This window comes from Camelina sativa, chromosome 4 (assembly GCF_030686135.1).
Source record: "Camelina sativa cultivar CO46 ecotype springtype chromosome 4, ASM3068613v1".
NCBI lineage: Eukaryota > Viridiplantae > Streptophyta > Magnoliopsida > Brassicales > Brassicaceae > Camelina > Camelina sativa.
In genome coordinates, this window is record NC_141883.1 from 27,150,571 (window position 1) to 27,270,151 (window position 119,581).

The 119,581-nt window shown below is 36.4% G+C and overlaps 27 protein-coding genes, 1 long non-coding RNA gene, 3 other non-coding genes and 1 pseudogene across 38 annotated transcripts; 15 read left to right on the forward strand and 17 right to left on the reverse strand.

Moving 5' to 3' along the window:
* Positions 1-2,564: 2,564 nt before the first annotated feature.
* LOC104782063 (uncharacterized) lies at positions 2,565-5,550 on the forward strand. Its single transcript, XM_010506887.3, has 3 exons — positions 2,565-3,643; positions 4,688-4,895; positions 5,012-5,550. Exons 1-3 carry the CDS (start codon positions 2,975-2,977, stop codon positions 5,476-5,478), a joined length of 1,344 nt encoding a protein of 447 aa, XP_010505189.2. The 5' UTR covers positions 2,565-2,974; the 3' UTR covers positions 5,479-5,550.
* Positions 5,551-6,537: 987 nt separating this feature from the next.
* LOC104782064 (UPF0481 protein At3g47200) lies at positions 6,538-8,228 on the forward strand. Its single transcript, XM_010506889.2, has one exon. It carries the CDS (start codon positions 6,848-6,850, stop codon positions 8,210-8,212), a length of 1,365 nt encoding a protein of 454 aa, XP_010505191.2. The 5' UTR covers positions 6,538-6,847; the 3' UTR covers positions 8,213-8,228.
* Positions 8,229-9,652: 1,424 nt separating this feature from the next.
* On the forward strand, positions 9,653-9,910 carry LOC109132541 (uncharacterized; the record flags this gene model as incomplete). The annotated part of the gene is made up of 1 exon (XM_019244210.2): positions 9,653-9,910. A coding segment is annotated over one exon (258 nt), but the record flags the coding sequence as incomplete, so codon positions are not given.
* A 659-nt stretch (positions 9,911-10,569) lies between these two features.
* Positions 10,570-11,627, reverse strand: LOC104782065 (ethylene-responsive transcription factor ERF024). The gene has a single exon (XM_010506890.3). It carries the CDS (start codon positions 11,454-11,456, stop codon positions 10,899-10,901), a length of 558 nt encoding a protein of 185 aa, XP_010505192.1. The 5' UTR covers positions 11,457-11,627; the 3' UTR covers positions 10,570-10,898.
* A 1,779-nt stretch (positions 11,628-13,406) lies between these two features.
* On the reverse strand, positions 13,407-15,314 carry LOC104782066 (fructose-bisphosphate aldolase 6, cytosolic). Its single transcript, XM_010506891.3, has 3 exons — positions 15,055-15,314; positions 14,464-14,691; positions 13,407-14,375 (listed from the first exon to the last, which is right to left on the reverse strand). The coding sequence occupies exons 1-3, from the start codon at positions 15,080-15,082 to the stop codon at positions 13,555-13,557; spliced, it is 1,077 nt and encodes a 358-aa protein (XP_010505193.3). The 5' UTR covers positions 15,083-15,314; the 3' UTR covers positions 13,407-13,554.
* A 773-nt stretch (positions 15,315-16,087) lies between these two features.
* LOC104782067 (uncharacterized) lies at positions 16,088-17,747 on the reverse strand. Its single transcript, XM_010506892.3, has one exon. The coding sequence runs from the start codon at positions 17,259-17,261 to the stop codon at positions 16,581-16,583; it is 681 nt and encodes a 226-aa protein (XP_010505194.2). The 5' UTR covers positions 17,262-17,747; the 3' UTR covers positions 16,088-16,580.
* A 2,197-nt stretch (positions 17,748-19,944) lies between these two features.
* On the reverse strand, positions 19,945-25,231 carry LOC104782069 (polyadenylation and cleavage factor homolog 4). Of its 3 annotated transcripts, none has more exons than XM_087511602.1 (8): positions 24,821-25,023; positions 24,293-24,713; positions 23,234-23,335; positions 22,888-23,145; positions 22,510-22,632; positions 22,011-22,433; positions 20,315-21,925; positions 19,945-20,182 (listed from the first exon to the last, which is right to left on the reverse strand). In XM_087511602.1, exons 2-8 carry the CDS (start codon positions 24,701-24,703, stop codon positions 20,168-20,170), a joined length of 2,943 nt encoding a protein of 980 aa, XP_087367728.1. In that variant the 5' UTR covers positions 24,704-24,713; positions 24,821-25,023; the 3' UTR covers positions 19,945-20,167. The 3 variants fall into 3 exon arrangements, with proteins under 3 accessions (XP_087367728.1, XP_087367729.1, XP_087367727.1); XM_087511603.1 differs by having other exon boundaries at positions 24,293-24,686; positions 24,760-24,999; XM_087511601.1 differs by having other exon boundaries at positions 24,293-25,231.
* A 208-nt stretch (positions 25,232-25,439) lies between these two features.
* On the reverse strand, positions 25,440-32,705 carry LOC104782072 (DNA glycosylase/AP lyase ROS1-like). The gene is made up of 22 exons (XM_087511604.1): positions 32,173-32,705; positions 31,859-32,080; positions 31,647-31,771; positions 31,443-31,562; positions 30,378-31,349; positions 29,908-30,288; positions 29,715-29,805; positions 28,541-29,618; positions 28,348-28,427; positions 28,131-28,215; positions 27,958-28,049; positions 27,816-27,884; positions 27,681-27,717; positions 27,509-27,591; positions 26,934-27,359; positions 26,699-26,735; positions 26,561-26,618; positions 26,331-26,470; positions 26,185-26,250; positions 25,991-26,105; positions 25,866-25,904; positions 25,440-25,784 (listed from the first exon to the last, which is right to left on the reverse strand). Exons 1-22 carry the CDS (start codon positions 32,325-32,327, stop codon positions 25,669-25,671), a joined length of 4,587 nt encoding a protein of 1,528 aa, XP_087367730.1. The 5' UTR covers positions 32,328-32,705; the 3' UTR covers positions 25,440-25,668.
* A 1,046-nt stretch (positions 32,706-33,751) lies between these two features.
* On the reverse strand, positions 33,752-40,689 carry LOC104782070 (DNA glycosylase/AP lyase ROS1). Its single transcript, XM_010506895.3, has 21 exons — positions 40,369-40,689; positions 39,994-40,213; positions 39,798-39,916; positions 38,717-39,703; positions 38,243-38,623; positions 38,039-38,129; positions 36,851-37,943; positions 36,686-36,765; positions 36,478-36,562; positions 36,309-36,400; positions 36,165-36,233; positions 36,034-36,070; positions 35,866-35,948; positions 35,292-35,717; positions 35,066-35,102; positions 34,918-34,975; positions 34,700-34,839; positions 34,554-34,619; positions 34,359-34,473; positions 34,231-34,269; positions 33,752-34,147 (listed from the first exon to the last, which is right to left on the reverse strand). The coding sequence occupies exons 2-21, from the start codon at positions 40,125-40,127 to the stop codon at positions 34,035-34,037; spliced, it is 4,245 nt and encodes a 1,414-aa protein (XP_010505197.1). The 5' UTR covers positions 40,128-40,213; positions 40,369-40,689; the 3' UTR covers positions 33,752-34,034.
* Positions 40,690-44,813: 4,124 nt separating this feature from the next.
* On the forward strand, positions 44,814-47,151 carry LOC104782073 (CBS domain-containing protein CBSCBSPB2). Its single transcript, XM_010506896.3, has 2 exons — positions 44,814-45,109; positions 45,382-47,151. Exon 2 carries the CDS (start codon positions 45,418-45,420, stop codon positions 47,029-47,031), a length of 1,614 nt encoding a protein of 537 aa, XP_010505198.1. The 5' UTR covers positions 44,814-45,109; positions 45,382-45,417; the 3' UTR covers positions 47,032-47,151.
* Positions 47,152-47,217: 66 nt separating this feature from the next.
* Positions 47,218-47,300, forward strand: TRNAL-UAA (transfer RNA leucine (anticodon UAA)). The gene has a single exon. It is a non-coding gene; the product is annotated as a tRNA-Leu (tRNA).
* A 246-nt stretch (positions 47,301-47,546) lies between these two features.
* TRNAL-UAA (transfer RNA leucine (anticodon UAA)) lies at positions 47,547-47,629 on the reverse strand. Its single transcript has one exon. It is a non-coding gene; the product is annotated as a tRNA-Leu (tRNA).
* A 413-nt stretch (positions 47,630-48,042) lies between these two features.
* On the reverse strand, positions 48,043-51,411 carry LOC104782074 (bifunctional enolase 2/transcriptional activator). 2 transcript variants are annotated; one of them, XM_010506897.3, is made up of 14 exons: positions 51,035-51,411; positions 50,697-50,760; positions 50,527-50,591; positions 50,374-50,421; positions 50,170-50,256; positions 50,000-50,080; positions 49,680-49,862; positions 49,420-49,557; positions 49,255-49,332; positions 48,963-49,157; positions 48,818-48,868; positions 48,599-48,739; positions 48,463-48,519; positions 48,043-48,378 (listed from the first exon to the last, which is right to left on the reverse strand). In XM_010506897.3, exons 1-14 carry the CDS (start codon positions 51,098-51,100, stop codon positions 48,298-48,300), a joined length of 1,335 nt encoding a protein of 444 aa, XP_010505199.2. In that variant the 5' UTR covers positions 51,101-51,411; the 3' UTR covers positions 48,043-48,297. The 2 variants fall into 2 exon arrangements, with proteins under 2 accessions (XP_010505199.2, XP_087367731.1); XM_087511605.1 differs by lacking the exon at positions 50,000-50,080 and having other exon boundaries at positions 49,680-49,903; positions 50,142-50,256; positions 51,035-51,206.
* Positions 51,412-52,322: 911 nt separating this feature from the next.
* On the forward strand, positions 52,323-55,996 carry LOC104784220 (uncharacterized). The gene is made up of 7 exons (XM_087511606.1): positions 52,323-52,681; positions 52,774-52,855; positions 52,963-53,029; positions 53,130-53,201; positions 55,297-55,407; positions 55,557-55,617; positions 55,713-55,996. Exons 1-7 carry the CDS (start codon positions 52,429-52,431, stop codon positions 55,865-55,867), a joined length of 801 nt encoding a protein of 266 aa, XP_087367732.1. The 5' UTR covers positions 52,323-52,428; the 3' UTR covers positions 55,868-55,996.
* On the reverse strand, positions 53,512-55,165 carry LOC104782075 (uncharacterized; annotated as a pseudogene). Its single transcript, XR_015597553.1, has 5 exons — positions 54,859-55,165; positions 54,327-54,448; positions 54,147-54,245; positions 53,987-54,057; positions 53,512-53,943 (listed from the first exon to the last, which is right to left on the reverse strand). The product of XR_015597553.1 is annotated as an uncharacterized LOC104782075 (transcript).
* A 73-nt stretch (positions 55,997-56,069) lies between the features above and the next one.
* On the reverse strand, positions 56,070-58,853 carry LOC104782076 (uncharacterized). Its single transcript, XM_010506899.3, has 5 exons — positions 58,347-58,853; positions 58,022-58,092; positions 57,176-57,307; positions 56,820-56,981; positions 56,070-56,744 (listed from the first exon to the last, which is right to left on the reverse strand). Exons 1-5 carry the CDS (start codon positions 58,642-58,644, stop codon positions 56,241-56,243), a joined length of 1,167 nt encoding a protein of 388 aa, XP_010505201.1. The 5' UTR covers positions 58,645-58,853; the 3' UTR covers positions 56,070-56,240.
* A 3,270-nt stretch (positions 58,854-62,123) lies between these two features.
* Positions 62,124-64,668, forward strand: LOC104782077 (leucine-rich repeat receptor-like protein kinase PXC1). Its single transcript, XM_010506900.3, has 2 exons — positions 62,124-63,676; positions 63,787-64,668. Exons 1-2 carry the CDS (start codon positions 62,338-62,340, stop codon positions 64,473-64,475), a joined length of 2,028 nt encoding a protein of 675 aa, XP_010505202.2. The 5' UTR covers positions 62,124-62,337; the 3' UTR covers positions 64,476-64,668.
* Positions 64,669-65,538: 870 nt separating this feature from the next.
* LOC104782078 (pyruvate kinase 1, cytosolic) lies at positions 65,539-69,635 on the forward strand. Its single transcript, XM_087511607.1, has 16 exons — positions 65,539-66,004; positions 66,164-66,260; positions 66,363-66,460; positions 66,567-66,722; positions 66,805-66,882; positions 66,988-67,119; positions 67,254-67,334; positions 67,458-67,529; positions 67,639-67,728; positions 67,869-68,013; positions 68,107-68,195; positions 68,316-68,411; positions 68,519-68,586; positions 68,674-68,773; positions 69,050-69,109; positions 69,224-69,635. The coding sequence occupies exons 1-16, from the start codon at positions 65,936-65,938 to the stop codon at positions 69,374-69,376; spliced, it is 1,584 nt and encodes a 527-aa protein (XP_087367733.1). The 5' UTR covers positions 65,539-65,935; the 3' UTR covers positions 69,377-69,635.
* Positions 69,636-69,775: 140 nt separating this feature from the next.
* LOC104782079 (proline transporter 3) lies at positions 69,776-71,831 on the reverse strand. The gene is given in 7 exon segments (XM_010506902.3): positions 69,776-70,219; positions 70,222-70,237; positions 70,308-70,523; positions 70,687-70,814; positions 70,900-71,089; positions 71,176-71,495; positions 71,651-71,831. Coding segments are annotated over 7 exon segments (1,302 nt in total). The 5' UTR covers positions 71,733-71,831; the 3' UTR covers positions 69,776-69,869.
* Positions 71,832-72,697: 866 nt separating this feature from the next.
* Positions 72,698-72,770, forward strand: TRNAR-UCU (transfer RNA arginine (anticodon UCU)). The gene has a single exon. It is a non-coding gene; the product is annotated as a tRNA-Arg (tRNA).
* Positions 72,771-72,828: 58 nt separating this feature from the next.
* Positions 72,829-74,800, forward strand: LOC104782080 (F-box protein PP2-A15-like). The gene is made up of 3 exons (XM_087510934.1): positions 72,829-73,490; positions 73,637-73,755; positions 74,122-74,800. Exons 1-3 carry the CDS (start codon positions 73,179-73,181, stop codon positions 74,573-74,575), a joined length of 885 nt encoding a protein of 294 aa, XP_087367060.1. The 5' UTR covers positions 72,829-73,178; the 3' UTR covers positions 74,576-74,800.
* Positions 74,801-77,142: 2,342 nt separating this feature from the next.
* Positions 77,143-78,125, forward strand: LOC104784221 (homeobox-leucine zipper protein ATHB-22). The gene is made up of 3 exons (XM_010509278.2): positions 77,143-77,369; positions 77,482-77,858; positions 77,933-78,125. Exons 1-3 carry the CDS (start codon positions 77,285-77,287, stop codon positions 77,996-77,998), a joined length of 528 nt encoding a protein of 175 aa, XP_010507580.1. The 5' UTR covers positions 77,143-77,284; the 3' UTR covers positions 77,999-78,125.
* Positions 78,126-78,303: 178 nt separating this feature from the next.
* LOC104782081 (large ribosomal subunit protein eL24z) lies at positions 78,304-79,770 on the reverse strand. Its single transcript, XM_010506907.3, has 5 exons — positions 79,662-79,770; positions 79,154-79,229; positions 78,957-79,058; positions 78,715-78,863; positions 78,304-78,620 (listed from the first exon to the last, which is right to left on the reverse strand). Exons 1-5 carry the CDS (start codon positions 79,670-79,672, stop codon positions 78,464-78,466), a joined length of 495 nt encoding a protein of 164 aa, XP_010505209.1. The 5' UTR covers positions 79,673-79,770; the 3' UTR covers positions 78,304-78,463.
* Positions 79,771-80,640: 870 nt separating this feature from the next.
* LOC104782082 (sulfite exporter TauE/SafE family protein 4) lies at positions 80,641-83,792 on the reverse strand. Its single transcript, XM_010506908.3, has 10 exons — positions 83,140-83,792; positions 82,734-82,893; positions 82,368-82,630; positions 82,219-82,267; positions 82,059-82,114; positions 81,887-81,973; positions 81,756-81,806; positions 81,427-81,666; positions 81,243-81,336; positions 80,641-81,153 (listed from the first exon to the last, which is right to left on the reverse strand). The coding sequence occupies exons 1-10, from the start codon at positions 83,302-83,304 to the stop codon at positions 80,930-80,932; spliced, it is 1,389 nt and encodes a 462-aa protein (XP_010505210.2). The 5' UTR covers positions 83,305-83,792; the 3' UTR covers positions 80,641-80,929.
* Positions 83,793-85,783: 1,991 nt separating this feature from the next.
* LOC104782083 (late embryogenesis abundant protein ECP63) lies at positions 85,784-87,578 on the reverse strand. Of its 2 annotated transcripts, XM_010506909.3 has the most exons (3): positions 86,619-87,578; positions 86,342-86,520; positions 85,784-86,233 (listed from the first exon to the last, which is right to left on the reverse strand). In XM_010506909.3, the coding sequence occupies exons 1-3, from the start codon at positions 87,507-87,509 to the stop codon at positions 85,957-85,959; spliced, it is 1,347 nt and encodes a 448-aa protein (XP_010505211.1). In that variant the 5' UTR covers positions 87,510-87,578; the 3' UTR covers positions 85,784-85,956. The 2 variants fall into 2 exon arrangements, with proteins under 2 accessions (XP_010505211.1, XP_087367061.1); XM_087510935.1 differs by lacking the exon at positions 86,342-86,520 and having other exon boundaries at positions 85,944-86,195.
* Positions 87,579-88,885: 1,307 nt separating this feature from the next.
* Positions 88,886-90,464, forward strand: LOC104782084 (uncharacterized). The gene is made up of 2 exons (XM_087511608.1): positions 88,886-89,841; positions 89,921-90,464. Exons 1-2 carry the CDS (start codon positions 89,725-89,727, stop codon positions 90,356-90,358), a joined length of 555 nt encoding a protein of 184 aa, XP_087367734.1. The 5' UTR covers positions 88,886-89,724; the 3' UTR covers positions 90,359-90,464.
* Positions 89,095-89,619, forward strand: LOC147946256 (uncharacterized). Its single transcript, XM_087509550.1, has one exon. The coding sequence runs from the start codon at positions 89,095-89,097 to the stop codon at positions 89,617-89,619; it is 525 nt and encodes a 174-aa protein (XP_087365676.1).
* Positions 90,399-93,765, reverse strand: LOC104782085 (polyadenylate-binding protein 7-like). Of its 2 annotated transcripts, none has more exons than XM_010506911.3 (10): positions 93,393-93,765; positions 92,824-92,942; positions 92,515-92,708; positions 92,124-92,377; positions 91,932-92,038; positions 91,662-91,851; positions 91,333-91,568; positions 91,104-91,235; positions 90,901-91,032; positions 90,399-90,791 (listed from the first exon to the last, which is right to left on the reverse strand). In XM_010506911.3, the coding sequence occupies exons 1-10, from the start codon at positions 93,622-93,624 to the stop codon at positions 90,585-90,587; spliced, it is 1,803 nt and encodes a 600-aa protein (XP_010505213.2). In that variant the 5' UTR covers positions 93,625-93,765; the 3' UTR covers positions 90,399-90,584. The 2 variants fall into 2 exon arrangements, with proteins under 2 accessions (XP_010505213.2, XP_010505212.2); XM_010506910.3 differs by having other exon boundaries at positions 91,312-91,568.
* A 158-nt stretch (positions 93,766-93,923) lies between these two features.
* LOC104782086 (aspartic proteinase 36) lies at positions 93,924-97,350 on the reverse strand. 2 transcript variants are annotated; one of them, XM_010506912.3, is made up of 11 exons: positions 96,828-97,275; positions 96,462-96,476; positions 96,194-96,323; positions 95,846-96,093; positions 95,510-95,737; positions 95,005-95,167; positions 94,853-94,926; positions 94,655-94,751; positions 94,479-94,542; positions 94,310-94,381; positions 93,924-94,224 (listed from the first exon to the last, which is right to left on the reverse strand). In XM_010506912.3, the coding sequence occupies exons 1-11, from the start codon at positions 97,130-97,132 to the stop codon at positions 94,070-94,072; spliced, it is 1,551 nt and encodes a 516-aa protein (XP_010505214.2). In that variant the 5' UTR covers positions 97,133-97,275; the 3' UTR covers positions 93,924-94,069. The 2 variants fall into 2 exon arrangements, with proteins under 2 accessions (XP_010505214.2, XP_010505215.2); XM_010506913.3 differs by lacking the exon at positions 96,462-96,476 and having other exon boundaries at positions 96,828-97,350.
* Positions 97,351-98,116: 766 nt separating this feature from the next.
* LOC104782088 (vacuolar protein-sorting-associated protein 37 homolog 2) lies at positions 98,117-100,079 on the reverse strand. The gene is made up of 7 exons (XM_010506914.3): positions 99,908-100,079; positions 99,410-99,595; positions 99,056-99,143; positions 98,883-98,922; positions 98,750-98,796; positions 98,533-98,653; positions 98,117-98,439 (listed from the first exon to the last, which is right to left on the reverse strand). Exons 1-7 carry the CDS (start codon positions 99,919-99,921, stop codon positions 98,273-98,275), a joined length of 663 nt encoding a protein of 220 aa, XP_010505216.1. The 5' UTR covers positions 99,922-100,079; the 3' UTR covers positions 98,117-98,272.
* Positions 100,080-110,271: 10,192 nt separating this feature from the next.
* On the forward strand, positions 110,272-113,072 carry LOC104782091 (putative 2-oxoglutarate-dependent dioxygenase SLC1). The gene is made up of 5 exons (XM_010506915.3): positions 110,272-110,400; positions 110,529-110,818; positions 110,920-111,167; positions 111,714-112,038; positions 112,558-113,072. Exons 2-5 carry the CDS (start codon positions 110,543-110,545, stop codon positions 112,810-112,812), a joined length of 1,104 nt encoding a protein of 367 aa, XP_010505217.1. The 5' UTR covers positions 110,272-110,400; positions 110,529-110,542; the 3' UTR covers positions 112,813-113,072.
* A 1,514-nt stretch (positions 113,073-114,586) lies between these two features.
* LOC104784222 (uncharacterized) lies at positions 114,587-115,610 on the forward strand. Its single transcript, XR_015597554.1, has 2 exons — positions 114,587-114,699; positions 115,104-115,610. It is a non-coding gene; the product is annotated as an uncharacterized LOC104784222 (long non-coding RNA).
* The last annotated feature ends 3,971 nt before the right edge of the window (positions 115,611-119,581 follow it).

Sequence of the window (119,581 nt, forward strand, 5' to 3'; positions counted from 1 at the left end):
CAGAATAATCAGCTGCTATTCTAACTAATACTACAGCTTTAGTTAATCTTAAATCTTGTTCATTTTTTATATGTAAAGTAGATTGGGTTAAGTATTAAATCTTACTAGACAGCGGGGAATCCAAGAACAAACAGTGTCTCGACATGTTGCTTTCCTTCGATAATTGTTTATTAATACAGTATAGTATTTGAAATTAATTATTTTCTATATATAAGTGGTGATAATTAGTGGACTTCGCTTTTTTATGAAAAATAAGTATATATTTATAGTGAGGCAACAAGAACAAAAAAAAAAAAATCTACTTATTATTAAATCACAGATTTTTCAATAATTGAAAAATAGGTATGAGTGCATGAACATATTAAAACTAAATTATAATATTATATACTATAACTCTATAAGATATCATTAATTCCACAATCTCTCTTTAAATCAATTTTTCAAAAATGAAGCCAAAACTGAACAATAAACTAACCGTAGTGCCACATAAAATTATATAAGGTCGGACCATAGTAAAAAAATATCCACTATATAAAGTCCACAGATGCTGTGAATTTAATTAAAGGGCAAGTACCCAGCTGTAAAGCCTACAACTTTTCTTTCTCATTTATGGTGCGAACCTTTTATTGTCCTGCCCAATGCATTTTTCTAATAGTGAGTATTTAATATTTTCTTGGTTTTTGTATAATTTCAATTTTCAAGGAGAAGATAATTCGATTCGATGCATATTACTCAAAAACGAAGAAAATATTACTTTGTGTGTTATATTTCGCGTGTCGACATTATACGTTAGTAGTGGAGTATATAACCGTGTGTACGTAGGACAAATCAGTCGTTGGATTAGTAGTTGCCAACAGTTGCCTTAACTAAAATAAATTGGTATTTTAGTCGTTCCTTTGTGTTTGTTAGGGTGAAGATAATATACTAAATTTGTGATACTAATCATAGATACATTACGACAAAAATACGGACCTGTTCATTAGTCGAAAATTATCTATATAAAGCCGAAACAGATTATTAATGTCCTATTTTTCTCATCATTATCAGATCTTTTTAATAAAAATAGAAATCATTACTTTGTGATATACTACAATTGATTTGTCATAATTTATAGGTATGATTGCTTTTCTTGATTTCAACATAGTCAGATACTATTTATTTTCCGAATTTGTAAGTCAAAATTGTTATTTGGGATTTCTTAAAATAAAAATATAATTAACGATAGATTTCGTGCTATGCCCGGTAATGTTAAATGTAGAACATGGGATGTTTTGTTTTACTTAATTGTCAATCACTAAATCAGATATTCGGATTAGGAATTACGTCAAGTGCCAATCTGATTGTTATCACCAAAATCGTATCTTATTGCTTTCAAAACCAATTAACGTCAGTCCATTTATATATAGAAAAAAACAAAGTATTTAATTAAACTGTCCAGTCCATTTATCACTAAGCACTTTCATAAAACCAAAATTTAGCAGTCTACTTTCATAAACGTTTGTTTCAACTTTCAACTATACTCTTGTAGACCAATTCCCGTACCAAAGTCGTATTGAATAGTTTCTGTGTTCAGTGTTTTTTTTAAACTATGTACAATTCTGATAGGCCAAAAATATTTTCGAAATATAGTCACACTTCAATTTAATATATTTAGATTCATAGTTAAGAAAATCACTGAAATTGATTTCAATATATAAAAAAAAGAAAGAAAATTTAGAATATAAAAATTATAATTACCAATTTTTTTTTTGATTTAGTAGCAAACAGTGCTGCTAAAAGGGGTAAACTGGTAAAATATAGAAGAAGAAAAAAAAATATAAGTTTTTGAAAACTATAGGTTCCACTGATATCATTTCCCGTTGCTACTTTGAATCTGAACATTATTTTTGGTTTCTGAATCTATGTTTACTTGTCTTTCAAACATTATGACTCACATATCGATAGTATAGCTACAACGTAACTTCAAGCAAGGACACATGGAAATTTAGGAGTAAACACATCACACATGCAAACTAGCACCCTCAGTTTTTTGTCCGCCTACGATATATAGCTGGACCGAACATACATGAATCCGTTTTTATCCAGTCCAATTATGATTTCGAAGATCATTCATCCCTCAACAAGAATTGTCATATTACGAATCATCATCGTACCAAGGGTGAGTAAGTGAGTAACACCACTTCATCTACAACCCATTGTTTACAAAGTCTCTCGGTTTAACTTAACTGAATTTTACTCTAGTTATAATCCCAACGCTACTAGGAGTTAGATTTGTTAAAACTAAATTTGACTAGCTAGACACATGTTATACGCATGAATGACTTGTAATAATAATGGTAGTCCATTTGATTTTCCTTCATAACCGTACCACACAGTAAGGTTGTTTCATGTGAAAATTATTGTGCGTTACATAAATGGAGTTCGTGAGCCCATAAAAGTTCAGGTGAAATTACTTCTCATGAATCGAGTTTTACACAACCCGGTGAAAATAAGGGAAATGGATAAATATTATACACACACACACACACACACACACACACACGGCTACAAAAAGACTCTTTAAATTTGACACGTTAACTCTACTTTTTCAGGAGTGTCTGAGGCCCACTCTGATAATAATATGTCAACTAAACTTTCTTTTAACAAACAAAATTACCGTTGCATAAGACACATGCCAATTATAATTTCGATATGAAGAAAGAAAGAAAGAATATAAGACGAAAACTTTTTTTTTTTTTTTTTTTTTAATTTTCAAGATGCTAGGAAGTAGCCAAATCCAAAGCATTGACTCTTTATCCAATGTCTCACCCTTTGTCTTCAACTGTTCTCTCATCCTTCACCCACAATCTCTTCTCTCTCTTTCTCTCTCCTTATAACAAAAGAGCAAAAAGCTTCCTTCGTTTCACTATTTCTCCATGATTCTGAATTCCACAGAGAGAGAGACATTACTAAAAGCTAAGTAAACTTTTCTGCCATGGCTGAGAAGAAGAAGCATTTACATGAGCTTCTTGAAGATGACCAAGAGCCTTTTCATCTCAACCATTACATCTCTGACCTTCGTTCTCAGATGGGTTACTCCGATTTGCGTGTCAAGAAGCGAAAGTCCGACAACAACGCCGCCACGTTTCCTCCTCCTGGTTTGTTCTCCTGCGAGAGTTCTTGTTTCTTCACCGCTCATAAATCTCCAGACCCAAGAAAGTCTCCACTCTTTGAGCTCCGCTCTCCGGGTAAGAAAAAGACACGTGACGGTCGTATTTTCCTCCAGATTCCGGCTAGAACCGCCGCAATTCTCTTGGATGCAGCGGCTAGGATTCAGAAGCAGCAGTCCGAGAAGGGTAAGACGACCAACAAAGCTCGGACCAGAGGAAACGGGTTTGGTATGTTCGGGTCCGTCTTGAAGCTGCTAACAAACCGTAAACCAAAACCACGTTTGGATAACGCTGATGAAAACGCGATTTCTTTAGAACGCGGGTCGGAACCAACGAGTAGTAGTAGCCGGAGAGAGCGTTTTGTGGAGATTGGTGATAAGTGCTTTTGTGACAGCCCTTTTCACTTCGTTCTTCAAACAAGTCCTTCTTCCTCCGGTCCCCGGACTCCTCACTTCACATCGACGGCTACTTCTCCGGCGCGACGCAGTACAGAGGTTTGTCTCCATCTCTCTGTTCTTAATAAAATCTTTACCCAACAATAGTCTAAAATATGGACAATTATGTAGTCTTAATTTTATATCAGAACTAAGATGTCCAAATTTTATAAAAGACAAAAAAAAAAAAAAAAAAAACGCTAATAATTTAAATCTCGAAATGATAAAACCATAACTCTTAATGGTGATTTTTTTTTGTTTCTTTAAAATTTTGGAAGATATAACCTATCTGTTTCTCAGTTATTCCTATATAAATGCACTACTTAAAATTCCATAATTAAAATAAATTACTAGACAGTAAAAAAAAAGGTTAAAAAACATTCTATGGAAAACCTGAAAAAACATCTTCTGATTAGAGCAGAGACACATGGCCGGCTGATAATTGTCTCTGTATCACTGTATGATATGACTGAATCAGGAAAGTTTTTTCAGGAAGTACGGTAAATATGTTTTTTACTCTAGAACAACGCATATGCCCTTATTTTCGAATGAACACCAATCGTCGAGCTTGGTTATGGTGGGGGTGTTTATGGCATTTACATTCCTGCGGTCAACACTCCCCACTGTGACGATTATTGCGTCTCTCAATCTAGACTTGAAAGTTTTCAAACCAATTAAAATTAGTTACTGCCAAATTATCAGAACTCTATCTTTGAATTCAGTGGGTTAAGTCTTAAATGTAGACCAAACCTTGTGTAATTATTGGCTACAAACTCTTAGAATGTCATTAACTTTTGTGAAAAAGTTGGGATCTTTTTTTGGGGAAGAATTAAATTGTATGTTTACAAAATTCAAAAGTTAAATTTTACCTTTTCAATTTCTTGTGGTTTTAGTTCGTTTTTTTTTCCTTTTTTTTTAAATGCATAGTAAAAAAAAAACCTAAAATATTGATATAGGTAACATGGAGAAACCCTTAATAGGTACGTAAAATAGTGCGATAAGGATATAAATTTGAAATAGCTAAAAATAGTTGTGATCCAGCGTCAGAAATAGTAAGAGACAGAAAATGTTGAAACCAAAAGTGTGTTAAATGAGTTGTAACAGGACGAAGATAGCGATGAGACAGAGAGCTTAGAGAAAGTGAGAGGACAAGAAGAAGAAGATAAAGAAGAGGAAGACAAGGAACAATGTAGCCCTGTCTCTGTACTTGACCCTCTTGAGGAGGAGGAGGAGGAGGAAGAGGAGGACGAGGACCACCAACACGAGCCTGACCATCTCAATCTCCTCCCGTGCAGCTTTGACGTTGTACAACGTGAGTATCCAATATCTTCCATCACATCACATGGGCTAGTGGAATTGAAAGGCATAGCTTGAAAATGGTCCCCATATCGTATTAAGGGTTTGAAATGTTGTGTTTTGACTGAACAGGGGCTAAAAGGCGGCTACTTAAGAAGCTTCGTAGATTTGAGAAGTTAGCGGGGCTGGATCCGGTAGAGCTCGAAGGGAAGATGTCGGAAGAAGAAGAGGACGAAGAAGAAGAGGAAGAGTATGAGGATAGTGAGGAAGACGATAACATAAGGATTTACGATTCAGATGAAGAATATGAGGACGTAGATGAAGCAATGACACGAGAGAGCCGATGCGCAGAAGAGGAGAGGAGTAAGAAGAAGAATGATGAGAGGCAGAAGAAATGGAGGATGATGAACGCATGGAAGGTAGGGTTGGGAGCAGAGGAGGATGTGGACGTGGTGGTGCGGAAGGATATGAGAGAGGAGACCAGAGAATGGACAAAACACGGTGGAGAAGTGGAAGAGGCTGTGTCCGATCTCGAGCTCTCTATTTTCTTCTTCTTGATTGATGAACTTTCCCACGAACTTGTCTCTTCTTCTCCATGAACAAATAATGAATTTTGGTTAGAGCAAGAAAATTAGTAAATTTTTAGAATTAGAAATTTCTGACTTGATAAATCCAGGTTTTTCTTATCACTATTCATAACGCTTCTAAAAACATTACAACGTTAATCTCTCCTCTTACACCACGTCTTCTATTGTACAACTCTTAGTTGATAATGTTCTTTAAAGAATAACACTTTTTTTTTTTTTTGTCTAACGGTTTTATTTTTAGATAACTAGTTATTCAAGAAAAGTATAAGTAATGTGTATATTTGGGAAACATTCATTGTTTAGCATATAAGTATGAACTTTCTGTTTGGTTATATCAGTTTTGAATTACGTACAACCGGTATATGGTTGTTCCAGGAGGAGTTTGAGTCAGCCTCAGCTTAATTTTTGAATAAGCAGCGTAGCTGACGTTCTCATAATCGAATCCACTCTGGCATTCTCATAATTGCAGGCCCAATAAGAAAAAATTAGTAGTACTTGAAGAAACAACAAAATTAGAAATAAAATTTTTAAAGTCATTAGTATTAAAATGACCGAAATAAGGACCCATTTGTGATTCATGGTTATAAAATAAATACTTACAATATAGGGACGTAACTAAAGGACCATATACTATTTGTAATGAGATGCTTAATAGTATGACATATAGACCCAAGTTTTTAGGTTGAAAAATCTGATTGGATAAAATCATTGCCTAGCCTGATGTTCTTTTGGATTATTTAAACATACTTGCGTTTATCGGATTGATACTATGTCGAGGTGTATGCTGTGCGATGCGTATGTTAAAATTCTCATATCATGATTTTTGTTTTTGAATTATGATTTCAGGGTCAGGGTCGGCCGGTCGGTTTCGGACAGACAGAATAAGAAATTAGTCAGTTAGGAATAGACTCACACCAAATTTTGTTAGGCTTCTCTCGGGTTCGGAGTCTCGGACATGGATGGTCCGATTAATTGACACCTACGTGATACCAACCAATTTATATTTTTTGTGACCAACCAATATTTTCTAACATTGTATATAACTTTTAGATTGTTAACTTGAAATCTTATGAACAGCGTATATATAACTCTAAAAATAAAATAATAACAACCACTACTAATTCTTCATAGGAATATCGGAGGATCATGGAAGGACCAAGTCATTTAGCCATCAGTACCAACTTCCACTAAAAAATCTCTTAAACTAAATATATGAAATATATCATCAACCGGAGAAGGGACCAATCTCCATTATGTAACGACTAAGTGGACCAGCAAAAGAAAATACCAATCATAAAGACTAGTTTAGTTCCAAAACTACCCCTTATCACTTGGTTTATAGAATATAGATATCATTTTCATCAATTTCACACCAATAAAAATGGTGGACGCAGGGGAGCAACCGCCTTCTGCCTCCGTACCCAACGAGGGAGAAAGCCTCCTCAAGATCCGCATTGAAAGGATGCATAAGAAGCTGAAGGAGCCACTGCGGTTGCTTAGCTCGGCCGCGGGAAAACCAACTTGCTCCATCTTCCGAGTACCTCAGAGCATGATTGACTGTAACGGAAGATGCTATGAGCCGCGAGTGGTCTCGGTTGGACCGTACCACCGTGGCAAAATGCACCTCAAAATGATCGAAGAACACAAATGGCGTTACCTAAACGTTCTTCTCACCCGAACACAAAACCTAACTCTAGAGGATTACATGAAGAGCGTGAAGAGCGTGAAGAGCGTTGAGAAAGAGGCTAGAGAGTGTTACTCTGAGTCAATCCACATGGATTCAGAAGAGTTCAACGAGATGATGGTTCTCGACGGTTGCTTTATTCTTGAGCTGTTTCGTAAAGTTAGCAATCTTGTTCCTTTCGAACCAAACGATCCACTTGTGTCCATGGCTTGGGTTCTCCCTTTCTTCTACAGAGACTTTCTTCGTCTTGAGAATCAAATCCCTTTCTTCGTTCTTGAAACTTTGTTCAATCTCACAAGAGGAGATAACGAAGAAGAGACCAACACTTCTTTACCGTCTCTAGCGTTTGCCTTCTTCAACAACATGATGCACAGAACAGACGAAGATGTCGCCAGGTTCAAAGAGCTAAGAGCCAAACACCTCCTCGACCTCGTTCGGTCAAGCCTCATCCCGGAGAGTGGGCTTCACGAGCCGCCGGTAACGAATCCAGGGAAGGAGAAGATGCCGTCCCACATCATCCACAACATCTCGAAGCTCCGGAGAGCCGGGATCAAACTCCGGGAGCTGAAAGACGCAGAGAGCTTCTTAGTGGTGAGATTCAGGCACGGAACGATCGAGATGCCGACGATCACCATCGATGACTTCATGAGTAGTTTCTTAGAGAACTGCGTGGCCTACGAGCAGTGCCACGCGTCGTGCTCGATGCATTTCACGACATACGCGACGCTCCTAGACTGTCTGATGAACAGTTACAAGGACGTTGAGTATCTATGCGACCAAAACATCATAAAGAACTATTTCGGAACAGACATAGAGATCGCGGAATTCGTGAACAGTCTAGGCAAAGACGTGGCGTTCGATATAACACAGTGTTACCTCAAAGACTTGTCTGAAGAAGTGAATGAGTATTACAAGAGTGGTTGGCACGTGACGTGGGCTAGTTTCAAATTCACTTACTTTAGCTCTCCTTGGTCTTTTGCCTCGGCTCTTGCTGCTTTTGTTCTTTTGGTCTTGTCCGTTATCCAGACTATATACACTGATTTTCAGGCCTATCATAAATAAATTCAAAATTTCATTATATTGCAATTCAACAATTATGTTGGTGTTATTACTTGGATGAAGTAAATGCAATTAGTGAGAATTCTAGTATTTAAATCCTACTTCTATTATTGAGCATATATGATAATGTGTTTTTGGGATTAGTTGTCCAAACATGCATCTATAATATGTATGAGTTATAAATAAATGGTGTGGAGATGGATGATAAATAATGACAACTATTCAATAATTAAATAAAAGGTTATTGAATAGCGTGTAGACAACTATTCACTGCAGCTACGCCGCACAGCTTTGGGGTCACGTGCTCCCTAGACTGGGTCTTCCACCTCTCATTTTCTCTTCTTGGCAGACTCTGGTTCATTGGCTCCTCGGCACCACCAGAAACCTCCCCTCCACATTGAAGAAGATTGTCATTCAGGCTACCATATACGCTATTTGGAAAGAGCGCAACTCTCGTCTACACGAAGGACCTATATCCTCTCCTGATGCTTTCTTCCGGGTACTTGACAGAACTATCAGAGACATCCTCCTTGCTCACCAATATCGTAAACAAGGAAGAGGTCTTTTGGCTCCTTGGCTCGCCCACATCACTGGCTGAGCTCCCTGCTTTTTCAACCCTGCATACTCAACTATTCAGTTCAGTTTCTCTGCTTTTTAGCTTCTTCCCTTTCGGATCTGTCACAAATGTCGTCTACAGCTTTTTATTTTTTTTTGGGCTGTAACTGCTGCTTTAAACTCTTGTAAACCTCAAGTTCCATTTTGGTAATATAATTAACAGTTATCAAAAAAAAAAAAAATTATAAAAGGTTTTATTATTAGCAAAAATACGAGAAAGGTTGACGGTAGGAATTGGTCATGTCCAAAATCCTCAATGTTTCAGTCCACGTATAACAACAGCTCAGGCTTCATAATCACAATAGTAAGACCTGGAGACTTTTGGTAATTTCCTGGAACTAACATAATAACATTTGACATGTAATTTATTCTAGTAGTGTACATGTGGAAGGTTTGACCAAATTTGGATATTGTGCTTCTAGATATTGTGCTTCTAGATACTTTGCCTTAAAGGTAAAAGGTAAACCTATATATCTACCATGAATGTCGTGAATGGCCCCTCTGGTTTTTAACGGTAAACTATTGTTTACACACGAAGTAATTTATTTTTAATATCTATACAAAAATCAAACGTGTAAAGTTGTGGAATACACAAGAGTACGATTACTGAAGACTTTCCTAACGGCTCTCGAAATAGCTACGTTTGATGTTTCCTCTTTACCAAGTCTCTCGAAGAAGACTCGGTCTCTTCTTCGTCAAACAATGTCTTAACTTAAGCAAGCCCCAATGCATATATAAACACATAAACACACAATCCAATATATACATATTTCAATCAACACATAAACACACAATACAATATACTTCTGATATTTTCCTTCTTAACATATATCGTTTCCAAGATCGTCATTTTGTGAATCATCTGTCACTAAATATAGCAGGCCAGACGGAAATAAAAAACTGATAGATTATACTGGGATGCTTCGAGATCACAAACTTTCTAAGCTTGAGAGGGGCATTGATATTCACACTACGCGTTCCCGAGGGGGCAGTCTAGTCCAAGAAGTTATAGAGAAGCTTGAGAGATTCAAAGTACGTACGGTTAACATCTTGGTGGGAGGAGATGATGAAGAACAGAAGAAATAAAACAAATCAAATGTTTGAATTCATTCATTCTTAACGAACAACACTTTTACTTATTCGTTGCTCTTCATTTTTCTTGTGCAGCTATTTTAAAGTAAAGTAGTGTTTTAACGGGTCTGTCCTGGGACTACATGGGTTTATTATAGTTTCAAGAAGCCCAAATAGTTCAAATATGTTTAGACTTTCGTATTATGTATGCATCAATTTTTTCCATGCATATCAAAGAACTCTAATTTTTTCAAGAGTATTTGTTTTTGAACATATGTATTTATATTTATTTTTGATGTAAAAATTCGGATGGACTGCGTTGCTTTTAAGCCAATAAATGTTTTAATTTTATTTTAAGCAGAATGCTATATTAATTTATAATCATTTGTAAAATATTAAGCCAATAATTTTTTTATTTTGTTTGCGTTTTCTCATTTACAACTTCCAAATAATATTCAATTAAATTCAAAAATGTCACGTCATCTTTGGGACCATGACCATTTAAAACGGATGAAAATAAAATTTCATGAGTAGTAGTAGATCATATTAAAAGATAAAATATATATTTAAAAATCAGCAAGCCTTATGAATTTTTATCCATCTATATAAAATAAAAAGAGTATCAGCCAAGATAATTTAATACGTAATATTACGGTCTTAACGGGGCCTAACAATTTTTCAAAAAGATATTTAATTATACACGGCTGTGACGCCCAAAATAATGAGAAAAGAACATGACAAAAAAAAAAAAAACAAGAAGTAAGACGCGACGGGTCTGAAGGGATCGCGTAAAATGGTCACAACAAGCGGTGAACCCGCCACAAACAGACCTCATGGCCAACCCGTTGAAAACACCCTACGGTAACAGGAACCCGCCAAAAACGGCCTAACCATGCATGCTATGCATCACTAGACACCATTTTCTTTATTTCATACATACACATATATATATAAACACACAAAATCACATACTTATATATTATATGGTTAAATTGTTTAGTTATCAAGGAAAGTTCCACAAGTAATCGTTGCCTCCAGTGAAACCATCAGCGTCGTAGTAAGCAGCATCAAAGGCAGAAGGACGAGGTGGGCTGAGAAGCATTCCTTCAGCCATATTCATGAGCACATTAGGCATGTCAAATACCAAATCATCGTCCATGAATTCGTTCATATTTGTATTCTCATAACTATCATTCACGTGTGCCACACCGCTTGTTTGGCTGTTATTATTGGCCATAACAATCGCATCCCTAGCAGCACCAAAAGCAGCTGCGGCTGAAGCGGCTGCTGCTTGGATGTCTCCTGGAGACATGGAGGCTGGGACAGGCAAAGAGGAAACCGAGTTTGGGAAGTTGAGCTCAGCTTGAGTGCCTTTGAGGGCTAGAGCGGCCACGTCATAGGCTATTGCCGCCATCTCGGGAGTGGAGAATGTTCCTAACCAGATACGGTTTGGTTTTCTTGGCTCACGGATCTCAGAAACCCATTTGTCTGAGTTCCTTCGTTGTCTTACTCCCCTGTACAAAGGGTGGCGGCCACCATTGTCCTTGGAGGTTCCTTGCATATTGATAATGAGAATTAGGGGTTTGAGGAGGGACGAGTGATGAGTTTGATGATGGAGTGGAGGAGGACGAAGCCATTTTATATGGGGCAGTTAAGTTAGTTTGAAGAGTGAAGTAGTAGTGAAGAGTGAAGAGTGAAGGAAGTGCAAACCAGTTAGGAATGAAGAGAATACGGTTTGGGAGGGATTGATCACAGCTTGGAGATGATGAAGTTAAAGCTGTAAAGACAGCTTTTTAATTGCTCCTCTTGTTGGATATCGCGTTTTTTTTGGGTGGTGGCCAATTAAGTCGCAAATGTATATATGTTTCTGTCTAAAAGTGGTCGTTTTCGCCTATCACAGGTTCATGAATATACATGTTTCCTCATGATCTTGACATCACTTTATTGAAAACACTTTCTTTTTAGATATTAGCTTCTTAATTTGTGTGATTTACATATAATGAAACTAAACTGTACAACTCATATATGTACAAGTATTTATCTATGTATATAACTATATAATTATATTATGTACTCAATATCCATGGCATAATCACTTCCCCATTGGCATGATCAGGCTTTTTAATGTATTTTATCTACGTATTTCCTATATATTGTTTACTTTGGGGTTAATGGTTATTTCTCAACAGAAATAAATATAGAGTTGACTTGCTGCTGAAGGATATTTATATAATAATCACATCCAAAAGTGTCTTAAGAATAACTTAGTGTGTGAATATTGCTGTTTGGGTCAATTTCGTTGAGGCTTTATCACTCCACTAAACATTAATATATTGTTAAAATAGATGTTTTCTCACTAAAACTTGTCAAATCGATTAAGGTAAGAACTCCATTTCACAATCTCGATATACCGTGTTCTACCAAACAAAAAAAATCTCGATATTTCTACCGTGGAAATTTTGTTCCCATCAACCATATAAAAAATTTCACTTAATTAAATCAAAATTTCTCTATCACGTACACTATTATAGTGGTTTATGCCGGCTGTCGGATAACATCTATGTGGAAATTTACGACATCCGAGTCGATATATAGGTTGAACACCGATACTTTTGAGTTTTGATGATATATGCAAATGCCAATTAAACATTTCTAAATGATGTCATTTAACAATTAGGCCTGTAACCATTGGTCCGAGTAAATGTTATGAATATAGAATTTAGAGATGTCAATCTAGCTGCCTATTTCGAAAACAGTTCAATCTGACTCGGGCTCTAGTCGACCATTGAGTTATCTTTGGTTAGTCAACCATTTATTATAATTGGAAAGGTATTACAAGTATGAAGAAAATTATGATCATCCGTTTGATATTAAGAAACCCATAGATAATCGTATACGTTATGGACCTTATAGTAGATGTTTAGAAGTTCATAAATAGTAGTTTACTAGAGACGTTATGGGAATTCAAGTCAATAAACACATTGTGTCTTCGTATATCATTGTGTTGAAGTATTTCTTATCTTGTGATAAATTGTTCGCTTGTTAATTTGTTATGCTACAAAACTCGTGTTAAAGCATTTGGGTAAATTTTGAAGTAGTGGCCATATCAAAAGATTCCAATTTGCAACTTGCTCAGATATATTCAGCTGATACAAAAAGACACAGAAGTTTGTGATTGTTAAAGATAAAATAGTTTTAAACTTTTAATACACAAGTGGGGTTTATATTCAGATATTTTTATAAGTGGTACTCAGATTTTGATGTATAGTATTCAGAGAGGTTAATATAGTAGTACTTAAAAACAAAATTTTATACTTGATATACCATAATGATGGACATTGACATCAAAAATTAGTATAGTATTAATTTATTATACTCATACATGAAAATATGTATTACTGAAACTGTAGCAGAGACCTTGACATGTCATCTGCTTCTGATAGATATGTTATGTAGCTATGTCATATTTGAGTACCAAAGTTGTAAGCCCGTAATAATTAAAAATCCCAACGAGACAATACCATTTTTATAAAGTTCCATAAGAAACGAAACAGAAACCACGGATAAAAGCTTAAGCGGGGTTCTTTTGTATCACTCTTCTAAACATAGGAAGCTAACGATGATATGAAAACAGCGATCCTTAAAAAGACTCTTTATTTTTAGTACTTGTAATCTTTAACGTGAAGGCTCTCTGCTGCACCTTCACCAAGCTTGGCATCACCTTTGTACGCACCAAGTGTGGCCTCCGAGTTAGCCTTGCACCTAACCAAGAACGCTTCCTGAGCCTTCTTCACATTCTCCTCTTTTCCTCCCCAAGTCTTCAATGTGCTCTGCTGCAAAGCCCTTCCAAACGAAAAGGACAGAAACCAAGGCTTCTTAGTCTTCAACTGGTTCATGGCGTTAAGGTTCCTTGTCGCTTCTTCCTCGCTCTGTCCACCCGACAAGAACACTATGGCTGGCACCGCTGCAGGCACAGTCCTCTGAAGGGCGCGGACAGTGTGCTCTGCGATCACCTCTGGTGCAACCTTGGCACTCTCAGACCCTGGAGTAACCATGTTTGGTTTCAAAAGTGTTCCTTCAAGCAAGACATGGTGATCACTCAGGGCTTTGTAGCAAGCAGCAAGAACACGCTCTGTCACTGCAGCACACTTGTGGATGTCATGAGACCCGTCAACAAGAATCTCAGGCTCCACAATCGGCACAAGACCGTTCTCTTGACAAATGACAGCGTACCTAGCCAATCCATAAGCGTTCTCATGGATAGCTAACTCAGAGGGCTCGTTCAGACCAATCTTAAGCACGGCACGCCACTTAGCAAAACGAGCACCAGCCTCGTAATACTTCTTGCAACGCTCACCAAGACCATCAAGACCCTGTGTAGTCGTCTCACCATTGGTCCCAGCAAGCTCAACGGTACCCTTGTCAACCTTAATACCAGGCAAAACACCTGCACTCTTCAACATCTCAACAAAAGGTGTACCTGCATCACAATCAAATCAAAACACCAATTAAGCAAAACGATTAACACAATAAGAGGAAGACTAACAGATTCAGCATATGATTACTACCATTAGAGCTCTTCTGGTAGAGAGTTTCTTCAAAGAGGATAACACCACTGAGACAAGGAAGAGCTCCAGGAGTAGTGAAGAGAAGCTCACGAAGAGCACGTCTGTTTGATTCAACGTTCTCCACATTGATGCTAGCGAGACGTTTCCCGATGGTACCAGTTGACTCATCCGCCGCAAGGATACCTTTCCCAGGTGTGCCGATGTAAGCAGCGTTAGCAATCAGCTCATCTGCAAACAGAGCCAAAAAAAAAAATTTCAATCAATCAAATCAAATCGGAGAAACAAATACTTTTTACATATTCAGATCTCGCTTAGACAAACTTAAAAAAAAAAACGTTAAACCCTAAAAGCCCTAAAAAAAAAACAAACTCAAATCGGCGATTGAATATATATATATATATATATCATCCTGAGATGTTGCGTAATCAGATAAGACTATCAATTCTAAGCATGTGTAGATCTGACCTATTTTTGAATAGTACAAAACAGAAACGAAGGATACAAAAACGAATGAATCCAATCAATAGAGCTCAAAATTGATAAACAGAGTAAACAGAGAGAGAGAGAGAGAGAGATGAAGAGTTTAGTTACCGGCGAATTTGGTGGTGAAGCAAGACATGGTTGAAGAATCGAAATCGATGAAGAGAACTGGATAAAGAGAGAAGTTGAGGATGATGATGATGGTGAGCTTATTAATATATAGGAGTGATGGTAATGGTAATGGTAGCTTCCAGAAGAATGTTTTGGCCTCTTCTCCAAGGTAAAGCTTTTATTACCTACAGCCGTTTAATTGTTTCTCTGGGCGGCGGTTTCTACCGCTTCCTTTTTTTTTTTGTAAAACGCTTTTTATCAGTAACTTCTACGAGATTCGTCTATTTAAAGTGTGCATTTAGCCTCACTACGGCCCATTGGCCCAATACTATTTGATCACCTAGTAATTTCAGTTTTAGAAAGTAGTGAAGATTTTGAGTCTTTGACTTGCAGATCTTGGAAGAAACAAATTAATAGATTTTGATTTGATAATTTATTATTTATGTGAGACTCAGACCCCGCGAGTCGTCTGAAAATAAATCATCAAATTTGTTGACATCATTTTTTTTCTTCTTTCTTTTTAAAGTATTTTGAAGAATTTTAGTTTCTAGTGTTTATTCTGATTTTTATTTTGTCTTGTTTAATCCCGCCTTTTTATTCCCTAGTTGCACTTTTTCCATTTTGTTTGTTAAAGTTTTCAATTTTTGTTTCGATGTTTTCTTTATATTTTTGTTATTTTGGAAATATCGAAAAAGTCTATTTAAATTAGTTATATTTATGTATATACATTCATCTTTATTCCACGGTTAAGAATATAAAATTTTAGTTTTGATGACGTGCTTGTGAAGGCAAAGCTTCGAATATGTCAAAATGAGCCCATAGATTGTTCCTACCCAAAAAAAAAAAAAAAATGAACCCATAGATTGTGACAATTCTATATGGTAGATCAGTCTTTTTCATATTTTTCGTTAAAAAAAAAGAAAAAAGAAAAATATGAATAATTATTACATGTATCACGTTAAATTTAAATGGAAAGATTCATGAGGACCTCGAGTCGTCGTCGTAAAAAAAACAAAAGAGCCAAACTAAAAAGGAAACAAAAAAGTATCGACAATGTAAATTAGTTGTCGTTCGGGCATCGAATTGCGGAATTGGTATCGCAAATTCCCGTTACGAAATTACATGGACAAAGGAAATCAAACTTTTCTAAACAAGAACTAAAAATTCAGACATCACAAAAAAAACTTTTATAATGTTTTGTTACGTTAAAATGTTTTTGTTCACTTTTTAGAAGCACAAATGATAAGAGAAAACGAATGATTCTCATCTAATGATCCAACCTTCTTCTTCATAATCCTATTACTCTCTTCTTCATCTTCATCAATCCACAGTCTACTATCCAAACCACTCCTCCTCCTAAACATAAACACAGCACACGGAGGTGACGACGATGAACTAGTCGAAGAAGAGGAAGACGAACTAGTCGAAGAAGACGTCGTCGCCGTTGTTGTCTCTTTGTAGAACCAGTCGTGTAAATCCCACATCATATCTATAAGCATCCCATCGAAGAACATTGTTTGGTTCCCTCAAAAGTTCCATTTAAGCTTCTTCACCGCAAACACTTTCCTCTTATCCACGTAAACCGACATCGTTTCAGGACTATTCAGTTTCCATAAATACCCTTCTTCTCCTCCGCTCCCGCCGCATTGAATCTGAATCTCGTGTTTCGTTCCGACGTCGGAGAATTGAGCTTTCGTCGTGAGCCAGCAAGTTCCAGAGAATCTCTCTGTTCTCGAGACTCTCCACGATGACGAAGAAGACGGTGACGTTCCCTCTCTCCCACGGTGGTCAACGTCGCCGATCTTAAGGGTAGTATCGGAATTAATGACGACGACGACGAAGAATCTCCCGGTAGGTTCAGGTCCGTTGTTGTTTCCGTGCTCTGCTTCAGATAGATCCCAAAAGATCTCGGCGTTGAGTGAACCGGAGGAAGAAGTAAGCTTTCTTGATCCTTTAGGTTTCCTAAGCGAAACAGAGTAAGACTTGGGCGGCGTTGAGATGACGACGGTGAGGTTATCAGACCAGGTTAAAGAAACAGAGACGGGTTTGTGGGAAGAAGGGAGATTGGATTTATAAGTGGTGGTTACCGTGTCTGGGATCGAAGGTGGTAATGTCGGAGATAGGTATGAGTGATTTGAAGGACCTGAACAGTATGTATCTGATACTTTAATCGCGTGTTCACTGTAACAAGACGCGAGACCTCTCATAGTTTTCTCGGGAAAGTTATAGAAAGAAAGAAACTTTAGAGAATGAAAGAAGAAAGATTAGGTTTTCGTGTTGGATGGTATTATGGTAATCTGATGCTATACGTGTGAATAAAGAGATAGATAGATACTTGAAGGGTTAGAGACTAGAGGGATTAGAAACGGACGTGGAAGAAGAGAGACGTGACAGAGAGATTGTATGTTTTACCGGGAAACTAAAATAAAAGGAAACCTGGTTGGGAATTTAAGTTTATTGGTACGGAAGAGTTGCAGAGAAGAAAGAAAGAAAGAAAGAAAGAGATGTGAAGATAGATTGTTTCTTCTTCTTTGTTGTCTTTTGGGATATATGTGTGTTTTCATTCGGGTCGGGCCATGTGAAGATGTCTCTCTTCTGACTTTTTTTTTTATTGTTGTTGAGAGTTTCGTCTGGTCTGTTTTAATATTTGTTTTATGTATATGATTTTTACTCCAGTTAAGTATATAACAAATCCATCATTAAATGTAATTTAGATATGGGGGAAAAAAATAAGATAAGCTTAAAGACAAGAGATCGAGGGATGTAAAAAATTAGATATATATATTTTTTTGTACCATGTTCTTTGCATTATCTATCGACGTGTATGAATTTAAAATATCTTTTGCTTTGCTATATTTTTTTTTTTAACTTATTTTATCAAATACGAATAGTCCAATTTTGTTTAATGTGATGAGACTAGTTAGTAATTATGGTAGAGTTTATTGGCTTCACATGGATTGTCTCATGTGCTTTATATATTTTGATTTTTGTTGTGTAATTTCTTACAAATCTTCTTTTAAACTGATTGTTCTATAATGTCAAACGTGGAGTTTCTGACATATTTTAAACTGAATCTCATTTATTGGATTAAGGTTAAGGTTTATGAGTTTTCACTTAAATTTAACTGCAAGTGAAAAATTCTCTTAGGGTCGTTTAAAGAACGAACGTCGTTATAAAAACCCAAGGAACGGATCGTTAATTTAGATAAGCTCTTTCAATCTGTATTTTAAATACATTGCCGCTAAAATCGTTAATTTATATACGTAACACTAGTATAATATTATCCAGAGCAACAAAATAATATATGTCTTGTTGCAAACTTACAAACAAACAAAAGCAAATTAAATAATAGTTTGACCTGATCATTTATATACAGCATTGGTTGTTGTAATAAGATGTGTGCGTTTGGTATTTTATACTACTCGTTAAAATGTAAGGAAAATACAAAATAGTATTCCAAGTGACATCTTCGAAAGTATGATTAAATTATGCAGTCGTGCGAAATAGAACACGAGGGAGGAGGAAAAGACTTAATCGTCACTGATAAAGTCTAAGTTCACGCAAAAAAATCTTAGGTTTTTAAGATAAGAGAAACTACATAACTATAATGAAAGAAAAAGGAGTCCGTTCGTTTGGTTTCTCGGGAGAAGACTACAGAAGACACAAGAAACGAAACATGAGCAAATGACATCTTCTTGGACTTGGATTTCTCAAAGTGTTATAAAATTTTGAGAAATGGCAATATGGCATCATGAGAGTCACCAAAGACGCATGAAAACGGACCGAGTCTTTCATTTATTTTATTTTTAAAACACACAACTGGATAAGAAATAAAGCTCATTAAAGGGTCAATCATCTTACCTACAACAACATCAATAACAATAATAATTAAAATCTGCTTTTCCACAATTTATAGTTATTCAAAGACAGGGTTGATGTGGGAACTGAGTTGAGCAACACATATTTGGAAGTCTTATGCCGTTCAGAGGAACTTTTTCATGGTCGGAATCCTTCGGTCGATCGTGATAATGGGTATATTTTCCCTTCGTTACAAAGGTAATTGACTTAGGAAAAAGTTGATTAGATAAATAAATTGTAAATGAGCAATGGTTTAGATTTGTCAATGAACACTCTTGAAGAGAATTACATTCGAGAAAGCAGGCTACCGAATCTGATATTATGTCATATGTAAATACCACTTTTGCATGTTGATGTTGTCCTTTGTCTTGGTCAAACATTGACCATTTCCGTTGGTAACAATAACAAACGATTAAACCACAATGACGCTCTCAAACGTTTGCATATACCAAAAAAAAAACAAACGCTTAGCTTATCCTTAACAAGTATGACAAGAAAATAAAAAGGAGGCCTGTCCGATTCCACATTAATTTTGATTGCTCTTGTTCACGTGAAAATTGAGTTTTCCTAAAAGGACGGAACAGCGAAGAAACAGAGAGAGCTTCCTCTGCTTTTCTATAGAGCTCTTCCCACCTACACTACATTACAAACTCTAATTTAACTCTCACAACTTATCCATTTCTCTCTCCCTCTCTCTCTCTCTCTCTCTCTCCAATAAATGTTAATTTGCTCTTTTCCCCAATCTGCAAGCAAGTAAAAGGGGGGGGGGGGGGGGGGCTTACGATAAAAGGTAGCTTCAATTCTATGAGGATTCACATGATAACCACAACTACACTCAAAATGAGAGATATGATGAGTGATGACACACTTATTTTTAAACAATAATAGTAATTGCAAAGGTACATATATGGTCATGGGTTTGCTTTGGATGTTCACGATACGTTACCCTGACAAATCTGTGTGTTTCTAAATCATATTCTTTTGTGACACACAAAAGGAAGGCGTAGAATATGGGAATTTGCAATTGCAATATTTGGGAATGCCTCTTTGCTCTTTTTGTATTCGTATACGGTGAAAAAAAAAGAGAGACAAATAAGAAAAAATAAGATAAAAAAAATACTGCACATCTTTTTTCCTTAACTCAAAAGGTTGACACGTTTCTACAAAACTAGCATCCCGATGAACCCAGAAGAAACACAAACCTGTTTCCTCTGTGATGCTACTGCTTCCTCCAGCACAGGTGTTCATATGGAGGCTACTCGACAATTTCCTAGCAGAGTGGAACCAAACATGAAACGAACACGTAAAGGTGAATTCATGCAGGATTAAATAACAAAGTTTGAGATCAGAGAACCCTAGAATGACCGAAAGATAAAGATTTAGTAGAGCTACAAGTTTGTACCTGCTTGATTGCATTTCCAACTCCCAAGCTCTGCAATGAACTCGTGGTCAAACAACGCGCATGGACGATAGGACCACTGGCCTCACTGTTGGCTGGAGAATCGGTCAGGTAAGAAGCTCCCTTGAACATCCATTGAGCCGTTTCTTGACTGAAATAATCCTCAAACACTTCTCCACATAATATACATGCGCATTGGGTCTCATCAGCAGCTACGGCTGGAGTATCCTCAATAGCACTCTCAGGTTCACTTAGAATTTCCTCATATTCAGGTTCTAACTCTCCAGATTTTGCTGCTATCCAGCCATCAACCTTTGGAAACCAAACCCTACATTTACTGTTTGTGCCACTGAGCTCGAGCTTCTTCTTTTCATGCAGCTCCAGGTGCCTATCAAGTTCTTCCTTTTCTTTAAGGCGAATGCCGCAGGAGGTGCAGAGATGTGGAAGGTCATCAAAGAGACTACTAATGACCAAGGGGTGAACTTCGCGGATTTTGTATGCCCTAAACTTCAATCCTAAGAGGTCTTTGGGTTCAGTTTTTGTTGTTTCAGACGGTGCAACTAACTCTTTTACCTTTGAGGCAGTAGATGGCCCCTTTTTCACCGAAACGGATGGCTGAGCATCTGATGGGACCACAGATACAGACAAAGAGCTATTGGTGGAATGATCAGGACTATAGTCCTGCGTTATGGAAGGAGGCGATGGCAGCTCTTTCTTTGAAGCAGATATCAAACCCTTTGAAACTAATGAGCTCAAGAGGCATGAAAGAGGATCTGCGGCCTTACTATTCTCTTTGGCCTTACTATTCTCTTTTGACGTTTGTACCGATGTGATGTCAGTAAGAGACGCTGCACATGAGACAAGTGGTGCAGAGGATTGTTCAACTTTTAAACGAGCCAATAAATTGTCACCAGCAACTGGAATTGGCAAAGTCTTTGGCTTAGAGGCTGCTGAGAGGGCGGCTAGTACCCCTGGGCTAATCTCATTCTGAGAACTCTTCTTGAGCGCACCACAAGTTGAATTAATAGAAAGGATTCCACTCTTCATGACAGCTTCCAGCAAATCACTCATGTTGGATTGTCCTGTAGCTTCAGAGGCAATAGAAAGGTCTGGCGCATTTTCAGTTGCTGACTTAGAGTCAAATATTCCCACTTGAGATGCATCAGGTAGTTCACGCATATTTGCGTTTTTAAACTGACTACTTAAAGATGGGAGCCGTACAGAGTCATCCCTGGGGACATTCTGAGATTTTGCTGGAAACCGGGAAGCCCTTGGATCACGTTGAGGAAGGGAATGAGCTCTTCTAACATCTTGCTTGGTCACATTCTGTTTAGAAGTTGAATCATGTAAAGGCGACTGTCTATCTGAGCTTGGCAAAATTCCAGAGCCGACAACCCTAGGTTGAGGCTGAATTCCCTTTCTAGCTGCAGTAGAGGTTGCATTGATAGAAGAAAAGACTTCTGAATCATGCAAAGATTGTGGAGAAGACGTCCAGTGGCCAAAAATACTTGGATCTTTTTGTTCGTTGGAATATGTATTTGTTGAATTCACTGGATCGAACCTTGGGTCCAGAGCTGAAAACCTTGGTCGTTTAATAAGGTGGGTTTCCGATCCCTACAAGATGGGAGAAGGTTAAGAGTCAACAAATTAAATGAGACACATCACAATAAAAAGGAATTCAAATTACTATATAGCTAACCAGTCTCTCTGATTCATCTGGTGCATGAAGCTCATTCTTTGGGTTGATAGTGGCAACATCAGTTTCTGATAACCTTGAGTGCATATCCCACATAAACTCTTCTTCCTCCGAGTTTTTCCAACTATCATAAGGTACACCTATATTTCTGCTGGGACCACTTGTTTCCAAATTTTCTAGTCTAGCCATACCATAGTTGGAAGTTCTGCTTTTAGTATGTAACCCATCCCTTTGGTCAGAAATCAGATCAGGACCCCTGCTCATAGCTCCGTACCATTGTTTCTCACATCCGTCATCAGTAACCCTTGAACCGACTTTCTTAATCACCGATCTAGAGTTATGGGATAGATCAGAAGCGTAATCATATTCCCCTGCTATTGACTCAATATCTTTCTCGTAGAGGGGTTCACTAGGTCGCCGAATGGTCTGAAATTTAAATACACAATCAGTACACCGCAGTTAGATATAAAACTGTAACCATGCCAAGGCAAAATCCTCTTACATTTACTTTAGCTGAACCTATCCACGAGCCTCCAGATGCTATGCTTGAAACTCTCTCCAGTCTATCTGAATCCCTAGTCAAATTGGGTTCGATCTCAGGGACATCAGTAACCATTCCTTTTGTCTGAAAAGAAAACCGAAATACACTCAGGCCACTATTATTTAAGTAGGTATGTAGCCTCTACTTATATCCAGAGACCTCAGGACCCTATGAAAGAATTTTATTGCAGCCATAAATAGCTACGCTGCTATCTAAAAACCAATAAACATATGTACCCTACATTTATGAACACACTTAGAACAGAGAATTCCTGAAGGTTAGGGTGTATCATCACTAATAACTTTAAGAGGCTACAAATATACTTTGGTCTTTGCTTACCCGTCCAGACTGTTGAAGGCGCTGCCTTTCTAGATACTTGGGATTCACATGGATGCTATGTGGCGGGCGCTGAGATTGCGGATCACCTCTGGCTGTGGATACAACAGCTGCTGAACCATCACTTTTAGCATTAAAACCAAGTTCTTTCTCTATAATTTGAAGTGTTTGCGGATGAAAGACTCCTTTCCAGGTTCCAAAGAGATGCCGCATATTAGAATGCATAGGAGGGTCAACTTGCCTGTAAGCCTTAACAAATACCTTCACAGACGGAAAAAGATGGAGATCAGAGATAAAGTTGCGAGGGAAAAGACATTCTATGACCATGAGTATTAACAAAGCACCAAACCTCAGGCAGCCTGGCACCAAAGTACTTAATGTAATCTCTTCCGATGTTCTTCACAATGCTGTCTAACAGGTATAGTGTTGGCAGCTTCTGATCACTTGGTACCTGCATAATACTCTTCTAATCAGATACCCAGAAGAAAAAAGGCCAAGTTGATCTCACAGACAGTAACATTGAGTATTTCCGCACTTAAGGTAATAAAAAATGTCAATAAGTTAATGGTGAACTAGAATCAAAAGCACAAACCATGATGACATTCAAGCTAATACTAACATATATCCTCACAACTAGGAATCCAATAATAGACACAAATAACCATTAGACGATCCAAATGACAACTATAAGCCCAGTATGGCAGAGTGAAAACACTAGCTGAAGTGAGAACCAGTGAAATAGCAATTCTTGTTTCCCGACCCACTTGATTGATCAGGCTCCTTCAATTGAATGCTTCCTTGCTACCCAAAGATGAGTAAAAGCTGTTTTAGCTTTCTGGAGAGCATGCAGTAATCAGAAGCCACCAACAGAAAATCCAACCTCACTAAAAATAGAGCTTATGAGAGCTCTTGCTAAAAGGTAAAGTGAGATACATACAAACAACTCCAACGCTGACAAAGAGACTACACACTCCTACAACCTAACCTCAGTATAATCACATGAGGAGCTGAAATATGCATTCCTGATAAATGAACAAGAACAAAATGGTTGCATGGGCAACATCTATTTTAAAAGATAGTTGACAACATAGTGTCAGGAAACAGATGCCTGTTCAAGTGACAATTTTACAGAATGGGATGAACAAGATCACAGAGACTATGAGCTTCGTTTCAAAAGAAACGATTTGCGACTTGATGAGAAATTATAAAAACACATAGATCCCAGAAAAGATACTAAGATTGCTTCAAAAACTCGAATTTCTCATTGAACCTCGTATACAGATATCACAAATCTCACCCACCATCCTCACCTTATCTAACCATATATCGTACAAATCACTCAAACAAGAAATATAGAGTATAACAACAACACTAACTATAACAGTGGGCATGAAAACTGGGTGTTCACCTCGAGGATGTTGTTGCAAATAGTGGAAACGACGGCTTTAGCAGCGTGAACATTCTCTCCAGCGATTATCGTAAGGTTTGTTATTATTGGCTTCGAGTTGAAAGTGAGCTCGGCCAATGCCGACTTGTACTGGTTCACAAGCTCGTAATGTGGATGAACCGGCTGTGGCTGGTAAGCCTCTCGGCTCGGATCACTGACAATATTACTCTCAGTTTCTCTGCCACTAACTCGAAATCTCGACGTCGCCGGTTGTGGTACTGTCACCGCCGCCGCAGCCGTACCAAGCGTTCTCTGAGACGAAAACTGCCGCACGTTGGAATTTACAGGTCGGATTGGTTCCTCGCTGAGCCTGGGTTTCTTCATCGGACCTGGATCTCTAGATCTATCAAACGGCCTACGCGAATTATCCATTTTTCAAAAACTATACAACACCAAAAAAAAAAAAAAAAAATGCCTTTAAAATTAACCTAATCGGCAAAATCGATTGCAGTGACAACAAATCCTCGTTAAAGAGAACCAGAACATTACAGCAATCAGTAATCCTAAGTTACAATCTACAACTGAGATGCATAACGCGAGTCTGCGAGGAAGACGGAGAAGAGAGGAGGAATGCTTCGGATTCGGCAAAAAATGGCAGAGAGTTTGGACAATCTCCGATCAATTAGGGTTGCGAATTGGGGATTTTAAGGAGAGAGACGACGAGACCCAAAAAAAGTTCATAATATTAGGTCTATTTAATGGCCCAAATTTCACGTATAATAGAGGCCCATCCATCTGATTCAGACAAAGTTAACCGAGATCATCATATATCGAACCAAATCTTGAATTGAGTAAACCCAAAGCTAAACCGTCAACAACAATGCAAAAACGTAACAGAAACTAAATGAGATCATTCATATTTGAGACAAATCGTCAAATCAAGTTGGGGAAATAAGTTATAAAAAAACTAGTCTGTCACTGTGTTTCTTGTGTGACTCATATATGACACAAACAAAGACGTACTAAAATGTGTGTTACCAACCACTAGAACTGTTAGCTCTATCTATGTTTCACATTTTACATTGGCTAATGTTGCAGAAGGAAAACCAAAACGTCTTGTCTTCTTATATTTCATTGATACTCTCAAAGGATACCGAAACAGAGGAACAAAGAAAACTATCTCTTCTTTTATTAATTCAACTAATAATCAATGAAGATTGCGAACAATGATTGACACCAATCTATTCTAGTCACTATGATGAGTAGTGTACATTAAATAAAACAAAAATCCAAAATAACTAAGAAGGCCATGAGATGATGTTGACGATTCCTTTGCATCAGCTAGTTCTGTACAGTTTGCTCTCTCTAACCATATAAGTCATATTTTATTTGTTTGCCTACTTAGCACTCTCGTTAGCCCGTGACTTCATTTTGCTTACGGGGAAATGCAATCTGGCAATCAAAGGTTTTGGTCCTCTTGTTTTACGGTCAAATCCACGTACACATACATAACCTACAAGGTTTAAAAGATAAGTTAAAGTTTCGGAAAAACAGATATTGGTATAGCTTAAACAAAATGTTGTGACACTTGTACCTCTCCAGAAGCATTGTTGTATCGTCTCTGTAGGTAAACCTGAAAAGAATAGCTCAACAATGGTTAGAACAACTTCCTTTTATACGAACAATAACATCACATTCCAATAACGAAAATCTTATTACCTTTGAATATCGTAGGTATAGAGGTTCCAAAATAGACAGTTCTTCGGTGCAAGTCCCATAACCACTCCCTTGGAACATCAATTGGGTCTAGGCTGGATGCATGATCCGCAAACACCTGTATATAGAATTCATCAGAATGATTCAATGCAAATAATTAAATCAACGAGTTCGATATATTGGAGTTCAAGACTCACCTCATTAACTTGAAAATAGGTCCCATTCAGAGGGAAACTACCTCTCATTGCGGTTCTACATGGAATCTGTAAGAATTTACAACGTATTATATGTTGTAGAAACATAAGAGTAGTTAGTAGCAAAGGAGTTTGATGCAATTACTTACCAAGATTGTTCCTCTTACAGTCTGAGATCTTGCCTCCTTGATGTTGTTGCATGAGAAACAAGTCTCCTCATCACAAAGCTTGCCATTTGCTTGGGATATACACTTACTTACAGCTGGTTGAATGGAATCAGCCGTCTCACCTGTTTAAAACCATAACAGTTTAGAAACTTTTTATCGATTTGTATTCATGATTAAAAGATTTGCAGATCACTAAATAATTGCTACATCACCTGGCGTCCAAATAGCAAGCAAATACGAACAAGGGTCATCAGGTTCTCTCTTCTCCAACTGTCACAAACACAAACAGCTTGTCAGATTTTAGATATTGTTAGACTATAGCATGTGTCCTTGTCTAGTTTTTTACATACCTCCACTAGAAGAGGATGTGAGTCTGGAAGTTCATAACTGCACGATACAGGAAAAGAAAACAGAACCAAGTTATAAAGAAGTCAAGATATAGTTTGTCTGCTTCCCTAACTTACGAGTAAATGCTTGGTTTGCCACTTAACAATTTACTGTATCAAAGCTTACTGTAACCGAATTTACTTTTGATTTCATTTCAACCTAAGACACGATGAATAACAGAGAAAAATGGATACGTACACTTGATGTTCCGTTCTTAACTGGCTGATATTCTTGAGCTTCGGCATTGGAAGAGAAGCAGCTTCAGCAGTAAGTGCAACTAAAGCGGTGGACATGTTTCCGACTTGTAGTTCCTTACTGTGTTCCATTATTTTCTTCAAGTTACTTATAAATGCATCCGTGTTTAGCCTAATTGTAGGAATTTCTTCCGGATCCTCAAAAAATGCATCTTCTATGTCAGCTATTGATACTTGTGCGCTTTCTGGCTCTGGTGATGCTGGCTCTTCGATTATTGGTTCAAAAAACTTGACCTTGTTTGCATGTTCTAAGTGTTTTACTACTTTTGAACCTTGCTCTCTATATAATGGTTCTGGCATGTAGAGAGGCGAAGGGTTTTTATCAGGTGTCCCCATATATTTCTCTGTACCGGGTAAAGCAAGCCTTGCGCTATAAAACAAGTGAAAGTTACTAAAACGTTTCTGTACCAATTCAAAGCTAGTTCAAGATACGGATCAATTCTCATTTACTGGGGTTATATTTGAATTATGGGTTTCCTGATAATGGTACTAAAGGTTTAAGAGAACATTTTGTAGTACCTTGCAAAAGCACTGGCAAAATGTCTGCATTCTCCTCTCATCGGACATGCATTGCAATTAGGTTTGCTCTTTGTGCAAAACACCTGAAACAATTATCAAGTAGATTAATAAAACCTCATCATGTTACCTGCTGTTTTTTTTCATACAGAGATATGTGTATATTGTTTCATACCTTTCCGAAGGTAATCATCTGGTAGTGAAACTCATACCTGAATGAGATAATGCGGCATTAATCTAATGAATGGGTCTACTAGAATCAGGTATGAAAATATTACAAGATAGTGCTAAACACGATGAGAGGTCTTACAATGTTTTCTGGTCGAGTTTGCAAAGACGTGGCCAAAGATACTTTTGAATAGATTCAAGAATAGGATACCTGAATATACCAAACCCAGATGGATAAGTAATAAATCACAATTTCCAAGTAGGACCATTTGTAAAGCCCTTACATTTCTAGAAGATGCAACTGAAGTGACTCTGGGAGTGGCTGAAGGGGTACCCATCCTAGTCTAACTGCTATGCGAGCAACATTCGTATCAACCTGTCAATGAGTTTTTCCTTAAGTTCATACATCATATAATTTACATCACATGGAAAACAATAAAGAATGATTCTGGCTTACTGGAAACGCAAGATGGTGCAGTGTCAGAAGCCGCACACACTCCACACTTTTTAGGCCCAATCCTCTAAAACTCAAAAGATATTTTCTGCATGATTGTATAGTATATGAGAAATACACAATGCAATATTAAATCATTGACGCTTAACTGCCTAAGTTGTAATTTTTCTATATGGCATTAAATAAAGAAAAAACATAAAATACTTTTCTTCAAACTCACTTAGCTTTATCAGGTGGAATGTCTCTCAACCATTCCAGATCAATACTACCGTGTTCAATAACCAGTCGATTAAGGAAGCCCTGCATCATTTTCATGTTCACGGTCAACTACTTAAAAAGAAGTAAGCATATATAATTCATCCCCATTTCTTGATTCTTTTCATTTTTAGCCACATGTAAAGATAAAACTGTACCTGTATACGTTCCGCAAGCATATGGTTCATCCCACGTTTCTTGATTGTTTCGGCAACTACACTAACCTCCGCTGTTCTTATCGCCTCCCAGTCCACTGAGTCCATTGTCCTTGTTGATTTTTCTCTTTTTCCTTCTCTAACTTGTGCTTCTCTTCTTAAACTATCCCAATCAAACGCCTCCTTTTTCTGCTTTAAAACCTTTTTCCCTTTTGCATTTAAGGTAGCATCATCTATAGGATTGAGCTCTTTGCACGATGAGTCTTCAAGCGGTCTTGAGTCAGGACCTGGTGGCGTTTCCATGTCTTCTATGACATCAATACAACTTGTGCTTTCATTAAGATCTGGAATTTGGAAGCTACCTTTGTGTTTTTTCGAACAGTGTTCAGGCAGCTCAGGTTTCTGACAACTCAAAACATCCCCATCCTGTTGATAGCTACAATATGGTTCATAACTATCATCAGATTTTGTGGTCCCTTTCAGTGATTGTAAATCCTTAACTTCTGAGCTACAATCACCGAGAGACATATTTGGTGATACTAGGAAGCTTCCGTGATTGGACTCTTCTTGTGAGCCTTGTACGCCCAGTAGAAGCTTCAGATAGGAAGTACGATACTCTCCTTCTAAGCTGATCTCGGAGCTTGATACTGGTCTCTCTGTATTTTGAGGAGCATCAGAAACCATTGACCCTTGGCATGTAAGTGCAGAATCTTCAGATGGAAACAAGTTTAAGATAAAGCACTCCTGATCTGTCTTATCAACCTCTACACTTGAGCCTTTTCGATCTGATTCCACATATATCTTTGGATCCGTGGTTTTGCCAACTGATTCATGGCCTGAGCTGGCAATCTCACTGCTGCTTCTGGAGGTTTCATTGCTATGTACGTAATTCTTCTCCTCATCAGGCTCTGTGTTTTTTAAAATAACAGAACTCTGATTGTGATCGGCTGGGCTTGACATCGACTCCTCTGAGTCCAAGTAAGTTATTTGAATAGAAGGCGTCGAGCTTGTTCCAACGTCAAAGTTACTGCTGGGGACTGAACTTACAGGAAACTCTGAAGCAAGTGACATGAAAGCAGAACTAGAAGGAAAATAAAAAATTAGCTAAGTTAGTTTTGTGACTTGTAGCTGTCTTTGATTTAGTTTCAACATATAATTATGTTAGAGCTTATTATACCTTGAAAGATGGTCGGAAACGTTTTGCGTGAGAAACACTCCAACAACAGAATCAACAACGGATCCCTTCCAAGGTGTAAAACGGCGATCCCCTGTTAGATAAACGAAGACCATAACAAGAAGTTATATCTGAGACATACAAATTAGACCAAATACTAACCAAAACTCGCATAAGGACAAGTGTGGTGTATAACCTTGTACAAGATGCATCCGTGCTATAAATGAGTCAGCTCGTCCTCGAAACACATTACGTTCTTCCTCCCACCATTTCGCCTTCTTCTCATCTGATCCGTCAATACCCTCGCTATTAATATTTTCCAATAGCAGTCTCCACACTTTTTCTGTCTCATCGTCTAGGTCAACCTTTGGTCGTGGGCGCCGTTTCTTAACAGGAGTAACAGGCACAATTGCTCCAGCGCCACCGCCATAAGGGACAAGCTGGTTTTCTTGGCTTTTCACTGAGTAAGGAACGATAGTAGTTTCACAACTCTCCCTGTTGATATCTAATATACGTAATTGTTCACTAATTGCTTCGACATGGTTAGGTTGTTTCCAAAGTTCATCTTGGGAAAGACCTGGAGGAACCAAACATCATCACCATCAACAAATAGTCTGCGATAGATTCAAGAAAACAAAGAAATGTAGTTGTGTATCTATTCATTACCAGAAAATGAAGCTGGAAACAGGCAGTGATTTGGAAGAAGAGTTTTCTGGTTGGTTTGTGATTTCTTAGACTTAGTGACTCGCTTCTTTTTGCTCCCGGTCGTCTTTATCGGTGTATCTATCTTATCGGGGAGAACATTAAACTCAAACTGTTGCCTTCCTTGGCAGATACCTTCCCGTTTTTCTTCAGTGGTCAGAACTGTATCAGCACTGGGCTGAGATGTGAAACCGTAGCAGTTATAGTCAAAGGCAGAAACATCCTTACGTTGTTGCCCAGAGAATGATGTGCTGCAAATGGGTTCAGATCTGATCCCTTCCTGTTGCAAGTTTGGGAAATACAACCAATGCATTTTCTGATAGTCACATACCTCATCATACTGAATCCCTGATAAATTTAAGTCACCACAAGTTGGTTCTTTTGCTTGTCTTTGCTTTGCAGCTTGTGAGATAGAAAGATCAACTCCTTCTTGATTACCACCAGTCTTCTTTGGTTCTGAACCCTTTCTTTTACCTTGACTGCACTTTCTCTTGGTAGTGCTAGGCGATGAAAGAAGGCAATCTTTTGATTCTTGATTAACGGAACCTAACATCTTTTCTCTAGGAGCTGATTCCGTCTCATCTCCATTTTCAGGTTCAAAATCCAAGACTCGTCTACAGAGCTTCTTAGCACGAGTTGAAGTTTCTACAGCTTCTGATGGTTCAACCGGACTACATTCCTGATCCTTATTGACCACCTTCTTCCGCACATATTTCCTCCTCGGTGTTTTGCTTTCTTGTCCACCAGCAACAACAGATTTCTTGGGAGTTGGCGGTTTAGGAACCCTCTTGGGTTTAGCTTCTCTAACAACCTTTGGTCTATGCTTCTTCCTCTTTGGTTTGTCAGGAGTCTTGATGATATGTTCAGCAACATTGTTACTCACTGAGCTCAGAATCTCCACTGCTTCATTACCTTTTTGCATAATTTCTGTGTTTCCTACATTGAGAATCAGATATTTCTCAGTCCAACTTAGAAATCTGACAAAGCAATTTCATTTCTAATCAGGACCAGAATCAAAAACCATCTTACTTGTAGGTTCTGAGACCCAAGGTGGTGTCTGGCCGGAGAAATAGACTGATGCAATATCGTTATTCACTATGCTGAGACAATCCACATCTTCATTACCTTGTTGCATTATCTCTGAGTTTCCTACATTTGAAAATCAGAGTTCTTAGTCCAACTTATACAGAATCAAAATCTCTGATCACGGACCTAAACCAAAACCCCTCTCACTTGTGGTTTCTAAGGCATTACTAGCCCAAGGGATGGTCTGATCGGAGCAATAGACTGGTGCATTGTTGGATAGAGCTAGAAAATCGCCAAAAGACAAGTGATCAAGACCACTCATGTCCAGTCTCCTGCAAAGATCACTTCCTTAAGCAACTTAACTACCAAACACGAGAAATCATTAAAAGTTTCTCAAATTTAAGACAAAAAGGACTAACCTTTCCTCCAATTGATTCCAATGAGCTTGTTCCTCAACCGTGTTTGGGCAAATCGGAGAAATATCATCTCTGATCATCAGACCGGGATCATAAGCCCTTGTGGTTTCTAAGGCATTACAAGGCCAAGAAGTCTTCTGACCAGAGAAATAGACCGGTCTAGTGTTTGATAGAGCTAACAAATCACCAAAAGACAAGTGATCAAGACCACTCATGTCGAATCCCCTACATACATCGTTCACACATCACTTCCTTAAACAATCTCACTCCAAAACACGGACCTCTTTGAAGAACAATTTTAGAACAAAAGGACTCACCTTTCCTCCACTTGATTCCGATGAGAATGTTCCTCTTCCACCACCGTGTATGGATAGATCGGATCCACCGTGGGTGTCTGAGGAATCATCATCCATGGAGGTTGTTGTTGTTGTTGAATACTAAAGCTTTCTTCTCTCCTCCTTTGTTCCTCCATTTCTTTTTTTTACTCTGTTTTTGGTTTTGACTCTTTCTTCACTCTTCTTCCTCCCTTAATCAATAACCATTTTATCTTCCTCTGTAAAATTTCTAATCTTTTCACTGCAAAATCATTTTTTGGTTTTGCAGAGAAATGTGAATAAAAAAATTTGAAGAGTAAAGAAAGAATGTATTAAGATCCACTTTTTTCTGAATGTTTTAAAAAGATATATCTCCGCAAGTAAATTGATATTGGGTGAGAGAGTAGTAGCGAACATGAACGATTAATCCGTTAGCTATAGAGAGAGTAGAAAGAAGAAAAAAGACTATAGATATATAACATTGACAAACAAACGTTAAAATTGTTAGAGATCAATTTACCAAAATGCAAAAAGATAGAAACAAAAATTTACCAGTGATTTAAATAAAAGTGATAAAGTTTGTGAAGAGGGAGTATCAGATTCTTTGTTGTTGCTTCCTTTCTTCGAAACGATGAAAAGTTAAAAAAAAAAAAGTGATGTTTATTAGAGAGACAACAAGTTTTCAGATTTTATTTACGCTTTTCCTATTTGGGCAACATATTCTCCAATTAATTTTGAGATTTTGCCTTTTTTTTCACATACTATTTTTGTTTTGATACTCTACAAATTAAATAAAAAAAGTAATAAATTTCAAATATTTATCATTTATTATAGCAATATATTGTAGCTTCACATATTATGCAACTCTCATATGTCCATGTTGTTAAAGGAAATAGATTTCATTAATTTATTTTGTGTTTCATGCTTACAATTTTTTCTTAACTTCCATTTTTTATTTTTATAGTAAATTAAAAAAAAAAAAAGACATAGGACATGAAACACATATAATAACACATAGGGGGTTAGTAGTATGCCATGCACTAATTGCATTATTTGTAACTCTATAAAGGTTTTTGTAACTCCTATAACAAAAGAAAGAAGTACATTCTTTTCCTTTATAAATAGAAATTGTTATAAAGCTTATTATTTCTTTGTAAATTGTAACTCCTATATTAATAATATTTAGTCAATGAACTTAATTAAAAAAAAAACGATATGCACTTTAGTGTGATTCCTCCCTTAAGCCTAGGTTTCTTAATGAATCTATCAAACGGTCTACGCCAAATACAACACAAAATAATTGCTCTACAAATATAACTTCTTTTCGTAATTAGGGTTGCGAATTGGGGGTTTAAATTAAGGAGACGTGACCAAGAAAATATTAATAGGCTCATTTACAGACCCAAAGCCTAGTCCATGTATAAAAATATATAGGCTCATCATCTAAATTGGTTAATAACATTGACAACAATTGAATTCGGTTCGGTTAAACCATATGATTAAAACCAAGTTAAAGAGGGTCTATATCAAACCACCTTTTTCTGATTCAGGTAACCAAAAAAGCTAATCTGAAATTCAGATGTAAACCAAACCAAACATCACATTGAAGCAAGAGACGTGCTTCAAAATCTACATCAGTTGGGAGAGAACTAAAATAAAGTAAACAGAATGATTCAGACTACGGGTCTGTTTCTTATGACCAAGTATTTGATACAAATTAAGACGAAACTCAACTAGAATTTAAAAACCTGTTACAACTCTAGGACTGTGAACTTTACGCATCACTTTCTTACATCTACTAGACTGGACCAGTGCTCTCTCTCTCTAACCAAAAGCGGTAGTTGTCTGTATGCTTGCCACTCGGATTAGGAGAGGTTAGCTTGTTGCGCCTTCATTTTGCTCGCAGGGAAGTGCAATCTTGCAATCAAAGGCTTAGGTCCTCTAGTCTTTCGATCAAATCCACGCACACATACATACCCTACAAATTTTAATAGATAAGTTAATACATTTCAGGAAAAAAAAAAGAATGAAGAAATTGCTATAGCTTATAACAAGATGTACCTTTCCAGAAACATTGTTGTATCTTATCTGTAGGTAAGCCTGAAAGAAAAAAGTATAGCTCTGAGTGGTTAGAACAACTTCCTTCTATCAACAATAGCATCACATTCCAATAACGAAAATCTTATTACCTTTGAATATCGAAGGTATAGAGGTTCCAAAGAAGACAGTTCTTCTAGGCAAGTCCCATAACCACTCTCTTGGAACATCGATTGGATTTAGGCTGGAAGCATGATCGGCGAAAACCTAAAATAATAGAATACATCAGAAGTTTCAATTCAAATAATTAAATGAACGAGTTAGATATATTGGAGTTCAAGTATCACCTCGTTAACTTGAAAATAAGTCCCATTCAAAGGGAAACTACCTCTCATTGCGGTTCTACATGGAATCTGCAAGAATTTACATCATATTATATGTTGTAGAAACATAAGAGTAGTTAGTAGCAAAGGAGTTTGATGCATTTACTTACCAAGATTGTCCCTCTCACAGTCTGAGATCTTGCCTCCTTGATGCTGTTGCAGGAGAAACAAGTCTCCTCTTCACAAAGCTTACCATTTGCTTGGAATATACACTTACTTACAGCCGGTTGAATGGAATCAGCCGTCTCACCTGTTGAAGAACATAGCAATCAAAGAAACTTTATCTATGTCATCTCATGATTAAAAGTTCTGCACATCATTAAATTACCTGGCGTCCAAATAGCAAGCAAGTAAGAGCACGGGTCATCAGGTTCTCTCTTCTCCAACTGTCACAAAAAACACAAACAACAAATCAGATTTTACAATATTGACAGCACTAAACTACATGTGTCCTTATCCAGTTACTCTTCACATACCTGAACTAGAAGAGGATGCCCATCTGGAAGTTCGTAACTGCAAGATACAGGAAAATAAAACAGAATCAAGTTTTAAGTCAAGCTGAACAAAACTGTTGATATCTTAGCATTGCAATTCTTATCACTTGATGATTCTATTCTATTCAAGTTGTAACAATTTGAAAAGTATGTTTCTTTTTCATATATACCTAAGAACAAAGAAAATCATAGAAAAAGAAATACGTACACTTGGTGTTCTGTCCTCAATTGGCTGATATTCTTGAGCTTAGGCATTGGAAGAGAAGCCGTTTCAGCTGTAAGTGCAACTAAAGCGCTGGACATGTTTCCGTCTTGAAGTTCCTTGCTGTGTTCCATTATTTTCTTCAAATTACTGGTAAAAGCATCCAAGTTTAGCCTTATTGTAGGAATTTCTTCCGGATCCTCAAAAAATGCATCCTCTATATCAGCTATTGATACTTGCGCGCTTTCTGGCTCCGGTGATGTTGGCTCTTCGATAATTGGTTCACAACATGTGAACTGTTCTGCTGGTTCTGCGTGCTTTACTACTTCTGACCCTTGATCTCTGAGTAATGGCTCTGGCAGGTGCAGAGGCAAAGGGTTTTTATCAGGCGTCCCCATGGCTTTCTCTGTACCGGGTAAAGCAAGCCTTGCACTGAAAACCAAATGAAAGGTTACTCAATTTTCTGTACCAATTCAGAGTTACTTTAGATATGAACCATTTCTCATTTAAAGGGTTATATTTGACTAAGGGGTTTCTTCATAATAATACTAAAGGTTGAAAAGAGAATATGTTGTAGTACCTTGCAAACGCACTGGCAAAATGCCTACATTCTCCTCTCATCGGACATGCATTGCAATTAGGTTTGCTCTTTGTGCAAAAGACCTGAAACAATAACAAAAGTAGATTACAAACCTCAGCATGTGAGCTGATTTTTTCATGTGTATATGTATATTTCTTTAATGCATACCTTTCCAAAAGTGATCATCTGGTAGTGCAACTCATACCTGTGAGAATATAGGAGATTAAACTAATGAACGAGTGAATTAGAATGACGCATGCAAAAAATAATTTAGTGATAAACATGATCAGAGTTCTTACAATGTTTTTTGATCCAATTTGCAGAGACGAGGCCAAAGATACTTTTGGATAGATTCAAGAACAGGATACCTGGGTAAACCAAACCCCATTTGTGTAAGTAACAAATTAAAATTTCCAAGTAGGACTATTTTGTAGAGTGCTTACATTTCTAGAAGATGCAACTGCAATGACTCTGGGAGCGGTTGAAGGGGCACCCATCCAAGTCTAACGGCTATGCGCCCAACATTTGTATCAACCTGTCAATAGATTAAGTTCATGAATCATATAATTTACTTTTTAGAGGGACAACAACGAAATATTGATCATGGCTTACCGGAAAAGCAAGATGGTGCAATGTTAGAAGCCGCACACACTCCACGCTTTTTAGACCCAATCCATTAAAGCTCAGAAGATATTCTCTACACGGTTGTATAATATGTGAGAATACACAATGAAGTATTGAATTTATAAAACTGCCTAAGAAGTCATTTTTCTGTATTGTTGGTAAAGAAAAAATAATATACTTCGTCTTTCAAACTCACTTTGCTTTATCCGGTGGAACATCTCTCAACCATTCAAGATCTATACTTCCATGGTCGCTGACCAGTCTATCAAGGAAGCACTGCATTATTTTTCATGTTCAGACTCAAATATTTAAAATGAAGGCTATCAAGATATTTAACCACATATAAAGATGAAATTTGCACCTGTATACGTTCCGCAAGTTTATGGTTCATGCCGCGACTCTTGATAGTTTCAGCAACTTCACTAACATCTGCAGCTCGTATTGCCTCCCAGTCCACAGTGTCCATTGTCCTTGTTGACTTTTCCCTTTTTCCTTCTCTAATTTGTGCTTCTCTTCTTAAACTATCCCAATCAAACGACTCTTTTTTCTCCTTCAATTTCGTTTTTCCTTTTGCCTTTGTAGCATCATCCGTTGGACTAAGCTGCATTGATTCAAGACCTGGTGGTTTTTCTGTACCTTGTTGGACATCAATACAACTCGTGCATTCATTAATATCTGGAATCTGGAAACTGCCTTTGTGTTTTTTTTCAGGCAGCTCAGGTTTCTGACAACTCAAAACATCCCCATCCTGCTGATAGCTACAATATGGTTCATAACTATCATCAGAAGATTTTGTGGTCCCTTTCAGTGATCGTAAATTCTTAACTTCTGAGTTACAATCACCGGGACACATATTTGGTGATACTTGGAAGCATATATTATTGCTTGAGACCCCAACTTCTTGCCTTAAATTGTCATGAATCGCTTGATTGGACTCTTCTTGTGAGACTTGTACGCCTAGTAGGAGCTTCAGATAGGAAGTACGATACTCTCCTTCTAAGTCGATCTCTGAGCTTGATCCTGGTCTCTCTTTATTTTGAGGAGCATCAGAAACCATTGACCCTTGGCATGTAAGTGCAGAATCTTCAGATGGAAACAGGTTTAAGATATGGCACTCTTGATCTGTTTTATTAACCTCTACACTTAAGCCTTTTCGATCTGATTCCACATACATCTTTGAATCCGTGGTTTTGCAAACTGATTCATGGGCTGAGCTGGCAATCTCACTACTGCTTCTGGAGTTTTCATTGTTATGTACATAATCCTTCTCCTCATTAGGCTCTGTGTTTTTAAAAATAACAGAACTGTGATTCTGATCGGCTGGGCTTGACATCGACTCCTCTGAGTCCAAGTAAGTTATTTGAATAGAAGGTGTCGAGCTTGTTCGAACGTCAAAGTTACTGCTGGGTACTGAAGTCACGGGAAACTCTGAAGCAAGTGACATGAAAGCAGAGCTAGAAGGAAAATAAAAAAATTAGGTAAGTTAGTTTTGCGACTTGTAGCTGTCTTGGATTTAGTTTTCAACATAGAACTATGTTTGAGCTTATACCTTGAAAGATGGTCTGAAACGTTTTGGGTAAGAAACACTCCAACAACAGAATCAACAACAGATCCCTTCCAAGGTGTAAAACGGCGATCCCCTGTTTAGATAACCGAAGACCATAACAAGAAGTTATCTCTGAGACATACTAATTGAAAGTTTAAACCGTAAGGTTAAACCAAAACTCGCATAAGGACTAGTGTAATGAATAACCTTGTACAAGATGCATCCGTGCTATAAACGAGTCAGCTCGTCCTCGAAACACATTACGTTCCTCGTCCCACCATTTCGCCTTCTGCTCATCTGATCCGTCAACACCCTCGCTATTAATATTTTCCAGTAGCAGTCTCCACACTTTTTCTGTCTCATCGTCTAGGTCAACCTTTGGCCGTGGGCGCCGTTTCTTAACAGGAGTTACAGGCACAATTGCTCCAGCGCCACTGCCGAAGACTACAATCTGGTTTCCTTGAGTTTTCATTGAGTAAGGAACGAGAGCAGTTTCAGAAGTCTCCCTGTTGATGTCTAATAGACGCAATTGCTCACTGATTGCTTGAACCGAGTAACGTTGTTTCCAAATTTCATCTGGAGAAAGACCTGCAGGAACCAAACATCATCATTATCTTTAAATAGTCTGCATTCAATAGATTCAAGAAAACAAAGAAATGTAGCTATGTATGTATTCATTACCAGAAACTGAAGCTGGAAACTGAAAAGGATTGGGAAGAAGAGCTCTCTGGTTGGTTTGTGATTTCGCATCCTTCTTCTGCTGTGGTTTGCTATGATATCTTGAGGGTAACATCTCAGAAATTTTATTCATGGAAGATAAATTCCGGAATCGAGCATGGCCTGTAGTTCTCTTCTTTATTGGTGTATCTATCTTATCCGAGAGAACATTAAATTCAGACTGTTGCCTTCTTTGAAAGGTACCTTCACGTTTTTCTTCAGCGGTTAGGACTCTATTACCACTGGGTTGAGTTGTGAAACTGTAGTACTTGGAGTCAAAGGCAGAAACATCCTTGTGTTGTTGGCCAGCGATGGCATCAGATCTCCACCCTTCCTGTTGTAACTTTGGGAAATACAACCAATGTGTTTTCTGGTAGTCACATAGCTCATGGTACTGAATCTGTGATGGATTCATGTCACAGCCAGTTGTTGGTTCTTTTCTTTGTCTTCTCTTTGCAGCTTGTGCCATTGAAATATCAACTTCTTCTAGGTAACTACCATTGTTCTCAGGTTCCTTCCCCTCTCTTTTACCTTGGCTGCGCTTTCTCTTGGGCACCGAAAGAAGGCAACCGTTGGATCCTTGATTCCCACAATCTAAAACAGCTGATTCCATCTCATCTCCCTTTTCGGATTCAAAATCTAAAGCTCGTCTACAAAGCTTCTTGGCACGAGTTGAAGTTTTTACAGCTGCTGGTGATTCAATCGGAGTTGACTCTTGATCCTTACTTGATCTCCGCACATATTTCCTCCTTGGTGTTTTGGTCTCTTGACCATCAGCAACAACAGATTTCCTAGGAGCTGGCGGTTTAGGTGCCTTCTTGGGTTTAGCTTCTTTAAGAACCTTTGGCCGATGCTTCTTCCTCTTTGGTTTTTCAGGAGTCTTGATGATGTTACTCACTGAGATCACACTCTCCACGGCTTCATTACCTTTGTGCATCACTTCGGTGTCTCCTACATTGACAATTAGCTATCTCTCAGTCCATCTTTATAATTTGACAAAGCAATTTCATTACTAATCAAACCAGAATCAAAAGCCCTCTCTTACTCGTTGTAGGTTTCGGGATTTGACCAGAGAAACAGAGTGATGCAGAGTTGGCTAGAGCCAGCAAATCCCCAAAAGACAAGTGATCAAGACCATTCGTGTCCTTGTTCACAACAAATCTCCTGCATGCATCACATCCATAAGCAAGCACCCAATACGATTCTTCTAAATTTCTCAACTTCAGAACCAAAAAGCTTACCTTTCTTCAACCTGGATCCGAGGAGCTTGCTCCTCCACCGTATCTGAGCAGATCGGAGAAATCGGTTTCATGGGTGTCTGAGGAATCCATGGAGGTTGTTGTAAGCTGCTTTCTTCTCTCACTCGTTTCTCCATTTCTTCACTCTTCTTCTCTTGATTCTTGTTCACTCTTCCTTCATTGGAGAAGAAAAAAGAAAGCTTGAAACTTTCTATTTTTTCCACTGCAAAAATTTGAATAATTTCTCAATAAAAATGTGAAGAGCAATGTGTGATCACCAACCAATATTAGAAACTTCAAAGACTATAAAACGATTAGATCCATTTTTTCCTGAGAATTTTGAGAGAGTTTTCATAGTAAGAAAGTAAAGTACTGTACCAGTAGAATCAATGGAGGAGATAAGGAGAGAGTTTTTGTTTTGGTGGTAGCTGTGTGAGAGGATAAGATCACCGAACCGATCCTTCGTTCTTTCTCTTTGGAAACGATGAAGTATAAAGAGTTAGACAAGCAAGTAATATAGAAAAAGAGGAAAAGCTTTTTTAGCGTATGTATTATAGCATGTGTTCGTTTGTTGTGTGAATTGTGATGACTTTTTAGCCATGGCGCGAAAATTCGTTTGGTTGGCGGGAAAAGTTTTAACGGAACTTTATTTAAAAATAATAATTCTTTTCTACGAGGTCTTGTAGACCTGGGAAAGATGATGGTTTGGGAAAGATGATGGTTTAAAAAGTTAATAATATTGTTATTTTTGTTTTCTCTCTCTTCTCTTTTTTTTCTATTGCTTCTTCTTCTGTTTTTGTTCTTATCTACTGATAAATTATTTTACGTTAAATATTATATACATTAACTAATTTACATTTTACAAGAATTAGACAAGTATATTTTAATTTTGATTTTAGGAAAATGATTTGAAATTTGGTTCTAAATTTATCATTGAATCACTTTGTTGTTATAAGATTGTATCTTTGTAATGGTGATCGAAAATACGTCATTTTACCAAATTTTATATTATTTTATATATTTATGAAGTTTCATTTGAGTTTACCAACATGTTATATGATTCGTTTTAGAATTATTATTTTCCAGTGATATGGGAGTAGTTTGTAGGTGTAGACAACTAGGGTGCTCATTAGGCTACTTGTCCAATAATTCTTTTGCTCCTTTTTTCCTCCGAATCCTTCCAAATTTATATGTGACGTTATAGTTTTGTTTTAATTGTAAAATCTAAATCTTAATTTTCATTTATAAACTCAAACCGATATATAATCTCGTTTAATTGTAAAATCTAAATCCTAATTCTCATTTATAAACTCAAACTGATATATAAACTTGTTTAATTGTCAAATCTAAACCAAATTAATATTTAATTTTCTATTTAATATACTGAATTTGTTTCCTTATTTTATTTTGTTTTTTTATTTTATTTTGATTTATTTTTTAAATGAAATATTAGATAGAACATTCAGATTGATTGAGAGGAGAGGGGTAAATACAAAAGTTCACACCTAAAAATGAACCTAAGTATTTTTCGGAAAACAATTAGTGTGCTAAACTTTGAATTTCTACCATGCAATAAATCTTCAAAGAGACGTGCATGAGAAATAATTATCGTAAATCTTTTATTTTATGAATTTGTTGAAAGATTTTTTTATAAGAATGTAAATTTTGGAAACTTATCAAATTTTTTATCAATCTAAAAAAAATATCCGAAATTCATCATTGTTGGATTGGTTAAACTTATAAGGGGAAATCATCGGAGATGAAACGTAATGATTGGGTAATATTATAGGGACGGTATAAGATTAGTAGGGGGTTCTGAACAAAGAAATTTTGGAATATTTCACATGTAACAAATTTTAGAGTATTATTGCTAAAAATAAAATCAAGTGCGTTTCTTTTCGGATATATTATAGATAGGCCGGGACGAATATGTATAAAATTTGAAAAATATATCAGTTAAAATTTTAAAATTAACTAGGATTTACCCCATGGTACACCACGGGTGTATTCGTTTTCATAAATCATTTAAATAGGTTAGTATACTAGTATAATCAGGTTTTTTAGTTAGTTAATATAAATATTAGAATATTATATATAATATGTTGTATTTGCAAAATTTACCCATAGTAAACTTTTTTTTTTTTGTAATATCAATGCACTTATATATATATATTTTATTTTGGTGTTTTAACAATAATTAATAGTACTTGTTAGTAAAATTATATGGATTGACTTTGAAAGAATATATTAGTACGTGATTGCTATAGCTTCGATAGAATTTATAATCATGTATGTTGATAAGTTAGATTCTTCAATCTTTGATAACCAGATCTCCCATCCGAAAACCAATAAAGCCTGTAATCGAGAAACTAAACGTTTTGGACCAAAACAAAATTCAATCTCTATTAAAACGCTTCTCTAAGTTGGATTCTTCAATCTTTGATAACCTGATCTCCTATCAGAAGACTAATAAAGGCTGTAACTCGGAGAACATAAACGATTTTAGCCAAAACCAAATTCAATATCTATCAAAACGCTTCTCTAGTAAACACCTCAAGAGTAAATATGGCCCTTAATTTGGTTTTAACATGAAGAAATGTGAATTATGATTAAGATATGTGTACTTTCAAAAATACAATGAACTATGATTAAAATGAAATTTGTTTTAAGACCATGGTTTTGTGCATGGTCTTAAACCATGGTCAAAAATACAATGAAATATGATTAAAATCAAATTTATAGTGATTAATAGTGTTTAAGACCGTGGTTTTTTGGAAAATCATTTCAAAAAAGATTATTGCACAAAAATATACTTCAAAAATGTTAAGATAGATTTTTAAAATATTATTCGTTTATAAAAATTCAAATCACATCATATGGTGAAAAAATCTAATATTTTTTCTAACTTTATGTATCAAATAGTAATTCAAATAATTAAAGATAAGATTAAATAAAAGTGAAAAGAGAATTATATTTTAATCTAACATATTGCTTTAAATTAGGTAGATAGATTTTAGGAAATTTGAATTTAATATTATCAAATAAGGAAATGATTGTGTTTGGTTGTAATGATTGTAGAGAATTTAATTGAGACTTGTTTGGATATAAAGATAAAAAAAAAATGACACAAAAATGTACTCAAAAAATGTTAAGATAGATATTGGGACAGAAGAAGAATTCGAATTTATACAACTATATAGAAATTAGAAAGCTAATTCTCACTTGGATCCTAATTAACGCTTAACATAACGGAGATCTTATGCTTGGTCTAATTAAGAAGATCTCATGCTTGTTAACAATGTTATTCCTTCTTCCTAAGCTCACTCAAACGACATGTTAAATAACATTGTATCATTATTATTATATTATGGTACGTATATCAATCACATAGTTTTTATACTTTCATTATTCTTTGTTTTCTACTCTTTATTTTCTGATTTAAACGTTGAAACATTTTAAAACAAGAATTTTTTCATCTATCGCCATGATCCACTCTTTAAAATGACATATTTGAAAATTAAGAAAATTAAAATTTTGCTACTACTAAGCTTTCGCAACAATTTGTCATCATGCTTACCTCGCAACGTACAATAACCTTCGAAAAAGATGAAATTTGTTTGTCTTCCAAAGATCAAACTATTCATTCAAAAATTTAGAACTTAATTCCAATAATTTTGAATGAACATTTCCACTTCCAGTGATCTGTCCAATATTTTTTAAAAGTTTATATCAAACAGTATAATAAAGATGTTGATTGATTTTCTCGCTATCATTCGTAAACACTGCATTTGAACCAGTCATGTCCTATTAGACGGATTTCCGACGGTTTTGCTCATCTCTCAGTGATCCCCATAGAGTCCTTCATCGTATTCAACTGTCGGTGGTAAGAGAATCCCGTCCCGTTTTACGCACTGTGTGAGACGTGTCATTAGCTCTCTCTATCTCACCACCAACGTCATGCTCTTCTTGCTAGGTTTACGTTTTTTTGTATCAGATTCATTTGACTCTCTCTTTATTCAATTCACCATGCAAATTGTTTACATTAAAGTTTCGAGGATTCAGCAACGCACTTTATTCTTATCATAGTTATTATATTATCAATATTTTTGTATCAACATGCATATATATTCTCAAATCAAGGAGACAAAAAAGACCATATAGCTAGTGATTTCATGCAAATAGAGATAGTGCCAAGTGGAAGCCAAATGCCAATCTTTCGCATCTTACTTTGCTTAAAATCCTCAGGGTCAGTCACATAGAACAAGACTACAATAACTAATTAAAGTATACACACTTATATATTAATAAACATAAAAATGCCATCTTTCGGATCGTCCTTTGCTTAAGACTACACTAACTAATCAAGTATATACTTATTAATTAACGTAAACCCCGTGTCAATTTTTCTCTATCTTTTCGGATCATTGCTTATAAGTTATAAGTATCACTTTCATTGAATCATTCTAGAAAGAATGTATAAGATGAACGTATACCAAACTCCAAGGAGAAAGGTCTCTCTATCTCTACAGCTAAAGATTTTGCTTATGACGTACACTAGTTTATAGTACCAATTACCGAACACAATATTCACTCTCATTAACTGATAAAACTTGACACATATGTGATATATAAAATTTAATGAAAATTAATTATCTACTAGTTAATGACACCACCAACTAGTACACCCATTTTGGGTATTCCTCATTTAATAACTATCTACTATTTAACCAAAATGAATTGTCTATTAATTATTGTATTATTTATTTTTTTATTTTTTTTCGGTGTGAGTGGTAGAAAACGAACAGACACGTTGTTAAAGGGATGATGAGATAACGAACAAAAAAATAGAAAAAACAGATAACAAAGGGAAAAATTACAAAAAAAAAAAAAAAAAAGTCTTATTTCTGGAATCAAACCTTTTTGAGCTTTTTTCTTAAGATCAAACATATAAATTTGTGATTTTGATGATTGGGTTTTGCTCATTGAAGACAGAAACATAAATAAGAATCGAAACTAATTCCCAATTTGATTTGGATAGAACACCAAACCTTTGGCTTTTACATTAAAACACCAACATAAAGATTCAAACTTTTCAACTCTTCCTACGCCATTTCCCCTGGTTAGTATCTTCTTTCTATTAGCTTTCATCTCGATTTTGCATTTCACAGGTTAGAGATTCATGTTTGATCTGTTTCAATTTGTCTTGAATGTCCTAAATCTGGAAATTGGATTTGTTTAATCTGCTTCATTGTTTGTCGTAATGTATCTCCTTTTGCTCTTCCAAATTGTTAAAATGGTTTTGATTATCCAAAAGAAGAATGTAACAAAGAGATTATGAATCACATTATTGTTAAGTATTTGTAAATTTTTGATTTTTGTCTGGTTTTGTAGGTTGATGGGTATAAATTAGAAGGCTTTTTTGTAAATATGACGACTACTCCAACTTCATCTGGGAGGAGAAGCATATCAAGTATAAGGAGAACATCATCAGCTTCTAAGAAACCTGTTCTTCAATCAGAGGAGAGTGAAAGCGCAAGCGGAAGCCTTAACGAGAACACCTCCAAACCCGATTCACCTCTTGCTCAACCTGTTTCTGATGGCGAGAGAACTGTCAAGAAGCTAAGGTTATCCAAAGCTCTCACTATTAATGAAGGAACCACTGTCTTTGATGCTTGTAGAAGGATGGCTGCTCGACGTGTTGATGCCGTTTTGTTAACTGATTCAAGTGCTCTTCTTTCTGGTATTGTTACCGACAAGGATATAGCTACAAGGGTGATTGCAGAAGGGTTGAGACCAGAGCATACTCTGGTCTCTAAAGTCATGACTAGGAATCCTATTTTTGTCACGTCTGATTCACTAGCCATCGAGGCTCTTCAGAAGATGGTTCAAGGGAAGTTCAGGCATTTGCCTGTTGTAGAGAATGGTGAGGTCATTGCTTTGTTGGATATCACAAAGTGTCTCTATGATGCTATCTCTCGGATGGAGAAAGCTGCAGAGCAAGGAAGTGCTTTAGCTACTGCAGTGGAAGAACGGCATTGGGGAAGTGGGAACTTCGCTTTCATCGACACGTTGAGGGAGCGGATGTTCAAGCCTGCATTGTCAACAATCATTACTGAGAATTCAAAAGTTGCACTTGTGTCTGCATCAGATCCTGTGTTTGTAGCTTCCAAAAGGATGCGTGATTTGCGGGTTAACTCTGTGATCATCGCTGTAGGGAACAAGATTCAAGGGATTCTAACTTCAAAGGACATCCTAATGAGAGTTGTGGCGCAGAACCTATCTCCTGAGCTTACTCTTGTTGAGAAGGTAATGACACCAAATCCTGAATGTGCATCAGTGGAGACAACAATCCTAGACGCTTTGCATATAATGCACGACGGGAAGTTTTTGCATCTTCCGGTTGTAGATAAAGATGGATTCCCTGTAGCTTGTTTAGACGTGCTGCAGATATCACACGCAGCTATTTCAACAGTTGAGAACAACAGCTCAGGAGCTGTGAATGATATGACGAATACGATGATGCAAAAGTTTTGGGACTCAGCTCTCGCGTTAGATCCACCTGAGGACTACGAAACACACAGCGATATGTCAGCAATGCTGATAAATTCAGAAGGGAAACAGTCTTGTCCATCACAGGGACTTGTGAGCTCGTTTGCTTTCAAATTCGAAGATCGTAAAGGGAGAGTACATCGGTTTAACTCAGCCGGTGAGAGTTTTGAAGAAGTGATGGGTCTTGTGATGCAAAGATGTGATGCGGATACAGGCCTTCAGATTATGTACCAAGATGATGAAGGTGATAAAGTTTTGATTAGTAGGGACAGTGATCTTGTTGCTGCTGTGGCTTTTGCTAGGTCTTTGGGGCAAAAGGTTTTGCGACTGCATCTCGATTTTACAGAGACAATGGCTCTTGAGACGATTACAGATTTGTCCGAGGGAAATGGCGGTTGTGTTTGGTGGCAGTGGCAGACTGGCGTCGTGGCTGGGGCTATTGTCCTAACGAGCATAGGTTTTCTTGTTTACTTGAAACGTTCCAAGAAATGATATGTTTTGAATCGAATAATTTAATTTGTGTTACACTGTTACTTGTCTTCTTTTTTGGTTCGATTCACACACATTGCAAAGCAATAATAAAACTTGTTAATTACTTACTAACCAAAGAAATATATACTTGTTCCTTTATGGTCTGAGAATTGTGATTGGTTGTTACAGTAGTCATAAGACATGAAAGCAGGTTTGCCCGAGTGGTTAAGGGGGAAGACTTAAGTTCTTCTGCACATAAGTGCGCGTGGGTTCGAACCCCACAGCCTGCATTTGTGTTTTGTTTATTTTTCTAAAAGCTTCATGAAACCATGAAACAGACAAACAATTTCTTTGGTTTATACATCACTGAAATAGTTAAACAACAAATATTGCCTACTTAACTCATTGTTCAGAAGACATTCAAATTTTGAAATCTTCTAATATTACCACACTGCTTGTTCATCTATAACATATTGCAGGCTTTTTCCATAAAGTCTCTAAAACATGGTAAAATTTCAAAAATTAAAGAAAACAAATGCAGGCTGTGGGGTTCGAACCCACGCGCACTTATGTGCAGAAGAACTTAAGTCTTCCCCCTTAACCACTCGGGCAAACCTGCTTCTTGTATATCAATTAGTAATCTAACTATTTGATGTTTTCTTAGCCCCAAACTCAGGGAAATTAGTTGCTTAGATTATCTCAACGTGTGAACGATTTAAGTCCTAAAGCCGAAAAGGAACTTAAAATTTGTATGAATGTCATATTAGTGATCATCTTGATATAGATGATGTACTGAACTCTTTAAGTTAGTTAATGTTGATTATCACTAACACAGCACTCTCTTAAAACCTTAAGAGCTTGCCGTTTTAACGTGTTAAATGGACTTCTTCAATGCGGTCACCATTAAGAAATACGGTCTCCATTAAGATATTTTTCTATTCTTTTGCTTGCAACCACATTATTGATAGCATAGGAAACCAAACTTCACTAGAGAGAGTAGAGACCATAACAACCAACCTTAGGAGAAAATTATAAAGGGTAAAGCCGAAATTAGATTGTAAATTATAAAGGGCTACCGTCCTCCGTAAAGGCAGAGCTCTCTCATGTTTCCCCTTACAAAAATGAACACAACTTTTCCCACCCCTAAAAAGGGTTCGTGAATAAAAAACGTAAAACCCAACAAAGAAAAAACAAAACAAACGTTTTATTTAATTAAGCAAATGACCAAACTCGGAAGTCATCTTCTCCTCGTCAACAGAAGACCAACTTTGCTTCTAAAAGCTTCACTTAGTAGGGTTCCACTGGTGTGCGGAAGTTGACTCCAGCGTAGATTGCCTCTGCTCCCAACTCCTCCTCGATACGCAAAAGCTGTAAACAAATAAACAGATTAGACAATGTGTTGGAAGTTGTTATAACAACATTACAAAGATTGTTTGGTTCGAGATGTTAAACCTGGTTGTACTTGGCAAGACGCTCAGATCTGCAAGGAGCACCAGTCTTGATTTGTCCCTGTATAGACCAGAAGATCCAAATGAGAATCCAACAAAATATTTAACAACTTAAAATGCTAGAAGTGGTTTCAACTTACAGTAGACAACCCAACGGCTAAATCAGCAATGAAGGTGTCCTCGGTTTCACCACTTCTGTGGCTGGTCATCACTCCCCATCCTGCCTTCTTCGACATCCTAACTGCCTCAATACTCTCGGTTACAGATCCGATTTGGTTAACCTGTTCAAAAAGAATTTGGTTATTAACTAGCTAAACTTTTTTTTATTTCATTCGAATTAATAAACCAAATGAAGGTACCTTCAAAAGAAGAGCATTGCAAGACTTCTCGGCAATGGCCTTAGCAACTCTCTGGAATAAGAAATAGTATTAAGACAGATATAAGCATTTGAGAGAGAACAGACAAATAAAACCTGTATCACAAACACTGGCAAATAAAACAGACCTTGGGGTTGGTGACCAACAAATCATCACCGACAATCTGGACCTCTTTTCCACACTCGGTGGTCATCTTAGCGTAGTGTTCCCAGTCATCTTGGTCAAATGGGTCCTCAATGGACACAATTGGGTACTCAGCAACAAAGGACTTGTACAAGTCCTTGAGAGCATCTCCAGAAATCTTCTGGGAACCATTGTTGTTCTGCAGAGAAGCAAATAGCCCAGCAGCTAGAAGTTAATACATTTTCACACGTTATATCCTAACAAGGAAGAGATTAGGAAGGAAAAAGAAGTTTCACCTCTTCTTTGAAGTTCAAGTCATAGGTCTTGTCAGATGAGTAGAACTCTGAGGCAGCAACGTCCATTCCAATGACAACCTGAAAAAAAATGACTTGGATCCATTAGCTTCATAAATTACGTATCGGGTGAAAGGACAGCAAAATTGGATCAGGTAAGTGACAGACCTTGCCAGTGTAGCCAGCCTTCTCAATAGCAGTCTTGAGCAATTCAAGACCTTCCTTGTTCTCCTGAATGTTTGGTGCAAAGCCACCTTCATCACCAACATTTGTGGCATCCTGGCCGTACTTCTTCTTAATCACAGACTGGAGAAACATGAGAACAATAAGATTGTCAAGCCATAGTAGAAAAAATGTTATTATACTGATACATGTACATCGCATATTCATTGAAGGGCATTTCAAAGAACAAAAGGATTGTAATATACCTTCAAGTGGTGGTAAACTTCCACACCCATTTTCATGGCTTCCTTGAAGGAAGAAGCTCCAACAGGTAAGATCATAAACTCCTGCATAGCAAGCTTGTTTCCGGCATGGGATCCACCATTGATGACGTTGAAGGCAGGAACTGGAAGGACAATCTTTGGGTTTCCAGCAAGATTGGCAATGTGCTGCACCAAATACCACACGCAAAAGGAATAGCTTAGAACATCTAGTACCAGAAAAACCAAGTAGCCAAAGTAGCAGCAATACAGTATGATCCTCTCTGGCTAGAGGGAACAAACTTATAAATGCAAAGTCGTTCTACCTTGTACAGAGGAATGCCACTGACAACAGCCCCGGCTTTGCAGACGGCAAGAGACACAGCTAGAATAGCATTGGCTCCAAGCTGTACACAAAAAGAAGAAGCAAGTTAGTGAGACTCGTCTTTCATTCCAGAGTGAACACACAAGACATGAATGATTTTCCCTGAATTACCTTTTGTTTGCACCAACCCCACTCGTTTTGGGTTCCATCAAGCTCATGGACCATGAAGTTGTCAATAGCTGTCTGCTGAGTTGGGTCCTGCGAGAAAAAAAAATAACATGAATAAGACTTGAGCACGTACAACTGATGTTAAAAGACAATAGTAGTAGACATGAACATGATGTTCTGAAACAAACAGCTTAAAATGAGACTCACCTTTCCAATAAGTGCTGGGCCGATGATGTTGTTCACGTTGCCAACAGCCTAGTGAATTCAACAAAGAACAAATCAGATAAAAAAGATCAAACTCAGATAAACACTTAATTCCACTAAAAACACACAAAGATCTCATCGCAGTCTCAGTCTCACCTTAGAGACACCCTTTCCAAGGTAGTCTGATCCCCCATCCCTAAGCTCAAGAGCCTCGTAGATTCCTATCAACACCAAAATCCCACAAATACAGAGTCAACCAAACAATACAAAACTGTATACCCAACGACAAACAGGCATGACCAGAAAATAAAATAGTAACTACTAACCAGTGGAAGCTCCACTTGGAACAGCTGCTGTAACCTTGACACCAGTAGATGTGTGGATATCGACCTAAAACCATTATCACATAAAATTCATTAGCAAACTTGGAGATCGAACGACAAATACATAATATAACCAAATCGCGAAAACCAAAACAGATCCGTTATATAACATCCGAGATCAAAAACAAAAAACACCAATCATCCCTAACAAAAACGAAATCGCAACCACGGCACGCTCATAAACCATCACAGATTACAAAAGACAGAGATCGCAGCTCATGAATACTCATCAAAACAAACAGATCCACGGAGAAAGAAAAAAAAAAAAAAAAAAAACGAACCTCAACGGTGGGATTACCACGGCTGTCGAAGATCTGCCTAGCCTTAACGACGGTGATAGTAGCCATAGCGAGTAAGTGAGTAGATCTAGAGAGAGACAGAGATAAGAGGCGATGTGTTCGAGGGTTTTAGTGAGAGAATCGCTTTGACAGTAGTAGCTGAGGGAGGAATTAGGTGGGTGGTCTGGTTCGATATATAAAGACGTCACACCTAAAGGCTGAGCCGTTGGATTGTTTTGATATTAACCGTTGGATCAGATGGTAAGAAGAAGCCAAAACGATGCGCTGCACGCCTTTTGCAGTATAGAAAAGGCTTTTTTTTCTATTTTTCTATTTTGCCTTTGCTCCTTGTCCAAGTAATATGAATATGACTAGTTTTTAATTTTTAAGCCTCTAGAAGAAGTTATAAACATATACGAATCTAGATTTTATTCCATTTTCGATTATATGTTTTTCCTTTTTTTTTTTTTTTTTCTTGGTCAACGTTCAAGAACATGATTAATGTCAAGTTTTGAATTTAGATGGGGTGGATATAGAAACGATACTAATAGAACTTTTACTTTTTTTTTTTTGTAAAAGGATACAATGGGTTAGCAAATTTGGGCCTCCACAAAATTATTAGATATAACACATAAAAAACATAGTGAATCCAAAACATCCACATGGTCACGTTCACACGTACTATTAGCCGGAGCCCGGAGGGATCAGATCAACCATTTTTTATGCCATGTTACTAATGACCGGAGGGATCAACCTATATTTTCATTAAGTTGTGCTTATTCTATATATGTCAAAATTTTGAGATTCTTATCAAAATGAGGAGTTCGTGTGGGATTTTTTAGATGATCTTTGGAGTTTCAACTCAAAATGAGAAGGATAGGTGATATTATAATTTTTTTCTTTTTTCAAAATCTAACTGATAATTTACTACTTTTTGTAAAATAATTTAAGTTTTACTAAACTCTATGGTTTTTACATGCATTTATATGTAAATTATATATATATATATGTGTGTGTATATCTGTTACATATTTTAAAATTTATTTAATTATATGCATTTCATGTTTTATATGAATGTGAGAGAAGTTAGCAAACAAAATATAACTCCGTCGAAACTTTAAATTCGATGGAAAGACCAAAGACGTATCGACATTTGTTCATATATATATATATATATGTCCATGTAGACTACCAATGGATTGGTCTTTGTAGGAATAAAAGTGAATATGACAACAATAAAGGATAAGAACAAAAAAAAAGATTTAACAGTATCCAAAGCGCCGCATGAAGATATAACGCCAAATAAATGGCTTTGACCTCGTGAAGCTAAATCGCCACCACCGTCAAATGACTAATATAAATTCATCGTATGAGTCTTGACGATCTTATGCACAACAATGGCGGAAGAAAAGAATAAGAAGAGCATCATTGCTTCGGTCGATAGCGACGATGAGTACTCAGGTGAAGGTGATGGTTCAGATTCAGAGCATGCAGGACTGATTTCGCTTCTGGTTAAGCTTAGTTTAGCGGCGAAGAAGAAACTCTTAGTCTTGAGTCTGAGTGGTCTTCTTCTACTCCGTGTCCACAAAAAAGACATGCGTAAGAAAACTAAGAATCGCTCTCCTGATGCTTCTTGTGGGCCAAATCTTGGTAACGTTTCAATATCATTTTTATCAATATCTAGTTTGTTTTTATATATAGTTTAGCTTAAAACTGCGTTTTTTTTTATTGTTGCTGTGTAGTGTACAAGAGGCCATATGCAGAAGAGTTTATCAAGTTTTGTCTTGAGCGATTCGATGTTGGGATTTGGTCCTCTGCTTGCGAGTTAGTGTCTTCATTTCCCATCGTTATGAATACTGTTTAAAATTGAGTTCTTTGAGCTTTTTAGTGTACGTTGATACGATTCTTTATTTGTTTTGACTAATTAATAGGAATAACGTTGATATGGTTTTAAGCATTGTTCTCGAAGATTTGGAAGATAAGCTCTTGTTTGTATGGGTAAGAGTAGACTTGCTTATTTAGATTTGTAAGTGACCATTTATACACACTCTCTGATGATAAACTTTGTTTATGTACACTTTCTGATACTTTGTTTTAGGACCAAAAAAAGTGTACCGACAGTGGATTTAAGACATTAGAGAACAGTAAGGGCATGTTTATAGGGAGATCAGTTTAGGGTGTTCTTAGAGTATAAATATTGTGAAAATAATGTAAGATCAGTAGTTAAGAACTTTTGTTAAAAAGTTAGTTATTGGGAGAACATGTTTAAGATCTTAATATTTAATAATATAATATTCTTATAGAAATTTAAGAATGTTTAATAAATACATAGATTAATGTTTAATAAAAAATTTAAGAATGTTTAATACTATTTAATAATATAATGTTTATTAATATTCTTAAACTTCATGTACTTGTTCGGTTCTCATCATGGTAAAAATGTAGTATATGAAAAATGACATTCAAAAAAGAAGATAAAAAAGAGATAAAACTTTTTCTTTCACCATATTGATGTTTGACATACAGAGAAGTCTACATCAAAAAAAACCTCAACTACCATATCTCCATCAGGAGGACATTCCAAATCCTGCTACATAACCTCCGAGGTGTTTTTCCCAACCACGTAAACGTAATGCATTTCAAAAGAGCCAATTCACACTAATGTTACCAAGCCAGATCAGAAGAGGAAACTGGGCTAAAACTACAAAGATCAAGAGGTAGTGATGCCTGTTTGAGTCATAACTCCTAGCTTCCGCAAAGAGAACAGCTAGACAAAGGCCCGTGAAAGTATAGCCTGCATATGCCACAATATCCAAGAGGGGTGCTTCTCCGCTACCCAGTGAAAGCAATGATATCTTCAGCAGCATGACTTGCAAAAACCAGCAAGGATCAAAAGGTTGAACAAATGCAATCTAAAAGACATAAACAGGAATAGATACAAAATAAATAAAGAACTTACTTCCCATAGAGTCCTAGTGACAAACCAGCAAGAACAACGTAGGTTCCAAAATTCTAGTCCAGTGTCCCTGCGGTTGCAGCAAAACTCATATATGAGAATAATCTCAAATACAAAGCAAAAAAAAAAAAGCCATAATATAAAAAGTTTGAGTCTTACCCTGTGAAGGAATGGAAATAGAACAATCTTCAATTTGTTCCTCACATATTGGTCATTCACTTGAAAATAGTATTGGGGATCGGAGAAGTAACGACTTATCTGTTTATATATCAACTGGTTAAAACAAACAAAACACCCTGTATAGGAGAAAATCAAAGAGAGAGAAGAGGAGTTACTTACGTTGCTCTGCACATACTCAGAGGGGCTAGGCTGAGGAATAGCCAGATGCATTGGCATCCCAGGCTGAGGAATTCCCTGATGCATTGGCATCCCAGGCTGAGGTCCCATGTTATTATACATCTCTGGCAATTTAAACAAAACCAACACAAAGAGCTTACCGTTAGTAAACTACAAAGTCCCTTAACAAGTCCAAAACCATCAAACGTTTGCCCCAATGTAACTCAACCATGAATTTATATATTTTCTTTCTATCTATTGATCGAAATCATAACAACTTCACAGAGTTCGCTAAGCAAACCAGAGAATATACTACATTACTAATTTAGGGTTTTCCGATTTCATCCCTGACTAAACATACGCACATAATCCAGATTCCGGCCATGGGAAACGCAATTATTCGACAAGAAATCGCGAGAAAACTCCATTATTTGAACCGGACAAAATCGAAGATAAACATAAAAGGAAACACGGAAATAAATTGTAACAAGAAAGATCAATCAGCAATTAGTAAGAAGGAAACATAAACGCAGACCTGAAAGCAACTGTGAAGGAGCAACTGTGAAGGAGCTAAAAGATAGATCTATCGCTTTTTTGCTTTCTCAGGTTGATTTGATCAGTTAGTTGGCGCGAAGTTCCGGTGGACACGAGGAAACGAGGAGACGAGGAGACGAGGAGATGAGGAGATCGGTCGCCTTCGTGTTTCAATGGCCGGACAGAGGAGACGACGGTGATGGGAACACAAATCTCTCGCCGTTTCGCATTGTCGTCGTTTGCGAGAGAAAAAGAAAAGATTATGAATAAAATGAAACCAATCTTTCTTTCAGAGCGTGACACGTCACACTTAAGATCAACAGAAGAACTGATCTTATTCAAGATCAATTGGGCCGATCTTATGGGTACTGTTCAATTAATTTTAATTTTAAAAGCCCTAAGATCACCCCATGTGATGCCCCGATAAATATGGCCTAAGAAGCCTATGTTCTTTAACGATCTCTCTAAAGTGTTTCAGTGCTTCAGCGACTTCTCTGCTTCAAACACCATCTTCATTGATGATGAGCCCTACAAAGCTCTTCTGAATCCGGTAAAAAGATCATTAATTGCTTTAATTATGATTCTTAATTATTGATCAGTTCAGTTCAGTTTTTATATACTATTTTCTATTTCTTTTGGTAATTAATCAGTTCAGTTATTTGTTTTTAACTTTAAATATTGATCTTGCTGTGCATGCAGGACAATACAGGTCTATTCCCAGTGAGCTATGATGCTTCTAACAAAAATGATAATTTACTTGGTATGCAAAGTTATAAACTTGTGATGTTCATCTCTTATCATTAGACATGCTTTTTAGTAATGGTTGGATTTTTTATTATTATGAATTTATGATAGATCCCGAAGGAGAGTTCTGCTCTTACTTGGATGGTCTAGCCAAATCATCGGATGTTCAAGCTTATATCAAAGAGCATTCGTTTGGACAGCCCAAGATCGATTCTTCTCATCCTGACTGGTCTTTCTACCGCAATGTCTCAAAGATTGCCTCTTAATCTTTGCATATTTTTCAGTTTGTTGAAGTTTCGTATTCTCAATAATGCCCTTCTTTTGGCTTACTACTGAACTCATAAAAAAGCCTACTTATTCCATTTCTAATAATAAAGTTAAATCACTTATGTCCATCATTTGTTAAATCCTCGCAAGTGTTTGAAATTTAGCAAGGTATACGATATGTTTAGACAAAGAGAAGCAATATGAACGAAAAATAGTTTAATATTATTGTCCATTGGATTGTAAACAAACCAATGTGCTGAATGTTTAGAATTTCAAAAGGAGAGATAATATATATATAGACTTATTAACTTTAAAGTCTTTATTAGTTCAATATTAAAAGTTTCTGATGAGCCTACTTCTGGTTGTGCCACCCTAGACTAGGAATGGAGCTTCCCGCGTTCCTGGCTGTGCAACTTGTCCTGTTGATGAGGAAGCCAGCTCGCTTGGTATTCTAGGTGCAATATTCGCAGCTTGGGACTCATCGTCTTTCTCATGAGAGATGTAAGGGCCTCTCATGTATTGTTGTTGGACTTGTACCATCATGATTGAGAGAGCCATTGAATTTGGTATCCCGGCTGAAAAATTCACAGTTTGAGACCCGTCGCTCCTGTTCTGAGAGTGAGAAGAGCCGCTTATCATGTTTGGTTGTCGGACTTGTCCCCTGGCTGAGAAATCCAGTGTGCGTGGGACAGTAGGGACAATCATCACAGCTTTGGACTTATCATTTGGGCCGCCTATCATATCTTGTTGTTGGACTTGTCTTGAGGAGGAAGCCAATGATTGTGGAATAACGGGTGCAACAGCCAGCGGATGGCTCTCAGCGATTCTCCTCTCAGGCGGATTTGTGACCAACGGCCAGAAACTGCCAACCACAACCTGTAATAATGAATTACAATAAGATAGCTTCAAACCATTGAACCACAAATAAAGAAGATGATGTTTGTTTCTTACTTGGACTGGACTTGCTGCAGTGAGACTACCGACTAAAACACCACCAAAGAGGGCTCCATCTGCTCCACCAATCGTAATCCGCCACTCTCCCGTCTTAGTCCTCACTTCTCCGCTCTCCCATATCTCCATTGAACTTTTCAGAGATACTATGGCATACACATCCTACACCAAAATGTTATTACAACGTATCGAAATGCATGGTATACATTTTGAAACACGAACATGCAAATTAAGACAACTCATTAATATAATTAATCTATAGCTAAGACCAATTTTTCTAAGCATCCTTCCAACATGAACCATTGAGTTATAAGATTCCAAGATTGGACTGCAAGACCGAGTTCATCGTATTATACCTTAAACGTCACGACTTCGCGGGATCTAAGGAGCGTTTGAATCTTGATGTTAGCAACCAAACCATTTGCCGACAGCACACTTATTCCACGAGAACCATTTACCGTGAAAGACATAATCCTTTCGATTATATCCTGTATAAAAACCATAAATATTTACAAAAACATCCCATCTTCAACACATATATGATATATACTAAGAGTCAAGGACCAAATAGCTCTTGAAGCAAATAAACAAAGCTGTTAGTACTTGACACATATATGATACCCTCATCACCCGCTCTACCTAAGATTGAACAGTATGTGTAACCTTGTAGAGATAAATAACAATGTTACGTACACGTCAAAATAACCAAAAACTACAAATGAATGAAGAATCTTACTGTTATCGTATGTTGTAAAACTAATTTAAAAGATCCGATATTTATGTAAACCACTTTACTCACAAATATATTGATGATTCATTAAAGTTAGCTCATATAATTATTTACTGACTTAAATAAATTTGCTTACCTTCTATGCTAAAAAGAATCTAAAACCATAGCTCCATCAAAAACTCGAGTTAAACTGGGCTAAATTTTTTGTTAAAGAGTTTTTGTTATAATACATGTTTTCGTGGATTAAAACTATATATATTGTGTGTTTTTAAAGAGCCTTCGTTAGACATATATATATGTATACTAACTATGTTGTGGAGGATTGAAGAGAAATGTTTTTAACTTTGATCGAAGGATATATAGTATAAAAAATTAATCTAAATCTAAATCCACAGTTAAGAAACTCAAACAATACTTTTTCAACAACAAGAAATGAAATAAATAAACAGGTATGCATAAGTTATATACTTACCTCTCCTGTGTTAACTGTGAAGAAATGCGGCCTGAAGTCCCCTCCTCCCAAAGTCATAGACATGTCGTCACCTCCAATCCAAAAAAAAAACATCCAAATCAAAACCTGAAGATCTAATATAACAAAAGAAAGACTACAAGGGATTTTCCAAGAAATTTCCATTTGATTGAACAACGTAACCCTAGATTCATTAATTTCTCTAATCGTTATGTTTATATTTCCTTGCACACAAGATCGACATATAGCAGATTAATTTTGTTGTCCCCTCGTCAATAACGAAACTCATATATATAGTTAATATTTGTAAAAGAGCTCAAAGCTTTACCAGCACTACTGTTCATCAACGACGAACTCTTCTTTCTTCTTCTTCTTCTTTGATCAGAAGACGACCTCTTCTTCTGTGTCCCATCCTTACTGAGGAACTTCCCTTGTGCATCGCGCCCGTAAATTATACCTCTCCTCCCCCTCATGCTGGTGGAGCCATCCTCTACGGTAACTGGTGCCGCTACGGCGGTCTGCGTGACCGGAGAGGGAGAGATATGCCTTGATGAGTTCAAGACTGACAAGGGAGTGGGGGTCCTGTTTAGAACCGTGATTTTGTTTTGTGCAAAGTTAAGATCCATGATAAGAGACTGGAAATGAAAGGGGAATTCGAGTGAAGTTTTTTTTTTTTTTGGGGGTAAGACACAATTCGAGAGTGAAGATAGAGATATAGCTAGATTTTGTGATTTATAAAACTCTTCCAGGTCATTGTATACATAGGGAAATTAAAGATAGTTTGGAAAGAAAAAATTTAGCCGTTTCATAATTATTATGTTGCATGCATGTGCCAGTTTGCAAAAACTGTATATCTTTTATGTATTGTGTATGTATAGATATTAATAAAAATAGCATTTTAAAAAGTCTAGTAATAATTATATTAAAAAGTTAAATAAATTATAATATTGTCTGTCCAAATAAACTTTCGCTTTTTTGATTTATTTATAAAGATAAGAAAGTTTAATTAATGACTTTACTAAAATTAGATTGGTAAATTTAAGTAAAATTAATTAATAATAGATTCGATAAACTTTTTTTTTGTCAACATAAATTTGATAAATTTACTTAATATAAATTTATAACTTAGATAATTTGGATTAAAATCGACAAGTATGTGTATAAGATAACATATGTTACAAAAAAAAATGTATAGAATCGAATAAATGTTTAGTAAAGAGTTTTTTATTTAATGCATCTGCTGATCAAATATTTTAAAAATTATTATGGCTAAATTTCTATTTTAAAAGTTATTTTGTCGTTAAGTTGTTACGTAGTATTATGGAGAGGTCGTTATAAACGGTTTAACCATTATAGCTAAATTTCTATTTTTAAATTTATCTTGTCGTTAAGTTGTTATGTAGTATTATGGAAAGGTCGTTATAAACGGTTCAAATACCGTTAAAATATCTGAAATTCCACGTGTCTAAAAATTGTTTACTAATTCCATATTTGACACTTAAAACCTATTGTAAAAAAAAATTTTAAAAGTTTTAACAAATTTTGAAATTTTATTTTAGGTTTCAACTCAACAATATATAACTCTAATTACTGGATACAGATACAAAATAAAAACACAAATAAACTAGCTAAATATAGTCAAAACTACAAATGTTTGAAAGACAATCCAACTCTAGTTACATATTTATATACCATAAGATTAATCGAACTAACATGGCACACATATATAACAAATGAACATTATAGTATAGAAATTATATAAACAAGTGAACATTATAGTATACAATATTTATCCAATGGATGTTAAATGCATCTATTCAGGAATTAAATTTCAAAAATAAAATCATGAAACAGAGAAAGCATTTGATTTTTTTTTAATTGGTATACAACAGTAATTAAACTTGAGTATTTTATATAACTAATAAAATATTATTTTATTAAACAATGTCAGAAAATATAAAATTTAGGAGTTTGAATCAGTAGGACCAAATACACTAAAAGCAAAATCGTAAAAAATGGGAAAGAAAAAAAAAGGAATCAAAAACGACGGTTTCTTTTTCAGTATAAGCAAAATACACGAGTATAGTTTGTAGTTATCTCTCATTTTTTAAAATTATAGTAACGTCTAAACAGGGAATAAGACAAAGGAGAAAAAAAAGATTCTTACCAGTTTTGATAAGTTCAAAGAACCTTTAAGTTATTCAAAAAGAGAAAGAAATTGGTAATATATCCGGAAAAACATCAACGACAAAAAATGGTATTCTAGTAAAACAAAGACTGGCAAATTTCGAAAATGGTATAATAAATCTTCACATTGATACCAAAAAAAAAAAAAAAAAAAAAAAAAAAAAAAAAAAAAAAGACTGGCAAATTATATTTCTTGCCAGTGAAACCGATGAATAATGTGCTGTAACGTATTAACGCCTCTTTCCAAACTCGTAACTTATAAAAAGAGTTTTTTGACATCTAGCTCTTCCCAGTTTTGAAAGTATTTTCATTTTGTGTTGATTACAACATTAGAATCCTTCATAAAATAAACTATTTTTCACTTTTAAGCCCATGAGCCAATGCCCAACAATTCCATGCGCCAACGATAAAACCAAAACACACATACTAAGCCGACCCAAACGGAAAGAGCCTTGCTGAATGATATTGACCCAACGAGAAGTGTTTGTCCAAAGTAATTTTAAGATGACCCAAACTCTCTACTCTTAACTTTCCTATGAATAAGTACTCCTAGTGGCAAATCACGTAAGTTTTGTTTTATAACTAGTTACAGTGGTAGTTGTATATGTATAATTAGATTGTAAATCACATTTTATTCATCAATGTATTAAGATAATTCTTTTAAGTAGGAATAAACACAAACAGTGCATATTTTTTGATCGAGCAACCTACAGTTTTAAAACTTTGATTAATAAGAATGGAGGATGTAAAAACTTTAGTAAAAATTACTATGATCAGCCAGCCTTTTCAACCAAGATGAAAATCACAACGCCAATTGCGCCTATCATTCCTCCTTTTAGGCTTTCTATAATAATTTAACTTTATAAATTAGTTAAGGGGTCTCAAAAAAAAAAATGTCGGGTTGGTAAAAAAAAACGATAAGAGCGAGAGCTTGAGAGAGAAAAGAAAAAGAAAGTGCAAAGCTGACTTTGTTTTCCAAACAAAATCATCAACTGTCGCGTCGTACCAATCATGGCTCCACCATGTTATTTGTTAATTTTTTTGTCGGCACACTCTTAAGTTAATTTGAATTATTTGATTTTATAACACACAAAACAATAAAACACTTTTACTTTTTACTTAAACCATATTTTCATACTCGAGATAGACCATGTTAGTAAATGTTTTATCGACTATGTGTTGTGTATTAGTGGAAATGGGACATACTAGAGACTACCAAAACAAATTTGAGAGCTAAAAGAAACATGGCATTTGTTGTAAATTGTATATGGTGTAAGTCATTTGAATATGTCAGCATTCTTGAATTTATAAACAGTAAACCGGCTTTCACAATATGTCAGCATTCTTGGTGTCAAAAAGAATGCTAAAATGTTCTAAATTTGTGTTTACTTAACATCCAAATAGAGAAAACGAATTGCACAAAATAAATTTAAATGCTCTCAGATAGAGACACAAGTTAAAGCAATATACATATACACAGTGGCTAACTTTTTCAAAGTTTAGGGTAAACTTTTTTATTCCAGGGCGTAGGGTCATGTTCACCCACAACATGGAGTGGAAAACATCAATCATTTATTCACACAACCACCACCATTCCTACTTTTTTTTTTTTTTTTTTTTTTTTTTTTTTTTTTTTTTTTTACCATTCCTACTTTTTACCTTTTTGTCACTAATAATTTACCTTCATCTCCTTCTTTGTAACATATCTATCAAACCAGATCTTAAAAAAAACTGATTAAAGAACATTTGATTTGTGTTTATACAAATGCGAGTTTACTTGAACAAATCCTTATGTTTTATATGCAAATTTAACATAGGAAGGTACATTATCCTTCATGAGTTCTGTTACTAATCACTGCTATGTACGTAACTTTTGTTTTTCACTTTCTTCAGTTTTTGTTTTTTCTCTTTTTTTCTTTCTCCCCTTCTAGACTCACACTTCTGACACAGCCTGCATTCAAAAAAACACAACACAACAGAATCAGACCATTAAAAATTAAAAAGAAAAAAGCAAAAGATTCCACAACTTTGTCGTTATTACCAATCTCTGTTTTTACAAAACGATACAGTTTCCTCACTCTTCACACTCTTCACACTCACTCTTCTCTTTCCCGCTCACTCACTCATCCGCCATGTATATCAAAACACTTCCTTATCTCCTCCTCCTCCTTCTCCAACTCTCAATCTCATTCGCTCAAAACGACACAAACGCACTCACACTCTTCCGCCTCCAAACCGACACACACGGCAACCTCGCACGAAACTGGTCCGGCTCCGACGCTTGTGCCTCCTCATGGCAAGGCGTTTCTTGCTCACCATCTTCACACCGCGTCACCGAACTCTCTCTCTCTTCCCTCTCGTTACGAGGACCTTTAACCTCTCTCTCCTCCTTAGACCAGCTCCGTTTCCTTGACCTCCACGACAACAGACTTAACGGCACCGTTTCACCTCTCACGAACTGTACTAACCTCAGACTCGTTTATCTCGCCGGTAACGATCTCTCCGGTGAGATACCTAAAGAGATCTCATCTCTTAAACGAATGATACGTCTCGATCTCTCTGATAACAACATCCGTGGAGTGATACCTAGAGAGATCCTCGGGTTTACCCGGGTTTTAACGATCCGGCTCCAGAACAACGAGTTAACGGGTCGGATCCCGGATTTTTCTCAGATGAACTCGCTTCTTGAGTTGAACGTTTCGTTCAATGAGTTGCACGGTAACGTCTCCGACGGTGTGGTGAAGAAATTTGGAGAATTGAGCTTTTCCGGTAACGAAGGATTATGCGGGTCGGATCCTTTACCGGGTTGTACTTTCACAAACGACCCGGAATCTTCCAATACGGATCAGATTGTTCCTTCGAACCCTACTTCGATTCCGCATTCTCCGGTTATCGCCGAAGAACCGAGAATTCACGGTCACAGAGGGATTAAACCGGGAATAATCGCGGCGGTTATAGGTAGTGGTGTTGCGGTTATTGTTTTGGTATCTTTCGGTTTTGCTTTCTGTTGTGGGAGATTAGACCGGACCGGTGGAGGATCCAAAACCGGAAGCGTAGAGAGTGGTTTCGTAGGTGGAGGAGGAGGAGAAGGGAAGAGACGAAGCAGTTACGGGGAAGGAGGGGAGAGTGATGCGACGTCGGCGACAGATAGGAGCAGGCTTGTGTTTTTCGAGAGGAGGAAACAGTTTGAGCTTGAGGATTTGTTGAAAGCTTCTGCGGAGATGCTTGGTAAAGGGAGTTTAGGTACGGTGTACAAGGCGGTGTTAGACGACGGCTCGACGACTGTTGCGGTGAAACGGCTTAAAGATGCGAATCCTTGTCCGAGGAAAGAGTTTGAGCAGTATATGGAGATTATTGGTAGGCTTAAACACCAAAACGTTGTTAAGCTCAGAGCTTATTACTATGCTAAAGAAGAGAAGCTCCTAGTTTATGAGTATCTCCCCAATGGAAGCTTACACTCCCTTCTTCATGGTAAAGCTTAACTTTTATCAATTGGGTCACTCGTTAGTGCCAAAATTTTTTGATTTTTTTAATCACATTGAGTAATCAAAGTTTTGATTTTTGTGAATGGTGTTTATTAGGGAATCGTGGTCCTGGAAGGATTCCATTGGACTGGACCACGAGGATTAGTCTAATGTTAGGAGCAGCGAGAGGATTAGCAAAGATTCACGACGAGTATAGCATTTCAAAGATCCCTCACGGCAATGTCAAATCATCTAATGTGCTATTGGACAGAAACGGTGTCGCATTAATAGCGGATTTCGGTTTATCACTTTTGTTAAACCCGGTTCACGCTATCGCCCGGTTAGGAGGTTACCGTGCGCCGGAACAGTCAGAGATCAAACGGCTCTCTCAGAAAGCTGACGTGTATAGCTTCGGTGTGTTGCTCCTAGAGGTTTTAACAGGAAAAGCTCCCTCGATGTTTCCGTCACCGTCGAGACCTAGATCAGCGGCGTCGGTAGCTGTGGAGGAAGAGGAAGAAGCGGTGGTTGATTTGCCGAAGTGGGTTAGGTCGGTGGTGAAGGAGGAATGGACGGCGGAGGTGTTTGATCCGGAGCTTTTGAGGTATAAGAACATTGAGGAGGAGATGGTGGCGATGCTCCATATCGGTTTAGCTTGCGTCGTGCCGCAGCCGGAGAAGAGGCCAACGATGGCTGAGGTTGTTAAGATGGTTGAGGAGATTAGAGTTGAGCAATCTCCGGTGGGTGAGGATTTTGATGAGTCAAGAAACTCAATGTCGCCGTCGTTGGCTACTACCGAAGACTGCTAAGTTTGGTTTTCGTCAGTGGCTTTTGTAGTAATATGTATCGTTTGGATCTTGGTCGATTTTAAGGTTTCTTGCCTTGAATCCTCGATTTGCAAACTTGTCGGAGTTTTTTTAAGTTATGTTTTTGTGTCGTCACTGTACTAATGTGATTTCGTAAAGTTGTGGGTTTTGTGGATTTATAAAGCCGTTTCAAATATGTGTTAAGGCCCATTAAAGCTCATGTGTCTTCTTCGGTTGATTAGCAAATAGCAATTGCTAATTTTGATTATTGAATTGAACCAAAAACTCGAACGCACCTTGATTAATGCTTCTAGAACGGTGGATGCTTTTATCTCCACTCGTAAATTGTCTTCTTGGTTGAAGAGTCAGCCCTTTGGATTTGACCTTTCAGGTACCTTTTGAGCCCATAAGGTTATGATTGGCATCTGTATTAACTAAATTAACGAATGGTCAAGCACATGATTAGCCAATATAATCAGACAAATACCATGGATTCCTTTTCATTTCTAGAAGCGAATCTTTAACAAATAAACAGTTTTACATCATGGGTTTCTGATAGTTGAAGTGTTAAACCATAAAGTTTCAATGGTAACAAAAATAGATTCGTAATTTTAAAATCATACAATCGTGAAAAAATTAGCTTTTATTATACCATAAAGGCAAGTTTAATGGTATTTAATTTGATTAGTGCGACGTCTCGTAAGTCGTAACTGAAAAACCCTCTGGCGCGTGAGGCAAATTTGACCCCTTCCCCACGAAAAATTAAACTTGAAGAATACGAAACCAGCTACGTTGCTCCTCATTTGCTGCTACCACGTGTACGACTAAGACCGTCGTTGTGAGCTCATTGACATTTGTAGATCCTATTTCTAGATGTTCATTAAAATCACCTAATTTATAAATCCAGTCCTTCTACTTTTAGACTTTTTCCAAATTTTTCATTATTTTTTAAAAATATAATAAAAATACTCAGTATCCAAAATCCTGTTAGATGCATAAAAGATTAAAAGTATTCCATTATATTTAAAGAAAGAGTGAATGATTTATTTGAATATAATACTATTTTGATGGTAAAATTTTCTCGTGTATTAACTGTTAAATTCATATAAAACTTTCATCATTCAACGATTCTACAAATTACTAAAATAAAAAATAATCACTGTATTATAAACAAAAACAAATGGAGGATAAGTTTGCATTATATAGTGAAACGTTATTGGGTGGGGGGGGGGGTAAAATTAACGAAACTAAAGTTAATGGCTTGTTTTTCAACAATTTGTTTTTATTGTGTGCTATTTAAACGAAAACTGCGTCGTTTCTGGAGGCATATTCGCCGGTCAAGCGTATCAAAATAATACCCAATCGCGCACACTTTTCTCTGCCTCTTCTCCACTCTCAAATCCGTCTCTCTCTCCCTTCACCGTCGAGCGTCGCCTGAGATCTACGAATTCCGATCAGCAGCTATGCATTCGAGTCATCTCCTTCTCGAGGAACCGATCAGGATGACCTCAATCCTGGAGCCTTCCAAATCAGTGAGCTATTTTTTTTTTTTTTCTCATTCTGTGATTGTTTTTGATTTCCTAAGTAAGCTTTTGGATCTGTTGCGAGGTTTTTTTTGATTTCATCTATCTGAAAGTAGTGAATAGTATGAGATTAGGTTTTTTGATCTGCTTGATTGGCTGTTTTCGCAGAGTTTCTTCCCGGCTTTGACTAAGATTGTTGGGACTCTAGGTCCCAAGTCACGATCCGTCGAGGTGATTGCTGGTTGTCTCAAAGCTGGAATGTCCGGTAAAATAGCGACTACCATCACTGTGTTTTTGAGACTTGATTTGTTTTTATGGGATTCTCTCTCACTGGTTATTGATGTGTGCTGGTTCTTTGTTTTGGCAGTGGCTCGATTCGATTTCTCGTGGTGTGATGCAGACTATCACCAAGAGACGTTGGAGAATCTGAAGATTGCTGTGAAGAGCACTAAGAAGCTTTGTGCTGTATGTTATTCTCTTTTTCTCTGGTTTTTTTTTTTGCTCTTAGTTGATTCTTTGGATTTGGCAACTCGATTAGTTGGTAAAATGCTATAATCTTATGGATTGCTAGGTTATGCTAGACACTGTGGGACCTGAGTTGCAAGTTATTAACAAGACTGAGAAAGCTATTTCTCTTAAAGCTGATGGCCTTGTTACTTTGACTCCGAGTCAAGATCAAGAAGCTTCCTCTGAAGTCCTTCCCGTTAATTTTAATGGGCTAGCGAAGGTTCTATAGATAACCCTTACCGTATAGTTTTGCTTTTTCTATATAGGGTTTTGATGGATTTTTATTTGTTTGATTTATGCAGTCAGTTAAGCGTGGTGACACTATCTTTGTTGGACAATATCTCTTCACTGGTAGTGAAACAACTTCAGTTTGGCTTGAGGTATATGAATAGTTTGCTTATAGAATTACTCTACGGTGTTCTCTGAAATTTGATTTTTAGAATGGTTGTGTTGTGAGAAGACTAACCATTTAAACAAACCTTCAGGTTGAAGAAGTTAAAGGAGATGACGTCGTTTGTGTGTCTAGAAATGCTGCTACTCTGGGTGGTCCGTTGTTCACATTGCATGTCTCTCAAGTTCACATTGATATGCCAACCCTCACTGAGAAGGATAAGGAGGTCAGTGTTGCTTATAATTTTACATATCTGAATGACCACTTTTCTCTGTCTTTCGTAATATTCTAGCTTATCTGTTGGAGTGTTTTTACTAATTTTTTTTTTTTTTTTTTTTTTCTGTTCTGATTGTCTTCTAGGTTATAAGTACGTGGGGAGTTCAGAATAAGATCGATTTTCTCTCATTATCTTATTGTCGACATGCAGAAGACGTTCGCCAGGTCCATTTTCTTTTCACAACAGTTTTTTTTTCATACTGCCTTTCATGTGACTCCTTTCTTTACTTACTACTGATTCGGAGCTTCTGATACATTTGAATTATCACTTTTTATGCCACAACACAGGCCCGTGAGTTGCTTAACAGTTTGGGTGACCTCTCTCAAACACAAATATTTGCGAAGATTGAGAATGAAGAGGTAAGTTAATTGCATTCATTCTTTCTTTATATATATTTCCTTCTGTAACTTTTCCTTCATTGGAATTGGGGATGGTGCTGTTAATATTTACATGTGTCTTTGATTTTAGGGATTGACCCACTTTGATGAAATTCTACAAGAAGCAGATGGCATTATTCTTTCTCGTGGGAATTTGGGTATCGATCTACCTCCGGAAAAGGTATGTTGACTGTCACTCAAATTAATTTGTTTGGGTCCAAAGCCGACACATTTTCTAATTAGATTTGTGGGTGTCTCATTAGAATTTAGAGTATTAGTGATATTTTGGAGCGTACTAACTTGACCCTAAATCTTGCACAGGTGTTTTTGTTCCAAAAGGCTGCTCTTTACAAGTGTAACATGGCTGGAAAGCCAGCCGTTCTCACTCGTGTTGTAGACAGTATGACAGACAATCTGCGGCCAACTCGTGCAGAGGCAACTGATGTTGCTAATGCTGTTTTAGATGGTATGTTTAATCCCCGAAATATGTATGTTGTATATCTGGATCATAGTTTTGGTCATAACTTGAAGTGGGTTTCTTCCGTTTCACTGTCCGCAGGAAGTGATGCAATTCTTCTTGGTGCTGAGACCCTTCGTGGATTGTACCCGGTGGAAACCATATCAACTGTTGGTAGAATCTGTTGTGAGGTAGGCTTTATTTTCTAGTACTATGGTATTATGATTTCCACTGCGTTCTTAGCATCTCAATCATCTGAGCTATGATTTGTCATCTGCTTTTCTCTTACGCATTTTTGTACTTGTTTACAGGCAGAGAAGGTTTTCAACCAAGATCTGTTCTTCAAAAAGACTGTCAAGTATGTTGGAGAACCAATGTCCCACTTGGAATCTATTGCTTCTTCTGCTGTAAGTCTCTCTTCTGCGTCACCTACAAAAGCTGAGAATTTTCCCTGCATGTTGTTTATTTCAGTCATCATTTCTAATTGAGAGGCTTAATTTCTGCTTGATATCAGGTACGGGCAGCCATCAAGGTTAAGGCATCTGTAATTATATGCTTTACCTCGTCTGGAAGAGCAGCAAGGTTCACACCATTCCTTCTGGCTTTAACTATTCCTTCATTTAAATGCTTTGTAGCTGTCTACTGAATGTTTCTTCCATCTCTATGAAGGTTGATTGCCAAATACAGGCCAACTATGCCCGTTCTCTCTGTTGTCATTCCCCGGCTTACGACAAATCAGCTGAAGTGGAGCTTTAGCGGAGCCTTTGAGGTAAACTTCACTCTGATTGTGTGAATTTGGAAAACGAATTGGGATTTTTCTAATGCAACTTGCGGAATTTCAAATTCAGTGATTACAGTTGTTACTTAATTATGCTTGCGTATCCTATTTATCAATTGTCCACATTGATTCAAAGGGAATAGCAACTCTTAAATCTGCTGTATGATTGCAGATTAAAAGTTACACAAGTAAAACTTTTGTCATATATGACAACATTTTGATTATTGCTCAAACATAACATTGTGTTTGTGTATATTGTTGTCTCAGGCAAGGCAGTCACTTATTGTCAGAGGTCTCTTCCCCATGCTTGCTGACCCTCGTCACCCTGTAAGTCTCTATTGCAATAAGAATCTTTCAAATTTAGTGTTGTGGTTGCAATTGTAAACTCTAGCCCGGTTTGAAACCGTATTTTCTCAATGTATTGTGAAATCCTTTGCTCAGGCGGAATCAACAAGTGCAACAAATGAGTCAGTTCTGAAAGTGGCTCTAGACCATGGGAAGCAAGCCGGAGTGATCAAGTCACATGACAGAGTTGTGGTCTGTCAAAAAGTGGGTGATGCGTCTGTGGTCAAAATCATCGAGCTAGAGGACTAAAAGAAGCAGAGTCAGGAATGAGTCTCGTCTGTCTTTTTTTTTTTTTTTTGGTTACTAATCAATTTTCTTTCCTTCACTAAAACTCTTGGTGCTTTCCAAGAAATTACTTGCGATTCTTGTTTCGCCGGCGATATGCTAGATATCGGAGTGAAAATATTTCTCCTGGACTTCTGATTTTGTATTTTAGGAGATTGATGTTTCCAAGTTATGCTATAAACCACTTCCTACCTTATTCATAATATCTACATTCCTTAGTAAATAGTTCTATATCTATTTTCTTAGCAACATTGAGTTATCTAAAACTTTTATCAAAATATTGCAGTTGCTAGCCTGGCATACCCAATAAAATAGTGAAATCTATGTGTTTGAAACGTTAAAAACTTAGAAACCATTAAAAAATATAAGCAATTAAATCTCTTATTTTATTGATAAGAATGAAATACGAAGACTATATGCAATTATAAGTTTTCATATAAGATGCTATTACAATGAACTACAAATCTGCAAAAACGTGGAAGTTCTTGGAGTCAAGGGCAATGAGCCTAAGAGCTGCTATGGCAGCAGCAACAGACATCAAACTGAAGAAGGCAACGTTGAGCCAGTGCCATAGCTTTTGCAAAGGATTAAGCTTATTGTTCTTAGCTTTATAGTACATGTGGTTGGCTAGAATGAATGTGAGAGGGAATGTGCTCACTGCACCCGTGAGGCTCATGAAGTCCCCGAGGAACGGTAAGAGCGCTGAGAGAAGCGTGCTAACCGCTATGTACCCGCCTCTCGTCATGATCCTAAACAACAAGTTCTTCAAAGCCAATGGGTTTCCTTTGATACCAAACTTTGTGTCCATGTCGGACTTGCAAAAATCTACAACAAAAACTGAGTAAGAACGGATTGAGTCACAACGGTTTTCTGACTCTCGAGAAGAGAAACTTACGTGCAAAGAGATAACGGATTGAAGAATAGCAGAGATGTTGGCAAGGGCTTTGACCCAAACTGGGCCATTAACGTTGTTTAGAAGATATGCCGAGGTTGAGGATCCGTAAACCCAATATCCGACGAATACAACCGTGAACATCGGTAAAAGACCCACCGTGAATTGAAAGTATAGGGCCTTCATCATGTTTTTCACAACCGGTTGCTTTACTGTTGCCTATCATTGAGGGAAAAAGAAGTGTCAATAAAAAGGATCATTTATGCGTTTGCGTTTACATGTGAAATGCTTGTAACAAAATCATAATTTTGGATTGAAGTTTAAACATTTTAAGTAATATTAAACCTGCATATCTAGCTAAATGCACATAAGTAAACTTCACCTGAATTTCTGGAAGCATCCCAGTGTTGTTGAATACGAAAACTAGTGTTGCGGCTGCTCCAGTGATGGTAAAAAGTTTGTTTAATGGTGATCCTTGTATCTCGTAATCTCTTGAAGGTGCTTTGACTCCTACAAAAAGGAAGAACCTGAACTATATAAGTAGCTATAAAATCCAAAAGTAATGACTGAAGCCTGATCATCATCTATGTTTTACCATCTTTAACCGATAGCACAATTGCTACAATGATATAGATGAGGCTGAGGAAGGTAGAAACCGCAAGCCAGATCCCAAGAGCTGATAAATGAGGAATACCAATAGCAAAAACCGCACAAATCAGACCAGCAATGGCTATAAAATGAGGTAGTTTCATGGCATGATCATCCCTGAAAAGCACATAAACAGCCTGCAAGGAAAACAGAACACACACCCCAAGATAACTACCTTGGCTCACAAGAATCAAGAATCAAAAGAGAGAAAAATGTTTATTACCTTTAAGGCAGAACCAGCTAAAATGATGAATCCACAATTAATCATGAAAAGATTGACATATTGCAACACCCATGTTAGACGATAAGCCTTTCTACCGTAAATGAACCCGGCGAGGTCTCTATAGCGGATGTGCCTTTTGCCACCAAACTCATGAAGCTTGGCTATGAGAGTGTTTGCATAGAGTGAGATCGCAGTAGCAAGAATAAGACCAAGCACACCACCAATCCATCCTAAAGGAACCATGACTGTTCCTGAATATCCCAACACGTATGCGCTGTTTACACTTGTTGTCAGAACGAACGCTGCCTGGAACCATGAATCTGTACATTCCACGAAACATACTATTTAGCTTCTCCCACTATGCGACCACTATAAGGTTGTAAAACGTTTTCAAGGGTAGAGAGAGATATATTACAACATTTTTATCGCGTGCTTAACATTGAAACTAAAAAGAGGGGGAAAACGAACTACACACCGCTGCTAATCTGATGAGCAGTGTCAGGGATTTCGATATCAACATCTTCTCCGACATTGTTTATGCGGTTCTTAGAGTTCATTATTTTCAAATGGTTATTGTGTCTCTTGAGCTAAGCAGAGCCTTTCTCTTTATAATAAAACAATTAATCGGAAAAGACTATGGTGTGAAAATAAGAAGTGGCAGAGTAGATATTTAAAAGGTTTTAGAAATGACAAGTTGTTGAACAGTTTCCAAAAATGAGGTGAGCCGGAGATATTTCCTTTGGAATTGAGTGGTTCAAAGCTAGACACAAAAACCTGCATTATTCACAATCATTTACTGCAAAATGGGAATAATGTATGAACAAAGTCTACCAATATAACCGAAAACTCTAATGATAGTAATGTTGGACTTATCACAAAAACTTTCCAGAAGACAAACCAAATCTGTAAATATATGTGGCTGTGGAGATAATACACACTTTAAATGTTTCTTTTAGACCGTTGAAGTGATAGAGACATGTATAGGGGAAGTGAGTGAGTGTAGTTAGCTTGATCGATCATTAAAGAAGATTTTTTTGGACATTTATGCCGTCTTGTTGTTAGACAGAATAAGACTAGATACGAAAATATGTAATGAGACACGAAAGACAATAACAAGTCAAAAGTTTGAGAGTACTAATTTTTGACTTTTTTTTTTTGATCGTTTAAAAAGCAGCTGAGACCACACAGATTTCTTATTAGAGTTTTGACATTTTTCTTGTTTAGTTAATTAAAAAGTGGCCGGTACCTCTATATCAACATTTTCATGCCCAACCAATTTTGAGCCAATCTTGTTTGAATACTTAAAAATCATTATTTTTCAAATGTGACATCACAAGCAGGTTAATCCGTTGTAATTGAAATAATTCGTTTTTTTTTTGTTGTTTCTAAAGCATGTATAACACTGATTATAAATCCAAAGCTAGAATTTAAAGTCTTTACTTTTTGGTCAATCATTTTTAAGATCCCTAAATATCTTTAATTATTTGATTTATATCAAACGTAAGTAGGTAAAGAACAAAAAGCGCCCGTGGCCTAATGGATAAGGCGTTTGACTTCTAATCAAACGATTGTGGGTTCGAGTCCCACCGGGCGTGCCTATTCTTTTTTTTATTGTTACCATTTAATAGCCTAGCTCATTTCTTTTGACATTTTGGTCGGCCTATTCTCATACTTAGTATTAATTGTCGGTCTGTTATCTCGTGAGTAGTTTAGTAGTACAAACAACAGTGCTAATCAATTTTTAGCTAAGCCTTTAATTAAAATACACTCTTCCGTCATCGGTATTGCCACGTGTCAGCCGTCGATCTTCGTCTCTTCCCACGTAACCCTTTTTTTTTTTTTTCACTTGCGGAAAAAAAAATCGAAGCTCTCTCGATTGACAACATGAGATAGAAACAGAGCACTCTCACTTCATCGCCATCGCTATGGCTCTCGAGCATCATCATCACTTCTTTATTCTCCGTTTCTAAGGCGAGCGAGGTTTTTTTTTAGATAGGGGGCACATGGGGTCGTCTTTTTCGAACCTCAACGGTGACAGTAACGGTTTAGCAACCGGACCGAGTCTCGGCGATATACCTGAGAGCTGCGTTGCTTGCGTGATTCTTCACCTAACTCCGCCGGAGATTTGCAATCTGGCTCGTTTGAATCGAGCATTTCGTGGCGCGGCTTCGTCTGATTCTGTGTGGGAGAAGAAGCTGCCAAGTAATTACAATGATTTGCTTGTTCTATTGCCTCCGGAGAGATATCAGAGTCTCTCTAAGAAGGATATTTTCGCTTTGCTCTCTCGTCCTATCCCTTTCGACGATGGTAATAAGGTTTGTTCGTTCAACTTTTGCTTTGGTTTGATTTGGAATTGGGAAATTAGGGCTTTTTCTTGTGTTTGTGGATGGGAATTGGGAATTGTGAAGCTATCTCTCTAAGGTTATAACAATGTCTTGTGTTGATGATAAATTGGCTACAGGAAGTGTGGATTGATAGATTGACAGGACGGGTTTGTATGGCGATTTCGGCTAGAGGAATGGCTATAACTGGAATTGAAGACCGTAGATATTGGAATTGGATTGCAACTGATGAATCAAGGTACATTGAAAACTTTACAAGGTTCAGCTATTAGATAACCTAAGGAGCATTGCAATACTTGGGTTATTTGATCCTGAGTTTGTTCAACTGTTTGATCCTTCTTAGTTCTCAGTTTCTTCTAGGTTTAGAACAAGTTTGAAAGTTTGCTTCAGCGTTACAGTTTTGATGAGTGGTCTATTTATATGTATGTGATTCAGCTAGCTTTTAGGTTTTGGAATATTACTTATTGTTATGGTCTATCAAGACTTGCAGACTGGTTAGGCTAATGACAAATATCAAGTTTCTGCATTAGAGGATATATATTCCATTTGAAAGTAGAATACACTCATGCAACATTACATTCGTTGATTCTGTTTACTTTGACAGGTTCCATGTTGTAGCCTACTTACAGCAGATTTGGTGGTTTGAAGTAGATGGGGTGGTGAGATTTAATCTTCCTCCTGGTGTATACTGTCTATCATTCAAAATACACCTTGGGAGATTCTCGAAAAGGTTGGGAAGACGTGTTTGCCATTTCGAACACACACACGGTTGGGAGTTGAAGCCTGTTCGGTTTTCGCTTTCAACTTCAGACGGGCAAGAGGCGTCATGTGAGTATTACTTGGCTGATAAGGAAATAGGTGGGGAACACAGAGGATACTGGAGAGAGTATAAGGTTGGAGAATTTGTTGTTGGTTGCTCGGAAACATCAACTGAAGTCCGATGGTCCATGAAACAGATCGATTGCACACATTCGAAAGGTGGAATCTGTGTGGATTCGGTCTTTATTATCCCGATCGAGGTGAAACGACGCAAGAAAAGGAAAGCTGCTGTGAAATAAATAGTTAGAAAGAAGGAACTGTTCATCACACTTTTGCATATACTGTAGAAAGAAACAGAGTGTGAAAGTTTCTTTCTACATATACTACATGCTTTTGAATGTAATAACTGATTTTCTTCTTGATCTGGGGTCTTGAATTAGGTATAACATTGTGAATTGATCGAGTTATTGTTTATAACTCCGTTTGTTCCAGATTTAAATCGAGAAATCGTGATTGTTTTCAAATTATCTTTTACTTTGGTGTAAAACCTTTGTTATATACAGTACACGTTGTAGTAGATAGGCTCTGACTATTCTAACTTGAAAGATAAAGAGGGTCTTGTTCAATTGTAAGGACCATCCCTTCTTTGGAAAGGACCACTAGAGTTAAATTGTTAAATCGTGTATTTTGCTATTCGAAAGTCTATTTCCTATTGAATGAATTTTGATTTTTTGTTTTCAAGATGGAGGAGACAAGCTGACAATTTCGACTTAAATTTTACCCAAAAGAAATAGGAAAAAAATGTAAAAATGGCAAAAGAAAAAGTCAGGTTCTTCTGTCTTCTTTGGCACTTGACAGTCCAAAGTAGGCAAAAGTTGATCGTCAAATTTGTCTGGAAAACAAAAGCTTTATATATTTCACCATGCTCTTATGTATATAGCAAGTACTTAGTACGTTTATACTGGAAACATAGCAAGTACGTTTTATACTGGAAACATTAACCGTTGGTTTTAGTTTTTAAACAAACATAGTATCTGTGTCAAGAATATAAAAAGTTAACTTGAAAAAAGTAAAAAATAATTCTAATGAGACTGACTCTTCTTTATACGAAATTCTTCTGTAAATGACATAAACACTCTCTCTTGAGCTTTTATTTCTCTGTAATATTGGTCCTCCTTTAGTTTATTATCATTTCTACTTTTTACTATTTAGTACTAGTATTTACTCTTCCACTAGTCTCTCAATTACAATCGGAAATGTACGTGACAACAATAATTAAGTATCTCGATCCCAAAGTGTTGAGTTTTCAATAGATTTTAAGTTTTGACAGACTTTAGTTATAGGCCAGCAGATAATAACTACATCTCTTTGGCACCTTTGATTATCCATCATGTGCATGATGGTAAATTATTCTTTTTAAAAGTAACTTTAATCGTAGTAACTATATATCCAACATTGATGATCAAAAATATCTTCATATTATAACAATTTTTGTCTTCTTAAATGAGCTAACTCTAATTTTGCTAGCATTGGTAGGATGTTTGTTTGTTCACTTTCATAAAGATATGTGAACGAACCAAACTAAAAGTTTAACCAATTACTTGAGGGATATGTTATTTGTTCACTTTCATAAAGGTTTATACTAATGTTTTATTTTCACTAATGGCATGACTTGTGTCTTGCAACTCTTTTCTTTTTTTCCCGTCAATATCACATGATTAAAAATATAACATGTTTATCTAATTATAACGTTTTTTTGCCGTAGAGATTGATTTAGAGAAACATAACTTGTGCTAGAAATCTCAGCTTTATCCAACCATATACGTATATATTCCATATAACAATTTAACATTTGTTCAAGATTCGTTGCATCATTCCCTTTCTAACAATATACTTTATCACCGGATCAATACAAAAAAAAAACTCGTAGATCGATATGATTAAACTATTTTCACCAGTGCGCTGTGTGCTCCCAAATTTTGTCAGGGTCAGAGTTGGACCCTTCTGATCTATCTGTTCGAGTAGCACCCTGCAGCTCCACAGTGTTAAATAAAGATTGTGGGGACTTTACAAATACGACAAAGAGATGAAAACTGGAGGCTATGTTATAGATTGAGTAGAAGTTTGAATTGATGTAATGTCAAATTGGTGGTTGATTAAGGTAGAGAGAGTGATCGACATTTGTATATAAGTAGAATCTGGACCATTCTCTCTTTTCTTTTTCACCTCTATATCTTACTGTTACTTTCTCAACTCACTACTTCTTCATATACACTGATATCCACATTAATTAGTCACGTATTATTATAGGAAACAAATAATAAGCTGTCCTCACCAAAAGTAAAATAAAATGAAGATATATAGCGACTAATATTTTGACTAATTAATGTGGATATCAGTGTTATAAAATGTATATTTTGACAAATAATAAAATGTACTATATGATAATCAAATTTGACTTTTTGATTGAATATACAAATAAGGTGGTATTAAAATATTTTTCTTTCACATTACTGCATTGGATAAATATAAGCTGCATAAAAGTTTTCGAATTTATTTTTTTAAAAAATAATCACTAATAATTTACTTTACCTCATTTTGTACCAATTGTTCAGTTTTATTTTCACACTAATCACATTTATTTAGCTTGTTCCGCACCGCCCATTCTACTCTCACCGTTCGGACTCTTCGTTACCCGGTTACAGCTTAAATGGAAGAGAGTGAGAAACCTTTCGCTTTCATTACACATTTCTCTTGACAGAGACCCAATTAGTTAAATCCCAAGTTGAAAACAGAACCACTAGGGTTTTCAACCACATTTACTTATATATATATAGTGCACATGCATGTACTAACATTTGCATAAACATACACATCATCTTTTAACTCCAAGTTCCAAATCAAACCCAAAATTGTTCATTCCTTTATTTGGCTAAAAAGCAGTCACTTGAAAGTGATTGGTGTACGCAGAAATAGACAAAAGAGGGGAAACAAAAGAATAAGAGAAGATGGAATATTGGAGTAGCTCCTTCATCGATGGCGCTTCTTCCTCCAACTTCATCTCTCCTTTCTACAACTTTGACCATTTTCAAGGTACATTTGCATCCCTAGCAAATAATGGAACTAATTTATATGATTGATGCATATCATTTTACTCAACTATATGACTTCTTACAAGTCACTCTCTATTGTATTAAATTTCTAGGAAACCAAGACAACAGATGTCTCTCTTCAGGTACAATGGTAGGTGCACAACAAGGTATGCTTCATGTCCCTCTACAAATGGTTGAAAGTGGTTATGGAGAAGAAAGCAACAATAACAATGGACAGCAGAAGAAAAAGAAGAAGATGACGAGCGAGCAGCTAAAGTTCCTTGAGAGAAGTTTTCAAGAAGATATAAAGCTGAATCCGGACAGGAAAATGAAGCTGTCGAAAGAACTCGGGCTGCAGCCAAGACAGATTGCGGTTTGGTTCCAGAACAGGAAAGCCAGGTGGAAGAACAAACAACTCGAGCATCTCTATGAATCACTAAGGCAAGAGTTTGATGTTGTCTCTAGAGAAAAGGAACTGCTACAAGAAGAGGTAATTAATTCATCAATCGATAGTAACTTAATAAAGTGACATTTCTTTGGCTTACTTTCACTTTGTTTCAACAGCTTATACAACTGAAATCGATGATAAGAGAGAATGGTTCAAACAAGAAGATGCAAAACTGGGGATAAAAGCCTGCAGCTAGAGGCAGCAACGGCTCAAGTTAGGTTTCAAAGTGGCTCAAATTTGTATTTTAGGTTCAACATGGCACTTTCCATGGCTTGCTCTGTTTTTGTATTAGATATTGGTTTAAGTAACGTAAATGGAAGAGTTCTCGAGGTTTATCAAGAATACATTATCATAAAACTCTAAAGCCAAGTTACAACTCGTTAAATGCTTGATAAAAAAAAACCTAACATTTAGCCTAACAGTGTTAGAAACAAGATGAAAATTCTATTGTGGCGTTTTTGACTATCAATAGTAAAGAACCAAGGGATTTGATACCAAACAAAAAGTTTCATAAGCTGAAGAAAAACCTCAAGTACAATATATTAGATCTGTTTGCAAAACTAAAAAAATAGGTGACAAAAACAAATGTCAAAACAAGAAACAGAGAGAAGTGAAGAGAGATGAGTGGGGCTACTCTATAGCTCCATTCAACGTCTGCCTCCACCACCACCCATCTTAGAAGCCTTGGGTGCGGCACTCTTGGGGATATTGCCCTTCACTTGAGACTTCTGTTGCTTGGAAGCATACTCAACCTTCTTTGCCTTCTTCTCATCCTTTGTCTTCTTGATTCTCTCCTTAATCTCACTGCAGAAACATCAAATTCCTTTTCAGTCAATCACATTCCAAGGTTACAAAAGATTGTTACATAGTGAATGTTGTAAGTGTAAAGAAAACAAACCGTAGAGCAGCTTCTCTGGCTGCATCACGAACTTCAGGTTTCTCTGCACGCTTCTTCTGAATAACCTCCAAAGTAGCACCGACAATGGACCTTGAGTAAGGCTTCTTGGTTGCACGTCTCCTTCTCTTCACAGCCTCTTGCGCTGCGTCCTGGAAGATATCCATAAAACAGAAGTCAGAACCAGAATTCAACAGTCCTAAAACAAGAAAACAAGAATCAAACAAACAAACAAGAGTTATGACCTTCTTGTGCTGCTTCCTGTACATGGCGGTCCATGAAAGCTTAGATGGCTTCAGCTTGTTGTGGAAGTACCTCTTGCATTTGGAGTTAAGGAACAAAAACACCTGATGAATCATCATGAAATGGATATAATCAATACACATAGACATAGCAACAGAGTCTTGATACATAGAGACACACATTTTGACCCCATAAGTACCTGAGAGTCAGAACGGATAAATCTGATTCCCCTGCCAGGGTAGATCTTCTGGCCACTGAATCGGCAAAGCTCAGTTCTACATATCAATTATAGTCAAATGATTAGAGACATAACTCAACATTTCTACATCTAACCACATACACAAACACAACACAGATTAAGCCATCTCATTGTGGATTACCAACAATGGGAGAGCAATGAGTACAAACAATATACGAATTCTTCAAATTTCAAATAGAGACCAACACAATCAAGTTCAAATATACATAACAACAAGACAAAGTTCTTACCGAACACAAACCAGAAAAAAAAATCTCAAATTGCTGACAGTTTTGACCATTGATATACAGATCTTAACGTAAAAAAAAAAAAAAAAAAAAAAAAAACTCATTTTTAGCAAAAAGGCATCTTTGGCAGTAGCATATTCAGATTCACAAGGATCATTAGCAATAATGTATGCCTCTGAGCTGAGAAAACACGAAGAACAGAGAGAGATAAGATTGATTACTTGAGAACCATGGCTCCGCCGCGCTTGTTACTCTTTTCACTCGAAACCCTAAAAAGACTGTGCTTTAGATAAACGTATCGTATTTAAGGCGGATAAATTCGCCTGAGCCCTAGCTTCTCAAGGAATTTAATGGGCCTTTCAGCCCATTTAATAAGATTTGTAGTACCGTTCAGCCCATTAGATAATTTTCTTAGGGCCTCCAGTTAATAAATACATATTTCATAGCGTCATTGTGCAATACATTCGAACTCGCAGATTTACAAACTAGATTCTGGATACACAGGATACTTATCCTATATCAACCACCCCAACAAACATATATGGTGCAGATGAATATGTAGTTAGAAACTAAGTTACACCAATGCTCATCAATAGAAATGTCGAGGATAAACATTTTCTTGGGGATAAAATTCAGTGGTTACAAGGTTTTCAATAGAAAAATAAAAGTTGGTAATCTATGTGACGTCTATAGGACCAATTCATGGTCTGGTTTACACCTGATATCTCTAATGTCAAATCCTATCATTTTTTTTTTTGGATTTGACGTCTAACCGCAGACATAAATTTCCAAATAAAATGAAGGCTTCAATGGTTTAAAGTATAGACTGGTCACATGGTGGTGAATGGACCAAGGTGATCCGAATCAGCCCATTGCAATCTCTCTAATCATGTGGTTGATACAACTTTTGGAACCACAATATTTATTGTGTTAAAAACATTTAATCACTGCAATAAATATGTGGGACGTACTCTGGAAAATAATGACCATATACAACCTGGATGTGGTTAGATTTGTGTGAAGTTTCTGTCGACCAAAAAAAACAAAAAAAAAACGTGTCTAAAATGTCTTCTTCTTTGTTAACTGACTAAAAAACAGCAATTTTTAGCAAAGTCTAAATCTAATGCCCTCCAATTAGAAATATTACCATATCAGGTTATGTTTACTTGTAGTAGTTACATTTGAATATGTGAGAAGAAGGAAAAAAAACTACAATTTTTTATTTTTGATCTCGCAAGCATCCAGAGATGCAGTAATACAACGTTGAATTCAAAGATATGAAAATAATTTAGACACACACACACACTCTAATTCTGAAGATGGTCAACTTATGTATTGACCAAGAACAGAGCACAAATGACTTGGACTGCAAGTAAAAACAATCTGATCTTATAACTAGTTCTCATAATAATGGTAGGTGCTGCTGGACAACCGAAATTGTCCAATGAATCAAAGCAAAACACTTGTAAATTTTTTGTTCAAAGATTCACTACTGGCTGCTGCAGAATCCCAAGAATCCCATGAATTCATGGTTATGTATCATCCTTATACTCTTCTCTATCCCAATCACTCCCATTGTCAGAGCACTTGCACAAATGACTCCTGATAGAACGAACACGATTATTGACGCTCTTTTCAGGATCGCCACGAGCTTTCTTATAAACGATTGTCCCCAGAAACCCGCAAGAATCGATACCGACATCAAGTACATTGCTGTCAATGAAACAAAGATTAGTAACCATTAATTAGTTTCCGTACTCTTAAAGTTTCTCCCGGTGTGTGTGTTTAAGAGATCTTCTTACCGTATGGGATTGGGAACCTCTTCAAGAGATAGAACTCTACTACGGATAAAGACGAAGAAAACATCATCACAAAGGTAGCTGTCGCACTAGCAACCTGTTGTTTTAACAATAGATAATGATTAAAGAAAACAAGATGATTGGTTTTTAGGTTTTAAATCATGTATTGATAGGGTTGTATGTGTACCTGTGGGATGACTCCAATCTCAAGTAGCAAAGGGCCGAGAACAAATCCACCACCGGATCCGAGAAGACCACCTACGACACCTCCAACAACACCACATAGACCACAGAAGATTAGACTCATAGGAGTCCACTCGATCGTAGCTTCACAGATACATTCAGTGTTTCCACTGCTCAACCTCTTTTTGCTATCTCCATACAATCTCATTGCTTCAAATACAAACACCACTAAAGCAACTGGGAACTACAAATGGAAAACGGGTTCCAAAGGGCTTTGATTTAGTGAATGCACAAACCACAATCGAAGATTATCAGGAGCAGATATATTATTACCTGTAAGACGAATAGTATCCAATATATTGTGCTGCAGACCTTTATTTCCTTCTGTATAAAACGGAGAGTTAGATGAATGAGAGCTCAAAATAAAGATTATGGAGAATGTTTAGAAGAAGAAGATTACTTGCCTTGACAATTTGGATGAGCAAGAAAGCCAACCACACAGTAACCAGAACTAGAAGCCGTTTCCATTTGAGGTTGGAGCGTATTATTTCCTGCAAGTAAACAAGTTCTTGAATCTTTATGCAAGTCTTGAAGAGCCAACAAGTTCAAAAATCATCTTGTGTACACCAAACTTACCAGCTCTGATTTCTCTTCTCTCGGGTAAAGCGGCTCATAGTCTGTGTCGATTAACACTGTACAACAGAATCAACAAGAGAGTAAACAATGTGGTACGTATATATAAGATCAAGAAACATTAGAGAAAACAATAAATCATAAGTATGAAGCTTTTACGCACGTTCTCCCCGGGAATTAACCATATTAGTTCGTTGCTGCGCCACTTCATTCTGTTTATAAACAAAACCACTTAAAACAATTTCAATAACCCAAGTTCCAACATTAATAAAGTCTCAAACATATTCACTTTGATGGCAGATAAAACTAAACCTTTAACAATGTCTCTTCCTTCCACATCTGAATGCCTTTAAAAAAAGATCTTGAAGAAGTACCAACGAAAAGAATAATGATGAGGACAGTGATGAGCCAGTAAGGGAACACAACACTGAGAGAAACACCAACAGTGATACCGAGAAGAAGCATCGGTTGAAAGAGAAGAGCAAGGTCATAGTCTAAGATTGGTACTTCTTTTGTCGGATGACGTACTCTTACATTGTACCAAACCGAAGATGCTGATGCTCCCATTATCATACCTTCAACAACAACAACAACACACGAATAAACTCAAAACATTTCTCTCATTAAAAAAAAAAAAAGAAGAAGAATAAATTATAAACTGATTGAAAGATTCGTTACATTTGGAGATAGCAGCTGCGGATTTAGTGTCGAATCCAAGAATAAGAGTGAGCATAGGAACGAATATACCACCGCCTCCAACACCACCAACAGTGCCACAAGCAGATCCTAAAAACGCTATCACAGTAGCCAAAACTAGTTTCCAGCTCAACTTCAAATCCTACTTTCACAAAATTTCATACAAAACAATTAAAAAGTCAAAAATTCACCTTTTTTTTTTTTTTTTTTTACTTTTTATATAGATTCTTCCAAGCTCTTTTTGGGTTAAAAAGGTGTTTTATTTTTCTGAAGTCAAAGACACACGTCTGTTTATACCAAATCGGCAATTCAAAAATGATAACTTTTTAGTGACCAAGTTAAATGAGGAAGGAAATATTCAGAAAAAGGAAGAAACTTTAAGTTTTACCGGCCAAACTCTCTCGGTGGCAGAGAGAGGAGAAGAGGAGGAAGAGAGAAGAAGATGAGGGTTTGATGTGTCTCCGACGTAAGAAACAGAGAAGATGGCGACGGAGAAACCTACGAGAAGGTAGAGGATAAATCCTCCTGTGCCTTTCCCATTCCACAATCCCATAACAATTCTCTAATTTACAAAACCCCTGAACAAGAAAAAAACACCAAAAATGATAAATAAAGCTTTTTTTTTTGGGGTATGTTTGTCTCTGGTCTGGTCTGGTCTGGTCTGGTCGGGTGGTGAAGCAGAGAGAGAGATACGTTTTATGAAAAACAGAGTCGGAGGAGGAGAGGTGACGACGGAGAAAGATAGAGAGAGAGATGATTGTTTTTTTATTATATAATCAAGTGTGCTCTTGCGTATACTATTACGATACTACCTTTTATTGAATGTTTTACACGTGGCATGATTTCGTTTTTTCTTGTTTTGGAAAATTCGTATTTGATTTCTTTTATTCAACAATTTTTTTTTTGAGGCTGTAATCTTTGACTTGTTCTAGTCCATAAGTAAAATGCGAAAACATTGAAATAAAAGGAGATAATTTTCAAATTTTATTAAGAAATAAAGACAAACAAAAACAATGAACTTTGATTTATTTTCTTCAACGTGAGAAAATATTATTCCTTAAACGGGTTTTAATAAAATCTTCCCTTTGTGAAAAAAAAAAAAAAACGTTATCTATGATGATTGATAGCCTTATCTGAATAGCGGACGAGATTTAAATCTCTTCAGATTTTTTTTTTTTTTTTTTTTTTTTTTTACGATATTGCAAACATTTTTTTTTAAAAGCTAAGATTGATGTATGATTGTATAAAAATCCGACTATTTGAAATCAATCATAAGTCATAAATATGACCAAGGCTCGTGATTATTTTCCATAGAAAAGATACGGTAAGAAAAAAAAAAACTTAACTAACATTTTTGATGTTTTTTTTTTAACAAACAACTTTTTTTTAAAAAAGAAAGAAAAAAAAAAAAACTATAAACCTCTTTATTAATCTAATTTTAATCCATAGATATTAGATAACTACAGATAATAGTCTTTTTTTTATGGAATCAATAAAAAGTTATAAGGTTTGAATGGTAACTGCGGTCAGAGCGGCCAAATCTGTATGCGGTCTGGACCGCTTTATTTTTGGAGCGGACTATAAATCGCTGCGAACTAATTTTATTTGTATGAAAATGGTGCGCAGTTGGTCCGCAACGGTCTTGTCTCTGCTTTATTTGGACCGCACCACTGCAGACTACATTTGTTAAATGGTAAATAAAAAGCGGTTCAGTGCGCAGACGAATTTGTCCGCTCCAACCACTGCAACCATTCACACCTATAATATAAATAAATAAATAAAAGCTATAGCGAGGAGCATCAAACTAGTGCTCACTGCTCTCTATACTAAACGATTTATGGGTTATGGCATTACGAACTTTACAAAAATAGCATACCAAGATCTAGCAAAACAATTAATACACTATTAGAGTGTTGAGCTAGGTCAATCGCCAAACCATAAAAATATATATAATCGTACGTGTAGGATTGTGTAACCATATTGATATTACCCAAATACGTTGGAAAATAAAATAAAATATGATTGGAGAAAGGCAATATAAGTATCATTTTAACGTTAGGATAGAGGTTCCACCACACTCTCGGCTATCCTCTCCAGTCAAGTTTTCACTGGATTGGACGTTTCATTTGTAGAGTTCTTGTCGCATCCCGTATAAAGTTAAAGGAACTTTAAAACATGACTCACTAGTGGACCAGACAAACAAACAAACAAAAAAAAAATCTTGTAACTACTATCATACAAATCTAACAAAAAAATTACTTTAGCTTGAATAAAGTAACTATCAAATCTTTCTAACCAGCTATTTCCCTGTAAATCTTATCTTTCTAACCAGCTATTTCCGTGTAAAAAGATTTACAGCATCATTTGGTTCACTGACTTAGAACCGAGTCTTTGATTGATCAACCACTTTACATTCCCATAATAATTCGGTAATGTATAATCAAATTAAATATCATATGTGAAGTTTCAATTCAACGAAATATTAACCAATATTAAACGTGTGAATTTGTATCAGAACTTGGTAAGTTGCAAAACTAAAGATGGCATAGAAACAAGAAACAAAAAAGCCATGTCAGTGATTGGAACCGTTTGATCCACAAGAATATCCAAAGAGAGGCTAATCGAACCCATGTGGTGGTTTGTTCTCCTCCAGGAACAAGACAACCTTACTTCATTGTTTCCCATATGTCCTCTTATGCTACGCCAATCAATAAATCCATATATGTAATTCGTCCTAGCCAAAATATCTCACTTTGACGATATCAAATCACATAATTTATGTTACTGGATCGATTAATTTTTTTTCTTCCAACCGACTACTTTCTGATCAAAGCACATTATCAAACAAATATACAAACACTGTTTTTTTTGTTACTTTATCCCTAGTAATATTACTGAAATAAAAACACGTACGCCTATAAGTATTGGTTACCAAAAATAAATTGTACTTCAGTCTGGCAGTGGCGGGTTATGCCTTATGATTAGTCACAGTATCATATATAAACCGTATGGATGTCACTGCGAAGATTAGCTCCCATAACATAGAGTGAAATTAGAAACTAGTTTTCAAAAGTTGCATAAATAGAAAATAAGAATACAAACTAAGAAATTATCATAAAACGTTATCTGCCTACAAGCCCTATAACAGACAGATCCATCCAACACAAAAAAAAGGTCCAAAAGACATTTATGTTTTTCTAATCTTTCACAGCTTTCCCTTATCTTTGCGAGCCTCTTCATCCATACGTCCAACGTTGTTGAATGTTTGACCAGTCATTTGATCCGACGCCTTGAGTGAAGTTGCCACCTTACCCGGCTTTGTATCTTCCACCTTGACTTCAACCACCGTCCTACCCGTCCCTCCATGCTCACGGGCAGCGCGTGTCTCCTCCACTATATCTGATGGCATTGTCAACTTGCTCTTTATGGCTTCCGTCACATTCCCTAATGCTCCAAATATTGTCCCCTTCGCTTCATTTCCCCTATATATGATTTAATCATCACATCAAAACAAAACGTTTTAGCCGTTACCTTCAAATCTCAAAAACATGAAAAGATATCACGAACATATATATCATTTTTTTTTTTACCTTACGGCAGCAGAATCTTTGGTCTCTTGGGCTATTTCAGCTGCTGACTCAGTACTCTCCCTAGTCTTTTGAGAGGCCTCGTGGGCTTTAGCTCCAGCTTCATTTTTGAGTTCTTTACCTTCCAATCTCATCTCTTCCATCTTTTGTCTCGTTGCTTCTCCAGCTTTCTCCATGTTTTCCTATGTCATCAAACAATATTACATTACATCAACCATTCGACATGTACATATCACATATACTCCACATTCCACATGAAAATAACGTTCCAAGAGACTACCTTTGCAATGTCTTTCGTCTCCACAGCTGTTTCTTTAGCCTCTTCTGTCTTCCCCGACAAGAAACCCATAGCTCTCTTAGCCGTATCAACCGCACTATCCTTGAACTCCGCAAGCTTACTCACCCCAACATCTTTTCCCTCCGTCGCCTTCTCCACTGTGTAGTCCTTATACTCTCCAGTCTTCTCTGCCGTCTTATCCTTTGCTTCAATTGCCTTCTCCGCGGTGTAATCCTTAGCTTCCACGGCCTTTTCCACCGTGTAATCCTTATACTCACCTATCTTCTCCGCCGTCTTGTCCTTGGCTTCTTTAGCCTTATCCGCCGTATAATTAGCGGTCTCCTTTGCTTTCTCTGCTGTTTTGTCCTTTGCTTCTACAGCTTTATCCACTGTGTAGTCCTTGTATTCAGCCATCTTATTCGCCGTCATATTCTTTGCTTCCACCGCTTTATCAGCGGTATAATTAGCGGTCTCCTTCGCCTTCTCCGCGGTCTTATCTTTAGCTTCTGCCGCCTTATCAACTGTATAGTCTTTATATTCACCCATCTTCTCCGCGGTATAACCCGCAGTATCTCTTGCTTTCTCTACGGTTGCGTCCTTGGTTTCAGCAGCTTTCGCTGAGGCTATCTGAGCTCCTTCTTTCGTAGCCTCAGCCGCATCGTTGGTTTTTCCAACTACTGCGTCTCTCGCGTGCTCATACGTTCCTTGCACAGCCCTGAACACCGATCCTATCACCCCAGGCCTTTCTTGCTCTGGTGGATGCTCGGTTGTTCTCTCCGTCACCTTATACATCGTGACGTCGTCACCGCTATCTTTGTTGATGTCATGCAAGTCCTCAGCCGCTAGCCTCGCCGCAACCTCGGCTCTCTCCGCCTTTTGTTTGTCTGACGCCATTTGCTTCTCTCGCTCGGTTGCTTGTAAATTTAAGAATCTCTTTTCTAATTGTGGTATCAGTTGAGCTGCTTTTGTTTCTTCTTATAGTAAACTGTTTAGACATCCACGTGGTAGATAGGCGGACGCAACAGCTGCCACGTATCATTTACTTCGTTTTATCTCCTACGAATGTACTATGACACGTGGAGTTTTCATGCATGGATCTTGAATGTTGATGGAAATGACTTAGTAGTTAAGGCATAAGCATGTGTTCTCGACCACAACATTTCGATAATGTAGTGTGTAGAAAATACGGTTCGTGATTACTAAATTACAGAATTTGGTACGTAGTTAAATTTATACAGCGTGAGTTAATATATAACGTGTATAGTTTTTGTATTTTTATAGATAACAAATTTTAGTAATAAAAATAACGGAATAGTCTCTTCTGGTAAGAGAAATATTAAGCTTTTAAAAATCTCATCTTTAAACATGGAAGAAACAAATCATATATGATTAATGATATATCGGTCAACTATTGGAATTTTTGCGGATTTGCAAAGAGTACAAATCAGAAGGGGTTTTAGGTAAAAAATTTGAAAAATTTGCATTGACAAATTTCATTACAATTTTTTAACGGTATCTATCGATCTTATTCCAACCATCAAAATTACTGATGCAATAACTTGGAAATAAGCATTTGGTTTAGATAAACAAGGACACTCATCCGCTTAGATTGGATTTGATTTCAAAAGTTTCTCTATTTTTCAATACTTGATCCAAGTTAGCACATGTAATGTATTGATCATAACCGAATATTTCACCTTTTCTTTTTGCTGTTAAACATCTTAATTAATTAACTTTTTTTCTGCCAACAAAGTTCTCACGTTAATCATGCATGTTGTCACATAGAATAGTTTATATTTAAAATTAGGTATACATCAATCGTTTATTAGTATTATTTATCCGAGACGCGCATTTGATCCCAATCATCCAAATCGGTCACGTTTCCCACATGATTTGTCGTTAATACACAATCACATGAGGACTGACTCCTTTTACGAATATTTGGGTCCTACTTTTATGAAGATCGTAGAGTATCTTGTAAGATCAAGTCAAATCATATATAGTTTATCAGTTCAAGTTTATGATCCAGATTTTGATTTCTAGGTTTCGATTTGATTAACCATAACAACCGGACCTCCTAGGCTAGCAGACATGCATAACATAACATGTAGATGTAGGTACGTGTGAGTGTGAGTACACACGTGTGTCGTCGTGTAAGTGGAGAATCCGATGCCCAAACGAGTAAGCAAGCAAAAGCAATGGTCAAAAAGCAACAGATGTCAATTAACTTTCTTATTTAAAACTCAATTAGAAAAAAAGCTCACACCAAGGAAACGAATATTCTTACAAGACATGTTTCCTCCAACAATAAAAGAGGAGTATAAAACTATATACTTTTGTAAAGATTATGATTCGCATAAACCATTTAAATTTGATCCAATCCTCACAAAGATTCATCAATCAATTCTGTAATCTGTGTTTGGATCATATAAACCGAAAAGAAAAACTTTGGAGTTGAAAGAAAGAGAGGAGGAGACTAATGGATGGTTCAGGTCCAAGAGAAGGAGGAGGAGCTCTGAGAGTTTGTGTTGCTGTTGTAATATCAGCAACTGGTTTGATTTTGGCAAAGTTTGTGTACAGGAAAGAAGATAATGAGGTAACTTCATCTCCAAGCAATCCAGAGTTCTCTTCATCACCTGGCGGAAGAAACGACGAAGAAGAAGAAGAAGAAGAGACAGAGAGCCTTGATCACGATAAGCAAGCGATCCTCAGTTTAAAATCCAGATTCGAGGAGCTTCAGAGTAAAGAATACGAAATGGAATTACGTTTCGAACAGTATTGTAATTTGAAAGATCAAGAAGTCATGCTTATGGAGCATAAAAGCATGTTGAGTCTTGAGAAATCTCAATTAAATTTCTTCCGTAAAGAAGTTTTGGCGATGGAGGACGAACACAAGAGGAGACAAGATTTGGTTACTATTTACCTCAAACTTGTGGGAGAAATCCAAGAGTTGAGATCAGATAAAGGGTTGCTTGAGGGGAAAGCAAAGAAGCTCAGGAGATGATCTAAGCAGTTATACCGTGTCGTAAACGAGAAAAGCAGGAGGTTTATTGGCGTGGAGAAAGAGTTTTTAAAATGTGTTGATGAATTAGAAACGAAGAATAACGTTATGAAGGAACTGGAAGATGAAGTTAAAAACCTAAAAGCCAACATTATTGTGTTGCAAGAGGAAAAGGAAGAGGTTTCCAGGCAATTTTCAAGTTCCGAAGAATCAGAGGAAACAGAGGTAAGTAATTATTATTGTGATCGAAATAAAAATATTCTATTCATTTTTTGTTTATCTGCATGTTCTTGCTTTTGTGAAGATGGTGAGTGTAGAACGTTATAGAAGGGTATTAGATGAGTATGAGGAATTGAAAAAGGATTATGCGAATGGTGTGAAGGAAGTGATTAACCTGAGATGGAGATATGCTTTTTTAAGGCACGACGTGATAAGAAATGGATCCAATTATGAAGAAATTGCGTTTTCTCCACATCGAAATTTGCAAGAGTTAATGGAAGATCAAGCGGAAGACGTTCAGACACTAACAGCAGTAGATGATCATCATGAAGAGGATCACAATCAGCATCATCATCATGACGCTTCGAGGAGGAAGAGGCTGATGAAGAAGCTGAAGAAATGGGTTGAAGGAAACGAGAAGGGAAAATCAAAAGCAGAGGAAAAATGTTTCGGAAGACATTCTTTGGCAGTGGAATTTGAGGAAGAAGTCATATTTCATTCAACATCATGTTCTAGTGTGTAGTGGCCTTGATTTGCAGGTGATGTATGATAAACGTTTCACCTTTTCTAAACTATTACCGTAGTAATTAAAATCATTTAAGCAAATGTATTTCACACAAGAAAATAAAGGCAAAGTAGAATAGCAATCCAAGAACTTAACCCAAAAAAATAAACAAACAAACAAAAGAATCCTACGAGAGTTTGTGTAGCAGCAACCAAGGTAAACTAGGTTTTTTTCCATTTTCCCTTCAATTAATCGAAAGGCCAGAAACGCCAGTCGCCAAGTAATCAGAACGAAGGGTGTTTGGACTTGTCAGATTTGTCTTGGATGACTTCAGCACTTCAACCGCTTCATGGACTTTACCAGCTAAGTCTTCTGGTGACTTCAACAAAATAAGCAACTCCGGCTTGTCCATTTCCAAGAGCATCCCTGTAATTTTCTTAGCAAGTTGGGGCTGCACAAGAATGATAAGCACGGTCACTGAGTATAGTGTTAAATCAATACTTGCCCTACTAAAAATCGAATGTAGATATTACATCATGATAAAATTCAAGCACACCAACCTTGATTTTCTCCACATGAGGGTAGAGCTTCTCTCCGATCATTTGCTTTTCCCTCCCAATTGTATCAGCCTGTCTTTGTTGGTTCAACTTCTTCATATCTTTCCCACGACCATAGGATCTGTTACGCTCCATCTGTTTTACAAAACTTAATTTAAACCATCTTTCACAAGGTATAAGAAAACCAAATAGTATTTGACAAATACCTGCTCGTTCGAGGTATCTCTTGACAAAGGAAGCATTTGAGTAGACTGATACACATGGGGCACATACGAAACAGCATTGCTATCCAACTGTTCGTTTCTGTTCTGCTTATTATTTCTTGGCGCATTAGCAACCTACCACAGATGTTAGTGTTATAACATTATCATAGTGACTTTTCTTTCAACAAATACTAAGGATATTGATAAATACCACTGGAGGATATGTGACTACTTGAAAGTTAGGGTATGCTGAATTGATCAGATTTGGGGCGTATGATGGATAGACCATCCCCGGATGAGTGTTTGTGTAGTAGACTGAAGGGTATGTCCCTGGTATGACAGAAGGTGAAGAAGTGCTTCCTCCTGCTGCCGACACACTTTTCCCAAATTGAACCTGTAATTGCATCTGCCTATCTTCCTTCTTTTGAGCAATAGCCACATAAAGTGGTTTCCCATGAAACATTTGCCCTGTGGCGCAAGTAAATAATCAGATGATAAGATGTGCTAAGAACTATGCCATTTATCCATTATGTACCAATACATCATGATCATGAGGCTTACCATGAAAAGTTTTCACAGCATCAATGGCTTCTTCAGGTGCTGAGAAGCACACAAATCCAAACCCCTTGCTATTTCCTTTCTCATCACACATTAGCTTTGCAGAAGTGATTGTGCCACATTGACTAAAGTGTTTTCTCAGCTCCTCCTCAGTAACATCAACATTGATGTTTTTTACGTATATGTTTGACACCTTCATTTCAGAATTTACAACAGCCATAAATAAGATTAATATCATAACAGACTAGCAAATGCCTTTATCTATGGTAATACCTTAGCAGTCGTCTTCTGTTCTTTTCGTTTCTCTTCAAACTGTTCCTTAAGCAGTTGCTCCCGTTCTGACTTCTTCTGTGCCCTTCCTACATACAATTTCTTTGAACCTATCAAAAAGAAACGAAGGGTTAAATAACTTGACAAGACCTACGACGTTTTCATCATCTCAGAAAAGAAACAACTCCGTCAGACCATATTGTGTTCCATTCATTGTTTCTGCTGCGCATCTTGCATCCTCTGGGTTTTCGAAGTTGACAAATGCATATCCTTTACATAACCCTTTTTCGTCCTTCGCAATTGCTAGGCTGACAATTTTACCAAACTCTGAGAACTTTTCCCTTAAAGAGACCTCACTGACATTTGAATCTAGATTCTTCATGTACAAATTTGTGTACTTCTCCTCAGGTTTGCCTCGTTCTGTCTTTCTCATAAATTTGCCAACATAGCTGCATATATAATTTCCAGAAGTCAGATTCAGAAACCATTGATAAAACATAATGGTAGAAGTCAGATCTCTCATTCTAACTTTCAAAGCAAAAACGAAAGACACAAATCCGAGAACCACTACGTAGGAAGGTCTTACATCTCCTTGTCAGCAACAATGGTCCCGTTCAACTTCTCAATAGCAGCATGCGCAGCATCTTCTTGCTCAAATTGAACAAAACCATAGCCCCGACTCTTTCCATCTTCAAATGTAGCAATCTTACAGGATACAATGTCCCCAAATGTCTTGAACATACCTTGCAACCCCGCATTGTTGACTGATTCAGGCAAATTCTGAAAGAAAAAAAAAAGATGACAACGTTATCACCATCAAACACACAGGACACCAACACATTTTAATCAAACATTGACAGAATCATCCCTATCTTTTAATGGTTTGATTTACTACCTTAACGAAGACATTTCCAACCCCATTTTTCCGAGCATCAGATTCTCGAACTGACCACATGACTCGAATCATTTTTCCATTCAACATACTGTGATTCTTTTTCTCGATGGCATGGTAAGCTGCACAAATGAAGTAAACGAATCCTATCAAACAATGTCTTCTTATTCAAGCATTTCAGACACACGAAGATGCATTTGAGAACTAGTTCTCAACTATGCTCAACCAAGCAAAACTTATTCCGGTGAGGCGTTACCAAAGGAAATGTCACTGATAAACGAAAAGGTCAGATATCAAAAGCGTGAAAAATTTAAACCAAAATAACACAGGCTAAGAACAAGCTCCGTTTCCAGATCATAAATCCATGGAGATTTATGAAGATTGGAGAAGACATCAACATTTTCCCGAGAAAATCGGCTAAAATAAACACAGATTCATCAGCGATTATGAATCAAAGTGCGCAAAAACAACGATAAATATGCGAAACATGCTACAACGAAACGCCTCGCCGGAAACCTAAAAATCATGAAACAAAAATCCCAAACGAAATCGAAGAGATGGAAGAACAGTACCATCCTGACGCGAGAGAAAGTTAGCGTAACCATAACAGAGCGAACGACCAGTAGAGGCGTCTTTACAGAGACGAACAGAGGACAAACTCTTGAACTCGGCGAACGCGTTGTAGAGTGTACCTTCGGTGACGCTAGGGTGTAAGTCTCCGACGTATAACGACGCCGGCACCGCAGAACTCGATCCCGGAAAAGCATTCGCCGCGGCGGGAAAAGGAGCGTGAACAGTCGCCATTTTTTGCCCTGATTCCTCCAAGGAAACACAAATGCACTAAACGACGAAAGAGAGAAAGAGAGAAAGAGAGAGAGTGAGAAAGAAAGAAAGAAGATGGCAAGATTAAAACGAGGCCGTTACGCTTACTCACTCCTCTCTCCTGAGCTTTTTATATTCCGTTTCAGTAGCGTTTTGTTCTAACTAGTGCCGTTTCGTCTCGCTCGTGCCGTTTCGTTAATAGACTATTAATTAACGTTTAATTATACCCCAACACTTAACACTGAATTTTTCTTCAATATTTATTTATAGTATTAGCCATAAGTAGTAACCATATTTTCTTAACAAGAATGACTTGTCTACAATTAATAAAAAGTCACTAATTGGTGAAAAGAATCAAAGAAACTCAACAAAATCAGACTACACTAACTCTAACACAAAACACACACACAAAAACTCTATAATAAATTTACGTCAAGGAGAAGAAAATACAAAGAAGTAGAGTCAATAACATGCTAAACAAGAATCTTAAGAGTATGTTCCTCGTTGAGATGGTCAAGCATGGCTGCCCTGAGTTTACGATATCCTTTCCTGAAGTTACCGATACATTCACAGACATCGAACCTGTCAAAACAAAACACAAGTTCTCTAAGTTCAGATGAAGATAACCGAGGACTATGATTATGACTATGTGAATAGATATACTTACAATCATAGTTTGTCCATCCGATCCGTTGCCGAGCAAGATCATACACAAAGACTTTATCTTTAAGTACAAGATCTGCAAAATATAAAACAGTACAGATATAATATAACCACTGTTGAAACAAGAAGATGCGGTAGTCGTTAGTTTTTTTAAAGCTTAGTCAGTGTCTGACCTCCTAAAATGGTTTGTTCTTCCGGAGCTATCTTAAAACCAATGCACCACATGGACGCACCATCCTGTTAGATAGATAGGAGAGACCAAGTCAGAAGAAGTTATGTAAAAAAGCAGACTATTTTAGTTTTACTACTTTTATGTATGTATATATATATAACAAATAGAAGAGCTTACATAGAAACCGTAATGAAATAAGTACTCCTGAGGTCTTAACATCATTGATGCACCACCAGCAAAGTTGAAACTAACCGGAGGAAACACGTCACTTATGCTGCACAAACACAGAGAACCAAAACAACTCTCCTCTTAACATTGATCTAGAGAGAAAAGAATTTGAACATTGCATTTGCAGTTATAGATGAGGAGACATACCTAGTCGAGACCAAATAGCACTGCTCTCCATTAGAAATGATCGGTGTTACCAGCTGTGACACGCTGTTTGATATCTGCAGTTACAAAACAAAAACATCATGATGTGAAAGTCACAGTCTCATGCAGAACACTTAAAATATACACAAACTTACTGCATTTATAAAGGGATCATAAGCCTCTTTCACCAAATATGTCAGAGTGGTTCCTGTGTCAACAATGGTTCCACGGGTATTTGATGCTTCAAACACGGCTGCATCAATGGGCAGCATCTGTCCATTGACGCCAATGCTCAGCATGTTTAAGTTATAGTGAGGCCTGTATTACATAATCAAAAGATGAGACAGATTCTTATACAGTAACACATGCCACTCAACAACAGTTTCAGAACCATTTGTTAGGATTCACATCAGTACACTTCTTTATTCAGTATTTTAATTCACCAAAGAACTACACATCATCGAAAGACTTGATTAATAACCTGTTAGCTCTCTAGAAAACCAACTCAACGAATGTTGCTGAGCTGAAGACATAGCTACAATCCACTACAAAGTACAAACCACCTATGCTACATATAAAGCTCATGCACTAGACTAACACAAATACACAATTAGAGACACAATCCAAGACTGAAAAAGTATAAGAGGTTAGTGAGCTTACTGTGACGGGACAAGAGGACTGTAAACGATTCCTGGGACCAATATCTCGCCAAGGACAAAGACACCACCTCCACTACCATCTCCTTTCAAGCAATGAGAAAACACTGGCGGTGTAATCCCTCGTGAAGACAGCTGAGAAACAACTGACAATTTGCCCTTACCAAAACCAAATATTCCATCCACTGCTTTGTCTGACTTTGTCAAGTCCCCAGATTGGTAGGTACTACAGCTGTTGCAAATACAAGAAAATCACTTAGAAAGCTTAAGACCTTTAATCTGCCATACACTTTCATGCAAACACAAGGGCTGGCTAATGTTAGATAGTTAAAGCTCTCACCCGAAAACAATGGGAGCAGATGAATTCGCGACCAAAGACTCTCCCAAAATCGCATCAAAATAGAACGTGTCAGTCATGTAGAAACCTGAAGTCCCACTTCCATCGCCATAGCGAAAGGAGTAACCACACTGGTTATTCTCAGAACACTGTGCAGCTGTTGTCTGAAAGACTGAAGAACAAATCGGATCTGAACAAGTAACAGAGCCAGCAGTCAAGGAACCAGGAGCATCAAAGAAATGGAGGTCGATCTGAAAATGTATTTCGAAAAAAAGAGAAAGGATAAGCCTTTTACACTTCTCTGATGCTAATCTCACTTGTAAGTAAAAACTAAGACAAAGCTACACTTACTCCAAGTCCACTAGAGTGAGGGCAATTACTGCAAGTACTACAAGTAACCCACAAGATGTCACTTCCAGTATCAATCTGAACATTGAACTCTGTGGGTGGAGAACCTAATTTGACCTTTGTGAAATAAAGCCTACCAAGAAAAAAAAACACAGATACACATATCACATAAAAGAAAGATCTGTCCACTGTCCACACACACACAAAAAAAAGAAAAGAGCTGATAAAACCCATTAGAACTCCAATAACATAGTGTGCAAATGTGACATACATAGTCGTCTTGGAGCTGCAACAAAGAAAAAAGAAAAGGAGACCACAACTTAATAAGATCTTCTCCGTAATTATAGCATTTCAAACTCTACCTTTTTTCTTCTTCTTCTTTCAATTCAAAACCTTCTAAAGCACACAGGGTAAGATAAAGGCAAAGGGCTAAAGGAACATTAAAGTAAAAACATAATAAAAAAAATAAAAAATTGAAAACCCTAAATCTTTCAATTTCATCATAGAAAACGATCAATCTAAAGACCGATGATGACATAAAAGGCAAGACATTTTCTGAGTTCTGGTTTGGGTAGAACAAGAAATTAGAAAAAAAAAAAAAAAAAAAGAACAATCCAAAAGATGAAGAAAATTATACCCGACGAGGTAAGGATCGGAAGAGCCTTGAACTGGGAAGTCCACAACGCCGCCAACGGAGCTCTGGCGACCTCCTCCGCCGAGCAAGATTCGCGCGTGCCTGACACGATCACGCGCTCTGAGCTCACTCAGCTCAACTTGCTCGTCTAGAGGAAAAGCCCTTTCTAAAGGTAGAATCTTGACCGTACCAGCTGCGTATTGCGCCAACGTTAAGATTAACGGCGGTGTAGCGAATCCAGTCACGGCCAAAGCCAAAACCACCGCCACCACCGCGAAAAGCAACATCAGGGGACGAAAGATACGCATTTAAGTAGCTTGTTGAGATTGTATTCCCGATAAAGATACACACAAGTTTACAAAGAGCGACACCAGTGCTCGATTCTTCGCATCGAGCGAGCGAGAGAGACAGGAAAACAAAAAGAACTGTCAGAGAAGAAAGAGAAAGAGAGAGACGTTCTGAAATTGTTTTAGCGGAGATAGTGGAGAGCTTTAAGGAAAGATATATATTGATTTTGGTTTAGTTTGGTTTTGGTTCGATTTTATAAATTAACGATTGGTATATCGTTTCTTCTCTTTTACTTGATTATGATAATTAGTAAATTGTGCATATAAACCGGGGAATTTATCTTAAATAACGGATGTTGGTTTAAAGGTATTAAAAATTTGGAGCAACCAAATTGTTAATTTAGGCTATTATTTATTACGAGAAAAAATAAGTTTTCTTATACGCAAATCTTTAGATACGACTACGAGCACCTTATTAGAATAATCACGTTACAAAATCGAAGCATAAATGTAAGAAGATGAACTATTTATATTGGTTGCTTGTCGAGTGAGAGCTAGTGTTCTGATTTTAGAGAAACAGAAACTTAGCCAAAAAGAAAGAAGAACAAATGTTATAATTTCACAACGACATGAGATGATGAATTAGTTAGATACTTAGTTTACTTTATTATTAAACATTGACTTGTGGGTGAGTCGCGCTTAGTCGTCGTGATCCAAAAGGGCACGTCAAAGAAGGAGTCAAGGAGGAGGCGTTTGGGTAAATTGTGGTGTGAGTTTCCTAAACAAATACAAAAGTTTGGACACATTCCCACGTCACCCTCCCAACATAGTTTTGTGTATATTTTATTGTATTCTGTCAGAATTATCCTGTATTTTAAACATACTTAGTTCTAGTAATCTACTGAAAATGTTTCTAAAGTTGTAGTTTAAGCTCTTCTATGTCATAACACATATTCTCTCTCTCGATGTTTCACACCCCTGCCGAGGAAGAAACAATAATAATAATTATAAAAAGATTTGAAGACTCGGATTTAGAGAGCATACTTAGTTCTAGTAATCCAATGATACACCGATCTCGTATATAGATATTATACTTTGAACCATTTTTGTTTACTTACACTAATACACATAAAACACCAAAACATTAATTATTTTTTTGTTTCAACCGATAGATGATGAAGTTTTAGCAGCGAGATGAGTCAAAGCCCGTTGATGAAACTTGCTTCTTAACTTCTTGTATTTCTGCACAAATGCGGCTGTGTCAATATCCTTCTCCATAAACTTATGTTGCAGCTCCTCGGATTCTTCATCGACCTTGTTCATGGCATCTGCATTAAAACAAACCGGGCTTGTGTTTTAGAAAACCAATGTGAATAATTTTGGTTACACATGTAGGCTTGTAGCAACTAAATTTCTTTTACCTTGAAGCCTATGAAGAAGAGAACCGGGAGAGTAGAATTTAAGGATCTCTTCTCTTTGATTCTCAAGCTCATTAAGCTTCTCTTGCGCAGTTGCAAGCTCAGATGTACGGATTATTCTGCACTGTTGAAAATGGTTTTATAGATGGTGAGAACTTGAGAAGGTTTCATATATATGTACTCACTATATTACACACTCAAATATCAACAATATACTTACTTGGTTTCTCAGCTCCACTATCTGTGGTTCCTTCCCCAAGTTTTCTCCTGTTATATTAGCATGAATGTTTTAGATCTCGCGATATGAATAGGATTTTCATCGTTAAAATATAAGTCATGATACAAGAACTCACTAGCTAGATGTAACGTTTCTTTGCGAAGCTCTTCTCTGATCTAATGAACATATAAAGCAAAAGCACAATTAAGACTGAATCATCTCAAAAACGTAAATAGTGAAGAAGCTTCGTTTCTCTAAGACAATAAATATATGATTATTTTGTAACTTCCATGTTACCGATCGACTTACATTGTTTTGAATAGCGACCTGGTCAAGAGAGTACAGAAACTGTTGATATGCATTCTTGTCAGACAGAAGGTTCTTCAGTTCATCCACACTATAGCAAAAAAACATTTAAAGAAGATCAGATATGAGTAGTAAAAATAAGCATACAAGATAATATTTAGTATATGTAAATTATCAACACAATGCAAAATCACAGAGACATTCTTGAGCAACAAAACTATCATATCCACCGATCCCTAAACTCTTCCAAGCCTAAAAGGCCATAAATTCATATTAAAGAATACAAAAAAACATGTGTGACACAAGACAAATGTTAACACATTATGCACAAAAGAGGCAAATTAATTGAAAGCCAACCTTCTGTCTTTTAAAATCGAAATAATGCCGGCGGCTTCACCTGGTGAAACATGTGGTGGAACCTGCCCTGATGTTTGAGACCGGGATGAGCTAGGCCCAGTGACCAAAGACGGTGAATACCACGGCGGTTGTGGAGATGTTTCTGAAGAAGGATGAGACTGCCCTTGTTGTTGTTCTTTTGATCCCCTGAATACAAAACAACAAAAATACAAAAACAAATCTAAAACACACACACCCTGAAATTGTTCCAATACTCAAATATACTAAAATTGCAAAAACTTGAAAAAACCCAGCACAACTACCACATATTTTCTTTCTCTTAGATACCCAAATCTAGTAATCTGTAGAGTAACCATCTCATAAAATTACTGTAAAGGAGACCAACACACAAATCCCAAAACGACCATCAAAAATTACTAATCTGAGCTGATGTAAAAGAGAGTAAAAGAACGCATATGTAGGTAGAGTGAAACAGATCATGGTTGAATGACATATTACCAGAAATTGAACATGATTCTTAAGAGTCGACCGATCCAGCCGAAGGGGTTTTGTTTCCGAAACAATTTTACCAAATCCGAAATCGATTAAACTTTACAGCAGATGTTCATGATGAAATGATCAAGGTAGGAGTCGGCAGCTGCACAGAATCGTAATTTTCTATTGTCATCATAACTATGATGGGCCTGTATTCTTGGCCCATGAAAGATTTTTCGCTCACTTGTATTTTTTTTTTTTTCTCGACGTGGAGTAATTAAGAGTAACAAATACGCATTTTTTTTTAACAAATGTAACAAAATTTTACCGTAATTTATTTTAGCTTATGTAAAATCATCGGAACAGTACAATTTTAGTATTTCTAGTAGTAATTTTTTTTTTTTTTTAATTTTACATACGTCTTTGCTTGGACTTTATGAGTAAAATTATCTATTAATGTTGTTAATTTTGACATATACTATTTGTTTGTTTTTCGAATTTGTGTTTTCTTTATACATACATCGATATCTTTCTAGTTTTGAAAAATTACATGTGTATCAAAGTGGACTTTTAGGGTGTTTTCTCAACGCTAAACATTTTGATTACTTCTACCTGGAAGGTCTACTAAATTCGATTCGCAAAAGACAATCAATAGAATCAATCCGTTTGAAACCAAAGGAACTTTTTTTTTGTCTACGAACAACACAATTGACTTTATTATTCTTTCCCAAACCAGTAGAATTTGGCAATGGGAGATAAGTGACATTTTTTTGTATCTTATAATTCGACTTGATTGACTTCTTTATATACCAAAATCAAATAATGTAAGATCAAGTAGTTATATATGATCATCGGATAAACCCTATATAAAACATGTAGAAGTTAGAGCTACTTTAGATGACAGTAGCTTGTGTAACAGATAACACAAATTAAAATGACTACCTGTACGCTAATGATAAATACAGTTAATCTAATTTCATGATTTATTTTTCAATTTTTTTTTTAACAACACTCTACTTTCATGAATAACTAGTAAAAAACTTGAAAAGTCCCAAGGCTTGTCCGGTTTAATTACAAAATGTTAGCCCAATATTCACGTTATTTCATTTCGTCACAATAAAATGTACGTGTTTTCTTTTAGACGTTATCATTTTTTGTTGAAATAATTTACGATACCTTTTTGTATGGGTGGGAAAACAGAAAAAAAAAAATTATGTTATTTTATTTCTATGGACAAGCACATACTGTGAATCGTTTAAATTATATCTTTCAATTAGTTCAGAACTTCAGATCTCCTGATCACCACATGATGTAACAACTGTACTCAGAGATTGTTCTGGCTGGAGGAGGTGTCGTTTTCTTATATCTTTTAATTCTTACGTGTAACTTACAAGTAGTGCGAACAAAATATGATATCTTCAAACGTTGTTAATAAATATAAATATACAAAATATTGTTGGACAATAATAAAACAGAAAAACTTGTGGTTACTGGTTAGATTAGAGTTGAGCAATAATTTAAGGATAATGCATGCATTTTATTATGATGTCTCTCATTAAATACAAATGCGACTTACTATAATGAAACATATACCAAAAAAAAACGTCAAGAGGAAATGAATGATTAGTTGATCTGGTTTTAATGGTCCGTGAAGAAGAGTTGACCATAAGTACATCTGAAGTACTGTTTCCGTTTACGGACATGGCCAGATCTTTAAAAGCTAGCCCCCCCCCCCCCCCCCCCCCCCCTTGAATCAGGAGACCTTGTCGGCTTTAAACGTTCAACTCTTTGACTATTCGAGCTCCATTATATTGCGTTTTGTTTTTAGTTTCTAGATACAAACAGCATGCCGGTCAGCAAACGGTTGGAGAGATTAACACCGCGTAGTTTTTATTTTATTTGGTGGGAACAGGCACCGCGTAAATCTATGATGACTAAGTCTCGTTTAACAGTTAACACAATTCCAATACTATCAATGAATGTTTCGGCATTTTCAATCTAGATATTCCATAATTAAAATATCAAAGCATATAGGCATAGTATATATGGTCCAAAAAATAGCCTTGAACATACATACAATTACAGCATTTGACAATTAACTAAATAAGTATAATGTAGTTATATGAGATCCATAAAATAATTTGCAATATTTCACTATATAGTATAAGTTAAATTTTCCGTTAAGGAACTTTCAGTATCTTTACGTGAAAATTATTAAAATTCGACAGCCAAGTATCAATTATCTAAGATCCCAGAAATAGTTGATAGCAAAGTTTAAGACATGAAATTGGTTAGTGTCGTGGCTTGTCACTTTTTAAAAATTGTTCGAGTAACGTTACGGTTGCAACCGGTCGTCAGCAATATGTCCCTAGCTCTTCTAAGTTTTATATTAATTGACTTTACATACAATAATTAAAAAAACTCTTACGATAATAACATTTGACTTCGGCAACTGTTATTAGATAGGACTTGGAAAGGTCCACGGATTCGTTTCCCCTCAATTGCAAGATGCTAAGTCACAATGTGCATTAGTTAAACTTAATTCTAGCTATGACTCTTTTAATTAACTTCACATTATAAAATTATACTAGTATACTAATTTATACATATGTACATGTAATAGCTTATCAATGTCTCATAGCCTTTTCACGATTGTAAAAGATGTAGCAATGACACTTGACATCTTTAAATTAAATAACTAATTCATGACGGCGAAACTAATGGCGAATGAACGATAGTTGAAAATTCATCGCTAAATATTACTATTGTTTAAGGTATTCAAGCACTATACATGTAATATATATGTTTCTTTTTTTTGGTAGGGATGTAATATGTTTCTTTGCCAATACATTTAACACTGTTTTAAGAAAATTTAATAGTTACAATATTTTATTTTGAACAATAATAGCTAGCTAAATTTTTAATGCGAAGGAGAATATACAAAAGAATATAAAGAAATAGAGAGCCTGACGTGGCCTACAAAACCAATGCAACGAATGGAGAAGAAAAAGACGAAATGCATGCAGATACTATATTAATATACAGAGTATTTTTCAATATAATTCTCCTGTTAATATATGAATTTTGTGTTTGACTTCGGGGTCTGGTCGTCCATACATATGTGCTACTTGTTTTGTCGCAAGTTTTAACTGTCTTCTATTTTTATTTATTCTTGCCAACTCACGTAACAGTTCCTACTAATTATGGACTCTCAAGGCCAACACTTATATATTGTGTAGGACTCACATCTTTATTTAATAACCAGTTGTCACTAGATTAAATTCGTATAAGATTTGATAATCAGCACCGATAATTAGCCCTAATATTCTCTCCAGACACTATTATCGAGGCGTCGCGACCACCATCTCTCTCTGATACTGGTAAGGATCCGGTTCGCCGGTGTTGGGTGCTCTCACTTCCTACGCTTCTCTGCTGCTTCCTGTTCTCCCTCGATTCCTCTTTTAATTCTTTTTCCCCCTTTTATTTTCCTCTTTTGAATCTTTTTCAATCCCCGACCAACATCCCAAATCCAGACGAAGAAGATCTGCCCCTGCACTCGTATCGAAGGATGTGGAGTCCGGCGAACCCCATCCTCAACTATTCTTGCCCATGCTTACCATCAAAGGCTTCAAAGTCCCTACATCTCCCAATTTCTCGATCCGGAGTGTGCTCCGTCTCTGAAGAACTCCTTTCAGCAACATCATCCGAACCTCCCCAGGATACGTCGGAGTGGTTGCTTGACGGAGAATCCCCCAGAGCTGCATTTTGCCCCCAATATTGGACTCCCATCTCACAGACTTGTCACCTCGAGAGCTTTGCAGACCCATGGCCAATACCACCAGAGGAGCAAACCTTTTTCTCCCCTCTGACAAACCACCGCGCGATACAACTCCCCTGGCCATCCGCAACCACTCTGCGGATAAGTTATGGACCCGAATTTGGTTTGATGGCATCCCAAATGGTCTTGCCAAATCCCCAAAGGACCAAGTTCTCTCTATCTAGCTCCCTGTTATCCTATAGACTGTTATTAGCTTGTTTGGCTATACTCGATGTTCGAAGAGTGCATCAGAGAATCCATTTAGCTAGTGTGTCTGTACAATGAGTATGTTAGAACTATGGCGATTGCTCAACTTACGACATTATATGTTGGCCCTCAAATCTGGAATTACCATGTATGTCTTAATTCCCAACATTCACACCCTTTCCTGAAGCGCATGCTATTTGTCTTTGTCCCCGTGTTTTGTCGAATGCAAACCCTGTGTGGAATCCTTGATCACCATTTCCATGGCAGAGAGGACTCATCTGGTTTGTTACGACATTACATTTATTTTGTGCACCTGCTATTAGCTTCTTCTATGGTAAACTCTCCTGCTCCCATTGCCCTGCAAAAAACCTCTCATTCGAAGCTCAGGTCTGATTTCTCTTCGCCAATGTTTTTCCGACTACAAACTTTGTGTGGAATTCTTGATCACCATTTTCATGGCAGAGAGGATCCACCTGTTATGTTACGGTTCTACATTTATGTTATGCGAATCTTGGTTTTAGCTTCAATCCTGAAATCTCATGCTTCTAAGTTCCTGAAGTTTTATGGCATACTAGACCTGAATTCAAATTGTCGAGGTTGTGGTTATGGTCAAAGAAGTTTCTCTACCAACAACCACCCCTCGATGATTCTAGCTGTTTACTTTAGGTACCACCTTGGTGAGCAAACATCCACCAGCACCTCCATCACCCTCCGGGTGTTTGACCCCCGAATCCCTACTTTGGCTCTACGTCTGTTAGTGCTCCTCACTTCAGTTACTTCCTTGGTTCTGATTCTGCTACCAACGGTACTGTGTCCTTTGACCGTGACCTACTTGTCATCTCTCGAGATCCTCGACAATGTCCAATCCTGCAACCATGATCCCACATGCCTACAATTGCTTCTTAGCGCTTGTGTCATAGCTTTCATGGAATCTTGCTTGATGTTTCCTTTATGTTTGTTTTTGCATATGGCTTTGGGGAAAACCCTTCATTGTAATCGTTTAAACTCTAGGATTTTATATCCATTTCTTTGTATGTTTTCTATATGAATGAATAGAATCATCATTTGTCAAAAAAAAAAAAAAAAAAAAATTGATAATCAGCATATCAACACGACTATTTACATTTATCTTCAGTTTCAGGCATAAAAATAAATAACCAGGCTAAATATATACCCAAAAAAATAAACACTATGCAAAACCTTAGATTTGAAAATTCAAATAATAGAAATTAAAGAACGACTTCACAGCAAAATCTGAAAATCAACTCTAGTACTTACGGACTTCCAAAGCATTACTGTGAGAGAATAGACTTTATAGCTTACATAGGGGTATGTTTTTGAGACTTACTTCAACGACTTTACAAAATCTATAATCCTTTTCCGACTCTATAAACCCATAATTGGATTTGGATTGAAGAATGGTGCATACTGAATAGTCATTAATTTGAATCGGTCAATTTTTATGAATATGTGAGTTTTCAGTTCTTGGAATGATGTGTTTAGAAAACTTTGAGTCTATAGATCAATTTTAAACTCAACATTAAAAACAAAGTTGAATTCAAGAAGTTAAAATCAAGGAGTATACCATCCGGCATCAGTAACAATGACAATAAATAAATTTTCATATTAATGAATTCGAATATTAAAAGTGGGATAATGATATGTTAACCTTGTTATATACTAATCTCGATCGGGGCAGATGCTGTATAACTTCTGGAAACTTTTTAGCTTAAGAAAAAAGATAAAATAAAATTAAAGAAGGGGTCACTTTATATGGCTTTATATTACGTCCAATAGTTTAAGTTAGCTAGCTAGCTACGTGCCCATACATGGATGTGACGTGGATATCGTAAAACCAACCAATGTACTTCACGATGTCGTTGTTTGACTTTCATAAAATAATATCCGATATCCTCAGACATAATTTAATTCATTATTTCCTGATAGTTTAATCAAAACTATAGTCATTACTTGGGGAAAAGATCGTATACAAATACTTCGAGATTACTTTGCATGTTGTATTCATCACATTTATGTTTTTTTTTTTTTTATTAATCGTCAACAGCTGGGATGCATGGATGAAAATAAACCTTAATTAATACATTTGGGAAGATTCGTCCAATCACATTTTATCTATATTGTCATTATTATTCCTTATAAAACACTAAAGCTTGCTTACTTAGTTTTATAATGACAAGATCACATTAGTTGGAGACTTTTATTAGTATTCATTTAATGATAATGTCAAACCCTTAGAGTTGGAGAGGGACTTTGAAAATTACATAATTTCGTAATGTGTAACTATGTTTTTTTTTTGTCATAGGTATAACTATGATTTTATTTTGTAAAATAAGTTATCTTATTGTAATTTTGGTCCAACTATTTATTTCTGATAATTAGTCCAACCATTTTATATAGTACTACATAGAAAAATACATTAAACGATAATTTCAGTTCATGGAAACTGATGTGTTTAGTTTTTTTTTTCTGATCAACCTGTTTAGAATTCTGTTAGATATTATTTATATAGATATACGTTATATAGCCTTGACCTAATAAGAAGATGTAATATTTAAAAAAAAAAAAAAAAAAAAACTCGATAGGATGTAATAGAAAGACAATTACGAAGTAAACATTAAATTACATATTTTTAAGGAAAGTTTTATATTAGCAATGTTGCAAAAGTCAAACATATATACATTAAAGTCCTATTGAGTTGACCCATTCCCTCCCCAACGGGACCCGAGCAGCGAAGTCTCGCGCCGGGTACTTTCGTTTCGTCAAATGCTTAAATATCATATTTTTGGGATCTTTTATATATGCACCACTAAGAGTAATTTAAAAACAACTACATAAATGAAAAACATTGGCAAAAGATACATGTACATGAGCCTATTTTTCTAAGTTTTTGTTAAGAAACTTCTTGTGGTACTTCTATTTCCAAGTTTTGATATAATGACATATTTTAGAAATTATAGTCTTGATCACGAAATTTCTTCCCCCTCCTGTTTATGTATATATATGATAAAATGACGGAATCAAATGTATATGCATCTATCATTTACCATTTCAACATATTTATTTCCTCACTCAAAATATTATGTGTTGACAAATTTGTATGATTTTCATTTACAAGAATGATTCCTGAAGTTTCAACAACATTCTAATTAATCTTCACCCGTATAAATACCTCATATAATAATGTGGCATAAGTTAGTTCGTACGAATACCAATTAGCTAATTAAACTTGTTGACTTATAAATTTTTGGTTTTTTTCCATACCATTTACAAAGGAACTAAAAAATTATCATTACGGCTCCTAGCTATTGATGGCTGCTCAAGAACCCTTTAATACGGCTGTGAACACACGACCGACATATTTTTAACCTACATAATCATTTTGCACGTTTTCGATCTCCACATGTTATACAACTGCTACACTTTTTGTTTGTAGGGTATTGATGAAATATATTTGGTGTATGCATAAAATGAGGATTGAGGAATCTAAGTAGAGGTAAATAAATTGGGATAGAAATTTCACAAACTAATATAAGTAACTTTTTTATAGGTTACCATATTTTCGCCATGGCTTTTAAGATCGGATTTTATTGAGTCATATTTTAGGTGTTCACTTATTAAATTCTCACGTTCCACATTATTTTTTAGCAACTATACTTTGAAACTATGCGATTGAGTTGAAGACTGGCATTAGTGTGTCGTTTCTCACTTGTAAAATTTAGTATCAGACCTTAATTTTTTTTAGACTCATTAGTCGATGCTTCATAATGTCAGTATAGGACTCAAAAAAATTCTATTACAATTTTTTGGATCTATGTTGTGTCTTTTTTTAATATGAATTAATCTAATTTTTAAATATATATATATATATATATGTGTGTGTGTGTGTATTTTAATGAAAGCTTGAGTACTCAAGTACGAGTATCCACAACAGCCGCAAGTACACGAATATTTTGGCGTATCCAAAATCTGTGTATTCGAAAAGCATTCATTACAGACCTTTTCGACTACGAATCTAAAACGTATCAAGTTTGAGATTTTGCATGCCTCCCCATATCGTTCTTCATTTATGTAAATTATACGTATCTGAGACTATAACTCATATCATATATGTATAAAAATAATCTTTAACCCGAATTTAAAACTTGTAAACAATTAGGTATGCTTTTCATAATAATAAAACATATATGCATCGAAGCTATCATTTTCATCTGGTAATTATAGTAAAACATTATCGAACATTCTTGTAAAATTCTTATATTTGAAATTTAATAAATAAGGATATGTACTATATCATCTCTATATGATAGCTGTTGCTCATTTGTGACCAAGAATGGAGATTGGAGAGCTATAAGATCTTGTTTTTTTTTTTTTTTTTTTTGTTCAACTGATTTCTATTGATTTTGAGGAAAAGATACTACTGTTACAAGGATTACATGGGTCTACCACCTAGCTTTCCAAAAAAATACCTGCTAGCCCCCCATAATTAGCCTAAACCTACCTTAGTCAAACTCACCAGTCAAGTAGACCTGGCCTATCCAAAAAATGGTTAACACAAATCCCATTTAGACCATACAATCAACACCCTCAAAACACTATAAAGAGGAACAGAGTCTCTCATCCTCAAACACTCCCTGTAACCAAGTCGGATACCCGGACGCCACATAGGATTGTAGGCGACAATCACTTGTAACACTATAAGCAATGAGAGAAGCTCCTCTATTAGCTTTTGGGTTTTCTACTACCAGTGACCACTGATCAAAAAACCTTAGACACTTTAACAATTCTCCTGTTTCATACGCAAAGGAAGGCCACGCAATCGGTCTCAGAACGCATTTGACAAGCTGGACATCTTCCATCGCTATAATCACATTCACACATCTATGACTCGCCAAACTTTCAACAGCCCATCGTGTAGCTAGAAAGCTTTCTTGGTCTCTGTTTGGCACATTCGAAAAAGCCCTACGGCTATGCAAAATAACCGTACCTTCATTATTCCTCAAAATCCAGGACCCTCCTGCAAGTTGGTTTCTTTTTGACCAAGAGATCCCCACAATGCATTTAAGCCAATTGGTTGTGGACACTCCCACCTCACATCGTTGGTTACAACCTGCGGTAACGGGTTTCGTCTTTCGGCCTCCCCTTCTGCTCCAGTCAATTCTTTCTCCCTCCTATCTTCCCCATTGGAATTCATTTTCTGAGCCACTTTCCATTCCTCCACATCATCGCGGATTTTTTGAACTGATTGGATAGGTGAAAAACATTTTCCTTCAAAAAAGAAAATATTCCTGTTTTTCCATATACGCCATATGATCCACGGAAAGCTTTTTCTTAGCACAGAAGGCCACTCCTTATTACCTCTATTTACCAGAAAATGATGCATATTGGAGTATACTGAGCCTTTACAAAGCCAAACTCTGGAGACGGATAGTCCGATAGCGCCCACACTTGTCTTGCTCCAATACACTCAAAAAGCACATGGTTAATTGATTCTCCCTCCTGTTCACATACGTGACATCTCTCATCCAAATGCAAACCTCTCTGAATTAGTTTTGAAAGAACAGGTAAAGCACCACTCAACACTTTCCAAAGAAACACTTTGAGTTTGGGATCTTTTTGTAGCTTCCACACCTGAGCTTTCAAGACATTGAGAGATGGTTGAATATCTGCTTCATGATAAATCAGATGCTTATTTATTTGACCAGCAAACCAGTAAGCCGACTTAACCGTAAAATCCCCGCTCTTATTAAATCTCCAAACTATGAAATCTTCTCTATCCACCACCGGTTTGTGTTTCTTTATTCGCACTACATCGACTGGCAGAAAATGATACTCTAGCTTCTGGTCATCCCAATCTCTTGTCTGAAAATCTATGAGGTCTTTTACTCTGAGATTAATATCTATCACAAAGTTTTTTATCCAAGGCTATAAGATCTTGTTATGTCCATCTATTTATTTATATTAAACGCAAACATTATCTATAATATATATGTTTTCTCGTCAACAATTTAATATCAAACTTTTTTTTTGTTGTGAAAATTCAGGAGGTAACTCCATAAATACATAAACTATGTAGACTTTTGTAATTTTCATTCTTATTTTTCTTCTATCATTTTCAAATGTATTTAATATTATTGCGAGCTAGAGACCCTACCTTCTTGTGGTCTTATCGTTCAAATAGTATAGTGTATATAATAATAATAACAATATGTCAACGGTTTTTGGTGAGGACGAATTAAGAAGAAGAAGTCAGTGTCTCCAAGAATTTGACTCAGACCAATACCAAAACTGCCTTAACTCGTCAAAATATCAATTCTGGACTATTCATTTCAACGTCTCCTTCAAACATGTATGTATGTATATAAATACCTCCACCCACCAACACCACATCTTACCAAGTCTTTAAACATAGATCCTCGCATTTACGTATAGATTTAATATCTCTAGAATTTTCAAGAGCATCGAGATCCATCAGGTATATTACACAACGTCCTTCCCTACAAAACATATTATTTAAGTTCTAAGTTTTTGTTCTTTGATAAGTTTTCTCTATATTTGCTAATTGATTATTGATGCATGTACGTGGCGATGTCTCATTTGCAGTACAACAAAGGAAAATGTCGCCGTCGATGATAGCTCCGGTGGTGGAAGAAGAGAACAAGAAATACCAAAAAGGTGTGAAACATCTTTGTGACAATGGTGTGACCAAAGTGCCAACCAAATATATATGGCCTGTACATGACCGACCCATCTTCACTAAATCCGACAAGCTCATCAAACCAAAACAAAACCTAAAGCTTCCCCTCATAGATCTCGCTGAGCTTCTTGGACCTAACCGGCCTCACGTTCTACAAACCATAGCCGAGGCCTGCGAAACCTACGGTTTCTTCCAGGTTTGTTCTCAAATCCCAAATGGTTAAAGTAAGCCATAGCTTACACAAAGTTATATTTAGCTTGCTTGCTAAACAAGTTAGTTATGTTAATGGGCATGTAGGTGGTGAATCATGGGATGGAGGGAGATGTGAGCAGGAACATGATAGAAGTGTGTAAGAGATTCTTTGAGCTTCCGTACGAGGAGAGATCAAAATACATGTCGTCAGACATGTCGGCTCCAGTACGGTACGGTACGAGTTTCAACCAGATCAAAGACAATGTCTTTTGTTGGAGGGACTTCTTGAAACTCTACGCACATCCTCTGCCTGATTATCTTCCTTATTGGCCTTCTTCTCCCTCCGATTTCAGGTAAGATTTTCCCACATTTACATTTTTTTTTCGTTTCCTAAAATATAGATATTTTAAATTTTGAAATTTCAACAAGAAATTTAACAAATACTTTTTTAGCACATGTGTTTTAAGTATTAAACTCGAAAACAGGTAGTTCAAAGGTAATATATAATTTAGACATACAATTTAGAATCTTTTACCAAATTCTTCTATTTTGGTCACAAAGTGCATACGCAATCTAAAGGCTATGGCGGTTATTTGATGTATTAGAAAAAGATATGTATGTAAGTGGCGGCTTGTGAATCAATAGAGATGAGTGGGATTATTATCATACTACTAATACTAAATAACAAAGAAAAGGTCACATAAAACGACTTATTTATAATTTATCTTCATAGCTACACCGCACCACCAAAAAACTAGCAGTCACGGGGCTACTTTACATATCACGCGTAATATATAATAATAAATCATTGTCCAATATGTTTTATTTAACATAGTGTAAATTTACTAAAAGTGACATGTAAATAAACTTTATATGTATAAAAACAAATTGAAAAACAGGAGTTTGGCGGCTACCTACGCTAAAGACACGAAAGAGATGTTCGAGATTATGGTGAAAGCCATCATAGAGAGTCTTGAAATCGATGGCGGCGACGAGGCCGTGGAGGAGTTGGAAGAGGGAAGTCAGTTGATGGTGGTGAATTGTTATCCGCCGTGTCCGGAGCCGGAGCTGACGCTAGGGATGCCACCTCACTCAGACTACGGCTTCTTGACGCTTCTTCTTCAAGACGACGTCGAAGGCCTTCAGATTCTTTACCGTGACGAGTGGGTCACAGTTGATCCCATACCTGGCTCTTTTGTCGTCAACGTCGGCGATCATCTCGAGGTATATAATTAGCATATTCCTTGAACGTTTTCCATGAAGTGTTTTTTTATATTTTGTTGTTTGTTGTCTAAATAATTTGTATCTTAAACTCGAGGGACAGAAATGGACAATGAAAAATTCCAACTATATTGTTAAACTTAGAAAAATATATAGTTTGTTACTAAATAAAAGCATTTCTAAACCAAGTTCCGTTGGTCCAGTGGTAAAGGGAGAAAAACTCTCGCCACTTGGGTTCGAGTAGCGTTGGTCACAGGGTTCAAAATTTAACATGGTTTCTCTCGGTCTCAGAAGATTAGTCTTTGGGCCTAGGAAGCCTTTAAAATCACTTCTGAGTTATTAAAAAAAAAAAAGCATTTCTAATGAAAAATAATTCTACAAGATAATTAATCATTGTTAGACTTAGGCTAGTAGTTAATTTTTGATATTTAAAAGTGATTAGCACATCAACATTAATTTCTATTATAAGGATCTCTATTTTTTTTGTTTTAACTAACAGTTTTTTGGTCACTCTTTCTGTAGATATTTAGCAATGGGAGATACAAAAGCGTGCTACATAGGGTATTGGTAAATTCCACAAAGCCTAGGATATCAGTAGCGTCGCTTCATAGCTTCCCCTTGACCTCCGTTGTGAAACCATCATCGAAGCTCGTCAATGAACTTAATCCACCACAGTATATGGACACCGATTTTGCCACTTTTCTTCAATATGTTTCGTCTCGAGAACCTAAGTGGAAGAATTTTCTTGAATCACGCAAAATTCACTATATAAGATAAATTAAACTACCCTTTTCCTAATGTTAATAACATTGAGGTGAATTAAATTGTGTTATAGATTTACGTCATATATATATATATATATATATATATATCAGGAGAAATAATAACAAAATATACAGCCATATCTTTCCGCTACAAACAGAAAATACGAGACTAGAGATATAGGATATTCTTCAGCTATGTTATTTTAATAGTATTCTGTTCCAAATATGTTTGTAATCTGATTGAATATCCAAGAGTTTTTTTTTTGTTTTTCACATAGATTTTGGTTTCACAGCACGTTAACAATAATAGAAATCATAATCTAGAACTAGAGAGGATTTTAATTTAAAAGGTGGTTTTGATCATCAAAACTCATCGGAAAGCAAATAACTAGCATTAGAAAGAAGTTTAATTACGCAATAGTGTTTGCTTCTGGCTTATTGATTCTCGATGATTACGCTTGTGGGAATCTGTAGGCTGTAGCTTAATGATTGAGTAAGCACAAGAGAAAGTAGTTTAAAAAATGGAAGTAGAGGGTATCTGTAGGCTGTTCTTTGGTGGATATAAGCAATAAAGAATAGTCTATATGGCAGAAGAGGACCAAGAGTTCAAAAGATTTTAGATTAACTAACTATTGCGTGTTTGTAAAATGTAGAATGGTTCAGAACTATGAGCAGAAGAGTGACTTGGAAAAGCATGAGTTTGTGAAATTATAGACTATTTCAGGACTTAAGCTGTTGGATGTGGCCAGTTCTACTCCAGGAAAGGGTTTGAGTTATTGAGATTGGTTTCTTTGGAAACTAGATGGAGACGGGTTACGCTGTTACAAATGGTCGATGAATAGGGTTATTCCATATGTTTATCTGAGATGCTCGAGCTCAGTCTTCAAAATAAAGATTGTTTTATCTAACAACCTGTATCTTTGGAAGCAATTGTGCTGTTGTGCAAGATTTTTGAGAGTTTAACATCTGGATCTTGGGGAAAAATCGATCACCGACACACAATCTGGTCTCTGATAAACATATCCAATTGTGCTTTTAGGTTTATCATTCTCTGTGTTTCTAGGTTGTAGACATTAATGTAGTAGACTTCACAACATAAGTATCATTTCATTCTAGCTTTGTAAAATATGTCAACAATCGTTTGGATGGTCGATATGCAAAGGGAATTCTTTGTATTTTTAAGATTGTGTCAAGAACTTGATAATGAATATAATCTTATTTTTTTGGTTTTCTGGTAGAAAATTCACAAGTTTTGGTTATTGTAATGAGTTTAAAATATGTGTATTCACGATGAACTATGAGGGGACAATATAGCTCTTTGATACTCAAACGTGAAATCTATTTGTTTAACATGTTACACTTTTTAGGCCGAAATTGTAATTTAAGTGAACGCTATAATAACAACAAGAAGCTAGTCAAGCAGAAGATATTGTGACTATTTTACTTCAAACTTTTGTGACGCAATAGACAAGGTTTTTTTTGAAACGGGTAGTACAACACATGTAGAGATGGATGTGACCATTAGCAGAAATTTGTATTAGTCAATAACGTATGGTTTAATTAGGTTAACAAAATCCCAAAAGATAGTAATGAAAATTTGGAAACTTGTCTAAAACAAAGAAAATATGTTGACCAGGAAATAAATTCTATGACAAAATAAAGGAAAATGTATATAATACCAAAGAATTAAATTGCATGAGATTGTAGTCAACAAATTAATATTTTCTTTGGAAATTAATTTAACATTTATGTGATGGATTCACTCCTATATATACTCTCAATGTCTAATTGTTGCATAAGTCATAAGAAAATTGAAAGAGTTGGAAAGAGAGAAGGATGATGGTTTGTAAGAGTTTGCTTATCGTTCTCTTAATTGTGTCTCTCTTTGGTCTTCACCAATGTAAGAATTTGTTCAGTTTTTTTTTTTTCCCTACAAACCAAAATTTATAGTTGATGCGACTCAACTCAAGTATATTCGTCTCATCTCACCCATCTAAATTCATATTAACATTTGTCATATGATTCGATGGATTCATATCCAAAGTTCCAAACACATCCAATAAGATCAGTGTTCTCCTTGGAATATCATAGATCAGTCATACATGCATATATTTTTTTCACATCCATTTTGACAGTCAATATACATTTGTTGTTATTTTCGCATACACTTTATAGAAGAAAGTTATTAGTTGAGATCTAATCAAAGATGAGCTGTAATATTACACTTGATACATAGTCAAAGTTTATACTTAAATATATCAACATTACTGTTGCAACATAATTATTTTGAAATAATATTTGTAGGTCACGAGCCCGATCCCGACCGTCACGAGCCGTATCCCAACCGCCACGAGCCGGATCCCGACCGCTACGAGCCGGATCCCGACCGTCACGAACCGGATCCTGACCGCTACGAGCCGGATCCCGACCGTCACGAACCGGATCCCGATCGTCACGAGCCGGATCCCGATCGTCACGAGCCGAATCCCGATCATCCAAAGGGAATAGAAAGATGTTTCCATAAATATATGGGAGAATCATGGCAACTCGAGTATTTATGTTGTATAAAAAAACCTTCCATATGCACTCCTGTCAGCTTTCCTGAAGATTGCATTAAGTGCCCGTCGCTTACAAAAGATGAAACACCTTCTCCTTCCGTCGATGCAACATTGCCTCATATGTAAAATGTTCATTGATTGATGATGTTATTTTATAAAAAAAAATCATTAGATAAAGTTTCGTGTATCATGCAGAATTTTAGTCTGATATTTAAATAAAAATATCTGAGAAATTTTTTCAGATTTTTATATATTTTATGTCTGCAGAAACAAATAGATTTTTGTTGTGGCGTAACAACTCTATAAACAAGAAAAATAGAAGAGGTGGCTTTTACTGATTGGCACCAATTATTCCATGATATATAATTGTCTCCAAATTACAAAAAGAATAACAAACCAAGAAAATTTAAGTAGAAATGGTTCAAAAACAGCAGAGTAATTGTACATTTTTTTTCTATGTTGTCAAACATTAGTTAAAATTTTCTAAATATTATTTTATGATTTGGCCGAGTTTTTTCTAGTGTTTACTTTTAAAATTCAAATCATATCATATGTAATATATATATCTTACTATAGTTTTAATTTTTTTTTTTATCATCAATATTGCAACTTTAAAGAAAAAGATATAATGAAAACAAAAATTATGATGAGTGAACGAAAGAAGAGAAAAAAAAATGTACTAAGTTTTAAGAAATAGAAAACTCTTTGTAAACTTTTGCAATTTACCAAAAAGTTAATAGTAAGCGACGTCGTTTCGTGACTTGGTCGTGAGTCTCTCTCGTCGCGACGACGGCGACACTGTCTGCTTCTGCCGTTGGAGATATCTCTACTTCCGACTCCGCAATCTGCGAATCTCCTGCAAAGCTCTCAAATTTTATATCTTCCTTTCTGGTTTGTTTTGCCTCCTAGGTACTCAATATGCTTTGCTTTCCTGATCAATTGGTACATTAATAAATAAACATATGTGAAAGTGAAATAGTGGCTGTATCTGTATTCTTGGTTTTGCCCTGTTTCTGTATGAGTCTCGATTCGGTTTTGCTGCTTCTCTGTTTGCTTGTGTTCTTTTCGTTGATTGTTAAATTTGATTTCTGCTGTTTTGATTATTATTTGCTACCATTAACTTTTTTTTTTGTTAGAAACAGAGGTAACATCAGTCTCACTCTTTGAATCTTTTGCCTGTTTCTTTCCAGGTCTAGTACAGAAATTTTTGTTTCATGCAATAAAATCCATGCATTCATGCATTGATAAGTTCTCTCTATATTTGCTAATTGATTATTGCTGCATTTACGTGGCCATGTATCATTTGCAGGACAACGAAGGAAAATGTCGCCGTCGACGATAGCTCCGGTGGTGGAAGAAGAGAACAAGAAATACCAAAAAGGTGTGAAACACCTTTGTGACAATGGTGTGACCAAAGTGCCAACCAAATATATATGGCCTGAACCTGACCGACCCATCTTCACTAAATCCGACAAGCTCATCAAACCAAAACAAAACCTAAAGCTTCCCCTCATAGATCTCGCTGAGCTCCTTGGACCTAACCGGCCTCACGTTCTACAAATCATAGCTGAGGCCTGCAAAAATTATGGCTTCTTCCAGGTTGGTTCCCAAATCCCAAATGGTTAAAGTAAGCCATAGCTTACACAAAGTTATATTTAGCTTGCTTGCTAAACAAGTTAGTATGTTAATGGGCATGTAGGTGGTGAATCATGGGATGGAGGGAGATGTGAGCAGGAACATGATAGAAGTTTGTAAGAGATTCTTTGAGCTTCCGTACGAAGAGAGATCAAAATACATGTCGTCAGACATGTCGGCTCCAGTACGATACGGCACGCGTTTCAACCAGATCAAAGACAATGTCTTTTGTTGGAGAGACTTCTTGAAACTCTACGCACATCCTCTCCTTGAATATCTTCCTTATTGGCCTTCTTCCCCCCCCCCCCCCCCCCCCCCCCGACTTCAGGTCAGATTTCTCACATTCACATTTTTTTCGTTTCCTAAAATATAGTTATTTTAAATAGTGAAATTCCAACAAGAAACTTAACAAAGACATTTTTAGCACATGTGTTGTAAGTATTAATCAAACTCGAAAACAGGTAGTTCAAAGGTATATGTGTATTACTTTAGACACACAGGTAGAATCTTTTACCAAATTCTTCTATTTTGGTCACAAAGTGCATACGCAATATAATCTAAAAGGCTATGGCGGTTATTTGTTTTATTAAAAAAAGATATGTATGTAAGTGGCAGCTTGTGAATCTATAGAGATGAGTGGGATTATTATCATACTACTAAATAACAAAGAAAAGGTCACACAAAACTGTTGGATAAGCTTGAAGTTAGCATAAGCAAAAGGTGTTGTTATCCTAACCGAGTTATTGTTAAGAGATAAGAATGAATTATGTTTAGGAGTTATCTAAACATAAGGTGTTTTGTAGTAGAAATAAGTTTTGGTTTTTCATATAAAAGGGATGTCAAGGTGTGACATTGGTTGAAGGATTTGAGAGAGAGATCAAAAACTTTAGTTATTTGAGTTAGTTTTTCTAAAGCTATTAAAAGAAGCGTTTTTATATTTCGATCTTTACATTCGAATTCTAGACACGAACATGATAACAAGACCACCAAAACTAGCAGTCACGGGACTACTTTACATATCACACGCGTAATACATAAACATTTAGTAAATAATAAAAAATAGTATATTTTAGTAATCAAGTGTAACTATATATATATTTCGATTTCAAAAACATTTAAACAACTCTGAAAAACTTCAAACCATTTAACTATTTGTTGCATTTCAATCAACAAATTCTTTCATTTCTTATTAGACACACATATTCTTATGATTCTTGACTACGTAAGTTATGTTGCATTATCTACTATTTTATATTTGTGTACGCATTTGACATATGACACATAAATGAATGTATATATATAGGCATATCATCTATGGTATAAGTGTTAAATATCTAAAATTTGCACAAAAATTGCTTAACATTTGCTTAAAACATATTTAAAATATGCAAAAAGGAGTAATTTTTTGCTCTATGTAATAAGATGAGACAACTTAATCAAAATTTCCAATGAGATAAATAAGTATACTCAAAATAAGAATACAAAAAAACAAATAATCATACTTTATGCTGGTTGAGTCCAAAGTGCTTTGCATCTAGTTATCATCCACACTGAGAGATTATTACTCCTGGTTTATAATTTTTTTGCCTAAATCTGTGATGATGCTTCGGGTTTGGTTCATTCAATCTTAATCGAGAAAACAAAAAGGCAACAAAGAGAGGATTCTTTCACATTTAATCTTACATAGATTACTTGCATTAGCAAGCATAAGTAAAACTTGTAAATAATCTTCTTGATTTTGGTATGCTCTAAAGCCATTGCTCACCATCGATAAAGGAGATGTTGGTGAAAGGAGCTGCTTCCACATCGGTGAGTTGTTTCGCATAGGGAACTCGTTCACTATGATTGGCTCCCTGTCCGTAGCACCGATGTTCTCCATAATACATCGTCTTTTGCGTCTTGTGAGGAGAAAATTGTTAAGAGGACAAAGCTTTTTCTTTCTTTTATAGAAAACTTTGGGAAGATGATGTTGATCAATTAGTATCCCAATTTTCATTTGATATTTCTTACTGTCATCACAACTAAAGATTCCCTGAATTTTCTTAATTTGTTTTAATTTTTAATTTTTTACCTCTTTATATGTTCAGCAATTTATGTATATGGTTTTGTAGTTTAGGCATTTAAGAAATTTGAGACTCAGAAACGTCCTTATGAGTTGGTGTCATAGCTTTTTTGCACATGATGCTTTTAACGCTAGTCATCTAATTTTAGTGTCTATTTTCGTTTCTGTAAACTAAATACTAGCATACATTTTGATTCTGCACAGTTGAGAGTAATTGATATCATGTACAGTGAAATATTTCTTCCATGATTAATGTTGTATTTTACAAGGTAAGGTTAATGTGTAATTGTTCTCAAACAAATAAAAAAATCTGATATTTTTTTTGAGAAAAATTCATTGCAGACCTAAATTATTTAACACACAATAAAAATAATAATATTTGCGTTTGAAAGTTTACAAATAGTTGGGGTTTCTTCAAAAATTTGGATTTTTGGTTTAATTGATATCATATACAGTGACATAATATTAATGTTGTATTTTACAAGCTAAGGATCATTTTTAAAAGAAACAAATAGTGTGTATATAAT

Bases quoted from the DNA above. Each gene is read 5' to 3' on its own strand.
- LOC104782063 (XM_010506887.3), top strand. From the start codon at position 2,975: ATGGCTGAGAAGAAGAAGCATTTACATGAGCTTCTTGAAGATGACCAA. The intron at 3,644-4,687 runs GTTTGTCTCCAT...GAGTTGTAACAG, and splicing joins CGGCGCGACGCAGTACAGAG to GACGAAGATAGCGATGAGAC. The intron at 4,896-5,011 runs GTGAGTATCCAA...TTGACTGAACAG, and splicing joins CAGCTTTGACGTTGTACAAC to GGGCTAAAAGGCGGCTACTT.
- LOC104782064 (XM_010506889.2), top strand. From the start codon at position 6,848: ATGGTGGACGCAGGGGAGCAACCGCCTTCTGCCTCCGTACCCAACGAG.
- LOC104782065 (XM_010506890.3), bottom strand. From the start codon at position 11,456: ATGCAAGGAACCTCCAAGGACAATGGTGGCCGCCACCCTTTGTACAGG.
- LOC104782066 (XM_010506891.3), bottom strand. From the start codon at position 15,082: ATGTCTTGCTTCACCACCAAATTCGCCG. The intron at 14,692-15,054 runs GTAACTAAACTC...CTCTGTTTGCAG, and splicing joins CTTCACCACCAAATTCGCCG to ATGAGCTGATTGCTAACGCT. The intron at 14,376-14,463 runs GTAGTAATCATA...ATTGTGATGCAG, and splicing joins CTACCAGAAGAGCTCTAATG to GTACACCTTTTGTTGAGATG.
- LOC104782067 (XM_010506892.3), bottom strand. From the start codon at position 17,261: ATGAGAGGTCTCGCGTCTTGTTACAGTGAACACGCGATTAAAGTATCA.
- LOC104782069 (XM_087511601.1), bottom strand. From the start codon at position 24,703: ATGGATAATTCGCGTAGGCCGTTTGATAGATCTAGAGATCCAGGTCCG. The intron at 23,146-23,233 runs GTTTGGTGCTTT...CCGTCTGTGAAG, and splicing joins TTGGTGCCAGGCTGCCTGAG to GTATTTGTTAAGGCTTACAG. The intron at 22,434-22,509 runs GTAAGAGGATTT...TTTAAATTTCAG, and splicing joins TAGGTTCAGCTAAAGTAAAT to ACCATTCGGCGACCTAGTGA.
- LOC104782072 (XM_087511604.1), bottom strand. From the start codon at position 32,327: ATGGAGGAACAAAGGAGGAGAGAAGAAAGCTTTAGTATTCAACAACAA. The intron at 30,289-30,377 runs GTAATGAATAGA...TGGTTCCTCCAG, and splicing joins GTTTCCAGCTTCATTTTCTG to GTCTTTCCCAAGATGAACTT. The intron at 27,718-27,815 runs GTAAGACCTCTC...TATCTCATTCAG, and splicing joins AAACTCGACCAGAAAACATT to GTATGAGTTTCACTACCAGA.
- LOC104782070 (XM_010506895.3), bottom strand. From the start codon at position 40,127: ATGGAGAAACGAGTGAGAGAAGAAAGCAGCTTACAACAACCTCCATGG. The intron at 35,949-36,033 runs GTATGCATTAAA...TTATTGTTTCAG, and splicing joins AGATGATCACTTTTGGAAAG to GTCTTTTGCACAAAGAGCAA. The intron at 35,718-35,865 runs GTACTACAACAT...TTTGGTTTTCAG, and splicing joins TTTGCCAGTGCGTTTGCAAG to TGCAAGGCTTGCTTTACCCG.
- LOC104782073 (XM_010506896.3), top strand. From the start codon at position 45,418: ATGACGACTACTCCAACTTCATCTGGGAGGAGAAGCATATCAAGTATA.
- LOC104782074 (XM_010506897.3), bottom strand. From the start codon at position 51,100: ATGGCTACTATCACCGTCGTTAAGGCTAGGCAGATCTTCGACAGCCGT. The intron at 50,422-50,526 runs GTGAGACTGAGA...TGAATTCACTAG, and splicing joins TTGGAAAGGGTGTCTCTAAG to GCTGTTGGCAACGTGAACAA. The intron at 48,869-48,962 runs GTCTGTTTTATT...TTCTTATTCCAG, and splicing joins TGTTGGTCACCAACCCCAAG to AGAGTTGCTAAGGCCATTGC.
- LOC104784220 (XM_087511606.1), top strand. From the start codon at position 52,429: ATGGCGGAAGAAAAGAATAAGAAGAGCATCATTGCTTCGGTCGATAGC. The intron at 52,856-52,962 runs GTTAGTGTCTTC...ACTAATTAATAG, and splicing joins ATTTGGTCCTCTGCTTGCGA to GAATAACGTTGATATGGTTT. The intron at 53,202-55,296 runs GTTTAGGGTGTT...ATATGGCCTAAG, and splicing joins GCATGTTTATAGGGAGATCA to AAGCCTATGTTCTTTAACGA.
- LOC104782076 (XM_010506899.3), bottom strand. From the start codon at position 58,644: ATGGATCTTAACTTTGCACAAAACAAAATCACGGTTCTAAACAGGACC. The intron at 56,982-57,175 runs GTATAATACGAT...ATTTTGGTGTAG, and splicing joins GCGAAGTCGTGACGTTTAAG to GATGTGTATGCCATAGTATC. The intron at 56,745-56,819 runs GTAAGAAACAAA...TCATTATTACAG, and splicing joins CTGCAGCAAGTCCAGTCCAA to GTTGTGGTTGGCAGTTTCTG.
- LOC104782077 (XM_010506900.3), top strand. From the start codon at position 62,338: ATGTATATCAAAACACTTCCTTATCTCCTCCTCCTCCTTCTCCAACTC. The intron at 63,677-63,786 runs GTAAAGCTTAAC...GGTGTTTATTAG, and splicing joins CTTACACTCCCTTCTTCATG to GGAATCGTGGTCCTGGAAGG.
- LOC104782078 (XM_087511607.1), top strand. From the start codon at position 65,936: ATGCATTCGAGTCATCTCCTTCTCGAGGAACCGATCAGGATGACCTCA. The intron at 67,335-67,457 runs GTCCATTTTCTT...GCCACAACACAG, and splicing joins ATGCAGAAGACGTTCGCCAG to GCCCGTGAGTTGCTTAACAG. The intron at 68,014-68,106 runs GTATGTTTAATC...CACTGTCCGCAG, and splicing joins TGCTAATGCTGTTTTAGATG to GAAGTGATGCAATTCTTCTT.
- LOC104782080 (XM_087510934.1), top strand. From the start codon at position 73,179: ATGGGGTCGTCTTTTTCGAACCTCAACGGTGACAGTAACGGTTTAGCA. The intron at 73,491-73,636 runs GTTTGTTCGTTC...AATTGGCTACAG, and splicing joins CTTTCGACGATGGTAATAAG to GAAGTGTGGATTGATAGATT. The intron at 73,756-74,121 runs GTACATTGAAAA...TTACTTTGACAG, and splicing joins ATTGCAACTGATGAATCAAG to GTTCCATGTTGTAGCCTACT.
- LOC104784221 (XM_010509278.2), top strand. From the start codon at position 77,285: ATGGAATATTGGAGTAGCTCCTTCATCGATGGCGCTTCTTCCTCCAAC. The intron at 77,370-77,481 runs GTACATTTGCAT...TTAAATTTCTAG, and splicing joins CAACTTTGACCATTTTCAAG to GAAACCAAGACAACAGATGT. The intron at 77,859-77,932 runs GTAATTAATTCA...TTGTTTCAACAG, and splicing joins AGGAACTGCTACAAGAAGAG to CTTATACAACTGAAATCGAT.
- LOC104782081 (XM_010506907.3), bottom strand. The intron at 79,059-79,153 runs GTACTTATGGGG...ATGATTCATCAG, and splicing joins TTATCCGTTCTGACTCTCAG to GTGTTTTTGTTCCTTAACTC. The intron at 78,621-78,714 runs GTTTGTTTTCTT...ATGTTTCTGCAG, and splicing joins GCCAGAGAAGCTGCTCTACG to TGAGATTAAGGAGAGAATCA.
- LOC104782082 (XM_010506908.3), bottom strand. From the start codon at position 83,304: ATGGGATTGTGGAATGGGAAAGGCACAGGAGGATTTATCCTCTACCTT. The intron at 81,807-81,886 runs GCAAGTAATCTT...CGTTTTATACAG, and splicing joins TGCTCATCCAAATTGTCAAG to AAGGAAATAAAGGTCTGCAG. The intron at 81,667-81,755 runs GTAATAATATAT...TTCCATTTGTAG, and splicing joins GGATACTATTCGTCTTACAG to TTCCCAGTTGCTTTAGTGGT.
- LOC104782083 (XM_010506909.3), bottom strand. From the start codon at position 87,509: ATGGCGTCAGACAAACAAAAGGCGGAGAGAGCCGAGGTTGCGGCGAGG. The intron at 86,521-86,618 runs GTAGTCTCTTGG...TTGATGACATAG, and splicing joins AGACGAAAGACATTGCAAAG to GAAAACATGGAGAAAGCTGG. The intron at 86,234-86,341 runs GTAAAAAAAAAA...AATCATATATAG, and splicing joins AAAGATTCTGCTGCCGTAAG to GGGAAATGAAGCGAAGGGGA.
- LOC147946256 (XM_087509550.1), top strand. From the start codon at position 89,095: ATGGATGGTTCAGGTCCAAGAGAAGGAGGAGGAGCTCTGAGAGTTTGT.
- LOC104782084 (XM_087511608.1), top strand. From the start codon at position 89,725: ATGAAGGAACTGGAAGATGAAGTTAAAAACCTAAAAGCCAACATTATT. The intron at 89,842-89,920 runs GTAAGTAATTAT...GCTTTTGTGAAG, and splicing joins AAGAATCAGAGGAAACAGAG to ATGGTGAGTGTAGAACGTTA.
- LOC104782085 (XM_010506910.3), bottom strand. From the start codon at position 93,624: ATGGCGACTGTTCACGCTCCTTTTCCCGCCGCGGCGAATGCTTTTCCG. The intron at 92,709-92,823 runs GTAGTAAATCAA...TTTTTCTTTCAG, and splicing joins TTGGAAATGTCTTCGTTAAG to AATTTGCCTGAATCAGTCAA. The intron at 92,378-92,514 runs GTAAGACCTTCC...TTATATATGCAG, and splicing joins ATTGTTGCTGACAAGGAGAT to CTATGTTGGCAAATTTATGA.
- LOC104782086 (XM_010506912.3), bottom strand. From the start codon at position 97,132: ATGCGTATCTTTCGTCCCCTGATGTTGCTTTTCGCGGTGGTGGCGGTG. The intron at 96,094-96,193 runs GTAAGTGTAGCT...ATACATTTTCAG, and splicing joins CTCACTCTAGTGGACTTGGA to ATCGACCTCCATTTCTTTGA. The intron at 95,168-95,509 runs GTAAGCTCACTA...TATGTAATACAG, and splicing joins AGTCCTCTTGTCCCGTCACA to GCCTCACTATAACTTAAACA.
- LOC104782088 (XM_010506914.3), bottom strand. The intron at 99,144-99,409 runs GTTGGCTTTCAA...TTTTTGCTATAG, and splicing joins TCGATTTTAAAAGACAGAAG to TGTGGATGAACTGAAGAACC. The intron at 98,797-98,882 runs GTGAGTTCTTGT...CTAATATAACAG, and splicing joins AGAAACGTTACATCTAGCTA to GAGAAAACTTGGGGAAGGAA.
- LOC104782091 (XM_010506915.3), top strand. From the start codon at position 110,543: ATGTCGCCGTCGATGATAGCTCCGGTGGTGGAAGAAGAGAACAAGAAA. The intron at 110,819-110,919 runs GTTTGTTCTCAA...ATGGGCATGTAG, and splicing joins AAACCTACGGTTTCTTCCAG to GTGGTGAATCATGGGATGGA. The intron at 112,039-112,557 runs GTATATAATTAG...CTCTTTCTGTAG, and splicing joins ACGTCGGCGATCATCTCGAG to ATATTTAGCAATGGGAGATA.